The following is a 132,676-nucleotide window of genomic DNA, read 5'->3' on the forward strand; positions in this document are numbered from 1 at the left end:
TTAAGCATGATTAGGCAATGAGAGTGCACAGGTAAAATGGGAAAGAATTTGCATTCGACGTGAGCATGGCATATTATGAACTTATCTTTATGATTAATTATTTCAGTTGATAAGTTGTTTCTTTAGCTTGTTTTTAAGATTGTTTATTTTATTTCGTGTTACTGTTCTAGCTTGCTGATTTTTCTTGAGGTACATGATTTTCTTAAAGTAAACTTCGATTTTTTGTTGTTTGTCTAATTAGGTAAACTATTAGATTATATGTTGTAGTCTATATTGTTTTGGTGCTCGGTGTTGTTTCAGTTTTAGTTGGTCGGATCTGCTGATAATTCGACTGGAACTGAATACTGCACTGGGAGATTTTCACTCTCTCATATTTCCACTTTGTGTGTTCCAGGTACAAAACGCAAGGTAAGGAAATATGATTTCGAACTTAAAGACTGCAGGATTTGCCACAAAAAAGTACGTTATGTCATTGGTAATGTATATGTTTATATATATGATACTGTAAGATAATAGAAATCGCCTTGCGCTGATGAGTGCATCAGGTTGTCTACCCTGTTGTCGGGGTGTGACACAGTGGTTCAAAGACTACGGTTAGAATCTAGTGAGCTCCCTTGGGAGGATATCGTAAATCATATATTTAATTTATATTAGGAATTACTTAGAAATAAGTAGTCTTTGGAATATCATATTTTGTGGAGTAGGATAGGGAAGAATACCTCTCGAAATGAATGGAGGAAGAACGGCCAAGTGCGAGCGCCTAAGCTCCCTTGTGCCTTCTTCTCCAAGTTACCAAAGTTGGCAAGCTCAAAGCTTGCTCACCCAAGGTTTGATAGAGAGAGAGGTTGTTCCTATACTAGAAGTACTAAACCTCTCCAAGATCAAATCCTTTCCCTCCTTTGCTTGTGCACTCGCTTTTTCTCCAAGAAAGAACGAATCAAAACAAACAAATACTCAACACATGAGCCTCTTAAATAAGAGTAAACAAATGAGAGAAAGAGGATCAAAAGAAACTCAAAATCTGATCGAACAATAAAGAATAATTGATAAATGAGAGCGTACATTTAGAATGTTTTTAATTCTAAAATTTATCAAAATGTTAAAACTAATACTTCATAAATATGAGTAAATAATAAATTTATGAATAATTATTATTTGAGTACCCTTACTGTATAGTATCTTCAAAATTCATCTACCATATTTAGAGAAATTATATACTATGGTTCCCACTAATTAGATCGTCCCACTAATTATTATTCTAAGAAAATATTATATGGTCCCCACTAATTATTATTCTACCATTCCGGTAGCACTCTTCTTGTATGGTCCCCATTAATTATATGGTCCCTCATTTCCCAGTTCCCGCACTCATCCCAGCATTAACCTTCATAGATATAAATACTTGGAAGACAAGATATTAACACTTAAAAAATAAGATATTAATACTTTGATGTGTAACTTGTTATAATCATTTTCATGGTGAGGTATAAATACTTGTTGGCGATGAGTTCAAAAGTACGTCATATGTAAAAAAGTATTTGCAAGTTTAGGTATAAATACTTGAATCACGAGGTATATATACTTGTTGGCGATGAGTCTAAAAGTATGTCATAATGGATCTCATTTGAATGAGAAAATTGCATTAAAGATGTTCATGGTTTAGATTTGCAAAATTTCTCACAGATCGTCAGAAATATAACCGAGATTGAATGGAGAAAAAAACTCACCTCTAAAAATGTGTATGGTCCCCCCATACAGTTTCAGTGGTCCCCACATGTATAATAGTGCTTGTATGTTTAGGAGATTTGGTTCGGAAGACAATTATTTATGCAAAAATTGTTTATCTCATAGAGATAAATACTTCCTTGCGTAGGTATTAATATTTTAGAAAAAAAAAATCAGTGCTGGAGTTTTTGTAGTCTGGGGTAATTATGGTAGTTATAGTGTGGGTACATTGCAGGTACTGTAGTGCGGATATAATTATCAGCTCCCTAAATTTATATGCAAAATTTATAAATTTGGATTAAGTTAAAATAAAATCAAGCCGGCAACAACAAAATACATAACTTAATATTAAATTTTAATTATATTTTTTAAATTCATAATTTTTACATGCAAACTCATAATTCAGAAGTAGATTGATCTTGATAATTTAAATTGATCATGTTAAACCAATTCAAAAAATCTTGATGTCTGCTCAACTAGGCCTTGTGAAAATGTAGAGGTTAAGATGGGCTTTAAGAAATTTCACAACAAATTTGATTAATCAAGCTCGGCCTGTAAAACAAATGGGCCATATATTGAAACCAAGCCCAATTGACCAGTAGTATTATCTGACCTTCTCTCGCTGGCATGTGTGCCTTCGTCATCACCTTAAGAGAATTTCTTGCCAAGATCCAACCGGATATTCCGACTCAGTCTCGACTTGATGTGGCACTAGCTGTTGGAAAGGTTGTGACTGGTTATGTTCCACGTAGAATCGTCATTATTGCCAATGCAATGCACAGTTTAGGACTGCTAATGGACGAGGTTTAGCTCAAACTCTGATTTAAATCAGATTGCCAATATCTGTAATCGAATTTAACTCTTATTTAATTGTGCTTAAAAATTGTTTGACAAAATTCTGCAATTCCCTGCTGGTATGCAGCTAAACAAACTTGTGAACATGGACATAATAAAATTGATATTCTTTGCTCTTTTATGCAATTCAAAAAAAATAATCTAACTTATCTTTTTTTTGAAACCTTGACAGTGGCTGTCCAGTAGCAATAATCTAACTTATCAAACACAGAGAGGGGTAACCAAAGGGAGTGCATATTCTCTCAGATTTCTAACCACAAGCATAGAGGTACCACAAACATTGATGAACAAGTTCAATGTTAATATATATATAGTACCAAATTTGATCATTACCCAAATTATTACATACAAAATATGAAAAGTGGTATTACAGCATTATAATCATTTCTCTGAACATACCATCATAAACCTCTTATATATCTTACCAAATATTATTTTACATAAACTGCCACTTATTCCACTATAATAAGGCAGAAACTAGTCTCCGGTTTAATTTTAGCTGTGAACATTTTTAACAACGAGCCGAAGGTCATCCTTCCTATGCACAGAGAATCCCGGTGACTCACCCATGTTGAACTCCTCCCTTGTCATTCCATAAGGCAACTCCCAATCGAAACGATGTATGAGATTTGCTACTGCAAGCTCTGCCGTGGCCGCACCAAACAATATACCAGGACAAATTCTGCGTCCTGCTCCAAATGGGATGAGCTCAAAGTCAGTGCCTTTGTAGTCCACTTGACTACCAATGAATCGTTCTGGCATGAACTCCTCGGGCACCTCCCATGATTTTGCCTCCCTCGCAATGGCCCACGCATTGATAAGAACTTTGGTCCCTTTAGGAATTATGAAACCATTTATTTCACATTCTTCCATTGATTCCCTTGGAACCAGCAAAGGGAGAGGAGGATGTAGCCGTAGGGTTTCTTTGATTACCGCTTTTAGGTAGCTCATTTGGTTCAGATCTTCTGATCTCACCATGTCACCATGCTTTACTACTCCCCTGACCTCTTCTTGTAGCTTCTTCATGGGTTTAGGGTTTTTTATGAGCTCAGACATTGTCCAATCTATGGTGATATATGTTGTATCAATTCCAGCAGAAAATGCATCCTGAATTTGATTGAGCAGGGGATATAATTATAAATTCAAGGTGTTTAACATAATTGCATAATTAATTAATTTTTATCCTTTTTTTTGTCATTTTCATCCATTTAGCAATTGTAATAGCTGTAATATATTTCTTCATATCCTGAGACCATTGACAGAATGATTTCATTTCAGGACTCCATTTTGATAGGTAAGTTCAATGATTTGAAAATTCCAAAAATAAAAATAAATATATGAAACTTACCGCTAATTGCCCTTTCATTTGATCCATGGTGAGGTCAAAGTTGATGATGCTAGGATCATTCTTCAAACTAAGTAAAATATCAACAAAATTATTTTGTCCCTCATTAGTCTCTCCCCTTTCAATATGATGTTGAATTAACTCTTCAAAAAACTTATCCCACTTTATTCTATTTCTACGAGCCCTCCGGCTCAATCCAATAAACCCTTCTAACCATAACAAAGAAGGGAACAAATCGCCAAAACTATATCCTGCAAATAATTTAAAGTTCTCCTCTACCATTTCATGCATCATGGCATACCTCTGTTCTTCCATAATAAATTTTCCAGACACAACCCTACAAATTACATCACTCATGAATGCGAACAAAACCTTGCTTAATTCTATAGGATCCCCTCTTGACTTGGAGGCATGGTGGCTAATCTTCGCAATCAAATTACTAACTTCCTCCTCTTGAATTGTTTTATAGGAGGCAATCTTTTTGGTATTCATTAAATGGATTGTGAAGATCTTTTTCAATTGCCTCCAATTCTCACCGTAAGGTTCAAAGGCCACGTCACCAAAACGAAGGATGTCAGAGACGACAGCAGAAGGCCGAGTGGCAAAGGTGAGGTCATGGGTCCGCATGATCGCAGATGCCATATCAGATGATGAAACAATTAGGAATGGTGTTTCACCTAAATGAAGTAGCATGAGGGACCCATATTTCAGAGATAGTGAATAGAGAGATTGATGGTATAAAGATCCTATTTGATGGATGTTCCCTATGAATGGAAGCTTTGGAGGTGAAGGTACCAACTTTTCATGGCTCTTTGAAAAGTTTCTTCTCTTTACACTCAAGTAAATTATGAAGATAGATAACAGAGGTATAAAGAGTTGTGACAGAGTCTGCATGACAGTAAAGATCATCTCTGGAAGAGGCACCATTTTTGCTATCTGAGTGTGTCTTTTTTCTTTTCTCAAAAGTGTTATATGATTACAAGTATTTATAGCACAACTCGAGGGGATGACGACACTTGAAAAAAATGACGTTATCCTCTCAGCTGCGTGCAGAAGTTTTGCTTAGTCTCTATAGAAATTCTTTAATTACCTGCTTACTCTATGTGAAAATGCCTTGCCAGTTGACACCTAATTTGTTTTATCTGTAAAAAGGGTATCTGGAGTATACAACTTGACTTCTAAGTCCAACAATTTGAATGGTTTTAAACCATCCAAATTTCCGAAATAGTTGCGGATCAACAGCAGAATAATGTCGTTCCATTTCAAATATATAGGTACAATGATGTCAAATTTGTTTAAAATTTGATAAAATTAAAAGGTATGTCTTAAAATTTTCTTAGCATGAAAAATGTACATCTTTAATTTATATTATTAATTTGTGGCCCATGTAAGCACGATAAGTGAAGTACTTAAAAAGAAATTATTATCTTCATAATTGTTGCTAGCTTTTCACACATTTCCATCCATTGCTCTTCGTCTGATAATATATATACATACATATATATAGGATGTGGCTAATATGCTATGGGTTGCATAGAGGCCTCCCATGCTACGGCTCAATATTCGAGTTTTCAAAATCCTAACGGTCGATTCGAACTGTTCATCTTGTTCTCCATATTAATATGTGTTTGGAGACCAAATTTTACATTTTTTGGAAATTTTTTACTATTTTTTTAGATTTATTGAATATCGCTGTTTTTTATGGTCCAGATTTGTCTCAAAAACAATGATTTTCAATAAATCTAAAAAAATAGTAAAATTTTTTCAAAAAATGTAAAATTTGGTCTCCAAACACATATTAATATGGAGAACAAGATGAATGGATCAGATCGACCGTTAGGATTTTGAAAACTGGAATATTGAGCCGTAGCACGGGAGGCCTCTATGCAACCCATAGCACCATAGCCAAGTCCCATATATATATATACACACACACACACACACAGATATATATATATACACACATCCATACACACACACAACGCACACAAAGACACACACACACACACACATATATATATATTCAATAAAGAGTTGAAGTCAAGCCACTCAACTATTAATATTCATAAAAAAAAAAAAAAAATTTCGAGTTTCGAACCTATAACTTCCCACACAGAGAGCATTACTTTTGTCACTAAACCAAAACTTAGTTCCCACATAATTAATAACTTGTACTTTTCTATTGACATTTACTGTGTTGTTCTTTTAATTCCTTTTCCCAAGATTTATACATTTTATATAAAAATATCCTTTTGCCTCCTTGCATAAAAAGCCATTTTAGTTCTCTTACAATTCCAAAGTGGCAAATTTTCTCACTAATTTTCATATATAGTCAATATATAGGTCTTTACAAAAATTCATCTGGATTTCCAACATATACATATGCTCACATAGAGCAAAGCTAGGGTGTGATGTACTCACCAAGAGGGTTTGGTGAGCACAACTCCAAAAGTATATTGGATTGACTTCAAATGCTGAATCCAAACTGTTGAAATCCATGTACTTCATGAGTGATGCATGTACATGCAAAATTTTGAAAATTTCGAGTTTATTTGCTACAAGGTCAAGCGGTCAAAAAATAAACATTTTATAAGTTAATTTATAAGTAGTTTGATATATTCAATTTTTATTATTTCTTTGACCGCTTGACCTTGTAGCAAATAAACTCGAAACTTTCAAAATTTTGTATATACATGCATCACTCATGAAGTACATGGATTTCAACAGTTTATATTCGACTTTTGAAGTCGATTCAATATACTTTTGAAGTTGTGCTCACCAAACCCTCTTGGTGAGCACCTCACACTCTTTTTATTTGCTGCAATTTTTTCTAGACGATAGTTAGCATCTTTTTAAATTGCTCCTCGTCTGATAATATATATATATATATATATACAAACACACACACACACATAAATACATGTGTGTGTACATATTTGTATATGTGTGTGTGTACATATTTGTACGTATGTGTGTGTATATATATAAATATATGTACATATACACACACACATAGATATATTGAATAAAGGGTTGAAGTGAAGCCTTCCAACTACTAATATTCTCAAAGAATTGTTTTATGGTTTTTTTTTTTTTTTAGTTTTGAACCTACGACTTCCTACACAGAGAGCGTTGCTTCTGTAACTAAACCAAAACTTAGTTCTCAAATAATTAATAACTTGTACTACTGTGTTGTTCTTTTAAATTGATTTTTCTAAGATTTGTATATTTCATATAAAATCTCATTTTGCCTCCTTGCATAAAAAGCCATTTTAGAGTTCTCTTATAAAATTTCAAAGTGGCAAATTTTCTCACTAATTTCCATAGTCAATATGAGCAATTCTTTAGAAAAGTAAACGGTCATGAATCGTCAAGAGGAAATATGCGCAATTTCCGTTATTTCCATGTAATTGAGGGTTCTCACTAATTTCCATATATATATATATAGTCAATATATAATTTATAAAACTAAACGGTTAATGATAGTCAATATATATAGTTCATTTTTTTCAAAACCAGATTACAATTCCTAGATGTCGGCTAAGTTAGCATCTCTCAAATCTAGTCTTTATATCTGATTCCGGTATGTATGAATTAATTTTGCATCAAGAAGAAATGTCACATCCCATCAAATTATCTACCTGATTAATTAATTCTTTATTAGACAGTTGCTCAAATATTGACGTAATGAATAGCTAGTAAGTTTTAATCTACACTGGAACAAAGTATATAATGTCAAATTCGTAAATATTATAGCACAAATTTGCTAAACTTTTAAAGAAAATAAATATCATATTTAGCACAAATTTTCTGTTGAATATTAATTAAAAAAGTTTAATTTAAATTTCTTGAAAAATAATATGCGATTTTGAAAAATTTACTTGTCAAATTTTAATTATGATTTCGCATTTGGTCCATAACACACTGTTTGGATGAAGAGTAGAGGAAGGAATGGGAGGTGAATAATAGAAGGGAATGGAATAGAAATAAAGGAAGATTAACCTATTTAATCTCTCTGTGTTTGGATCATTAATGAGAGAAAATAAATTTAACTTTTCTTTTTGTTTTATTTTTTGTTTGATAGATTAAAATTTAAAAGATTAATGAGAAATTTGATGACGGTTGTAGAATTGTGATAAAATATTTGTATGATAATTATATGATTCGGAAAATAACATGGAATCAACGCAAAAAAATTTGCTTGTCACATCATATAATTACATGCGTCACACATTTTTTGAGTGTGGTCCATATAGTTTTAATATGTGGCTGATCTCATTTTCCTCCCGTTCCCTCTCCATTCTTTCTTGTCATCAATATATAGTTCATTTTTCTCTAAACCACACTTTAATTCCTAGATGTCGGCTAAGTTAGCCATCTCTCAAATCTCGTCTTCATATCTAATTCCGACGTGTATGAATTAATTTTGCATCAAGAATAAATTCACATCACATCAAAATATTTACATGATTAATTAATTCTTTATTTGACAGTTGCTCAAATATTGACCCAATGAATAGTAAGTCTTAATCTACACTGGAATAAAGTATATAATTAATGTCAAAATCGTAAATTTATACCATTCCTAATTTGCTAATCTTTTGCTAATCTTTTAATCTACAATGGAACAAAGTATTGTTGCTCAAAATATCTACCTTATAGTCTACTGGTTAAAGCTCTATTTTGTGCGGTTGAGAGGACATGAGTTCAAACCTCACTCACCACATTGTGCATTTTAATTTGGATCCTGATAACAATCTCTGCAGCTTTATCCCCGCAAAAAAACCCGCACAAACTGTCAAAAAAATAATGGGGGGACCGCTTAGTCATTAATAAACGTTTCGTAAACTGTTAGTATTTAACTTGAAGCATCAAAGTATTTATCTTGAATTTGCAAAGTATTAATCCCTATGCAATGATCTCTATTTATGAAAGAATAAATCAATCCATCAATTGTCCCCGCACAAAATTTCCTTTTTTTTTTAATCGTCTCCGCACAACTGGGGACCATTAAATAAACAATCCTCTCATAAATACTTGTTAGTTATCCCCGCTAAAATTTTTTTTTTTTTTTTTTGGATTGTCGCCATACAACTGGGAACCATTAAATAAATAATCCCCTCACCCAATGATAAATACTTCTCAGACATAATGATAAATATTTTATATTACATGGATAAATAATTTATGTTACATGGATAAATACTTCTCAGACATAACTGTAACTTTTAGTAAAACATCAATGATAAATACTTCTCAAGCGTAATGATAAATACTTTATGTTAAATGGATAAATATTTCTCAGACATAATTGCAATTTTCTTATGTATAAATATTTTCTTATAATTTTGGACGAAAATTTTAACTGAGAATTTTTATTCTCTATTATGTATGTACGCATGCACATTATAATTTTCTTATGTATGTATGCACATATATGTTGATCCTTGTATTTTTCTATTGGAGATGCAATTTTGTTGGAGACCTTTAACCAAGAGGCATCATGTAATGGATTACATACACACTCCTTTTTTGACATGTTGGATCTAATACAACTAATTATGTATGAAATTTCGGTCCAAACTAGTTCATAACCAAACGTTTTGGCAACATGAGCCCATTACGAATTTTGGGTCAAAGCTTGATCACATGATTACTAAGTGGTAAGGACATAACTTCTATGCAAACATTGTATTGGATTCTGAGGAGTATATGTTATGTTTTATCACATGAGATTGTATATGTGCAAAAGACAATATGTATATATGTTGCATGAATTGAAATATGTTATGCTTTTATATGAATCCATATATAATAATCGGCCCAACAAAAGTTTAATGTATATTTTTCATATAAATAATTTAAACCATATAACATTTTTTTTAATAATTGATTGTTATCAATTTTTATTAATTTTAAATTGTAATTTTCAGTAAAATATATATATGTGAAAGACAACGATAAATACTTCTCAGAAGCAATGATAAATACTTTATGTTACATGGATAAATACTTCTCAGACATAATTGCAATTTTCAGTAAAACATATGTACGTCAAAGACAATGATAAATATTTCTCAGATATAATGATAAGTACTTGTCAGAACAATAATAAATAATTTATTGAACTTTATTCTTGAACTTGTCAATAAGTAATGTTTAATCAAATCAAAGTATTATCATGTCAGGGACAATGATAAATACTTCTGCGTAATTTCTTGAACATCAATAAACAGATAAATAATTGTTAGCGGGAATTATTATTTAAGGACAGTATAATTAATGCGGAGATTGTTATTAGATGGCAGTATAATTAATGCGATGATTGTTATTAAAGGACAGTAATTAATGCGGGGATAAATAGAAATTCTTAGCGGAATTAATGGGGGGATAAAAGACAGTTAAAGAAGTTAATTTGGAGAGAGGAAGGAGAGAGATAAATGAGGGAACAAAGGTGAGAAAAATGATATAATTATTCTTTTAATTTTAGCTCTCCTTATAAAATTTTTCTAATTTAGGTCGTCTTTCTCTTGGTGTCTCCCAACAATATTGATTGTGCTTATTTCACTAACCAGGAACGATCAGAGAGTTGATCCTGTTTGTAAATCAAGAACAGTCCTTTAGTTATTAGCCGATCGATCCTGATTCTCACAATCTAGAACTGTCTTGAAAAAGCGTTGATCCTGATTCTCACAATCTAGAACGGCCTTTTAAAAAGAGCCGATCTGATTCTCACATGAAGAACGACTATTAAACCAATTAGCCAATCCTGATCCGAAATTTTTATTAATATCCAAAAAATATATTAAATTTAAAAAACTAACCACCATTTCATGTTATTTTGAAATCTACCCAAACCGCAAAAAAAAAATTTGCGGTTTCATCCCGAATTACTGCAAAAAAAAAAATCGGTTCAATGAGATCTGAAACCGCAAAAAAAAAATTGCGGTCACTCCAGACCGCAAAAGTTTTTTGCGGTTTTGTCCCAAAACCAAAAAAAAAAATTGTGGTTTCATATCAGGGGCTATAAGGCCGCACCATCCCATTTCCTTTGCTGCATTGCCTCCACATCCCCCTGCGCCATCCCTTTCCCTTTTGGAGCTCTGACTGTTTGATCGATCGGCTCTTCTATTCAGGTATTTTTATTTTTTTATTTTTATTTTAATTTAGGATATAATTAATTAGTTTATTTTGAATGGTTCAGAATATTGTCTGAATAATTTAGAAATTCCAAAATTGTTTAGAATAATTTAGAAAATTTCAAAATGGTTTAGAATAATTTAGTAAATGATTTATAATATATATTTCCCTATTAATTTTGAAAATTCCAAAATGGTTTACAATATTGCCCTATAAATTTAGAAAATTCCAAAATTATTTAGAATAATTTACAAAATGGTTTAGATATTGTCCGATTAATTCAGAAAAATTCTAAATGGTTTATAATAATTTAGAAAATTCCAAAATGGTTTAAAATATTATCCGATTAATTTAGAATATTGTCTGATTAATGCAAAGTGGCAAATTTTCTCACTAATTTCCATAGTCAATATATAGTTCTTTAGAAAAGTAAACGGTTATGAATTGTCAAGAGGAAATATGCGCAATTTCCGTTATTTCCATGTAATTGAGGGTTCTCGCTAATTTCCATATATAGTCAATATATAGTTCTTTATAAAACTAAACGGTTAATGATAGTCAATATATATATATTATAGATGTTGTAAATAAAACAGTTGTAACAGAGTTTGTATAGCCTTGTGACAGATTAGTTGTAATTGACTATTAGTCAAAGGTTGATTAGTTGTAACAGACTATTAGTACGTCAAAGGTTGATTAGTCAAGACTTGTAATAGAGTTGGTCAAGACTTGTAACAGATAAATTAGTTGTAACTGACTATTAGTCAAAGGTTGATTAGTTGTAAGAGACTATTAGTCAAAGGTTGATTAGTCAAGACTTGTAATAGAGTTAGTTGGTCAAGACTTGTAACAGATTAATTAGTTGTAACTGACTATTAGTCAAAGGTTGATTAATTATATAGTGGGTATATTTTGAGTATATTAGTAGTGTGCAAGCACACAATACTGTGTTGTAAATGGTTTTTCATCTTCTTTTGATACAATGTGTTGATTATATTAATGATTTATGCTTATTAAATGCTTTGCAATCTCTTTTCTCAATGTGTTTTCTATTGATTTGTAAGATGTGTTATCAGTTTGAATGTGAATTGGGGATTGTAAAGGAATATTGGGTTGGTACCGGGAGAATTATCCAATGAAAGCATTTTGGTACAAAAAAAAAGGAGGCTAGTATTTCCAAGATATTTTCATGAAAAAAATGCACGAACCCATTTAAATAATAGCACCAACATCTGACCAGGTGGGGCCCACTTTTGTTGGCCATGAATTTGCTGGGGTGGGTCCTCCATAAACTGCCCTTGAAAATACTCAAGTGGGTCCCAGGGGTGTCACCCTTGGAAATGTTCAAGTGGGACCCATGTTCCCTCCCCTTGAAAATAATTTGGTGGGCTCCACGATGCTCCCCTTGAGAATAATGTAGACAGTGGTCAAATTTGAAAGTATTTCCAACGGCTCTTTTTTCAAGGGTAGTCTCTTGAAAAAAACTAGAAAATAGTATTTCCAACGGTCCCCTTGGAAATACTGACTATTTCCAAGGAGGGTATTATCAACGGTAGTATTTTCAAGGGTAGCGCTTGAAAATGGCGATTTTTGGGTTTTTTTCAAGGGTAAGTCATTTTTAGGAGCATGAAAAAAGAGTGAATTCTAGTAGTGTTAGTTGTAACAGACTATTAGTCAAAGGTTTATTAGTCAAGACTTGTAATTTAGTTCATTTTTTTCAAAATCAGACTACAATTCCTAGATGCCGGCTAAGCTAGTCAGCCATCTCAAAAATCTAGTCTTCATATCTGATTCCGGTATGTATGAATTAATTTTACAACAAGAAGAAATGTCACATCCAATCAAAATATCTACCTGATTAATTAATTCTTTATTAGACAGTTGTTCAAATATTGACCCAATGAATAGTAAGTTTTAATTTATACCATTCCTAATTTGCTAATCTTTTGCTAATCTTTTAATCTACATTGGAACAAAGTATTGTTGCTCAAAATATCTACTTTATAGTCTAGTGGCTAAACCTTTATTTTGTGTGGTTAAGAGGACATGAGTTCAAATTCCACTCATCACATTGTACATTTTAATTTTAGCTCTCCTTAATTATAAAAAAATTCTAGTTCTTAGTCATTCTTTTTCAGATGTTACAGCTTAAAAATGGAGCTTGAATTTCTCAGTTAGAATGCAATTCAAATTCTCCTTCTCTATTATTTTCTCAGGACAGATAATAAATGTCAAAACAAAACAGAGATGTTACTTTAGAAATTATGTGGAAAATTTGGAGAAATCAAAATATATATGGTCCGGGAACGTGGTCAAGTCAAACATTGACTTTAACCTTACTGATAATGAAAGGTTAATGAAACCTTGCAATTTGGTCCTTTATATTGATCATTTTGAAAAGTTGCATGCTTAATTACTTGTCTTGAATCTGATTTTTTTTAATACAGTGTCCACAACAACAACACGATGGTTGAGAATGTGGATATTATGTCATGTTATTCGTGCATGACATAATAACTCATTTTCTCGATGTTTTTCCAAATTTAAAGGTATGCATGTTCCATGTTGCTCTAAAAATATGCAATTAAAATTGCACTTTTATCATTTCAAAAATGGAGGAGTTCCCCAAAAGTTACAATGAAACAAAAAGCGAATACATCCGATCATTGTGGGGTAAATTTTTATTGAAGAAAATATTAGTGGAAAAAGTAAAACAATTTAGGATGTGTTATTTTGTAATAATTTAGGATTACTATAATTTGGTGAACTTTGAACATGTTTAATTTTAAGTATATATTGATCTTTATTTCAGATTGTTCAATTATATTTCAGACTGTGGTTTGTTTCATATATAGGCCAGCAAAAATATATAGTACGTAGTTGGCCAAATATTAAAATTATTTTTTTAAACCCAAAAACAAATCAGGATCGGTTATAATTAAGGACCGTTATTGATTTGGAGTATTTGGATCAGCTAATTGGTTTAATAGTCGTTCTTCGTGTGAGAATCATATCGGTGTTATGAATATATTATAAATGTATGGATGTCATTCATGTTGTAACTTCCAATATTAATCCTCAATTTATTTCCCCACTACTCCATGCACTACTATTGGAATTGATGGTCACTACTATTAGAATTTATTTCTCCATTTACTTAAATGTTTTTTCATTTACAATTTGTAACCTATAAATAGAAGCTTTGTAATATTGTATTGTACACACATGAGAAATGTATGAATAAAGAGATTGTCATCTTTTTCCTCTCTATTTTGTTTATTCTTCTTATACTTGTTTATTTTTATTTTATAACACATTATCAGCACGAGAGCTCGACTAGTTGAAGGTTCGAGGTAACTTTAATATTTATTTATTTTTATATCATTTATTTAAATGATACATCTTATTAGTAATTGGTAAATGAAATAGGATACATATTTACTTGAGAAATCAAAATTTTGTTTTGACTTCTTTATCAAATGGCCCGAAGACCAATTTGTTGTTTTATATTAGTTTATGATTCTATTGTGTTACGTATAAATTTCAAATGGCCCGAAGACCAATATGTTAAACTTGAGGTAAAAGTTGAGAATTTAACTCATATTAAAAATCAATATGTTAATCATAAGTTTTCAATTTATCAAATGGCCGGAAGCCATCCGTTGATCATAAATTTTATATTGTGAAATTTAGATCTGATTCATATTTTTTTTGTGCAATATTTTATTTTCAATAATTTAATCTTCTCGAAGAAGATTTCAAAATATATTAAGAAAGTCTTCTTGAAGAAGATTTCAAAAGATATTAAGAATTTCTTCTTGAAGAAGATTTTAAGAAATTTTATATGATATCAAAAATTTGTTCATGTTAATTTTATTTTTGAATAATAATTTTCCTGAAGAAGATTTCAAAAAATATAATTTGTTCAAGAAGATTTTAAGAAATTTTTCTGAAGAAAATTCCAAGGAAATTTATATGAAGCACAAATTTGAATGATGCTCATATTTTTATTTAATCTTCTTGAAGAAGATTTCAAAATATATTAAGGTCTTCTTTACGAAGATTTCAAGAAATTTTATACGATCTGCAATATATCATGTTCGTATTAATTTTGTTTTTCAATAATTTATTCTTCTGGAAGAAGATGTAAAAAAAAAACGAAAAATATTTCAAGTAATATTCCTGAAGAAGAATATGTTTATAGCATGCGTTTTGTTGATGAGATATTATTTTTGTTTTTATAACATGCGTGATGAGATATTATTTTTTTTTCCATACTAATAAGGCAATATCTCCCCATTCACATCTCATGTGTGATGAGATATTATTTTTTTGAATCTCTACGCCATCTCCATCAGAGCACTGGTGAGTAGATCCGGGTGTTGGAACGCGGCAGCGGTCGAAAGAGCGAACCCGGTCATAGAGAGTGATAGAGTAATTTTGAGTGTATATAAGAAGAATTAGAATATTAGAGTTATTTTGAGCAATTTAGATAATTTTGTGAAAATAAAATATTAGATTTTATATTGGGAAGTCAAAGGAGTGATTTGACTCGTTGTAAGTTCATTTTTTTTATCAATAAAATTGATAGTTGATATTTAAAGTCACTAACTTTATAAAAAAAAATAATAATTAATACAACTAATTTGTATTATGAACATTTATAAAATACAAAATTTTATTGTATTACGTATCATCTTCATACAAATATATATATATATATATATATATATAATTTTATTTAAAAAAATATTTTATATGAAAACGAATAAGATAACATAAAAAAATTGTTATCCGTATCCGATAAGTTAACGAAAAAAATACCTTACCCTTAATCATGTTTTTAAATACATCACGAATCAGATAAATGAGTCAAAAGGTGCCATTGACACGCCTATATAGTGTTCTGCTAGAAACATATTCATTGAAATGGACATTTATGTCTTTTTCCAAAAAAAACAAAACAAAAGAAACAAAAAGACTAAATGCATGGTCCCCAATCTAAGTCAATGGTACGAGCTAGTGACAATCAATATAATCAATAGTGATAGCTGTGTTATTGAGGACCGGTACGGTCCATTCAATATAATCAATAGGAGATATTTCTTTTCTCCATTGACAGCTAGGCTTGAGGAAGCATACGCATTTTTCTTTTCATTTTGTAACCCAGTGGATGCATTCTTAACTGCAAAAGAAATAAATTGTAAAAAAAAAAAATTCTAGTTTAAAAGCTTATCAGACCGTCATGATTTTGTAGAACATTTTATTTATGGGAATTTAATATAAAATAATATAAGGCATTAGAATAAAGGGCGGAATTTTTTTTTTCGAATACAATTCCTTCATTAGACACCATGTGTCTCGTTATAAATTAGCCATAGAGAATCCAAGGTGCAGCTCCAATTATTGAATCCTAATTTTTTAATTAGCTCCATATCTTTTTATTTTTTTTATTTGCCGCCCTTTCTATATACCTTTCGTCTTTGCACCTGATTAATTGGGCTTGATTTGAATATGTGGCCCATTTGTTTTAGAGGCCGAGCTTGAACCAACAAATAGGGTTCATGAATTCTTAAAGCCCATCTTGTCCTCTACATTTTCACAAGGTCAGGTCAGTGTTAGTTAACTTGTCAATAATTTATCAGTGTCAAAAGAATCAGATAAGACAAACTATGATGTACCAAAAGATGATATCCAATGGTCAAAAGGAAAAATTATCTCATATATGACATTTTGGCAAATTGGCTTTTAATTTGCTGCCCAGACAAGACAATATCCTTTTGGTCATTATATGGAATTTTGGATATACTTTTTTTTTTTCTTTTTTGATGGTTGGCGGCAAGTTGTTGTCAACAAATTTTATATAGAAAATAGAAAGTTTATTTACAATTTTATATAGAAAATAGAAAGTTTATTTACACTGAAATGTCTAGTTATAGAAATTAAAAACTAAAACATAGATATTTTGCGCCCGCCCCCCCTTCCTCCGCACAAACATCACTTATCAAAAGTGGGTGGCAACTGGCAAGTCATTTTCACTGAGCCATAAAGTTGTGAGGATAAGGCCAATTTTGATAAGTGATGTTATCCTCTTAATTTGTTCTCTAAGATAATGCTAAATTATAACACTTGTAATAATATAACACATTGGGGAAAGAAAATATACTCTCACATGACAAAAAATGGTCTCTCTTCAGGAAGTGATCTTTACTTTATCGAAGAATCTGTCACTGCTCTGTATCTCTCTGGTATCTATCTTCATACTTTGCTTCAGCGTAAAGAGAAGAAACTTCTCAAAAGGCCGAGAAAAGGTGATACCTTCGCCTCCAAAGCTTCCATTCATAGGAAACATCCACCAACTAAGCTCTCTTTACCATCAATAATCTCTCTTTTCACTCTCTCTGAAATATGGGTCCCTCATGCTACTTCATTTTGGTGAAGTACCATGGCTTATTGTTTCATCATCTGATATGGCATGTGGGATCCTGCGGACCCATGACCTCACCTTTGCTTCTCGGCCTTCTGTTGTCGTCAGTGACATCATCCGTTTTGGTGACATGGCCTTTGAACCTTATGGTGAGGATTGGAGGCAATTGAAAAAGATCTTCACAATCCATTTAATGAGTACCAAGAAGATTGCTTCCTACAAAACAATTAGAGAGGAGGAAGTTGGTAATTTGATTGCAAAGATCGGTGACCATGCCTCCATCTCGAGTAGTGATCCTATTGAATTAAGCAAGGTTTTGTTCTCATTTATGAATGATGTTGTTTTTAGGGTTGTTTCTGGAAAATTCATTATGGAAGAACAGATGTATGCCATGGTTCGGCAGCTTCTAGAAGAGGGTTTTCAATTACTTGGACAATTTAGTATTGGTGATTTGTTTCCTTCTTTGTTATGGTTAGATAGTGTTATAGGATTAAGCAGGAGGGCTAGTAGATATAGAAATAAGTGGGACCTGTTGATATTAAAAGTGAAGATAATAATGAGGGAAAAGATAATTTTGTTGATATTTTACTTTCTTTGAAGAATGATCCAAGCATCAGCTTCGACATCACGGTGGACAAGATCAAGGGGCTAATAGGGGTAAGCATTTCTTTATTTATTTTTTTATTATTTTTGGAAAATTTCAAATTATTGAACTTTCTTATCAAGTCATGTACTGTCTCATCATGTTTTACTATAATTGCTAAATGGACGAAGATGACAAATTAAAGAGGGGAAAAATAATTAATTGAGAAATTTGTCAAAGCACCTTGAGTTTATAATCACATACATTTCACATTCAAATTATTCAGGATGCATTTGCTGCTGGAATTGAGACAACATCTATTGTTTGCTAGGGTCACAGCAGAACTCGCATTAGCAAATCTCATACATTTCTTTGATTGGGAGCTGCCGAGTGGAATGACAAGGGAGAAGTTCAACATGGGTGATTCACCAGGATTTACCATGCATAGGAAGGATGACCTTCGGCTTGTTGTTATAAAAATTTACACCTTATAGATAATAGTTTTTCGCCTCATTATAGTGGAATAAGCAGTATGTTATGTAAAATAATATTTGGTAAAATATATAAGAGGATTAAGCTGGTATACAATTGATTAAGCAGAGGTAATGCCAACATTTTCTTATTTTTTTAGATGATATTTTGGGTAATGATCAATATTGGTAGTTGGTACTATCAGAAGTTCAGAACAAACATGTTCCTTTATCATCATTCCACAATATTTTCTCAGGTTTATAATCACTACCTACCAAATCCAAAGAGTTCATACCTGTCAAGATCTGCTGTGTAAACATCAATTGATGCTGACAAACGGTTGGTACCTCTTTGCATTTGGTCAGGAATCTGAGAGAATATGCACTCTCTTTGGTTACCCCTCTGTGTGTTTGGTGAGCTAGATTTGCATAAAAGAGCGAGTATATAAGAGGAATTAATATCAATTTTATTATGTCCATGCTATTAAGTTTGTTTAGCTGCATATCAGCAGGGAATTGTAGAAATTTCGTCAAACACCTTATAGGTACAACCAAAATCCGCAATCAGATAAGTGTCAAATCCAATTTAATTTTCATCACCAGATCAACAATAAACGGGACATATTTCATTCAAGTAAATCTGCAGAAATTAGACATTGAAATGCGACTTGATATCTTGCACACATGCCGAGAAAACAGATTCTAACACGCAATGAGTTCCAACAAGAGAAGTGTGAAGGAGGATCTAACCAAAATAACATAAAAATGGTGGAGAATTGAGAAGGCTTTTCCTCTTTGCATCAGGAAACTGTATTTGGATTTAATTTACCAGGTACTGTAAACTCCCTCTCTTCTGATCTCTTCATTTCTTTGGTCTCTGCGTCTGGTCCAATGGGCTTGGTGTGAATATATAGCCCATTAATTTTAGAGGCCGAGCTTGAACAATCATATTCGGTTTGGGATTCTTAAAGCCCATCTTCTCCTCTACATTTTCACAATACCAAGTCAGCGCTACTTTGCTTGTCGATTTGAATAACGATGTTCTTAATTAAGCTCTTCTTAATGATTTTAACATCAAAATTTATTTTATTAGTTTTGAATGATGAATTTAAATCATTGAAACCGATTAACTTTGATCTACTTTACTAATGGTTAGTTTACATAAAAAATTAAAAGAACTCAAATTAATTTAGCTTAAAATTGAGTGTTTAATTAAAATGTGATAAAAAATTAATGCATTAAAATTAACTTATATATCTTTTTATCAATTAAATTTATGCTAAATTAATTCAAAATTTTATAAATTTTGCATATAAACACTTATTCATGAAATAGATCAGTTTCAACTTTTTAAATTTGATATTAAAATCAATTCATTAAATTTTAAATTTAGAAAATACTAATTCTACTCTTACTCACGGTGTCAAATGAATCAGGTTAGACGAGTCTTTCGAATGACTCGATCATTGTTTGGTCAAAAGGTGCCCAACGCTAATGGAAAATGTACATTTAGTATAGGCCAATCAGGGTTGGGTATAGGATTTAGGGTTTAGGGTAATGGAAAATGTACCTTATCAGCTATTTATACAAAAGCGTATGCACAAAGTTTCAGTACAGTAAACTATGTCTTTTAAACTTTGGTTACACCTTTTGAGTCAAATTGCAAATGTACAATCCTATCGAGTATTAATCAGACTCTACTTAAATTAATAAATGACTAGAAGTGAGAAAAGGTTGTTTTTTTGGTATTTAAGTTCCTAATCAGTTCAATGACAATAATTAAATGTAAGAAAGAAAATTAACTTGGTTTAAATCAATAATAAAAAGGCATTTTCAGGGTTTCAGATTCATCTCAGTTCTGTCTCTCAGTGCCTGACACGGGCTGTGTAGTTTCCTACACGGGTCGAGTCAGATTACACGGGTGAGCCGGATACTTTCGTACACGGTTCGTGTGGACTTCGAGTTAATGCACCGGTTACTGTTTCTTTTTATTGTTCCTTTGTGTAGGGTTCTACTGACCAGACCTAATGTTCCTAAACCTCAACTCTCGTATGTTAGTTCATAAAACTTGGTATGGAGTTGCAATATTTACCCTCGTCGGATTCTAGACCTCAACTTTAATATCGGTCCGAATTACCTAGTTGCTTGTTTGGTATTCTAAAGGCAACCTCCTATCTGTCGATAAGAGAAAATATTCACCTTTCGGCTATTATTTGATTTCACATTTCGGATCACTAAACCTACCTCATGTACTTAGTTTTGGTTGAAAGATTATAATGGGTGAAATGCGCTTTAGATGTCATCATGCATCTAGTAACAAACCAATATAAATCAAACAATTTAATCTAAGCATTTAAAATCAAACACAAATTTCAATACAAAAATCCAATAACTATCATGCAAAACAAAACATTCGATTACATCTTAACCCTAGAAACAAATGAATCTACTCAAACATAATTCTAAAGCAAATAAAACAGATAAGAGTATATTGTATATGAGTGAGTCTATGGTACTATGCATATTACGATTTGTTACTGTGCTACGACTCTATATTTGAGTTTTCAAATCCTAACAGTCGATCCAAACAGTTCATCTTGTTCTCCATATTAATATGTGTTTGGAGACCAAATTTTACATTTTTTGAAATTTTTTTACTATTTTTTTAGATTTATTGAAAATCACTGTTTTTGGATGGTCCAGAATTTTCAGATCAAGTGATTTTCTAAATATCTAAAAAAATAGTAAAAACATTTCAAAAAATGTAAAATTTGATCTCCAAACACATATTAATATGGAGAACAAGATGAACGGTTCGGATCGACCGTTAGGATTTGAAAACTCGAATATAGAGCCGTAGCACGGTAACAACCCGTGATATGCATAGTGCCATAGACTCACTCTATTGTATATTGTATATTGTATTTTAAAGAAAGATAACTAATGTTTTGATTTTATCTTCTTATCTTTTTTTTTTCTTTTAAAAATTACAGTTAATGTACCTGTATCGATGCAATCGCATGCATCATCTGTGACAGTCTTTAATGGTCTTAACTTTGCTGAATGGAATGAACAAGTCCAATTTCACTTAGGTATACAGGACTTGGATATAGCACTATTGCTGGGAACGTTCTAACAGGTTATGCCTTATGTTTCTTCTGTGGCTAAGTCAGGGTTGATACGGCCCGTACAAAATGCCTTATGTTTCTTCCTCGATTTCGCCTGATTCCTCCAAAATAAGAACAAACTTGCAACAATACCACATTATATAGATATTTCAATGAAATACAACCAATTTAATAGTTTTAAACACAAGCTTTGATACAAAATATAGGTCAAAATATAGATAAGTTTGCGAGATATCAAATTCCCCCAAGCTGAAATCTTGCTTGTCCTCAAGCAAAAATCCCAACTTAGGTATCGGGCTGGTCTTTGGACTTACCTAAATGCAAATTAAGCTTCTAAATACGAAAAATTTACATGAGCTTGCTATTGTTAAGAACTCCGAGAATCCTTTTGGATAACAACTTGGACTTTTCTTGATCAATTTTGTTTCACCCCACATATTAACTAATCAAATTTCATATTTTGAGATGCTTTAATATTTGCAAAAACTAATTACTCAAATTGATCAATCTTTCATTCTTTCACTGAAATTATACCCTCGTTTGTGGTTAAATTTTAATATTTTGTCCCCCCCCCAAGCTTGTTCCAAGCTTGGGTCAGAAAGTCGTAAACCTCGTGTGTTGATATATGCAAACGTTTTTCTTTTAAAAAGTTTTCGAGCTCAAAGGCATCCCCTCAGATTGTGCCAGTACTCTTTTTTTTTCTAAATTTGGGAGACGAGCTCAAAGGCGCCCGTAGGACTTATTGCCAGTACTCTTATTTTCTCCATCTTTTCATTTGTTTCATTTTTTTCATTTTTATTTATTTGCATATACCATGAATACACACATCCAATGGTATTCTTTTCATTTCGATTGATCAAATCGAGGAAGTTTGCCCGGACAGGATTTTGTACGGGCCGTATCAACCCTGACTTAGCCACAGAAGAAACATAAGTCATAATCTGTTAGAACGTTCCCAATCTGCCATAAAGGCCATATCTTCTTCACTGCTTTCATCAGTTATAGCATCGGGCTTATCAAGTAATAGTGCTATATCCAAGTCCTGTACACCTAAGTGAAATTGGACTTGTTCATTCCATTCGGCAAAGTTAAGACTATTAAAGACTGTCACAGATGTTGCATATGATTGAATCGATACAGGTACATTAAATGTAATTTTTAAAAGAAAAAAAAAAGATAAGAAGATAAAATCAAAGCATTAGTTATCTTTCTTTAAAATACAATATACAATATACAATATACTCTTATCTGTTTTATTTGCTTTAGAACTATGTTTGAGTAGATTCCTTTGTTTCTAGGGTTAAGATGTAATCGAATGTTTTGTTTTGCATGATAGTTATTGGATTTTTGTATTGAAATTTGTGTTTGCTTGATTGTGTTTTATTTTAATTGCTTATATTAAATTGTTTGATTTATATTGGTTTGTCACTAGATGCATGATCACATCTAAATCGCATTTCACCCATTATAATCTTTCAACCAAAACTAAGTACATGAGGTAGGTTTAGTGATCCGAAAGGTGAAACCAAATAATAGCCGAAAGGTGAACATTTTCTCTTATCGACAGATAGGAGGTTGCCTTTAGAATACCAAACAAGCAACTAGGTAATTCGGACCGATATTAAAGTTGAGGTCTAGAATCCGACGAGGGTAAATATTGCAACTCCATACCAAGTTTTATGAACCAACATACGAGAGTTGAGGTTTAGAAACATTAGGTTTGGTCAGTAGAACCCTACACAAAGGAACAATACAAAGAAACAGTAACCGATGCATTAACTCGAAGTCCACACGGACCGTGTACGAAAGTACCCGGCCCGTGTAATTTGACTCAATCCGTGTAGGAAACTACACGGCCCGTGTCTGGCACTGAGAGGCAGAACTGAGATGAGTCTGAAACCCTGGAAATGCCTTTTTATTATTGATTTAAACCAAGTTAATTTTCTTTCTTATATTTAATTATTGTCATTGAACTGATTAGGAACTTAAATACCAAAATACAACCTTTTCTCTAGTCGTTTATTAATTTAAGTAGAGTATGGTTAATACTTGAACCGTCCCTTGGATCGATACCCGAATATACTGCTCGATAGGATTGTGCACTTGCAATCTGATTCGAAAGGTGTAACAAAGATTTAAAAGGTACAATTTACTGTACTGAAATTTTGTGCATATGCTTTTGTGTAAACAACTAGTAAGATACATTTTCCATTACCCTAAACCCTAAACCCTATAACATACTAAATGTACATTTTCCATTAGCGTGGGGCACCTTTTGACCAAGCAATGATCGAGTCATTCCAAAGACTCGTCTAACCTGATTCATTTGACACCGTGAGTAAGAGTAGAATTAGTATTTTCTAAATTTAAAATTTAATGAATTGATTTTAATATCAAATTTAAAAAGTTGAAACTGATATATTTCATGAATAAGTGTTTATGTGCAAAATTTATAAAATTTTGAATTAATTTAGCATAAAGTTAATTGATAAAAAGAAGATATATAAGTTAATTTTAATGCATTAATTTTTTATCACATTTTAATTAAACACTCGATTTTAAGCTAAATTAATTTGAGTTCTTTTAATTTTGTATGTAAACTAACCATTAGTAAAGTAGATCAAAGTTAATTGGTTTCAATGTTTCCCCTGGGACGTAGACTACTGGAATAAAAGTAATTCATTTCTTCAACGACTGCCTTCTCATCACTGGCTCGTGATTCCCGGTCATACCGTTATACGAGGGAGGTGGTAGTGTTGTTATGAGTTTATATAGTATACACCTCAGTTAGAGTCGTACTTTTAAGAGCTACGGAGGGGCTGCGAGGTAGCAGCCACTGAGCTAGACGACCCGGCCGGGGGCCGGGGAGGAGATCCAAGGCTTGTATTACTCCGATTAAATTCATCATTCAAAATTAATAAAATAAATTTTGATATTAAAATCATTAGGAAGAGCTTAATTAAGAACATCGTTATTCAAATCGGCAAGGAAATTAATTAGCACTGAATTGGTATTGTGAAAATGTAGAGGAGAAGATGGGCTTTAAGAATCCTAAACCGAATATGTTTGTTCAAGCTCGGCCTCTAAAGTTAATGGGCAATAGATTCACACCAAGCCCATTGGACCAGACGAAGAGACCAAAGAAATGAAGAGAGGAGAGGGAGTTTACAGTAGCTGGTAAGTTAAATCCAAATACAGTTTCCTGATGCAAAGCGGAAAAACCTTCTCAATTCTCCACCATTTTTATATGTTATTTTGGTTGGATCCTCCTTCACACTTCTCTTTTGTCAGCATCAATTGATGTTTATACAGCAGATCTTGCCAAGTAAGAACTCTTTGGATTTGGTAGGTAGTGATTATAAACCTGAGAAAACATTGTGGAATGATGATAAAGGAACATGTTTGTTCTGATAGTACCAACTACCAATATTGATTATTACTCAAAATATCATATAAAAAAATAAGAAAATGTTGGCATTACCTCAGTTTAATCAATTGTCAGAACACTGCTTATTCCACTATAATAAGGCGAAAATTAAAACTATTATCTATGAGGTGTGAAATTTTTTAACAACAAGCCGAAGGTCATCCTTCCTATGCACAGTAAATCCTGGTGAATCACCCATGTTGAACTTCTCCCTTGTCATTCCACTCGGCATCTCCCAGTCAAAGCAATGTATGAGATTTGCTAATGCGAGCTCTGCTGTGACCGTAGCAAACAATATACCAGGGCAAATCCTGCGTCCTGCTCCAAACGGGATGAGCTGAAAGTCGTTGCCCTTGTAGTCCACTTGCCTACCAATGAATCTTTCTGGCATGAACTCCTCTGGCACATCCCATGATTTTGCCTCCCTCTCAATGGCCCACGCATTGATTAGGACTTTGGTTACTCTAGGAATTGTGAAACCGTTTATTTTACATTCTTCCATCGATTCCCTTGGAACCAACAAAGGGGCAGGAGGATGTAGCCATAGGGTTTCTTTGATTACCGCCTTTAGGTAGCTCATTTGGTTCAAATCTTCTGATATCACCATGCTTTACTATTCCTCTGACCTCTTCTTGCAGCTTCTTCATGTGTTTAGGATTTTTAATGAGCTCAGGCATTGCCCAATCTATGGTGATGTATGTTGTATCAATTCCAGCAGCAAATGCATCCTGAATAATTTGAATGTGAAATGTATGTGATTATAAACTCAAGGTGCTTTGACAAATTTCTCAATTAATTATTTTTCCCCTCTTTTGTCATCTTCGTCCATTTAGCAATTATAATATAATATATTTCTTTATATCTGGAGAACATGATGGGACAGTACATGGCTTGATAAGAAAGTTCAATAATTGAAATTTTCCAAAAAAAAAAGAAACAAAAAGAAAAGAAAATTAAATGCTTACCCCTATTAGCCCCTTGATCTGATCCATGGCGATGTCAAAGTTGATGCTTGGATCATTCTTCAAAGAAAGTAAAATATCAACAAAATTATCTTTTCCCTCATTATTCTCTTCACTTTTACTATGAGCTTGAATTACCTCTTCATACAACAGGTTCCACTTATTTCTATATCTACTAGCCCTCCTACTTAATCCTATAAGCCTTTCAAATCATAAGAAAGAAGGAAACAAATCACCAATACTAAATTGTCCAAGTAATTGAAAACTCTCTTCTTGAAGCTCTCGAACCATGACATACATCCGTTCTTCCATAATGATTTTTCCAGAAACAACCCTAAAAACAACATCATTCATAAATGAGAACAAAACCTTGCTTAATTCAATAGGATCACTACTCGACATGGAGGCATGGTCACCAATCTTCGCAATCAAATTACCAACTTCCTCCTCTCTAATTGTTTTGTAGGAATCAATCTTCTTGGTACTCATTAAATGGATTGTGAAGATTTTTTTCAATTGCCTCCAATCCTCACCATAAGGCTCAAATGCCAAGTCACCAAAACGGATGATGTCACTGACAACAGCAGAAGGCCGAGTAGCAAAGGTGAGGTCGTGGGTCTGCAGGATCACACATGCCATATCAGATGATGAAACAATAAGCCATGGGACTTCACCAAAATGAAGTAACATGAGGGGCCCATATTTCAGAGAGAGTGAATAGAGAGATTGATGGTAAAGAGAGCTTAGTTGGTGGATGGTTCCTATGAATGGAAGCTTTGGAGGCGAAGGTATCACCTTTTCTCGGCCTTTTGAGAAGTTTCTTGACTTTCTTCTCCTTACACTGAAGCAAAGTAAAGACCACTTCTTGAAGAGGCACTATTTTTTGTCATGCATGTGAGTGTATTATCTTTCCCCAATGTGTTATATTATTACAAGGATGTTATAATTGAGCATTATCTTATAGCACAAATTAAGAGGATAACATCACTTGTAAAAACTGGCCTTATCCTCACAACTTTATGGCCAAGTATTGCTTACTCCATCAAAATTCTTTACCTGCTTATGCTCTGTGAAAATGCCTTGCCAGTTGCCACCTTGTTTTACCTTGTTCAACACTAGGTTTTAAACCATGCTGTAAGATGTAAGCTGTTGTGACCGACGTAAATGGCACACAGACAGAGTCAAGAGTATTTTGTTGTTTTTATGTTATTATCTTTTATGTTATTTTCCTTGCTAATATTAGGTTTTCTTATTATAGAGATTTAGATAATAATTTGAGGATTTGTTTTTTTGCTTTCTTTCTTATTAAGTGAGTGGAAAATAAGAAACCACACGCTATTTTTAGTTACTAGTGTATTAGGATATTTCTTACCATGTTTTGCTACAAGTATTGAATAAAGGCTATGAGAAATTAGAAAACGGTGCTGCAATTTTTGCACCACAAATTAGTTCTCTTTGTTATCTGTCTCATTTCTCACAACATTAGAAATACAATTCTTTGGTTTGATTCTGACATTTGGTATCAAAGCCAGGTTCAATCATGGAAGATGGGAGCGGAGAGAAAACACAACCTAGAACGATTGCAAGAGTAGGTGTGCCAATTCAGTACCCTCTACTGAATGACACAAACTACGGACTGTGGGCGGTGAAGATGAAGATAATCCTGCAGTCACTAGGTGTATGGGAAGCAGTGGAGGGCAACAAACCTGTCGAAATGGAAAAGGATCAGGGAGCTCTAACCGCTATTTCACAAGCAGTGTCTGATGCCGTGATAATGGCAATAGCTGAAAAGGAGACAGCAAAAGAAGCATGGGAGACGATCAAGCAGATGAGCGTAGGGGAAGACCGTGTCAGGAAAGCAAGGGCACAGGTATTAAAACGACAGTTCGATCGGATGATTATGTCGGATACCACTAGTATAGTAGAATTCTCCCATAAATTGATAAGTGCAGTAGGAGAAATTAGATCCCTGGGGGTGGATCTGAAAGATAGCGTTGTGGTAGAAAGGTTATTTAGTGCCGTCCCTGATAAATTTTTACCAATTATTGGAACAATAGAACAGTGGGGTGACATATCCTCGATGTCAGTAGCAGAAGTTGTAGGGCGGTTGAGAGTATTTGAGGAGAGTATAAAAGGGAGACAACAAAATAAAGAAGAAGATGAGAAACTAATGCTTACACGTTCACAGTGGGAGGCACTATCCTTGAAGGAAAAGGAAGAATGGAGAAGGACTTGACAGTAAAGAAGGATGGCAGAAGGGGGAATATCAGAAAAAACCATACAAGAAATTCGACAAGTCAAAGATCAAGTGTTTAATTGCTCAATTTATAGGCATTTTGCATCAGAGTGTCGTAAACCAAAGAGGGAAAATGTGAATCTAATAGAGAAAGAAGAAGAGGAGCCAGTTTTACTCATGCATGAGCTAATAAGAACTCAAGAAGTGAATTGTGGCATTGAGACGATTACTAAAAAATCAGAGGAATTGTACATGGGGGTAAAGGTGAGAACCAAAGAAAATATTTGGTATTTGGATTCAGGAGCTAGCAATCACATGACGGGTTGCATAGAACATCTTACAAACCTTGACACAACAATTCGAGGAGTAGTGAAACTTGGAGATGGTTCAGAGGTGCCTATAGGAGGGCGTGGCACTGTGGTAATCAAGGGACGTACAGGAGAACACAGGGCGATAACTGATGTGTATTATATTCCAAGGCTGACTAGTAATATCATTAGTTTAGGGCAGCTTGAAGAAAGGGGTTGCAAAGTACAACTTGAAGGTGGTAGCTTAAAGGTGTTAGATAAAAATGGGAGGCTGATTATCTGTGTTCAAAGGTCAAAAAACAGACTATATACTCTGAATCTAGAATTGGTGCAGTTTGTGTGTTTAAAAACAAGTGTTGAATTCGATACATGGAAATGGCATGCAAGATATGGGCACATTAACTTTCAGTCTCTAAAGAAGATGTGTCAAGAAAATTTGGTAGAAGGGCTACCAAGGATTGAATGTATAGAAGAAACGTGTAGAGGATGTTTAATTGGCAAGCAGCGCCGATTACCTTTTCCACAAGAGGCAGGGTTCAGAGCAAGTGAGACACTAGAGTTAATTCACGGGGACTTGTGTGGACCTATTACCCCTCCCACTCCAGCCGGTAACAAATATTTTCTTTTACTGGTAGATGATCATAGCAGATACATGTGGATTGTGTTGATGAAAACCAAAGACAAAGCCTTCTCCTCGTTCAAGGAAGTCAAGGAGGTGATTGAGGTAGAGAAGAATGCAAAGTTAAAGGCATTTAGAACTGATCGAGGAGGTGAGTTCAGATCAGATGAATTTGTCGAGTATTGCAAGACAATGGGTATTAAGAGGTATCTGACTGCACCATATTCCCCACAACAGAATGGAGTGGTCGAAAGGAGAAATCAAACTGTTCTGGGAATGGCCCGAAGTATGATGAAAAGCATGTGTGTTCCATCAGAGTTCTGGGGAGAAGCCGTGACTACCGCTGTGTACATCCTGAATCGAGCATCAACTAAAAGCCTGATAGGGATGACTCCACATGAGGCATGGTACAAAAGAAAGCCTAAGGTGGATCATTTTCGAAATTTTGGGTGTCTGGTGCATGTGAAGGTAAGAAACCCTCATATATCAAAGCTCGATGACAGAAGTTCCTTGATGGTGTTCATTGGATACGAAAAGGGGTCCAAAGCTTACAGGGTGTACAATCCTATTACTAGGAAAGTGCATGTGACACGAGATGCAATATTTGAGGAAGATAAGGCATGGGACTGTGATACCGGTGAAAGGCACACAAACATTCAAACCAATACTGGATTCAGAATAGATCATGAACATGATGAGTTAGGCAGTGACCCAGGCGATGAATACCAGTATGACAGTGAAGATGTGAGACATGATGAGTTAGGCGGTGAGCCAGGCGATGAACACCAGTATGACAGTCAAGATGCGAGACAACAAATCCCAAACACGCCTACATCTACACATGGACCAGTGGAAGGTACAAACCATGAGGGGCCTAAAGATTCACAAGGAACACCAGTAAAATTACGGAGCCTTGATGAGATATACAGTGAAACTGAACCGATTCAGTTGAATTACTCTGACATGTGTTTGGTTGGCATGGAAGAACCAACAAACTTCAATGATGCAGAAAAGGATAAGAACTGGAATTGTGCCATGATGGAAGAAATTGAAGCTATTCAAGACAACAAAACATGGAGTCTAGTAGAACCTGTTCAGGGCCAGAAGGTTATAGGACTCAAGTGGGTGTTTAAATTAAAGAAAGATTCAGAAGGCAAAATTGCAAAGTACAAGGCACGTCTTGTAGCAAAGGGATATGTGCAACAGCAAGGAGTCGATTTTGAGGAAGTGTTTGCTCCTGTGGCTAGAATGGAGACGGTGCGGATGATCATGGTGATAGCAGTGCAACGAGGATGGTCATTGCATCATATGGATGTCAAATGCGCATTTTTAAATGGAGAACTAAAAGAAGAGGTTTATGTCACACAGCCACCAGGGTTCGAGATAAAAGGGAAGGAACATAAAGTGTTAAAATTGCACAAGGCACTCTATGGTTTAAAACAGGCCCCAAGAGCCTGGAATTTCAAGTTAGATAGCACATTGAGGTCAATGAATTTTGAAAGGAGACAATTGGAGCATACAGTCTATAGGAGAAAGCAAGGGGAAGGATGCACTTTAGTAGGAGTGTATGTGGATGATTTGCTAATTACAGGAACATGTGAATTAGAGATTGCAAGGTTTAAGTTAGAGATGATCGAGAAATTCAAGATGAGTGATTTAGGTTTATTAACCTACTATCTTGGTATAGAGGTTCGACAAACATCTAATATGATCACCTTGTGTCAGGAGAGCTTTGCTCAGAAAATTCTGAAGGAATGTGGCATCGATGAATGTAATCCAACACAGGCACCCATGGAAGCCAGGCTCAAACTCAGTAAAAACAGTAGTTCCCCTCCAATTGATCAAACCAGATATAGAAGCATTGTGGGCAGCCTTCGTTACCTGTTAAACACTAGACCCGATCTAGCATTTTCAGTGGGGATTGTCAGTCGATTCATGGAGTCTCCTACAACTGAGCATATGGCAGCCGTGAAACATATACTAAGGTATGTAAGAGGGACAACTGGTATGGGTTGCTGCTATAGGAAAATGCCAGAAGAAAACGTGAACTTTGTTGGGTTCTCTGATAGTGATATGGCCAGGGATTTGGATGACAGGAAAAGCACTACTGGTGTGATTTATTTCTTGGGAAGCAATCCAATTAGCTGGTTTTCGAGGAAGCAAAAGGTAGTAGCCCTATCCTCCTGTGAAGCTGAGTACATAGCGACTACATCAGCAGCATGCCAGGGTGTCTGGCTAGAATCATTGCGTGCAGATTTCTTGAGTCACCTGCCTGAGAAGATAAAGCTTAAAATTGATAATAAATCTACAATCTCTCTATGCAAAAACCCGGTATACCATGATCGGAGTAAACACATTGATACTCGATTTCACTTTATAAGAGAGTGTGTATAAGAAGGGAGAATGGAGGTCGAACATATCGGGACCAACAATCAGCTTGCTGACATACTAACCAAACCATTGGGAAGAGTCAAGTTTCTGGAGCTAAGGGAAAGAATAGGAGTGCAGACTATCAAGAGGTCACAACAAGCTTAGGGGGGAGAATGTAAGATGTAAGCTGTTGTGACCGCACAAGTCATCTGGGACGTAAACGGCACACAGACAGAGTCAAGAGTATTTTGTTGTTTTTATGTTATTATCTTTTATGTTATTAACATTAGGTTTCCTTATTATAGAGATTTAGATAATAATCTGAGGATTTGTTTTTTGCTTTCTTTCTTATTAAGTGAGTGGAAAATAAGAAACCACACGCTATTTTTAGTTAGTAGTGTATTAGGATATTTCTTACCATGCTTTGCTACAAGTATTGAATAAAGGCTATGAGAAATCAGAAAACGGTGCTGCAATTTTTGCACCACAAATTAGTTCTCTTTGTTATCTGTCTCATTTCTCACAACATTAGAAATACAATTCTTTGGTTTGATTCTGACACATGCATCCAAATCTTCCAAAATAGCTACGGATCGACTGCGCATATAGTGTGGTTCAATATGAAATAGGTACTATAATGTGAAATTAATTAGTTTGAGATTTAATAAAATTATGAAGTACTTATTACATTATTTTTTTGTTAGGATGAAGAATAGACATCTTAAATATATATTCTCAATTGGTAGCCCATATAAGCTGAACAAGTGTACTTAAAAAAGAAATTATTAATTATATTATGAACTGATGCGACCTTTTCACACCTTTCCATCCCAATTACTGGTACATCAAAAACAAATTCGTAATATTAAGTTGTATCCTGTATCCCTCTTTCTAATTCATTTCAATTGATTTCGCATTTTGCTGGTACATAAAGGTTGTAGCTCCATCGTCGACAATTCTATACAAATAATGTCATTTGGAATAATATTCGTCCAGACTCCTCATCATAAACGATGCTGGGAATGATTCTCACACAACCTTTGCCAAAAAAAAATATGATCAAAACTATTAATTATTTCACAAGATATAGTGGTCTTCATTTTTTTCTCATGATGTGTCGAAAGATGCACCTCCAGAATTCCAGATAATGGCGAAAAGGACGTCTGGGCAGCAAATTAAAAGCCAATTTGCCAAAATGTCATATATGAGATAATTTTTCATTTTCACCATTGGATATCCTCTTTTGGTACGTCATAGTTTGTCTTATCTTATTCTTCTGACACTGATAAAAAAATGACAAGTGAACTAACACTGACCTGACCTAGGGCTGGGCAAAAAAGCTCGAACTCATAACTCGCTCGTGACTCGCTCATTTACAGCTCAGCTCATTTACAACTCGAGTTGGCCAACTCGTTTAATAAATGAGCCGAGTTCGAGTTGGTCCCAACTTGCTCATTTATAACTCGAGTTGCAAATTATTGGTCACAATAAATTCCAAAATAATCATACCCGAATCTCTAGACTGTTATTTGTGCTTTGAGATTCGTGCAAAATATGTTTGAACTTGTGTTGTAATACTATCACTGGTTAAACGAGTTATAAACGAGTTGTGAGCCAACTCGAGTTGATAACGAGCTGAGTTTGAACTTGTGTTGTAATACTATCACTGGTTAAACGAGTTGTGAGCCAACTCGAGTTGATAACGAGCCGAGTTCGAGTTGGCTCTACAACTCGTTATTATCATCTCAACTCGAGTTGGCTCGCTCGTTTATTAAACGAGCCGAGTTCGAGTTGGAGGTAACTCGCTCAAACTCGGCTCATTTACAGCCCTAACCTGACCTTGTGAAAATGTAGAGGACAAGATGGGTTTTAAGAAGTCATGAATAACCCTATTTGCTGCTTCAAGCTCGGCCTCTAAAACAAATGGGCCACATATTCAAATCAAGCCCAATTGATCAGGTGCAACAACGAAAGGTATATAGAAAGGGCGGGAAATAAAAAAAATAAAAAGATATGGAGCTAATTAAAAAATTAGGATCCAAAAATTGGAGCTGCACCTTGGATTCTCTATGGCCAATTTATAACGAGACACATGGTATCTAATGAAGGGATTGTATTCGAAAAAAAAATCATGACTGTATGACAAGCTTTTAAACTAGATTTTTTTTTTTACAATTTATTTCTTTTGCAGTTAAGAATGCATCCACCGGGTTACAAAATGAAAAGAAAAATGTGCATGCTTTGAAATTTTTTATTGGTAGTAATTAACATTAAAGAAGAGAGAGAAAGAGAAAGAGTATAATTATAATTTTATTGATAGTAAGATCAATACGAATTGTACTGATCTTAAAATCTAAAGGAGTTTAGAACGGCATATATTATACCGATTCTAAATTGAATGGTGAATAGGATTCATATTATTTAATTAAAAGATGAAGAGTAGAGAGAGAGAGACAGGGAATGGACAAGACCCCAAAATCAAAATATGAAAGTTAGGGTCGGTGCATATTGTAACGTTTCAAAGTTTGACATTTTTAAGACCGGTACAATTAGTACCGATTTTATTATATTTTTTTTGATAAACTGATAGAAGCTATCCGTGGCTACCGATTTTATTATCAATAAAATTTAAAATGTACTCTTTCTATTTCTCTCTCTTCTTTTCTATTAATTACTACCAATAAAAAAATTTCCTTCCTCAAGCCTAGCTGTCAATGGAGAAAATAAATATCTCCTATTGATTATATTGAATGGACCGGTAACGGTCCTGAATAACACTGCTACAGCTATCACTATTGATTATATTGATTGTCACTGGCTCGAACCATGCATTGACTTAGATTGTGGACCATGCATAATGCATTTATTATTTTCTTTTTTTTTCTTTTTTTTTGGAAAAGGACATAAATGTCCATTTCAATGAATATGTTTCTAGCTAGCAGCATATATAGGCGTGTCAATGGCACCCTTTTACCTGTTTATCCGATCCGTGCCGTATTAAAAAACATAGTTAAGAGTAAGATTTTTTTTTTTGTTAGCTTATCGGGTACGGGTAACGATTTTTTTTTATGTTATCTTACACATTTTCATATAAATTTTTTTTTTAATAAAATTATATATATATATATATATATATATATAGAGGTTGACTTGGGTGAGCCATGGCTCACCAAGTATTTGTACTCTACGACGTATTTTCATTTTGAAAGTTTAAACGACCGATCCGAACCATTAGATGTGATCTCCATATTGAAATGTGCTTGGAGACCAAATTTTACATTTTTTGAAATTTTTTTACTATTTATTAAGCATTTTTGAAAATTGTTGTTTTGCTGTGAACAGTAAAAAACTGTAAAATTTTCTGGACCATCGGATCAGCAATTTTCAAAAATACTTAATAAATAGTAAACAAATTCCAAAAAATGTAAAATTTGGTCTCCAAGCACATTTCAATATGAAGAACAAGATGAACGGTTTGGATCGGTTGTTTGAATTTTCAAAATGGCTAAAATGAGTCATGGCTCATTTTAGCCAAACTTTATATATATATATATAGAGGAGGATTCAAATGCACCCAAATTTTTGTGCACCCAAATGCACCTTATTCTTTTTCTCCACTTTCAAAGTCCGAATAGTCAATCCGAACCGTTAGATATGATCTATATATTAAAATGTGCTTGGAGACTAAATTTTATATTTTTTGAAATTTTTTTACTATTTATTAAGCCACTTTGAAAAATCGCTGATCCAATGGTCCAGAAAATGTAAAATCAGCGATTTTCAAAGTGGCTTAATAAATAGTAAAAAACTTTCAAAAAATGTAAAATTTGGTCTCCAAGTACAACTTAATATATAGATCGAATCTAATAGTTCGGATTGACTATTGGGAATTTGAAAACGGAGAAAAAAAGATTTGAAAGATAGAGTGCATTTGGGTGCATTTGAACCCTCCTCATATATATATATTTGTATGAAGATGATACATGATACAATAAAGTTTTGTATTTTATAAATGTTCATAATACAAATTAGTTGTATTAATTATCAAATTTTTTTAATGTTAGTGACTTTAAATGTCAATTATCAATTTTATTGATAAAAAAAATAAACTTACAACGAATCAAAGAACTCCCCTTCAAACAGTTGTTGAATATTATCAGTCACTTTTGATGATATTATATGTTGTTGAAAATTGTGTGTACCTTTTGTTATCTTTCATCAATTTAATTTGACCATAATTATGATCCTAATTAATATTACCAAAAAAAAAGCGGATAATATATAATATGAATAATTTAAATACTCATAAATGTATATATCTAAAACGAAATATATACATAGAATATTATGCGTATAATTAATTCATCTTAAATACACTTACTGTGCATTGTGTGTAATTATTGGTGTTTGTGATCTATTCCGTCCACATTTATGATTAATACCTTCAAAATTGAACTTTGAAATTAAACATAAGTCAATGACATACTCATAATCTCCATTTCATTATTAAGCACGTTGAGTGTCTGAACCGCCAACAGCTATGATTGAAACATGAAATTTTGAATTTAATCTCAATCCTCCAATCATATTACGTGTCTTCTTTTGATTAAATACATTTGAATAATATGTAGAAATATAAATTGAATTAAAAAAAATTGGATTCAAAAATTGGAGCTGCACCTTGGATTCTCTATGGCCAATTTATAACGAGACACATGGTGTCTAATGAAGGGATTGTATTCGAAAAAAAAAATTGGTTCATAAATAGAATGTTCTACAAAATCATGACTTAGTGCAAAATTACCATATTGAGCTGAAGGCATATTATAAAAAATATGGACGGTAGGAAATTAATTTGACTAAGGTCTCTTTTGGTCTACTAGTACATTTGATTAATATAATTAAATATAGTTTAAATTGTACCTTAACTTCAATTTACATGGCGTTACATTTGTTCTGATAATACCAACTACCAATATTGATTATTACATAAAATATCATATAAAAATATAAGAAACTGTCGGTATTACCTCATGAGTTTAATCGATTGTCAGATCATACCAGCTTAATCCTCTTATATATTTTACCAAATATTATTTTACATAACATACTGCTTATATCACTATAATTAATGAGGCGAAAAACTATTATCTATGAGGTGTGAAATTTTTTAACAACAAGCAGAAGGTCATCCTTCCTATGCACAGTAAATCCTGGTGATTCACCCATGTTGAACTTCTCCCTTGTCATTCCACTTGGCAGCTCCCAATCAAAGCAATGTATGAGATTTGCTAATGCGAGCTCTGCTGTGACCGTAGCAAACAATATACCGGGACAAATCCTGCGTCCTGCTCCAAATGGGATGAGCTGAAAGTCGTTGCCCTTGTTGTCCACTTGGCTATCAATGAATCTTTCTGGCATGAACTCCTCTGGCACATCCCATGATTTTGCCTCCCTCCCAATGGCCCACGCATTGATTAGGACTTTGGTTCCTCTAGGAATTGTGAAACCGTTTATTTTACATTCTTCCATCGATTCCCTTGGAAGCAACAAAGGGACAGGAGGATGTAGCCGTAGGGTTTCTTTGATTACTGCTTTTAGGTAGCTCATCTGGTTCAAATCTTCTGATCTCACCATCTCACCATGCTTTATTATTCCCCTTACCTCTTCTTGCAGCTTCTTCATGATTTTAGGGTTTTTGCTAAGCTCAGACATAGCCCAATCTATGGTGATGTATGTTGTATCAATTCCAGCAGCAAATGCATCCTGAATAATTTGAATGTGAAATGTATGTGATTATAAACTCAAGGTGCTTTGACAAATTTCTTAATTAATTATTTTTCCCCTCTTTTGTCATCTTCGTCCATTTAGCAATTATAGTAAAACATGATGAGACAGTACATGACTTGATAAGAAGGTTCAATAATTTGAAATTTTCCAAAAATAATAAAAAATAAATAAATAAATGCTTACCCCTATTAGCCCCTTGATCTGATCCATGGAGATGTCAAAGTTGATGCTTGGATCATTCTTCAAAGAAAGTAAAATATCAACAAAATTATCTTTTCCCTCATTATTCTCTTCACTTTTAATATGAGCTTGAATTACCTCTTCATACAACAGGTCCCACCTATTTCTATATCTACTAGCCCTCCTACTTAATCCTATAAGCCTTTCTAACCATAACAAAGAAGGAAACAAATCACCAATACTAAATTGTCCAAGTAATTGAAAACTCTCTTCTAGAAGCTCTCGAACCATGGCATACATCCGTTCTTCCATAATGATTTTTCCAGAAACAACCCTAAAAACAACATCATTCATAAATGAGAACAAAACCTTGCTTAATTCAATAGGATCACTACTCGACATGGAGGCATGGTCACCAATCTTCGCAATCAAATTACCAACTTCCTCCTCTATAATTGTTTTGTAGGAAGCAATCTTCTTGGTACTCATTAAATGGATTGTGAAGATCTTTTTCAATTGCCTCCAATCCTCACCATAAGGCTCAAATGCCAAGTCACCAAAACGGATGATGTCACTGACAACAGCAGAAGGCCGAGTAGCAAAGGTGAGGTCGTGGGTCCGCAGGATCGCACATGCCATATCAGATGATGAAACAATAAGCCATGGTACTTCACCAAAATGAAGTAGCATGAGGGACCCATATTTCAGAGAGAGTGAATAGAGAGATTGATGGTAAAGAGAGCTTAGTTGGTGGATGTTTCCTATGAATGGAAGCTTTGGAGGCGAAGGTATTACCTTTTCTCGGCCTTTTGAGAAGTTTCTTCTCTTTATGCTGAAGCAAAGTATGAAGATAGATACCAGAGAGATACAGAGCAGTGACAGATTCTGCGATAAAGTAAAGATCACTTCCTGAATAGAGACCATTTTTTGTCATGTGAGAGTGTATTTTCTTTCCCCAATGTGTTATATTATTACAAGTGTTATAATTTAGCATTATCTTAGAGAACAAATTAAGAGGATAACATCACTTATCAAAATTGGCCTTATCCTCACAACTTTATGGCGCAGTATTGCTTACTCTATTGAAATTATTTACCTGCTTACGCTCAGTGAAAATGACTTGCCAGTTGCCACCCACTTTTGATAAGTGATGTTTGTGTGGAGGAAGGGGAAGGGGGGGGGGAGCAAAATATCTATGTTTTAGTTTTTATTTTCTATAACTAGTCATTTCAGTGTAAATAAACTTTCTATTTTCTATATAAAATTTGTTGACAACAACTTGCCGCCAACCATCAAAAAAGGAAAAAAAAAGAAGTATATCCAAAATTCCATATAATTAATGACCAAAAGGATATTGTCTTGTCTGGGCAGCAAATTAAAACAACTTAAATTTATATTAACACAACATCATCAAAATATTTTACTATATAGACAATTTTACCCTTCATTAAATGTTTCCTTTAAAAACCAATTCTCTCTCATATATTAGCACATAATTGTTTTTCCTTAAAAGTTATGTTTTATAAAGTATGTTACTTTGTTTAAAATATTTTTTTAAAATATGTTCCTTAAAAGTTACAATAAAATATGTTTGTAAACTTTATGTTATTGTATAATAAGTATTCATTATTTATTTTAATCAAATGTTTAAGATTTTTTGAGAAAATTACAATAGTGAATTGATTTTATTATATTATTAAAATCTATCAACATTGTATATATCGATTTATTTTATACAGCTTCACAAAAAAAATATTTAACAATCTACTATAAAAAAAATTGTCTATTAACATTTTATCTTTTTTTTTACACAATAACACTAAGAAAACAACATTATTATTTATATAAAAACATATTGAATGCAAATTATCATGAATAATTTAACATTCAACTAATAATTAAAATTATAAATTAAAAGTACAGCAAAACACTACAAACTAATAAATTTATTTGGTCGCAATCCGCCAATTAATTAGCATACATAGCCTTTAGCACCATATAAATTACGAACAACAAGAAGTATATCATCACGATTTTCAAACTTCAAATTAAGAAGTTGATTGCTTCCATTCACTACTAGAATCTGCACTTTTTCTGAAGGTAAGTTTAGCTTTTTCTAAGGATAAGAGAGGCCCTCAGAAATAAAATGGTGTTTTCTGACGCACTTCTGACACACTTAAAATTTCCATCGGTAGGCCGACGGAAATTGTTGCCGATGAAAAAACCCTGTTGTCCACCCTTGGAAATGTCTCATGTCTGCCCTCAGAAATACTTTTGGATGAGTCATGACACTACTAGAATCGTAACTTATAGCAAGGGGAGCACCTGTTTGTTGCAAGGTAGAGATGGTCCTTGCAATAGAAATGGCGTTTGATCAGGACTCGAACTTGTTGCAAGGGTAGTCCCATGCAACATGTATCGCATGCAAATGTTTGATGTGCAACCATGCAACTGTTTTATACCTCACCTTGCAACTACGTTTTGAAAGTAAGATATTATAATTTATTGGAGGTCCATGCAATAACTCCAAATTATTGCCTTACAACTACTTAATCACATGGAAGATACTATATTTTATTAGAGGTACATGCAAGTACTTAACCCCATACCCATGCAACTAGTTAACCCATAGTTATATTATATTTTATAAAATTTCATCATAATTAGGCCCTTCAACATGTGTTAATTTTTGTGAAAATATTTAGTAAAATTTAGTCAATTAACATCAAAAATCGACTTCAATTTTAGAAAATATTTTGTAATGAAAATTATATTAATGAAATTCATTCATCTTGATATTATAACATGTTTATTTCTTAATTCAATGAATTTGACACATTAAATAATATAGCATTACATGGATAAAACAAATTTTACAGAGAGGGGAGCAAAAAAATTCGGAGCTGACAAATAGGTTTCACTAGTCAGTGACACGGTTTTGATAAATAATTCATGTATAACAAATACTATGAAAAAATAAAAATAAAAATTACAATTTTTTATATTTTTTATGGCCAAATAATAGTTATAAATGTCAATTTTAGTTTATTTAGATTTAAATTTATCTAAGAAGGAGTGAATATTATTCAAGTCAAAATCGAATTTTATAAAGTCAAAATAAAATTAGGAGTGAATATTATTCAAGTATTTTTGTAATGAAAATTATATTAATTAAATTTATGCAATAATTACTGTTATAACATATTTATTACTTAATTAAATGATTTTGACATATTAAATTAAATAGCATTATATGTATGTTGCTTACATGACTCACATCTTCTATACATGAACATGAAACATAAACTCTTGTTTAGTGAGTTAATGAAGAAGCACGAGAATATATCATTTGTTGGTCGATCGGAACCGTTTAAATTAAAAAGCACTACGTTTATTGTCTTGTATCCAAGTTTGATCAAATTTTGTTTTTATTTACCCATCCATCTAATTGATTGAAAATTAAAGTATCGTATGGTCATAAATATTCCGTGTTGGATCGAAGACCATACATAATAAAACTTCCGAACTTTTATATTAGTTACGTTCAATGTTCTTCCTTGATCATTTTAAAACAGATTTGAAATTTTTTTATTGCAGATCGACCATTGATTTTCCGCATGAAAATGAACGGTCCGAAAATATTTTATAAATTTGAAGAGGCATATAATAATGAAAGTCTATAAAAATGATATGTATAAGTATTATTTGACTATATAAGATGTAAAAAAAATAAAACTATTTTTTCTGAAAATTATTCATATGTGTTTCTGTACATCTATTAGGTGATTTGTAAATATCAAGTTTTTATGCCGTTTGATAAGAGAATAACGGTTCTGATTTATTCATTTTGAATAGATGTGGGTAGGAAGTCCTTATAATCTGATGTAACATAATATTTCTGTTTAAATCTGGCGGTACGTGATGCAGAAAATCCTTTGATAGTAGTGTGTAAAGGTGATCAAACGGTCCGATCTAAACACAAATATCATGTTACCTCAGAGTAAATGAATTCTTTAGTTGCATTTAACTTTTCATTTTGCTCCTCCCTGTGCGCAGCCTCCTTAGTAACTTAGGTTTTCCTTTTTTCTCCTAAATTTTTCCATTCCCTCCAATTTTATCCGCCATTTCCCTCTTCTTTTTCGGAAATTCCAAATGGCGCCGCGCCTCTTCTTTTTCACTTACGATATAACCACTAAAATGTTGCCCAATCCCACTACTAAACCCTTGTGCAAGGCAAGAGGCGACTCAGGTGGGGCTGGTTCAGTCGATCGCTGGCCAGGTGCGGACGTGCAGCGGGGCTGGTCGTCAGGCGAGGCGAAGCGAGGCGGCTCATTTACGTCAGGCGAGGCTGCCCCTTTTGTGTGAGATCAATTTCCTTAGTTTTATTGAGTGCTATTAGTTGATTTTTGAGAGATACAGAGGGGATATAATTAAGTAGGTCATTTCTCCTATGATGGAATGTCTTGCTTGCAACTCTCGTGCATCCCCTCTCCACTTCCTGCTCCTTCTGTCAGGTTAAAGGACCACTAATTTTATCCTGGGTTTTCTTTATGTTATAAATTCAGAATTAACACAAATTTGTCTCAAATATATGGGCTGCTTATTAAGGAAAGAGGCTCAATTCTTGCTCCTAGGCTCAATTCTCAAATATTCTTGCTCCTCAACTTGCTTAGAAATAATTTGTTTGTGTCCTTGCAAAATTGACTCAATTTGTGTTTGGTGGTTTAGGAGTTGATTATTGTAGATCTTATTCCTAGCTAGGTGAATTGTGTTGATTAGTGCAGTACCGGTTGGTCCGAGACCTGGTGAGGAACAAGCAAAGTGCATGAATGAAAATTTATGTAGTCACTTTTTTCATCCTTAGAGCATAATTTTAATGATTTCAGTGACCTTACCACAATATTGAAAACTAAGGAAGTGTGTTTTTTTTTTTAATTTCTTGATCATTAGCAATCTGGTTCTATATTTTCTATTAATAATATTGCTAATTCATTATCACTACTGCTGATGTTATTAACATGATATGTTTTTCCTTAAATTTGTTGTAGGCTACAAGTGTGTTGGATGTAATTGGATTGTGCATGATATAATTGGGTAATTGTGGAACAAGCTGGTTAATTGGGTAAATGAGTATTGGTAGGGTTCAATACAAGTTTTCCAGAGCTTCTAATTCTCTTCTTATTTTCATATGTTAAGTTTTTGTTCTTACTTGTATAATTGAATTTATTTGTTCAAATTTCATGTAGGAGGCGGCACAGTTGATAACATTGAAGAATGTTGTACTTTGTGGATCTTAGATGTTGTGTCTTATAATAAAAAATGCACAGTTGATAATTTCAGGTGTGTTTTTTTTTGTCTCTTAGATGTTGTGTCTTATAATAAAAAAGGACAAAAAGTTAGGCATATTATATATAGAAGGACAATCTAAAGTTCTAATTAGTGATTTGACTCGTTTCTTTTAATTGTTCAGATTCTTTGAATTAGCCAGATATTACCATAAAGAGTAGCAGTATGTATATTAAGCCCATCATATATTTCAATTTTGTATCAATACATGGTACTCACATCAAACAACACCATCGGTAGATGACAGTAAGTGTCACGCCTTGTGGCAGCAGGTGCTTGGACCTTGTGGCGTGAGTGAATTTATTATTTTCAGTTTAGGAGCTACTTTTAACTTGTCAAACCTTTGTACTGACTATCACTTGCATTGAATTTATTATTTTAGGATATTTCTTCGAGCATCACTGGCCTCTTCTCAGGTATGTAGTATGCCAATTTCCGAAAATGTTGCCTACTTTGGTTGCTTAATAAAGTTTAAACTAGTACTTCATTATACCCATCCTTGCTTGTGTGACCATGATTATATGCAAAGCATTTTTTATTTTTTCAAATTGCACCTCATATCAATAAAATAGAGCTTGATAGTGCACCTTGCAGATGTTCATGACTAGTATGAATTTATGTTCATGACTTGAAAATGTTTAATGTTTTCAGTTTGCTGGCAAGTTCAGAAACAGTGGCCAAACATGTGTATGTGCAAACATAATTTTGGTACAAGAAGGTAATCTTCCCTTTTTTTTGTCTTTCCAGTAAGTTTTACTTTGCATTTATTTTTCTTTGTTCATTTGATAATTGAATAAATCAAAGGGTGCATGGAGGGTTGTTGTGGCTTACTTTAAGGCCGATTGAAGCTTAATTGCACAATTATGGTGTATCAGTTCCAGACTCAAACTGTCCTTTTCGGACAATATGTTGTACAATCCCTATTACTTGTTCATTATCCTTTAAATAAAATTTTCAACTATTTTTTAGGTACTTATGAATAGTTTGCAAATGTTTTTCTAAAGGTTGTTCATGGTATGCAAGTTGGTAATGATGTAGCTTCTTGAAGGTGCATTTCAGGTATTTCTCCCTCCCATGCCTCTCTCTGTAGATTTGTATTATTCAATTATTTGCAACTTTTAATGAAGTATGCTATATTACTTTGCAGGTTATATTGTGGGAATATTTTGTTAACTCATAGGGGGTGAGTTTATTTTGTTAATGCTTGATAGGTGGGCACATTTTGGATATATTTAGAAGCCACCTCTTTTATTATCAATGATGTTGTTTTATTTCTTTTTAAATTTTGGTTCAATGTAAGATAACTATACTATGTTAGTAAATGATTATTAGTTGCTTTATACTTATGTTTCAATGTGTTTTATGTGAATGTTATTGAATGGAAAACTGGGAATTGTAAAAAATTAATGGGTTGGTACCAGATTGGTACAAAGAGGGAGGATTGTAGAATTGGAGCATGCTAATTTTTAGCTATTTCCTATTATTATATACGTTGGTATGTTCATGCAAATAGTATGAACTGCATTCAAAACATGTTAATAATCACCCATGCAATAAGTTAATAATTTTCTCATGCTAATAGTTAGGTGGGACCCATATTCCCTTGCCTTGCATATAGTCAGGTGGGACCCACGGGTGTTAGCCTTGCATATAGTCCAGTAGGACCCACGATTGTTAGCCTTGCATATAGTCAGGTGGGACCTATGCTGCCTCCCCTTGCAAGTACTAAAAATGGGGTCAACTCTGAAAGTAGTTGCATGCGCCCTTGTTGCAAGGGTATAGGCTTGCAACAAGTCTATTGCAAGGGAGTCCTTGCAACTACTTAGCAGTTGTGAGGGAAGTTGTTACAAGGGTATAGTTGCAAGGGTAAACGCATGCAACAAGTGTTTTCGGGCTTGTTGCAAGAGTATCGCCTTGCAACAAGCTATTTTTCAGGGCATGCAATAAGTTAGAATTCTAGTAGTGTGACCCGCCAAACAAATCAAATACTATTTTTTATTGATGGCCCTTGGAAATTGTTGACCCCATGCCCTTGGAAATGTTTTGGAAGTTGTAACACATATTATTTCCATGAGCTACCCTTGGAAATGTTTTGGTTATTATATTTATATTAGGCCCACATAAATACTTGGCTACTATACTCTTGAAAAAGTTTCATTGATACAGTTAATATTTTTTTATAGTTATACTAATTATTTTCATGAGACTACCGTTGGAAATGTTTAGCTCATGGAGACAGAAGCATTTCTATTTATTGAGATCTCCCTTTAAATGTTAAACAAAACTAAATCACAGCAGCAAGCAGTATTTAATTTATATATTTAAAATGAAACATTTAATTGAAATCTTAAGTATAATTTATTGTGTTTATTCATTTCTTTAATGATTTTTGCTAATTGTTTTTAATTATAACTGTTAGTGTATTATTAAGAATTTTGGCAACAACATTTTTGCAATTGGCTAGCCCTCCACATTTTTGCTAGCCACGAACATTGAATTAACTTAGAATATAATCCCAAAATGATATACCTCATTAATCAACAAAATAATTTATATAACACATCCTAATTAATAAGAAAAGTACTTGAATTAGATAGTAGTTTAGTAATATCATCACTATAGCTTTGGAAAGGTATAGGGTCTTCAAGCAAACAGTGCTTACAAGAAGGAAATTAACAAAAAAGGATATTTATCTCATTGAGATATTTAAAATGAATCATTTAATTGAAAACAAAAATTTTGCTCTTTGGACTTAGCCAATCTATTTAATTTACATGGAGGTATTATAAAGCAACAATAATTCACATGCTGCTCCTATGCATACAAAATTTCCCCAATTATAAAAGAGCTGAGCACTTAATGATTTTTTTAGTATTTGACCAGAAGAGAAATTCTAAACAATTAAAGAGATGATATATTTGCCAAACATGCTTTTGTTCTAAACCAAATAAAACACATGACATTATAGTTCCTATCATTTATAATGAATTCTCAAAAGTTTTTTCTCATGAAATGCAAAAACTGGTACAATAGTGCTGGTGGTGCAGTACTTCCCTGTACAAAACCCCAAATTCAACTCATTTAGAAAATCCATAAAAATGTGAAATAAATTATGGTGAAAGATCTTAATATCCTGAGAATTTTGGTACCAAGAACACTCAATTTGGAGTTGTAGTTTGTCCTGTAAAAATTATACAAAACTGGTTGTCAGAAAATAAAAAAAACTGGTACAGAACCAAAACTGATATTGAGAAAAACTTAAGTTTGGCATAGCTCTAGGCAATACAATGAGTTGAAATTAATTGTGGGTGCAGATCATGACTTCCTGAAATTTTAGACACAAAAAACATCCAATTTGGATCTATGGTTTGTTCTACACAAAATTTACAAAACAACATGTCAGAATGATCCAAATTGCACCTCACAAACTGAAAAGTTATGAAATAAATTGTTAAAATTATTGAAAAAATTAAGGAAAACATGCACACAGGTTGTATGAAGGTCTTTGGGTAAGTTGTGCATATATTTTTGTGATAAAATCATCAAATTGAGCATCAAGGACACTACAAACTGACCCGTAGTACATGTTGCTTTTGCACTGTGTATTCATACTCAATCCAGTAGCATGGATGCAAAGGTATTAGTTATTTCTTCTTGCTAACTTTTTTAAATTAGACAATTTTTCATTTTTACCCACAAATATTCCTTTTTCTTTTTAAGGAAATAAAAAAAACACAACTTACCTTAGTGTCAGATTTCAATTCGCAATTGCCAGATTTAGGTTGAGCATGTACAATTGCATCCAATTACTTACTTTTCCCCTTCAAGTCCACCAGCATCAAGACCAGTTCCTCAAGTCCACCAGCTTTAACTACGTTTCAGAGGTACATGAGATTATATTCTCATTTTATGACAATTTAAGAGGATACAGTAACCTAATTATAATAGTAACTAATTAACACCAATCACAATCAATTTAGTAGACTAAGCAAAGAAAAACTAGAAAAGAAAAGAGAAGAACTTTTCTTAATATAACCTATTGGAGAAGGAGACACGTAAAGCTATGCAAACCGCAATGGTCAGATCTTAAAAATTTTGACACAGCAATTTTTGATTTATACAGTGCACGAGTTATATATAACATATAACGTTTGTTTTTATTTTATTATCTGTGCATTGCAACTGTAATAAAGAAACTCAAGGTAAATAAGGTATTAATTAGTAAATAACGATTTATTTTACACATTTATAAGTCTATAATGGAACTATACCTCCAAACTGGGTGACTTCAGCTAAGAGAGAGATGTAGAGGCGCTCCAACAAGGGAGACACTCTGATAAAGCACAACACCTCTTCAAGTGACATGTTGTTCTCTATTGTTGAGGGTTAAGCCGATCAATATGAGAATCCCTGCCATGACAATCCAATAACAAGATAAAACTTGTTAAAAGAAACACTCTAAGTAGATATGGTCCTTACAACACTACTCCAAAATAGACATTTTGCAACAAATTATTGCAATGAAACATAATTTTGATGCATTAGATCAATGATATTGCTACGAAATTAATTGGTTGTATTAAATATTATTTATTGCAACTAATTATTTTTATTACAACCAATTAATTGTGTTACGTTACGAAATTTTTACAATTAAATTAAAATGATTTAAAAGAAAGAATCAAGTTAATTGTGTTAATAAAATGGAAGTTTAAACCTTAATTAAGGTTTCCCTAAATAAGTAAGTTAATTGTGAATTGAAATCGCGTCGAAATTTCGAGATTTCGGAACTTTATAGGCTCAGTGCGGATGGGGTCCATCTGCAGTGCGGGTAAGAGTCCATCCGCAGTGCGGGTAAGGGTCCATCCGCAGTGCGGGTGGGGTGCATCCGCACTCATTAAAATTCTGTGTTGGTCCAAAAATCGACTAAGTAGTGAGTGCGGATGGGGTCCATCCGCAGTGCGGGTAAGGGTCCATCCGCAGTGCGGATGGGGTTCATCTGCACTAGGCTCGGATTTTTCTTGAAATTGGTCTGAAAACTTTCTAAGTATCGAGTGCGGATCAAGCCACCCGCAGTGCGGATGGGGGCATCCGCATTCAGGGTAATTTTTGCCCTAAAACTCAAATCAAAGCTTCTCTCTCTCTCTCTCTTCCATCATTTCCCCATTTTTAAGTTATTTTCGTCCAAGAGAGAAGGAAAAGAGCCCGTGAGTTTCCGTTTCTTTCAGACTCCCGATTGTTGCGAGAAATCGAGTTTGGAACCGAGAAAGCAGCCGAGGATCTCTCCGAACCCTTCTATTTGGTATTTCTTTCTCTCCTTATTTCTTTCGAAAACTCGAATTTTCTCGATTTCTCAGATTCTCGTTTTAAACCCGAGATTTGTGTTCGAATTGCTCGAGGACTAGTTCCTCTACACTCCTTACTAGTTTGTTTGCCAATCTTTTTTCCGATTTCTTCCGATTTATGAAATCTGATTTCTAGGGTTTCGTTCCAAAATTGAAAGTTGGCATAATCGTGATTTGATTTGCTTAACCCGACCAATCAGACTTGTAATCGGTAGGGTTGCCTCCTGATCGTGAATTTTTAGAACATTTAACGGCTGATTTGAGGTTTTGACCAAATTAGGGTTAACCAAATGGTAAATTGAAATGAACCGAGAACCAAAGTAGTGAAACGGTGATTGATGGTCACCAAATGGAGAGTTGTATGGTCCAGAGGACCTAGATGAGATTTTGTGTAGTTTTAGAGGATTTTGGTAAGAAAGAAGGAACCGAAAAGAATTGATTTGGGACTGTACCAACCCTAAGTAAACGTATGGACCACTGAACCCGAATTAAACCAGGTAAACGTAAAATATAGGTGTAGGCTCGGTCGAGCAAGAACTTGCTAGACAATACGAGACGTCCGATCCTTAAGCTAAGCGGTACGCTCGTCATAATAAGGTGCGGGATTCTTGGACTTGTTTGATACTTTATTTTCAGGAATTAAACTGTGTTTTCGTTTGTCATGTTGAATATCATTGATTGCATCACTGAATTGCGTAGAGCATTTGCATAGCCCAATCAAATTAAACTCGAATTGATCTGAATTGAATGATTTGCATACTGGTATGGTTATAGGTTATGTCGATCTATTGTGATCTGATTTTGATTTAAAGTCACCACGAGTGGAATTGATATGTGTGTGAATGGATTTACGAAGTTAAGCACTTGGATCCAATTAATTTGCCAAGTCAGGCTGTATGCTGACTTGGATTCCCAGGATCCTAAATGGCCTTAGGTGAACGGCCCTCGATATTCCCAGTACCGGTTGGGACGAGGGAGGGTGATTATGTTATGAGATGTGTGATTGGAAATCGTGGTTGACTTGTGTAACGTCTATGGCTCGGTAGCATTTTCCTACGTGTTAATGCATTTGAACGGTCGATTGAATATGACGAATATTGGAAACGATTCTAAAGTGGATTTTCTTTACATGATTTGAACCAGACCTTAATAAACTGTTAAGCCAAGCGGTTGCAGATGGGTGTCAGATAAAGGGTCCAGCGGTTGGCCATCTGTAGGTGTCAGTAACCCTACAGATGTGGGTTTGATAAAGGTTCAGCTCGAAAGAACATCTGTAATTGCTACAAGCCCTACTGAACTGAGTTAGGAATCGAGTTAAGCCAAAATATATGTTGTGTTTGAGATTCATCTTGGAAATTCCGTAAACTGTGTTTCAGGTTGATTAACTGTTGTCGAGTAGTGGCATTCTGTTATTTATGTTTTCTTATATAACTGTTTGCATTGTTGTTGTTTGGGTTTCATTATTGAATATAGAGTTTGATTGCAAGTCCAATAATTCAAATGTGGCAAATTCGCACTGAGAATTTATTCTCACCCCCACCTTCCCCGTTATTTTACAGGTATTGGTGCGACTGATTCCGGAGAGGCACGAGAGTAGTAGGCCTTAGTAGCTTACCAGTATATGACCCTAGATATCTTTTGTTGTATAGATTTAGGGTAGGCCTCGTGGTTGGTATCCGGATGAGATACTTTTGTTGTATTATATGCTGACCAGACTGTGTACTCTGATATATATATTAGAAACTTGTTTGAATTGCTTGTTGTTTGGTTTGAAATGTGAGTAGCCTTGTAAGCATACACGGCGTTGTATGCTTACGGCGGGGGACTGTTACGACCCGTGGCCGCGGGGTGTGACAGCTCTCTTCGGTGGTATCAGAGCTCAAGGTTTAAACCCTAACCAGACTGATAGGATACGTGAGTGGGGTACGTTATACTCCGGGTCGTCACGGCTAACGACTTGTTCGTTCTATGAGATAAGTATATGCAAATCTAATGACTATTTTCTTCTTATTTAAGAATTATGGAAGGACGTCGAGGTAGGGGACGACCTAGAACCAGGAACCCACTGAACGAACCGATCATTCATGCGAGCGAGGCCGGATCTGCAGGGCCTGAGGTCCAGAGAGTTGATCTTGGACCTGGAGGTGCGCAGAACCGGGACCGAGATCTAGACGATAGGTTGATCGCGGCTTACGAGAGAGGTCGCCAAGCAGAAAGACGTGAGGTGGCACCGGAGGCTCCCCGAGGAGGTCCGGAAGATTTTAGGAGGTTATACGACTCCTTTATGCGCCTTAATCCACCTCGGTTTAATGGCACTGGTGAGTATGCCGCTGCTGAAGAATGGCTCGCGAGCGTGAGTGCGAAGCTAGTTCTATGTAGAGCACCAGAACAAGATATGGTGGAGCTGGCAGAGCAGCAGTTAGAGGAGGGTGCGAGGTTCTGGTGGGATGGAGCCCGACGTAGTTATGTCGGGGAGGAGGCCAAGATTCCGTGGGAGTGGTTTGAACTGCAGTTCACTCGACGGTTTTTGAGTAACATCCAGCGAGAGGCGCTGCGGAGGAAGTTCCTAGACTTAAAGCAGAGTGGGCGAGCAGTGGCGGAGTATAACAATGAGTTCCTTGCCTTGTCCAGGTACGCGATTGATGTGCAGACTGATGTGGTGAGATACCATAGGCAGTACCTGGATGGACTGGATGGAGGGATATCGATGATTGTGGATACCCCTATGGCTACTGAGTTGCAGGCCATGATGGATCACGCTGAGCAAGTGGAGTTGCACAGCAAGAGAAGGAGGTCGGAGATGACAGAGAGGAATGTCAAGCAGAGGGAGGACCAAAACCGACGGTTTAGGTCAAGGGGAGGACCGTCGACAGCTAGACCACCCCCGAGACAGTTTATGGCACCTAGACCCCCTCCGAGGCAGATAGCAGCACCGGTACTCCGGCCGGGCTTCGTTTCTGTGTGGTGCCGTTCATGCAACCAAGCACACTCTGAGATCGATTGCAGACGCCGCAACCAAGCGTGTTACACCTGCGGCAGCATGGAGCATTGGGCAAGAGAGTGCCCGAATGCGGCACTAGGGTTCCAGAGGAACGGCGGTGGCAGAGGGCCCATGTGACGTGGATCTGGTAGACCACCATTCCATGGTCGAGGTGCGTCACAGACCAGCGGAGGCAGGATTGGAGGTCGAGTGGCTGCCCACGCACTCGGCATAGCAGATGTTGCATATGACGCAACGAGGGCTCTGGAGGAAGGTGAAGGCTCGCAACCATCTGATTCTCGAGCTGATGTGATGACAGGTATACTTTCTATCTCGGATGAGAGTGCCTATTGTTTGATAGATACTGGGTGTAGCCATTCCATTGTATCGAAGGCTTGGGTAGAAAAGTATAACTGGTCAACTGAAACCAATAACCAAGTCCTGAGTGTCCAAACCCCTTTCGGTTCGACTGACCGAAAAATAACCATATGCCGAAACCGAAAAGTCAGAGTTGATGGAAGGGATCTCGAGATAGACCTGTTGGTTATGGAGATCACGGGTTACGACGTTCTATTGGGGATGGATTGGTTAACAAGACATGCCGCAACGATCGACTGTCCGCACCGCAGGATTTGTTTTGTGACCGCAAAAGGTGGTATGTCGTGCATGCTGAACTGTAGGAAGGTTGGAGGGTTGATACCGTGCATCTCGGCTGTGGAAGTTAGGCACCTGATCGATTCAGGGTGCACTGCATATCTGGCAGCAATAGTGTACACTGATACGGAAGTTCCTGAGATGAATACGATTCCAGTGGTGTCGGAGTTCGTGGATGTGTTTCCGGAAGAAATAGTCGGATTACCACCGGAACGAGAAGTGGAGTTTGGCATAGAAGTGGTACCAGGTACGACACCAATTTCAAAGAGTCCGTATCGTATGGCTCCTGCAGAATTGAAGGAACTCAAGGCCCAATTAGAAGAGATGCTGGAAAGCGGGTTTATTAGACCGAGCACATCTCCATGGGGTGCTCCGGTGCTGTTTGTGAAGAAGAAGGATGGTACCTTGCGGTTATGTATCGACTACCGTGAATTGAACAAGGTGACCGTCAAGAATAGATACCCGTTACCCCGAATCGATGACTTGTTTGATCAGCTGCAAGGATCTTCGATCTACTCCAAGATAGACTTGAGAACGGGGTACCACCAGCTGAGAATACGTCCGACTGATGTGGAAAAGACAGCCTTCCGAACGCGCTATGGGCATTACGAATATATGGTGATGCCGTTCGGGCTAACGAACGCTCCGGCTGCATTTATGGACATGATGCAGCGAGTGTTTCACGACCTATTGGATTCAACTGTTGTGGTGTTCATCGATGACATCCTGATATATTCAAGGTCACGTGAGGAGCATGAGGTACATCTGCGGATAGTGTTACAGAGATTGAGGGATCATCAACTATTCGCAAAGTTTTCGAAGTGTGAGTTCTGGCTTGAGAAAGTGGCCTTCCTTGGGCACGTGATATCAGGTGAAGGGTTGGCCGTGGATTCAGAAAAGATTCGGGCGGTGACCGATTGGAAGAGGCCAGAAACAGTTACGGAGATTCGCAGTTTTCTGGGGCTAGCCGGATATTATAGAAGGTTCGTACTTGGATTCTCACAGTTAGCTGCTCCCCTTACGAAGCTTTTGCATAAAGGTGTGAAGTTCGAGTGGGGTGCCACTCAAGATCAAAGTTTTGAGGAGTTGAAGAGTAGGTTGGTAACTACACCGGTTCTTGCCATGCCCATCACCGACGAGGAGTATACCGTCTACACCGACGCATCCGGATCTGGTTTGGGATGTGTATTGATGCAAAAGGACCATGTTATAGCATATGCTTCTCGGCAGTTACGATCACACGAACAGAATTATCCGACCCATGATCTGGAGCTAGCTGCAGTGATCTTCGCTTTAAAGATTTGGCGGCATTACCTGTATGGAGTGAAGTGCCGTATCTTCACGGATCACCAAAGCTTGAAGTATATCTTCACTCAAAGGGAGTTGAATTTGAGGCAGAGGAGATGGTTGGAGCTGATGAAGGACTACGATCTGGATATCCAGTATCATGCCGGAAAGGCAAACGTGGTAGCAGATGCGCTAAGCAGGAAGAGTCAGATCAATCTGGCATCGATTATCACCAGCGAGACACACCTCCTCGAAGAAATGAGAAGAATGAATCTGCACGTAGGTGCATCCCGTGAGTTTGCATTGGAAACCTCATCTCGATTGATTGGAGATAGCAATAGTGCAGGTACAACTACAGTTGCCTCGATTATCTTAGCCGCGGTTGAGGTTCGACCAGAGTTACACGAGCAGATTCGAGCAGCACAACAAGAGGACCCAAAGTGCCAGAAATTCCGACAATATTTCGAGTCAAAGGCAGACTCGCCATTTCAACTCCACGAAGATGGTATCCTGCGGTTCCATGACCGCATATGCGTTCCGAATGTCTCAGAACTGAAGAATCTGATTCTGTCAGAAGCACATGACTCGGGGTATACCATTCACCCTGGTGAAGTCAAGATGTATCAAGATCTAAAGCGATATTTCTGGTGGCCAAAGATGAAAAGGAACGTGCAAAACTATGTGGAGAAATGTCAGGTCTGTCAGCAAGTTAAGGCAGATAGACGGAAGAGGGCGGGCTTACTAAGACCTTTGGAGATACCCATGCGGAAATTCGAGTCTATCACTATGGACTTCGTGACTGGATTTCCAAGAACCGTTGGACGATATGATGCCATATGGGTGATAGTGGATCGGTTGACGAAGATTGCACACTTCATTCCACTCCGGATCGAGACATCCGGAAGAGAGCTAGCCGATTTGTTCCTGCAATACCAGTTTAAATACCACGGATGTTCGCGACACATTGTCTCCGACCGAGACACTCGATTTACATCTCACTTTTGGGGAAGCTTTCAAGAAGCCATGGGCACGAAACTGAGATTCAGTACAGCCCATCATCCGCAAACCGACGGTCAATCCGAACGAACCATACAAACATTGGAGGACATGCTTCGATCCTGTGCTTTGAGTTTCCGAGAATCTTGGATCAACCATTTGTACTTGGTAGAGTTTGCGTACAACAATAGCTACCATTCGAGCATTGGAATGTCACCACAAGAGGCACTTACGGGACAGCAGTGTCGCACACCGCTGTGGTGGGGACCCGCAGGTACGTATTCACCTACCGGGCCTCAGATGCTGGAAGAGATTGCCGAAAAGACGAAAGTCCTTTTGAGTCGGCTTAAGTCGGCCCAAGAGCGACAAAAGAAATATGCAGATGTGCATAGAAGACCGTTGGAGTTTCAAGAAGGGGATCACGTGTGGCTTCGAGTTTCACCCGTCAGGGGTGTACACCGATTTGGCGTATCAGGCAAGTTGAGTCCTAGATACATTGGACCGTTTCAGATTTTGAGGCGAATGGGACCGGTGGCATATGAGCTTGCATTGCCACCAGCATTGGACCGGGTTCATCCGGTGTTTCATGTGTCACAATTGCGCCGATACGTACGAGATCCATCTCATTGCATTAATCACTCGGACCTGCATGTCCAAGGTGACTTGTCCTATCAAGAAGAGCCAATGCAGATATTGGACCGAAAAGAACAGCAACTACGGAGCAAGACGATTAAGCTTGTCCTGGTCAAATGGGGACGCCATTCGACTAAGGAAGCAACATGGGAACATGAGGAAACCATTCGTGAGAAGTACCCGGAACTATTAAACGAATCAGGTACGCAATTTAGTTCAGAGGACTGAACTTTATTCTAAGGGGGGGAGAAATGTTACGTTACGAAATTTTTACAATTAAATTAAAATGATTTAAAAGAAAGAATCAAGTTAATTGTGTTAATAAAATGGAAGTTTAAACCTTAATTAAGGTTTCCCTAAATAAGTAAGTTAATTGTGAATTGAAATCGCGTCGAAATTTCGAGATTTCGGAACTTTATAGGCTCAGTGCGGATGGGGTCCATCCGCAGTGCGGGTAAGAGTCCATCCGCAGTGCGGGTAAGGGTCCATCCGCAGTGCGGGTGGGGTGCATCCGCACTCATTAAAATTCTGTGTTGGTCCAAAAATCGGCTAAGTAGTGAGTGCGGATGGGGTCCATCCGCAGTGCGGGTAAGGGTCCATCCGCAGTGCGGGTAAGGGTCCATCCGCAGTGCGGGTAAGGGTCCATCCGCACTAGGCTCGGATTTTTCTTGAAATTGGTCTGAAAACTTTCTAAGTATCGAGTGCGGATCAAGCCACCCGCAGTGCGGATGGGGGCATCCGCATTCAGGGTAATTTTTGCCCTAAAACTCAAATCAAAGCTTCTCTCTCTCTCTCTCTTCCATCATTTCCCCATTTTTAAGTTATTTTCGTCCAAGAGAGAAGGAAAAGAGCCCGTGAGTTTCCGTTTCTTTCAGACTCCCGATTGTTGCGAGAAATCGAGTTTGGAACCGAGAAAGCAGCCGAGGATCTCTCCGAACCCTTCTATTTGGTATTTCTTTCTCTCCTTATTTCTTTCGAAAACTCGAATTTTCTTGATTTCTCAGATTCTCGTTTTAAACCCGAGATTTGTGTTCGAATTGCTCGAGGACTAGTTCCTCTACACTCCTTACTAGTTTGTTTGCCAATCTTTTTCCCGATTTCTTCTGATTTATGAAATCTGATTTCTAGGGTTTCGTTCCAAAATTGAAAGTTGGCATAATCGTGATTTGATTTGCTTAACCCGACCAATCAGACTTGTAATCGGTAGGTTTGCCTCCTGATCGTGAATTTTTAGAACATTTAACGGCTGATTTGAGGTTTTGACCAAATTAGGGTTAACCAAATGGTAAATTGAAATGAACCGAGAACCAAAGTAGTGAAACGGTGATTGATGGTCACCAAATGGAGAGTTGTATGGTCCAGAGGACCTAGATGAGATTTTGTGTAGTTTTAGAGGATTTTGGTAAGAAAGAAGGAACCGAAAAGAATTGATTTGGGACTGTACCAACCCTAAGTAAACGTATGGACCACTGAACCCGAATTAAACCAGGTAAACGTAAAATATAGGTGTAGGCTCGGTCGAGCAAGAACTTGCTAGACAATACGAGACGTCCGATCCTTAAGCTAAGCGGTACGCTCGTCATAATAAGGTGCGGGATTCTTGGACTTGTTTGATACTTTATTTTCAGGAATTAAACTGTGTTTTCGTTTGTCATGTTGAATATCATTGATTGCATCACTGAATTGCGTAGAGCATTTGCATAGCCCAATCAAATTAAACTCGAATTGATCTGAATTGAATGATTTGCATACTGGTATGGTTATAGGTTATGTCGATCTATTGTGATCTGATTTTGATTTAAAGTCACCACGAGTGGAATTGATATGTGTGTGAATGGATTTACGAAGTTAAGCACTTGGATCCAATTAATTTGCCAAGTCGGGCTGTATGCTGACTTGGATTCCCAGGATCCTAAATGGCCTTAGGTGAACGGCCCTCGATATTCCCAGTACCGGTTGGGACGAGGGAGGGTGATTATGTTATGAGATGTGTGATTGGAAATCGTGGTTGACTTGTGTAACGTCTATGGCTCGGTAGCATTTTCCTACGTGTTAATGCATTTGAACGGTCGATTGAATATGACGAATATTGGAAACGATTCTAAAGTGGATTTTCTTTACATGATTTGAACCAGACCTTAATAAACTGTTAAGCCAAGCGGTTGCAGATGGGTGTCAGATAAAGGGTCCAGCGGTTGGCCATCTGTAGGTGTCAGTAACCCTACAGATGTGGGTTTGATAAAGGTTCAGCTCGAAAGAACATCTGTAATTGCTACAAGCCCTACTGAACTGAGTTAGGAATCGAGTTAAGCCAAAATATATGTTGTGTTTGAGATTCATCTTGGAAATTCCGTAAACTGTGTTTCAGGTTGATTAACTGTTGTCGAGTAGTGGCATTCTGTTATTTATGTTTTCTTATATAACTGTTTGCATTGTTGTTGTTTGGGTTTCATTATTGAATATAGAGTTTGATTGCAAGTCCAATAATTCAAATGTGGCAAATTCGCACTGAGAATTTATTCTCACCCCCACCTTCCCCGTTATTTTACAGGTATTGGTGCGACTGATTCCGGAGAGGCACGAGAGTAGTAGGCCTTAGTAGCTTACCAGTATATGACCCTAGATATCTTTTGTTGTATAGATTTAGGGTAGGCCTCGTGGTTGGTATCCGGATGAGATACTTTTGTTGTATTATATGCTGACCAGACTGTGTACTCTGATATATATATTAGAAACTTGTTTGAATTGCTTGTTGTTTGGTTTGAAATGTGAGTAGCCTTGTAAGCATACACGGCGTTGTATGCTTACGGCGGGGGACTGTTACGACCCGTGGCCGCGGGGTGTGACAAATTGGTTGCCCGCAAAATGTAGTATTTGCTACCAAATTAAGTGCAATTGCAACCGAAAATATGTTGCTAAAAATATTCACGCGTTATTCCCTTATAATCATTCATTCTTTCAAAATTTCTGTCGCGCGTTGATTCATATCAGTTCCTTGCGATGTCTTATTCCAAAAGGATTAATTTTTCACTGCTTAACGCTTAATTAATTTTTTTAATGCACCACTCAAACACTTTTATATAGCATTTCTACATAAATAGATCATTTTTGTCCAAAAGCTTCGTCTGCTCATATTAATTCATTTTTTTCAATGCACCGTTCAAGTTTCTAAGAATTTTCATATAACAAAAATTATTTATTTGTTATCCCCATATAAACATGTGTCTTTACATATTGTGAAAATTCCAACCTCTTCCCATAATTTTTGCATAAATGGACTTCAATCATTATGTGATAATTTTGACAAATGTGACTCAAAAGGCACCGATCAGTAAGAACCAAAAAATAAAGAAAACAAAAATAGATTACTTACAGTTTAATATTAAAGCAATGCGCATGGATCATGAAGTGAATTGGAATATTAAGAAGACACACATTAGGATCCACAAATTATAAAATGAATTGAACAGTTCCAAACAGACATACATCATACGCGTTCCAATTCCAACAAAGAAGCGCCAAGCCGCCAAGCACCAGTTAGTAGTACAATTTTTTTTCTTTCTTGCATTATTCTTCTTGTTTGTTCTTTTTTTTTGGATAAACTGATTAGGGCTCCAATTTGTTTCCAATATAAAGGGTACCGTATTGGCTCTTCGCGCCAATTTTTGTAGGGAGTCAATTGTTCTTCGCGCCAATTAAAATTTTGTTTGCCGGTTCATGCCATAACCGCCAGGAAAAGATAATTAAAAGGCCTCTGTTTCCATATTTCACAATATCTTGTTTCCTTATTTCATATATTGTTTCCATATTTAATACAAATTATTTGGTATTTGAAACGGACTATTAGAATTGTACAAAACATTTAATAGAGAGAGGATTGACATAATTATTTGACAAAATTTTTAAAAATATTCATGAAAAAATTAATATAATTATTTGACATGGTTCATATATGTCCATTATAAAAAATATCACTTTTCGACTTTACTTTTATATAAATCAATAGATAAATATTTTTTGTAATTTTTTACATGTTCACAGTACACTGATAAAAACAAATATCATAATTAATAACTATAGTACAAATTGTTTGAAATATATTTACATAACTTGCTAGTTAAATTCTCAATTAACTCGACACTATGAGTATACTTGATAATACAATAACAATCATGAATTTTAGATTTTTGAACAAGAATATTTAAATCACTTATTAGTGAATAAGAAATTATGAATTAAGTCTTGTTATTTTTATAGATATAATGCATTTATTAGAGTGAGGCTACAGTAATTTGCAAAGGGAATAACGGTCTGTACCGTAGATTAATATATCCGTTTACAAAGTTTAAATAATTTATTCTAACTGTACAATGTGATCTTTGTATAAATATACTTGGAGAAAATTTTACATTTTGTAGAATTTTACTATATTTTTAGATAGGCAAAAATTCAACCAATCTAAATCACCCAAATATTGAGATTTCCTACCTATCTAAAAAATGTTGACCCAAAAATTCTAATAAATGTAATATTTTGTCTCCAAAATTAGCCAATATGGTCTAATTAGATCTTTTCCCCCTTCATGCATAGATTTCATAGACTTAAATCAGTCAATGTAATATTTTGTCTCCAAATTCAATCAATGTTATATTTTGTCTCCAAAATCAGTCAATGATTTTGGTCTCATATATATAAAAATTATTTAATGATACCTAACAAATTTTGTTCTTTTGAGATAAAATTTAATTCATTTTGGTATACTATGCTTAACATATATATTCAAATGTTTAATGATTGTTATAAGTAATTTTTTTTTGAAATATATATATATGTATGTATATGAGGAGGGTTCCAATGCCTCATTTTTTTTATACCTCATCAGACGTCATATTTTATATCTTCATTTTCTTCATATTCAAAGTCTAAATTGTTGATCCGAACCGTTCAACATAATATCCATACTAAAATATGGTTAGGGACGAAATTTTATAATTTTTGAAATTTTTTTACTATTTTTTAAAATGGGTAGAAAATCGCTGTTTTTTGAACGGTTCAAAAACAGTGATTTTGTACCTATCTTAAAAAATAGCAAAAAAATTCCAAAAAATATAAAATTTCATCTCCATGCATATTTTAGTATAAATATTTTGTTGAACGGTTCAGATCGACAATTTGGACTTTGAAAACGAAAATATAAAATATGAGGTATGACCCTAGACGGATAAAAGAATAACTAAAAGAAAAGAAATCCAATCTATTAGTTAGTTATTTCCAACCAAAAAGAAAATAAAAAATAAATTAATTTTTTTTGACATAGTTCATATATGTCTATTAAAAATATCACTTTTCAACATTCTTTATTTATAAATCAATAGTTCAAAATATCACTTTTCGTAATTTTTTACATGTGCATAAATTAATAGATTTGGTAGAGTTTCCTAGTGAAACCTAAGTTTTAATATTACAATTATTAAAATATAAAAAATAGATTTAGAAAATGTTATGTAAATTTTAAGTTTAACTAATGTGGCTAAATTTAAATTCATTAAGCGTTTCTAGCTATAGATCCATAAAATGTTATGATTAATATGAAAATAATGCTATTAATTTTATAGAGTTATTTAAGAAATGTTATTTGGTCTAATTTTTTTTATAAAAATTTATCATTTTGTATAATTTTTTTGTTGTTCTTTTATAATATTTCCATTGCAATGCACAAACACAATACTAGTAAGTTGTTCGTATACATAACTTGCTAATTAAATTTTCAATAATTCGACCCTTTGAGTGTAGTTGTTGACCAACAAAATATAAGATGTTTGGCAAAATAAAAATAATTCGACAATTTAAGTATTGTTGATAATACAACAATAAATAAATTAAATTCTCAAATAATTTAGCACTCTGACTTTAGTTGATAATACAAAAAATAATCATGAATTTTTGAGGATTTTTTAAATGTTTAAATTACTCAGTGAACAAAAAAATATATATAAACTAAGTCTATTCGATGTTGGCCAAGAAATGAAATACTGCACAACTTATATAATACATTTATTATATAAATTGTATTATAATGTTAAATTTTAAGTTTAAACTATTGATGTGGCTGAAATTTAAATTCATTACATGTTTCTAGATCTATAAAAATGTTATGGTTGATATGAGGACGATGCTATTAGTTTTATAGAGAATGGACGATAGAAAAAAGTTTTAGAAAAATATTTAGAATATACTTAAAAACTATTTGTCGAAAATATATTTTTACAATACGAACAATATTTTTCCAAATCAAATTAATTTAAGAAGTGCGCATGGTTTCATGCTATTGGTTTTTTTTGTTTTTGTTTTCCTTATTGATAATTAAAAAGTATATTACATGTTGTTTATAATACAAAACTTGCTAATTAGATTCTCAAATAACTTGACACTTCGAGTATATATACTTGATAATACAACAATAATTATGAATTTTATGTTTTGGATAAATATTTAAATTACTTAGTAAATAGCAAATTGTAAATTAAATTATATTGTTGTATAGAAATAATATATTTATTATATAACTTATACTAATTATAAAGTTGTTATATAATATATTTATTATATAACTCATACTTATGAAGTTCTTAATAGATTTGAAGTTTAAATCAATGCGAATAATTTTTAAAGAAATATTATAGCTGGCATCCAGGATATCTTTCCAATTTTTTTGATTTAGGGAAAAACGGTAAATTTGGGTGATATATTGGGAAAGTCCATCTAAATTGTCTCCATAATTCCCTCCGCTTGCAGACATCTATACTAGATGTCTTTCTCAATCTACAACGATTTTGTCGTATTTGAAAGTTTTCTCTAAATTGTCTCCATGCTCTCCGGCGCTAGGAGGCACACATTCAGGCGTACCACTAGAGGCAATTCAGTAGTGAAAAGACGATAATATTTTTTTTATCATAATTTAGTTTGTTCATTTATCATGTTATCTGCTCTTTTTATCTTTGGAAATTACTTAGGGAGGCAGTCCAAAGGAGCTTGATTTATCATATTATCTGCACAGAGGTAATTCGAGAAAATTTTCTATACTTTGAAGTTTACTTGAACGAAGAAAGAAGGGTCTTTTTGTCCATTTCTCTGATTCTCTATTTATTTATTTTCAGGGAGAATTCACATTAAAGGTTGGAGAAGCACAGTACGTCTTTCTCATTACTCTTTTACTAATTTTGTTATTTCTCTTGAAATCAAATTTGTAATTTTCTTGAATTTATTTTTTCCAAAACCTCATTTAAACATCTGATGTGTTCTTCATTATGTTTTTTTTTTTGCAGTTTATCATGTTTTGAAAGGGATTACAAAAGCAAAATATAACCAAGACACATGATCCAATGTAGGAGGTGATTTTTCATCAAACGTACAAGATAACAGAGGAAGGGTTTGTAAATATTAGTCCAAGCTGTAAAAATTCTTTGATTTTATGGGAAGTAAAATATCAAAACATGTAAATTGTAGTTGATTTTTTTGTTATTGATCAATGTAAATTATTATTGTTTATGAAAGCCTTTCTTTGAATATTGTATTTTTATTTTGTATTAGAATTAGAATTAATATTATAAATTTGAGAGCATTTATTAATATCAAAAATCTGCTATTTGATTTTTGAATGACTAATTGCAACAAAATATTGACCGAAATAAATTGCGTTTGCATATCAATTTGGTTGCATTAAATTATTAACGAGTTGCAAACAATGAATTTTGTTCTGATATATTAAATTATTGCTATCATTTTTCGGTTGCGTTAAATACACAATAGCAACTATTTATTTAGTTAGTTGCAACAAAATATTGCTACGCATTTCTAACAACAAAAATTTGGTTGCATTTATTTAACAAATTGCAACCATAGATTTTGTTGCAATACGCTACCTTATTACTACCATTTTTCGGTTGTATTACATACACAATAGCAACCATTTATTTTGTTGCAATACCTTATTGCTACGCTGTTCTTGCAACCAAATTATGGTTGCAATAAAAAAAAATTATTACAACCAAGCAATTGGTTGTGAATATATTGCAACAAGAGATATTGCAACCACTGGCAACCAATTTTCTTTGTTGTAAAATTATTTTATTGCAACCAATTTATGCCTATTGCAACCAATTTTTTGGTTACCCGAAATAGAAAATGGTGTAGTGCAAACATTGAACTTGATTTGGACATTTCATCAAACACTTTGAGAGCATTCCATTTGTTCAATTCAGTGCTCTAATCCCCTTCACCATTTTAAAACCCAACGAGTCTTATAAGGCAAGCCCCCAATTTTAGGTATTGTATATCACCCTCTCAACCGAAGGAACTATATAAATTTTTAAAGTAACAACAAAAGATACTATGTTAACAGAGAAATTGCCAAAGTAACAACAAAGACAGAACTTCTTTGAGGCAAATTGTCGAACAGGTGGTGGGTTCCCCCCTATTAGTTCACTTTTGAAGATCTTATCTTCATGGAGAGATAGAGAGAGAGAGAGACAAAAACCCATAACTGGAATACTTTAGAGGATGAAGGAGGTTTGAGGAGATGAGGCTAGGACGGAGGCAACAAGGTGTGGCCATGGTGCAAGCAGCTTGTAAATAGTCTGTTTACATCTCGTTACAGCCATGTTTTTTTATCAATATTTTATGTTTTTGGTTCTTAAGAGGAAGATACAACTTCAGAGAGAGAACGCGGAAACCAATTATTTGGAGGCAACCCAAAAAATTGTGGAGGGAATCAAAATGGTTTTAGAGGGAAATGAAAAGGGGAAGTCCGTGAAAAGGAAAGAAAAAACATGCTAAGGAGAAAAGAAGAATCCCCTCTCTGGATGCGTTGGGAAAATTTTTTTTAGCAAGTATAGATATTAACAGAGCAGTTTCATCTTCAAGAAGTGTGTTAAATATATTGGACGTTCTTTAAATTATATAGGATGTGTGTTGCATAAATTCAAAACTGATCTGCTAATAAAATCGTCCAAATGAAGACAGCAGGACCGTTCATTGCTTATTGGATGGCTTGAACTTGATATTTACTAATTAGGTGATGCATGTATAACAAATAATATGAAATCAAATTAAAAAAAAAAATTATTTTGTTTACATCTTCTATGACCAAATCATACTTATAATTGTCAATTTTAAGTAATTTCATCGTTATTTGTTCCTTCAAATTTAGTAAATATTTGTGAGCCGTTCATTTTTCCTTGATCATTTCAACGGTCGATCTGAAATAAAATAATTTCAAATTTGTTTTGATATGATCAAGGAAAAATATTGAACATAACCAACATAAAAATTCTGCAGTTTTATTGTGTTTGAGCTTCGATCCAATGTGAAGTGTTCATAACCCTTCGATGTTTCAATATTCCGTCAACTTGATGGATGAGTAAATAAAAATAAAATTTCATCAAAATTTACTGCAGGAGTAAATATGCAGTGCTCTTTAATTTTAACGGTTCTAATCGACCAACGGACGACGTGTATACTTGAACCTTCATTAACTCACAAAGCAAGAGTATACGTTCTACAGAACATATACTCTTGCTTTGTGAGTTAATGAAGGCGCACGTAAACGCGTCGTCCGTTGGTCGATCGGAACCGTTGAAATTGAAGAGCACTGCATATTTATTCCTGCAGCAAATTTTGATGAAATTTTATTTTTATTTACCTATCCATCAAGTCGACGGAATATCGAAACATCGAAGGGTTATGAACACTTCACATTGGATCGAAGCTCAAACATAATAAAACTTCAGAATTTTTATGTTGGTTACGTTCAATATTCTCCATTGATCATTTTAAAATAAATTTGAAATCATTTCATCACAGATCGACCGTTGATTGCTCATGTGAAAATGAACGGTTCACAGTTTTTTGTTAAATATGAAGTGACAAATAATGGTAAAAGTCTATAAAATGGACAATTGTAAGTATGATTTTTCTATAGAAGATATAAATAATTTAATTTAATTTTTTAGAATTTTTTTCAAATTATTTGTTGTACATACATTATCTAATTAGTAAATATCAAATTCAGAGCCGTTGGATAGGTCATGAGCAGTCTTGATGCCTTCATTTTAGATGTTGTGAGTAGGGAGTCTCTATTCTCCGAGGTAACATAACATTTCTGTTTAGATCCGACCCTATGTGATGTGCAAGATCCTTTAATATTCGTGCGTAATAATGATCAGACGGTTCCGATCTAAACACAAAATTCATGTTACCTCAGAGTTATCAATTCTCCCAGTGCAATACAAACAAACCTCTTCTATTTTCTCTCTGGATCGATTTTCTCCATTGCTAGTCTCCTCCATGTACACTCCGTAAAAAACCAAAGTTGAGCGGCAAAACCCTAAATTTTTCGCTTCCCTCCAACTCCCTCTCAAAATTTCACTTATACCCTCTCCTACTTATGAAAATTTCAGTTCCTTCCCCAGCAATGAACCCAAAAACCCTCACTCCCAAATCGTCTCGCTTCCTTTCTTCTCCTCTCAGATCCGATCCTCCCAAGCCCGCTCACCCAAATCGTCTCGCTTTTTCGGCGAAAGAAAAAGAAGAGATTTCGCTACTTCTGACTTCCGAGTCGGAGAGAAGAAAAAAAAAAGAATCTTTCCTTCGTCAGAGACTAGAGAGAAACCCATTCGACTCAGAGAGAGAATCGCATCGCCCACTCGCGCATAGAAACGCACCAGATAAGCAAAGGTGAAATTTTTAACATGCTCTTTATTTCCTGGCCCCTTAGACGATAAAGACGAAATTGAGAAATGTAGAAAGGGGCAGGTGCGATGCCTTTAGAAATTGATAATAGAAATGTGAAATTGAGAAATTACAGTATCAGGCTGGTCTCTTTAGAAATCATGTCATGTAGAATTTCATTGACTTCTCAATTTCACACTTTTCTTGCACAGGCCATGTCATGTAGAAAATCCATTATTTTTGAATTGTGAATTGCTCGCTTAGTTCCTATTTTTTTTTTTTTTGTAAAATAGGAACTGGTACAATGCCTACATGAAAAGTACTAGTAAGTTGAACTGGTGCCGGTACAGTCCGTTTAGTCTTGTTAGTTGAAGATCTTCACCTGCTAGGAATTAGGTTGAATTAGGTTCAGCCAATTCTCATTTGAAGAAATGATATACGGATTGTAATTCGCAAAGGACACAAATATCCCCATCTTTTTGGTAAGTTTATTTTATTATTTTTTGTAATTCATGATTTCCATTTTGACATTTTACAAGAATATTGTTACTGTAGTTGATGGAATGGTGGCATGGTTTGAATGCCTATTTCAGATTGGTCACGTCACGAAGTCTGGTGACATTGCCGGTCCCCGCCTTTTGGAGCATATAGTTGATGTTGTTCTGTACATGGAGGTGTCTTGCCTCTCTCTCTCTCTCTCTCTCTGCTGTACATTATGCACAAACCAAAAACTGTTTTAGTGACAATTAGAAAGAGAAAAGTAGCAGATAGGCATACATAAACAAATTTTTTTTGATATCTACCTTCTCATTGAATATTTCATTAATTAAATAGGAATATATAATCTGTGTAGGGAGAGAGGTACTCGTCCTTTAGATTACTACGATCTGTGAAGAATCGGTTCGGTTCGACTGATGAGGTAAATTTATCCATTCTGTATTCGTTTACCTCTTTATCATATCACATATTAGAATGCTTTGTTTTAGTTTTATGATTACAATGGCAGACTTGGCTGGTGTAATCTTAACAAGTTGGTATAAAGTCTTTTTCTTGCATCTATTTGTGTTTAGTGTATCTTTTTTGCTGGTTTATTGACATGCTGTTTACTTGTCTTATTTTTATTTATTTATTTTTTGCTGGTTTATTGGTCTATTTTTTTTTATTAAAATGTCCTTTTGTTTGAGAATATTTTTTTGTTATCTTATAAAATGTCCCCGTTACAACATATATAACATCATTCATGTAATTAATTTAGCAGGATGATTTACTGGGAGAGGATCTATGGTTTCGGTGCATGCCTTGGTGCTGGAATGTTCTTTATGCTCTTGCTATGGTAATTCCTTCTTTGATGTTTTACTATAGATAAATATATTTGCTAATTGTAATTGTAATTCCTTCTTATACTTTTATGGCTTTACATGATTATAAACTTCTATTTATTTTAGAATTTGAATTCAGAGTCAATGGTTATGTGTTGATGGACTGGTACAAAATTCTGACTTAATGAGTTACCATTATTTTGTTTTCCTTAAAGATGTGGGCTAGAAAGTAAAAAAAACCTGCTATGAAGTAGGTTTAAATGTTGAGTTTTTTATTTCATGAACAAACCCTAGATTTGACAGAGAATTGAACTCTCATCCTTTCCTTGAATTTTGATAATGTTCTCTTAGACTTTTGTAAACAAACCCTAGTCCAAATACTAGATTTTAGTATAGGACAAATGGACTCTAGGTATGGCATATGATGCTATTTAGTGTATATTAGGCTAAACTAAGAAATGTGCTCAATATACAGTGAGATATAACTAACTAAGAAATTCATATATATATATATATATATACATTGCTCAATTAACATTAGTGTAAAGTTACAGTTCATTAGATGCATTTTTTAATAACTTAAGACTTACCACATTTTATATCATTCTTCTATTTTAAAAATAACACATGATTGTTTCCTTTTCATTCACAGGATGGCAAGGTTTTACCCACAAATGAAGCTGCAATGGGCTAATGGTGCTGGCATTATGCCTACAATGGGAACAAACTTGGTTAACTACTGGTGGGCATATTTAGGTACAGCTAGAAATGCAAGTGCAATACAGTTCTGATTTTGTAATTTGTTTTGTACATATTTTGGTACAATGTTTCAAGACTGTTATGTTAATGCTTATTAAATGCTTTCCATAGATCTATATATAAATGTGTTTTTGTTTATCTGTTTCAATGGGTATTAGTGTGTTTTTGTTTATCTGTTTCAATGGGTGTTAGTGGGGAATGTAATACAGTACCTGGTTGGTACAGGGAGGATTGTACCTGATTGGTACAGGGAGAATTGTAGATGAGAGCTTACATGTATAATGTCATTTAAGTTATTTTCGTGGGTATATCCACGAAAAAATAAATACAATTTGCTTTTGGAAATAATACGGTGGGTCCCACACATTTTGCTCTTAGAAATACTACTGTGGGTCCCATATATGATGCCCTTGGAAATAACCTGTTGGGACCCACACACTTTGCCCTCAGAAATACTATGCTGGGTCCCACATGAGATAACCTTGGAAATAACCTGTTGGGACCCACACGTCTTGCCCTCAGAAATAATACAGTGGGACCCACGCACTTTGCCCTCAGAAATAATAAAGTCATGGGCTTGATGCCAAAGTATTTCTGACGGTAGTATTTCTGTCGGGGGGCTCACGGAAAAAGTCAGAAAGTAGTATTTCCAAAGGTAACCGATGGAAAAAGTCAGGAAAATGGTATTTCCATCAAGGGTATTTTTGACGGTAGTATTTCTGAGGGTGGCGCACGGAAATGACGCTTTTTGGGCTTTTTCCATGAGTACGCCGATGGAAAAAGCCATATTTTGACCCTCAGAAAAAGTGCAGATTCTATTAGTGATTTGCATAATTCAAAACTTGATTTTGAAGGTTTTCTTCTAGTTAGGGGATTGATCGATCTATTAAATTAACAAATATAAATTAATTACAAAACATCAATACAAAAATTGCTAACAATTTTAATTAAAATAGACTAATAGATTATAAGTATCAAAATTAAGAGGGAAAAAAATAAAAAAATATTTGAGTTTAAACGTCAGTGTCATTTCAGCCTATATAACACAAACTCCAAAATCTATCGAATCGACTCTAAACGGTGAATCCAAACCATTCAAACCGATCTACTTCATTAGTTGTGCGTTTACATCAAAATTTATAATTTTTTGAATTTATTTAGTATCAAGTCAAGCGGTCAAATGTGTGAGTTTTTAAGTTGATTTTAATACATTCATTTTCCAACATTTTTACCGCTTGATTTGATACTAGCATAACTCGAAAATATAAAAAAAAAAATGTATATAAACACATCACTCATAAAGTAAATCGGTTTGAACAGTTTGAATTAGTCGTTTGAAGTCTATTTAATTGATTTTGAAGTTATTGTCATATGACACCGATGTTATACTAGCCGGACTCGGAATTTATATATTAAAGCAAGTGTATCTTAATATAAAAAAAATTACAAAAAAAGTTAAATACGTACCATGAGTCATTAGAAAAAAGAAAGATCAACAAAATTATGTAGCTTTTGATTTTACATGAATGCAAAATATAAAAAAAAAGGGAAAAAAAATCTAGTAATTATGGAAACCAAATAATTTAATGATCACTATATTAATTACATTATGAAAAATATGGTAGTTAGATAAATATTTAATGAGGGTTAAAATTGTCTATAAATTAAATTTTTGTAAAATTATTGTGTTAATATAAACGTGTGTGGTGTCGATATGCCTACCCGCCAAAATGTCATATATGAGATAATTTTTCCTTTTGACCATTGGATATCCTCTTTTGGTACGTCATAGTTTGTCTTATCTGATTCTTTTGACACTGATAAATTATTGACAAGTTAACTAACACTGACCTGACCTTGTGAAAATGTAGAGGACAAGATGGGCTTTAAGAATTCATGAACCCTATTTGTTGGTTCAAGCTCGGCCTCTAAAACAAATGGGCCGCATATTCAAATCAAGCCCAATGATCAGGTGCAAAGACGAAAGGGTATAGAAAGGGCGGCAAATAAAAAAATAAAAAGGTATAGAGCTAATTAAAATTTTTGGATTAAAAAATTCTAGCTGCACCTTGGATTCTCTATGGCCAATTTATAACGAGACACATGGTGTCCAATGAGGGGATTGTATTCCAAACTTTTTTTCCGCCCTTTATTCTAATGCTTTATATTATTTTATATTAAATTCCCATAAATAAAATGTTCTACAAAATCATGACGGTCTGACAAGCTTTTAAAATAGATTTTTTTTTTTATTTTTTACAATTTATTTCTTTTGCAGTTAAGAATGCATCCACTGGGTTACAAAATGAAAAGAAAAATGGGTATGCTTCATCAAGCCTAGCTGTCAATGGAGAAAAGAAATATCTCCTATTGATTATATTGAATGGACCAGTACCGGTCCTGAATAACACAGCTATCACTATTGATTATATTGATTGTCACTAGCTCGTACCAGTGACTTAGATTGTGGACCATGCATTTATTCTTTCTTTTTTTGGAAAACAGACATAAAATATCCGTTTCATTGAATTATGTTTCTAGCTACCAAGCAGCACGCTATATATGTAAAAACCAGTAGAATTTTTTTCAACTTAATTAGAATTAACAGTTCACACACCCGCAACTATGTATCAGCAAAATTGATTAATATCATCAAAAATTTATGATTAATATCATCAAAATTGAAGATTGAAAACAAACTGAAAAGCTTATAGCTTGAGGAAGAAGAGGTGTCCCAAATGAATTTCATTCATCAAACTGCCTGATTACATGTACATGCCTATTTATAAGAGAATAATAGAACTTTACAATCTCAGACTCTATTGTTTGTACTTTGTAACAGCCTAACTGATCTCTAAACTCTAACTACTTCTCAATAATTTTGTTATTATCTCTAACTAACTCGAGTCCTTGACTTGGCTGTTGTGCTTGACTGGAACTGGAACTGGAACATGTCTGTGATATGTTATTACAAACATAAGTCAATGACATACTGATAATTAAATTTATTTATGTAAAAAAATCAAACAAGTGAACCTTCAAAAAAAAAAATCAAACAAGTGTATCAGATATTACACAAAATTAATCTGCCAAATATTATTTTACATAAACTGCCTCTTATTCCACTATATATAATAAGGCAAAAACTAGTCTCAGATTTAATATGAGGTGTGAACATTTTTAACTACGAGCCGAAGGTCATCCTTTCTATGCACGGTGAATCCCGGTGACTCACCCATGTTGAACTCCTCCCTTGTCATTCCTTGAGGCAACTCCCAATCGAAGCGATGTATGAGATTTGCTAATGTAAGCTCTGCCATGCCAGTAGCAAACAAAATACCGGGACAAATTCTACGTCCTCCTCCAAATGGAATGAGCTGAAAGTCATTGCCTTTGTAGTCCACTTCGCTACCAATGAATCTTTCTGGCATGAAATCCTCTGGCACCTCCCACGATTTTGCCTCTCTCGCAATGGCCCACGCATTGATAATGACTTTGGTTCCTTTAGGAATTGTGAAACCATTTATTTCGCATTCTTTCATGGATTCCCTTGGAAGCAGCAAAGGGAAAGGAGTATGTAGCCGTAGGGTTTCTTTGATTACTGCTTTTAGGTAGCTCATTTGGTTCAAATCTTCTGATCTCACCATCTCACCATGCTTTATTATTCCCCTTACCTCTTCTTGTAGCTTCTTCATGGTTTTAGGGTTTTTGATAAGCTCAGACATAGCCCAATCTATGGTGATGTATGTTGTATCAATTCCAGCAGCAAATGCATCCTGAATAATTTGATTGAGAAAGGTATATACTTATAAACTCAAAGTGTTTCGACATAATTGCATGATTATTTTTTTTTCTTTCTTTAATTTGTCAGTTTCATTCATTTAGCAATTGTAATAGCTGTAATATATTTCTTTATGCCCAGAGATCATTGATAGAATGATCACCAATAAGCACATGTTTGCAGTTCAAAATACATGACTTTATTTTAATTGGTAAGTTCAATGATTTGAAAATTGTCAAAAATAAAAATAAATAAATAAAGATTACCGCAAGTAGCCCCTTGATTTGTTCCATGGTGATATCAAATTTGATGCTAGGATCATTCTTCAAACTAAGTAAAATATCAACAAAATTATCTTGTCCATCATTATTCTCACCACTTTGAATATGAGCTTGAATTAGCTCTTCAAACAACAGGTCCCACTTATTTCTATTTCTATTAGCTCTGCGGCTCAATCCTATAATCCCTTCTAACCATGACAAAGAAGGAAACAAATCCCCAATACTAAATCGTCCAATTAAACGAAAATTCTCCTCTACCACTTCTCGGATCACGGCATACCTCCTTTCTTCCCTAATGAATTTTCCAGAAACAACCCTACAAGTTACATCAATCATTAATGAGAACAAAACCTTGCTTAATTCTATAGGATCACCACTCGACATGGAGGCATGGTTGCTAATCTTCGCAATCAAATTGCCAACTTCCTCCTCTCTAATCGTTTTATAAGAGACAGTCTTTTTGGTAGTCATTAAATTGATTGTGAAGATCTTTTTCAATTGCCTCCAATCTTCACCGTAAGGCTCAAAGGCCACGTCACCAAAACGAAGGATGTCAGCGATGACAGCAGAAGGCCGAGTGGCAAAGGTGAGGTCATGGGTCCGCATTATGGCACATGCCATATCAGATGAAGAAACTATAAGCCATGGTACTTCACCAAAGTGAAAAACCATGAGGGGCCCATATTTTAGAGAGAATTTATAGAGAGATTGATGGTAAAGAGAGCTTATTTGGTGGATGTTTCCTATGAATGGAAACTTTGGAGGCGAAGGTATCAACTTTTCTGGGCCTTTTGAGAAGTTTTTTCTTTTTATGCTCAAGCAAAGTATGAAGATAGATAACAGAGAAATACAGAGTAAAGACAGATTTTGCGATAAAGTAAAAACCACTTCTTGAAGAGGCACCATTTTTGTTATCTGAGAGTGTCTTTTGGTTTGAATATGATTGAGCATTAACTTATAGCACAAATTAAGGGGATGACCCCACTGGCCGGCCTACTTATAAAAATTGACCTTATCCTCCCAACTTGTCTTACGTACTCTCTGTGAAAACTGCTTGCCACCTTGTTTTAGTCAAGGAAGGAAACAAATTTTCTTTTTTTTGTCTGTAGTATGACGCATTTAAACCTTTGTATACAATCGTTAAAAGTAATTGTATTAAACATTTAAATAGTACTCATTAACTTTACTTAACAAAAAAAAATAAAAATAACGACTTGAAACAAATTCAAAAGGATTTATTCATGATTCTCATATGAAAGAGAAAATCGAGTAAAAAATATTTGTATTTTTAAATTTGCAAAATTCATTACATACTATTGAGAAAATAAATGAGAATAATCAAAGGAAAAAAACAAATTGTAGGTGAAAGGAATTTTTTTTTTTTTTTTTTTTTGCTTAAATAGAGAAGTAGTTAAAAGTTACAACTAAACAAATTTAGAATTTCGTTGCTTGCAGATAGAAATTTAAATGCTTGCGAGTAGTATTTGAAAATGTTAGAAACAAAACTTTAAAAGATTGAATATAGAAGCTGAAAATGAAAGTTATACATTAAATACTTGAAAACGTGTTGGAGAATTTATTTGGCAGGTTACTTAAAATTATTTAAAGACTTCTTCAATGTAATGGTCAATATTGTCGATTCAAAATCGTATTGTTTAATTTCGAATGTAATTGGTACAATGCGAATCAAATCAAATTTGTTGACCTATAACTATCTTAAAAGATTCTTCCTATGATTTTTTTTTCCTTTAGGCCACCTTGGCTGCTAGCGATGAAAGTCCATGAAAAGAAACAGCAGTCTGGATGAGCTGTTGTATATATATAGGGAACAGGAAATAAATCTGCTGTGATTCCTCAGGAATCACACAACCCTGCTATTTTAAATCCATCTCTTCATTTATTTTGAGATTTGTGCATGAAAAATTACTAATTTTGAGATTTGTACATTTCATAAAGTAAAGGATTGGATTTGAAATAGCAGGGTCCTGTGACTCCTGAAGAATCACAGCAGATTTATTTCCATAGGGAACATCTATGCTTATCAAGTAGTATAAAAATTAAAAAAAATATATTAATAAAAAAAAGTGGGTGTACTCACCGATTTCTATTCAACAGAAACTATTACAACAGTAGCAATGTCGGTACCAACACTCACCAGGTACAACAGAAAACATAAAAAGCCTATACATTACATATCATACCAATGGATAAAAAAAAAAGCTTATCACCTAAAAAGACAAACAGTGCATGCAATATCAACACATAGCCAAACACCTAACAACTAGACCATATAAAATCAGCAAAAAAAAAAAATCACCTCTAAAACTTCTCAACTAGGAAGTATCACTAGCATTAGCAGACGAACTAGAAGCAAAACCATCTATTGCATCAGTAGTATCATAGTCAGAGAAGTTTGACCCTTCTAAATCAAGAAAAGGGCCGTTGTCTGATCCTAGCTGGGGCCTGTTCGGAGTATCCGTGTCCGACATGGCTATCAAAGGGCATGCCTGATTCAAATATGTAAGATTCATAGATAAAATTAAGGTTAATTTAAAGTAAGAATCATCGAGTCATGCCTTACACCAATAAGAAAGTTTATAAATTAATTTTAATGTATTTATTTTTTTACTGTTTATTTATTACTTGAGTTTAAACAAAATTAATTGGAAAGTTTTAAATTTTCACATATAGACGTCGTTCATAATGTAGATGAGTTTCAACGGTTCAAATTTGTCAATTAAAAGTTAAAACCAATTCAATAAATTTAGAATTGAGTTCACAAATAAACTTAATAAACTAAAAAATAATCCTAATTCTACTCATATTTCATCGTTACTTAGTTGCATTAACAATACCAGATGATTGAGTAGGTCCCATCAGCAATTAAAGCAAGCAGAACTTGTGATGATAAGAATTGAGTGGGTCCCAGAGAACTCACGTGTCCCATCTATGCATGATTCTTAAGTCATGCATAGCACACTAACATGATTTGCGTTTAATTCATGAATTATTCACGAATTAAATAGATTTAAACCACCAGCGTCAAACAGCGAATAAATCGAGTCGAAAATTAAGGAGATCGATGACCCCACTGGCCTACTTATTTAAAATTGACCTTATCGTCCCAACTTTGCTTACTCTATGTGAAAATTGCTTGCCACCTTGTTTTACCTTAATAAAGGGTATATGGAGGATACAATTAAAGTATATATACAACTAATTGGCTACCAAACCAGGCATCCTAATCTTCCAAAATAATGTCGTTCAATTTCAAATAGTTACAATAACTTGAAATTAGTTTAAGATTTAATAAAATTAAGATATACCTCTTAATTTTTTTTTTTGTTAGGATGAAAAATATACATCTTAAATTGTACATATCTCAATTGGTGGCCAATGTACCGGTTTTTTTATTAATAGAAAAACAAACAAAAATATATATCTTTTTAAAAAGGATACATTTCTATGAAATATCGTTTCATAGGAATGATTCATTCTTGTCCACCGGACGGGATGGAATGTTTATCCCGTCCGGAAAATGGAAGAATTCGACCTATACATTCTATATCGCAACAAATCTTAAAGCATCTCGTGAGTTTTCAAATAGGTTAAAGTTGAGTCTCATTCAGATCTAACGGCTTGATTGTAAAACAGAATTTGTATTAAAGTTAATTAGGAATAATTTCATATATACCACTCAAAAACTATGAAATTACGTATTTACCATCGAAATTTCTATAATTACATATTTACCATCTAAAATTCTAATAACCCACATATTTACCCAACTAATAAAAAAATAAGATTAATTAAGTTTAAGATTACATAAACTATAATTAATAAGTTATTTAGTATCTTCTCATTCTCTGTCCCTTTCTCTTTTACACAAAAATTTTCCTCCCGTCTTTTTTTATGTAACTTCACATTTTCGCTTAAACTCTCATCATCTCGTCTCTCCTACTTAAACTTAGAGAGAAGGGACAGCAGACTCGAATTTAAGGATTCAAACTCCAGCTTGATCATCTAAAAACAAGATAAGCACTCTAAATTTTCCAACAAAATAACTCATACTGAATTCGATATTGATACCGCAATCCGTTATCAAAGTCATAACTGAATTTGAGAATTTGTATTTTATTATTGGCTCAGTTTGAAATATATATTTTTAATCTTTTATATTGGGTACAGGACGGTTCTAAAGAAAGAAAGAGAGGGTGCAGTGCTAAGTTAATCCTTGATTACATATTTTTTTTTTGAAAGAAGTGGCTTAGCCACCGATTTTCATATAACAGAAAATCATACAATATCCAATTAGTACCAATCAGAATCCTTGATTACATATAGTTTTAAGAAAATTAAACATAATTAATATGAGTTTTGGGTATATTTGATATATACTAAAGTTATATTTGGTAAATATGTGAGTTATTAAATTTTATAATGGTAAATATGTAATTAAAAAAATTTGAATGGTAAACATGTAATTTCACAGTTTTTAAGTGGTATATATGAAATTCTTCCTTATAGTTATTTAAAGACTTTTCAATGTAATGGTCAATATTGTCGATTCAAAATCGTATCATAAAAAATTGTTTAATTTCGAATGTAATTGTTGCAATGCGAATGAAATCAAATTTGTTGGCCTATAACTATCTTAAAAGATTCTTCCTATGATTTTTTCCTTTCGGCCACCTTGGCTGCTAGCGATGAAAATTCGTGAAGAAACAGCACTCTGGATGAGCTGTTGTAGGTCCCCCCCCCCCCCCCCCCCCCCCCCCCCCCCCAAACCCCATTTGTACTCAACATAAACTATTACAAGTTTACAACAGTAGCAATTTTCAGTGCCAACACACTAGTGGAGAATACAGGCACATGCATCAGGATCGTTCAAACCAAAAAAGCAATACTGTTATCTATCAGGAACGGACAAAGTTAAAAGACGACCTTAAAAATGGATATTAGAAACTGTCGTTTAATGTGATTCTTACATATTCTGATTTCTGTTTTATAGGCCAGTAAAAATATGCAGTAGCTGACCAAATAATGAATTTATTTTTTAAAATTAAAGTTCAATTTAGGATCAGCTACTGAATTCAACCGTTCTTAATTGTATCAGGAACGGTCGTTTATCAAATAACCGTTCATGTCTGTCCAAATAGGAACAGTTATTTAATAAAGGATCGTTCCTGTTTGTACAAACAGGAACATTTATTAATATTCGACCGTTTCTATTTGTACAAATAGGAATGGTTATTTGGTAAACGACCGTTCCTGTTTGTAGAAACAGGAACGGTTATTAGGTAACCGTCCTTGTTCTAAGAAACAGGAACGGTTGAATAAATGATCATCCTTAGTTGTACAATTAGGAACGGCTATACAACCGTTCCTGTTTAATGGTACTTTCAGAGTCCCCTGAGTCAGAAATGGACGTAGGTCCGTTCCCGTTAAGGATTTTTGACCGTACCTGTTTCATGGTTCTCCATTAGTGACACTCACCAAGTACAATAGAAAACATAAAAGTCTAGATATTATAGATCATGCTCATGGATAAAAAAACAGCTTATCATCTAAAAAGACAAACAGTTAAGTGCAACATCAAACCTGTAGTTAAAAACCTAACAACTAATTAACATTAATTATGGAAATACAATCCTATAAAATCAGCAAAAAAAACAACCACTAAAACTTATCTAGGAAGTATCACTAGCATTAGACAAAACCATCTGCTGCATCATTAGTATCGTAGTCAGAGAGGTTTCACCCTTCTAAACCAAGAAAAGAGTCGTTGTCTGGGGATCTGTACGGAGTATTCGTGTCCAACATGGTTATCAAAGGAAATGCCTGGTTCAAATAAGGACATGGCTTTATAGGTTAATTTAAAGTAAGATTTATCGAGTCGTGTCTTACACCAATAAGAAGATTTATAAATTAATTTTAATGTATTTATTTATTACTTGACTTTAAATAAATTTGAAAGTTTTAAATTTTCACATATAAACGCATCGCTTATAATATAGATGAGTTTCAACAATTCAAATTCGTCATTTAAAACTAATTCAATAAAATTAGAATTGAATTCACAAATAAACTTGATAAACTTAAGAATAATCCTAATTCTACTCATGTTTCATCGTTACTTAGTTGCATTAACAATACAAGATGATTTAGCTACGTACTACCAAGCCTTTCACCAAAAAAACAAACAAACAAACAAACAATACAAGATTATTGAGTAGGTCCCATGCATCAGCAATTAAAGCAAGCAGAACTTGTGATGATAAGAATTGAGTGAGTCCAAGAGAACTCGCGTGACCCATCTATGCATCTATGCATGATTCTCAAGTCATACACAGCTCACAGCACAGTAACATGATTTGCGTTTAATTCGTCAATTATTCGTGAATTAAATAGATTATTTTTTTTTTTTTAAATTGCTTCGTTGTTATACTGAATTATTTTCAAATTATACTTGAATTTATATCTGAATCACAATTTTTTTGACGCCCAAACTATTCATTTGTTATTATGGTTCAGAGCTACATGAGTGGTAAATTTTAGATTTTTAAAGATCAATGATGAAGTCATAATTTGAAAATATTCAGGTGGTAACAAAAAAAAAAAAAAAAAATTCAGAATACATTTCACCAATTATAGCGGTCTCCATTTTTCTTTTATCAAAGCCGTAGACGCACAACACACCCTCTTTATTCCTACATCCTGCAGGAATTGAATCTAGATTCTCCCTAAAGAGAATATATGCCTTAACTAACTGAACTAGCGTTAGGCCAAAGGTATCCTAAAAAATTCCCCTCGCTTCATGATTTGAGATTTATTCTCAGTCACTTTGAGATTACAATTTAAATAAAAAAAAAAGGTACCTAGGAGGATACGGATTCCCGCTGAGCCCCATTTCTTTTGTCATGATGTGTTGAAATTAGTGTTGACCACGGTCGGTTCGGTCTGGTTCAAACCCGACCTGCCCACGGGTCTTCTCGGTCCACGGGCTAGTACAATCCGGGTTTGGCTGGTCTAGTTTGGAATGATTGGTCCGAATCCTTACCAAGGACCATGGTCCAAACCCACACTGGTTGGTCTGGTCCGGTCCGTCCGGATTTGGCCTGTCCTTTTTTTTTTTAATCAATTGTTTAAAATCCGGCAGTTTAGATCCGATCTGATTTTTGCCGAGTTTGACACAGGTTAGTCTAGTTTTGGGTAGGTTTGGTTTGGTTCTACACGTGTTTGGTCCAGTCCAGTTTTCTACGGGTTTGGTCCTGATTTCTACGGGTTAAGGAGCGGTCGGATCCGGTCCGGTCTACGAGTTTTGAACCGTGGAAGTTGGTCCGGACGTAGTGGAGAAAATCGGTCAAAAATCTTGCTAGGCTCCTCCCTAGCACCAGTCCGTGCCAGTCCACGGATTGATTACGGTTCGAATTGGTCCGGCTCTGGTCCGGCCGACTATTTTCATAACACTAGTTGAAAGATACTACTGTATCCCGATAATGAGAAGATTGGCTGGACAGCAGAACTTAATTTACCAAAATGTCATATATGGGATAATTCTTTTGTTACGTCATGTTTTGTCACCTTATGACCAATCATTGATAGTAATTCCAAACGCTGGTCTAATCCGATAAAAACAAAATTTTAAAAAAATAATAATAATAAAAAAATCTGATTCTTTTGACTTTGGTGAATAATTGACAAGTGAAGTCACAGACCCTTGACATGACCTTGTGAAAATCTAGTGGATAATGAGAACTGCGAAGGTTTTTTAAAAAAAAAAATCTAGTGGATAAGATGGGCTTTAAGAATTCATGAACCCTATTTTTCGGTTCAAGCTCGGCCTCTAAAACAAATGGGTCAAATATTGAAACCAAGCCCAATTGACCAAGCAAGAGGCTGAGAGACGAAAGAGGTTATCTACGAAACACATTGATCAAATCTGGCCCACTATTCGGCGACTCTTCTCTAGTTTGTTAACTCGGTGTACCTTTTATTGTTTGGATACTAGTACAGAAACGACTGTAATTGTATGCTTCTCGATGCAGTGTTAAATTTTATCTTAAATTCCTAATTGCACATAAATATTGATTAAAGTTTAGAAATTTGACAATCTAGAACCTAAATGTTTCCCACCATCTATCATTCAAAGCTGATGGATAATTCTACGAGTGACCTGGTGTTTCAATTTACCATATATGTGAAGCACAAATTGAAGTATATAAAGCTAAAATAGAGGGAAATTAATAGTCTAAATCATTGTTTTTTACCTATATTTATTTGATTAGTGGCATTTTTAGTGTTCCTAATTGAACAGGGGCTCAGGGGCGGACTCAGTAAGGACTGTTGGGGGGGGGGGGGGGGGGGGGGGGGGGGGGGGGGGCATGGGTAGGGGAGATGAATTTTTATGAAGATTTATAGATCTAGAATCACGTACTTTGTCTTCCCTCTCTGGAATTTTATTTTTTTCTGAAATTCTGATTTGTAATTAGAATTAAAATTAGAATAGATTCTTTGAATATTGATTAATAATTACAATTTTAGAAGTTAGAAGTTAGAGTATTGAAAATTACCTAATACCTGATTAATTAATGGGTTTGAACCCAATTTGCTATTTTCTTACCTCTCCCGACGAAAATTCTAAATCCGCCTCTAGCAAAACCTAACACCTAAGATTGGGCCATGGCATGCAGAGCTTATCAAGAACTCTAATACCATGAAAAAAAAAGCTACAAGACAAGGTGAGAGGAATCGTGGAGACGATCAAAAGATGAATGCCAAATGAACGGGTTCACCATTCCAAAGAAACAAGAGTTCTAATCAACTGTTGGGCAATTCAGAGGACCCAAGATCACGGGAAACGCCAAAGGAGTTCAAACCAGAGAGGTTCATTGGAAGCCAAGTGAATTACAAAGGAAATGACTTACAATTCATCCTGTTTGGTGCTGGCAGAAGGATTTTTCCTGATCTGCTGTTTGCTACGGCTTCAGCTGAGCTGGCACTAGCAAATTTTGTGCATCAGTTTGATTGGGAGTTGCCGAGTGGAGTGACAATTGACAAGTTTGAAATGAGCGATGCACCGGGACTCACTGTGCACAGGAAGCACGGCCTTCAACTTATTGTCAAGCAGCACTGCCTTTCAGATTAGTTGTATGATATTTTTTTTAGCATGCTTCAGTACACTGTGTGTAACATAATAACTGTGAACTTGTTTTATCCAGCTTTTTGTTTCAGTTGCATTACAGTTTGGAAGTCACTTCTAGGAAATTGTGTAATCCATCTTATATGAAAATGGTGCTATCTGGGTTTTTCTTGGATTTCATCTGGTTGTCATGTAATGGAAAAACTGTGTAATTGATTGTTCCTTTTATGTGAGTGTGCATTTGTAAATGGTAACTTGGTAAGCAGTAAGAAAGTTCCATAATTTCATGACTTGAAAGTTAAAATATATGGATGTTACCCCCAAAACTTTCTTATGTATCAGTAGCAACTCTTCACTGTAGTTATATGTTGATATTTTTGGGCATATCAGTTATACCTAAAAACATTTTATTTGTGAACACATGGCATTTATAATCCATCAATTTACAGGCCAACCTACAATTGAGTAAAACTGTACATACATTCTTGCTGCATTTTTCATATTTTACAACGAAAATGTTTCCCCAAGAGGCAAAGATGATATATAGCTAATTTGTATCCAGAGGAGAAATAATGAAGATAGATAAATGTTCCCTAGTTCAATATGAACTGGTTCCATGAGAGGTGAAAGCAAGATAACTATACTTAAAAGAACAACTCTGATTTCTGAAATTCACATTTGTTTGCTACTGCAAGCACTTACAACAGTCGCCAATGACTTGTTTACTTAAGAAACAATACCAACATACAAAAATTTTACTGGTACCTATCTGAGATGTCAACCAAGAGGCTGAAAAGCTTTTTCGGCATACAAAGCATGGGCATATGATCTGCACCATCCAACTCGAGTAGTTCTGTCCCAGGACTCATCTCAACCAACCATTTCTGGGTCTCTGGCAAAATAGACTTGTCTTGGTTGCAAACAAGATAGACCCGGCTCACTGAGCCGTGATTTTCTGCAGTTACAAAGTCTTCTCTTGTTACACTTGAGTCATAAAATGGCTTTCCTGGCCTTAGTACCATTGTGGCCAGTGTAACATCCTGTCAGTAGAGTGAGACACTGTTAAAAATTATGAAATAATCAAGTCACCTGCAATTTTTGATCAAATTAGATTACCTTGGCTAAGAATTGTAAATTACTGAAGTAATCTTTGATGCTAAATTAGTAAAAATAAAATGATCAACAGTTATTATACATACCATCAAACTAAAAAAAACATTCTTATGAAAACGAGAACCAGTATTTGGTCTAGTGGCAAAGGCAATGCTTTCTGTGATTTTTGATCAAATTAGATTACCTTGGCTAAGAATTGTAAATTACTGAAGTAATCTTTGATGCTAAATTAGTAAAAATAAAATGATCAACAGTTATTATACATACCATCAAACTAAAAAAAACATTCTTATGAAAACAAGAACCGCTATTTGATCTAGTGGCAAAGGCAATGCTTTCCGTGTGTGAGGTCGCAAGTTCAAAACCTGGGAGGGTCAATCCTTTGTGGATATTAAATAGTTGGGTGGCTTGACCACCAACCTTTAATAAAAAAAAAAAATATGCTAATGAAAACAAATGTGCGTAACTTTTGCAGAGAAACCCCCTTCTTGTGAAAATTTAGGCCTCGCATATTGCTCATCACACAAACAAATAAAGGAATAGCTAGCTTGAGCCCTTTTGATGAAACTAAACCAAACACTAACCAGACCAAACCTCCTAAATATTGTCCATATTATTTTTTTTCTTTTTCTTTTTTTATTGCTTTGAATTGGATTCTACGTGGTTCTTTGATATCATTTCATTTAAATGTCTTGCTCGCTTTGTTTTCTATTTTCTCTAATAAATGGTTGTTAATCTTTTTTCAATTTAAAACGGGGATGAGCATGGTTTTCAGCCCAGAGCAAGAAATATTTAACGTGTCCTTATTGAATACTATCTTTATGCAAATCATTTATGTGATGTTTTGAGGTTATCATAGGGTATGTACATATGAATTTTCAGAGCACAAATGTTTTCAAGAAAATAAAGTACCTCTGGTGCACATAAATGATAGTATATAGCTTGCAAGTGTTTCCAGCCGAATGTGAAGGACCTAAGTGCAATATTATCCCCTTCTCCGCCATAAACTGCTTTTGAATCCATCATGTCTTTTTTAAGACCTTCTTTGTAAAGCTATCATGCATAAAAGAAACAAAATCCACAAACAGTTCTTAAATTAAAGTTATATATAAGATCATATCATTGAAAAGAACAAACAAAACCGATATATGATTATGCTGGACAAGCAAAATTTTCATAAAATGTTAAAATAATTTTGCATAAATACTTTTTTTTGTTTTAGATAGGCTTCATACTAGATCTATATAAAGTTAGGAACTCATAATAGCTCTTTGTAAAATTTTCCTTTCCAGGATGGGAGTGTCAGCAATTCTAATTATTATCGCAATCAATTGTGACAAGCAATTAAGCTTGTATCAGAGATACTGTTGAAGATTAATAACAAAAATATATATACTTGGATATGCAAGTCTTGGAGACATTTAGCAAATCCAATGCAATTTTTACCAAAAATACCCCTCTTCCCTATTTTCCGATACTTCCAAAAAATGAGGAAAGGAAGGTTGTCAGATATGAAAAAAATCCCCAACTGTTCTTTACTGCACATAAATTTCTCTAACTGTTCATCAAGGCTTGTATCTTATTAATAGACCTTAAATTTCTCTAATGGTTCTTTGAGGCTTGTATCTTATAAATAGACCTTAGAAGCATTGTAAAATATATGATCAATCAATGAAATTATTTCTCTTTCAATTCAATCTCAAACTTGCAATGTGATTTTTTATTAATCAATGAAGGCCTCCCAAAAATTAGTTCATCAATAACCTCCAACCACATTTATATCCATGCATCTGATGGTACTAATTTAAAAACTAGAAATAACAACAGCAAAACAGAATCTATCAAGCATGCCAAAATACCTCCTTTGTGATGTCAGCCAGTGAATTAGTGCTGCTCGGCATAGCAGCGCTGATAAACACAGCCACAGCTATCTTATGTGGATACCTCTCCATGGCGAGCGATACCGGGGTCCCTCCATAGCTGTGCCCCACAAGCACCACTCTCTCATTGGCTGGAACAGCCTCCATCACCTCCATCAACGGCTCACAATACTCCTCAAAGGTGTTCACTTCATCCAGCCTTTTTGGGTGGAGCCCACATGCTGCCAAATCAGGGGCTGTGACATGGTGCCCGGCCTCATTGAGCAGTGTCGCCAGCTTGTACCAGGCCCAGCCACCGTGGCACATGCCATGTACCAGTACAAAGTGGCGCGAACTTGGTGTTGGGTGGTCTTGTTTAGTGCAATTTGGTGGTGGTTTGCGGCGTAAGGTCAGTAATGGGTTGGTGTTGGTTTTAGAGAGGAGAAGATTAGGCTTGGGATAGAGTTGAGGTACTTGAGGAGGTAACTGGAAAAGGAGAGACGCCATCTCTTTTATTATTTTATTTTCTTTTTTTCTTTTTTTGCTTGCCAGTTGCCAGTACTTTTTGCCCGTTACAGACCGCACACTAACGAGTAACGAGAGAAAATACACGTCTGCGGTAGGAGGTATTGGATTAAATGTTTGAATCAGTAGAGACGGATGGAATATCTTCAACTGATTAATCAAAATTTTACAGATAATTTTTCAAAAATCATATGCATATACTTATAATTATTTCTTTTAAGTTTTAAATAATTAATTTAATTCATTAAATTATTAAATAAATTTATGTTAACTTAGTTTCATTTTTAATCAATAAAATTGAAATTGTTATTCTAATAAAACAAGATAAATGCAGAAGAAATTAATAAAAATAACTAACTAATTAACGGTATAAATAGAAATTGAATGATTTATAATGGTTTAGTTACCGCCAATGACTAATATACTATTCAACTAAACGGTTATTTTTTTTTACAAAACTAGTTTGAATCAACTTGTCTCATTTAGGGGCTCAAACGGTTTGGTTTTTTGGTTTTCAATTGAACTAAAAAATTTCAGTTTAGATGGATTGGTTTTTCAGTTGAATTTTAGAATTATTTCGTTTTGATTCAAGTATGAAAATGTATAATATAATGATTACACTGAATCGATTGCACTGAAATGATTCAAGTATCATTTATATTTTGTTTGGTTCAATAATTACTTTGTTTCTTTTATTTTGATTTGAATATTTTAAAATATCTATATATTTTATATAGAATTAAAGAACATATGAAAATGCATAATTTTAGTTTAAAATGGTACCAATAGGTTTACTTCGGTTTGAATCAAACAAACTGAAATTTACTTTGGTTTGTTCAATTCGTTTCTTAATCGGTTGATAAATTTAATCGGTTTAGTTCGGTTTTATTTTTAAAACCCAAAAAACATTTAGTTTTTGGTTTCAATTGAATCGATCATTTGAACACCAAACGCGATCTGCTCATGTGTGAATTTTTAATTCGTATCAAGATTCGCGTATATTTAATTCAAACAACTTTCAAATATTATTTGTGTGAATTTTTATGCATATCTTAGCTAGACTACTGCTGAAATCAGACCAAAGGCGATCTGCTCATGTGACCGTCCTTGATTAATGATGATTAAATTTAAATTATCATTTTTTAAATAAAATTAATATTTTTGTAGATTGTACCTTTTAATAGAATACAAATATTTACATAAGAGTAATTATATGGGTCCACAATTTCATTGGTTGATCAATGTCATTGATTAGTGACTGAGCAGGAGCACACAAAAAATTACATTGAAAAGTTAAAATCTATAACGTGTGATAATTGAAATTGGAATTTAATTTTTCATTATTTTACCTAAGGATAGAGTTAAGATATTAGTACTGTTAATTTGATTGCATGAAGTCAAATTAACAATGAAAAGTCTCCTCATCTGCTTCCCCAAGTGGCAAAGATGATATATAGCTAATTTCTATCCAGAGGAGTAAACATGAAGATAGAAAAATGTTCCCTAGTTCAATACGAACATTGGTTCCATGAGACGCGAAAGCAAGATAAATATGCTTAAAAGGATAGTCTCATTTCTTAAATTCACAGTTGTTTGCTACTGCAATCACTAACAGCAGTCACCAATGCCTTATTTCTGCTATCCAAATCTAAGAACACAATACCACCATACACAAATTTTACTGGTACCTATCTGAGATGTCAACCAAGAGGCTGAAAAATTCTTTCGGCATAGAAAGCATGGGCATATGATCTGCACCGTCCAACTCGAGTAGTTCTGTCCCAGGACTCATCTCAACCAACCATTTCTGGGTCTCCGGCGAAATAGACCTGTCTTGGTTGCAAACAATATAGACCCGACTCACTGAGCCATGCTTTTCTGCAGTAACAAAGTCATCTCGTGTTATACTTGAGTCAATAAATTGCTTTCCTTCCCTCAGTAACATCATGGCCAATGTAACATCCTGTCAGTGGAGTGAGACGGTGTTAAAAATTATGAAATAATCAAGTCACCTGCATTATTTGATCAAATAAGATTATCTTTGCTAAGAATTGTAAATCACTAAAGTAACCTTCAATGCTAACTTAGTAAAATAATATGATCAACAGTTATGGTACATACCATCAAACTCAAAAACAATACACTAATGAAAACAGATGTGTGAACTTTTGCAGAGAAACGCCATTTTTGTGATATCATTCCATTCCTTTTTTTTTTTTTTGGCTTCGAATTGGATTCTAGGTGCTTCTTGAATATCAGTCCATTTAAATGTCTTGTTTGGTTGGTTTTTCTTTTCCATTTTTTCTAATAAACAGTGGTTAAGTTTTTTTAATTTAAATTCGGGGATGAGCCCGGTTTTCACCCAGCGCAAGATATCTAATGTGTTGTTATTGAAAACTATCATTATCCAAATCATTTATATGATATTTTGAGGTTGTCATAAGGCATGTACATATGAATTTCAAGATCACAAATGTTTCAAAGAAAAATAAAGTACCTCTGGTGTACATAAATGATAGTAAATAGCTCGCAAGTGTTTCGGGCCAAATGTGAAGGACCTAAGTACAATATTAGCCCCTTCTCCACCAAAAACTGCTTTTGAATCCATCGTGTCTCTTTTAGGACGTTTAGAAAACTATCATGCATACAAGAAACAAAATCCACAAACAGTTCTTAAAAAGTGTTATTTATAAGATCATATCATTAAAAAAGAACAAACAAAACCCATAGAGAATAATGTTAGATAGGTGAGGCATTTGTTAATTAAAAGGCAGAATTTTAATAAAATGTTAAAATATTTTTTTTGTTGGGAATTTTAAAGGCCAAACAATTACACCTTATTTAGGAATCAACAATTGCATCCCATCTAGGGATCAAACACTAACACCCTGAAAAAGGAGAAACAGTTCTCCACTTTAATTCTAAGGACCGTTCCATGCCAAAACCAACCCAAAACTTAAATCTGAAATGCGGAACTCAATAACTAATTTCATGCCATTTGTTATGGAATATCCAATCTCTTGTGAGAGCAACAACCAACTCCGTATGCATGAGATAAGACTCTAATGGTAAGACGCCCTCGCGACAGCATCACGACCAGCCAAGAGTCCCTTTTTCAGATAGGCTAATCTTACAAAGTTCTGAACTCATTATATCTCTTTGTATAATGTTCCTTAAAGGATGGGAGTGTCAGCAATTCTAATTATTATCTCAATCAGTTGTGACAAGCAGCTAAGCTTGTATCAGGCACCATTGCAATTTGATCTTCTAATAAGAGAAGGGTTAAAATGCTCCATTGTTTTCGTGCTCCAATCATGTGTCATATCTTTATCTCCATTTTCAAAGTTCAAACCGTCGATCCAAAACACTCAACATGATCTCCAATTAAAATGTGATTGGAGACCAATTTTTATATTTTTTCAGAAACTTTTTATTAATTTTTTAGATAGGTACAAAATCACTAAAATTTGAAGATATCCCTCTCCCCCTGACCCCTTTGCAGCACACATAAGATTTCTGTAGTCCTGCTTTCTATAACTAGATTCTGTAATTAGAATTTTGTAACAGCTGTTTGGTTACTTTGGTACTAGCTTTGTAAAATTATATGGTTTCTTTAATGAAATCGGTGAGATTATTCACTTTTATCAAAATAAAAAATCTTTACCCCAAAATACCTCTTTTGTGATGTCAGCCAGTGAATTAGTGCTGCTCGGCATAGAAGCGCTCACAAACACGGCCACAGAAATCTTATGTGGATACCTCTCCATGGCAAGCGATACCGGGGTGCCTCCAAAGCTGTGCCCCACAAGCACCACTCTTTCACCAGCTGGAACAGCCTCCATCACCTCCATCAACGGCTCACAATACTCCTCAAAAGTATTAACTTCATCCATCCTTTTTGGGTGGAGCCCACTCGCCGCCAAATCAGGGGCTGTTACATGGTGCCCGGCCTCATTCTGCTCATGTGACCGTCCTTGATTAATGATGATTAAATTTAAATTATCATTTTTTAAATAAAATTAATATTTTTGTAGATTGTACCTTTTAATAGAATACAAATATTTACATAAGAGTAATTATATGGGTCCACAATTTCATTGGTTGATCAATGTCATTGATTAGTGACTGAGCAGGAGCACACAAAAAATTACATTGAAAAATTAAAATCTATAATGTGTGATAATTGAAATTGGAATTTAAATTTTCATTATTTTACCTAAGGATAGAGTTAAGATATTAGTACTGTTAATTTGATTGCATGAAGTCAAATTAACAATGAAAAGTCTCCTCATCTGCTTCCCCAAGTGGCAAAGATGATATATAGCTAATTTCTATCCAGAGGAGAAAACATGAAGATAGAAAAATGTTCCCTAGTTCAATACGAACATTGGTTCCATGAGACGCGAAAGCAAGATAAATATGCTTAAAACTTAAAAGGATAGTCTCATTTCTTAAATTCACAGTTGTTTGCTACTGCAATCACTAACAGCAGTCACCAATGCCTTATTTCTGCTATCCAAATCTAAGAACACAATACCACCATACACAAATTTTACTGGTACCTATCTGAGATGTCAACCAAGAGGCTGAAAAATTCTTTCGGCATAGAAAGCATGGGCATATGATCTGCACCGTCCAACTCGAGTAGTTCTGTCCCAGGACTCATCTCAACCAACCATTTCTGGGTCTCCGGCGAAATAGACCTGTCTTGGTTGCAAACAATATAGACCCGGCTCACTGAGCCATGCTTTTCTGCGGTTACAAAGTCATCTCGTGTTATACTTGAGTCAAAAAATAGCTTTCCTGGCCTTAGTAACATCATGGCCAATGTAACATCCTGTCAGTGGAGTGAGATGGTGTTAAAATTTTTGAAATAATCAAGTCACCTGCATTATTTGATCCAATAAGATTATCTTTGCTAAGAATTGTAAATTTACTAAAGTAACCTTCAATGCTAACTTAGTAAAATAATATGATCAACAGTTATGGTACATACCATGAAACTCAAAAACAATACGCTAATAAAAACCGATGTGTGAACTTTTGCTGAGAAACACCATTCTTGTGATATCATCCCATTCCATTTTTTTTTTTTTGGGCTTCGAATTGGATTCTAGGTGTTTCTTTGATATCAATCCATTTAAACGTCTTGTTTGCTTGGTTTTTCTTTTCCATTTTTTCTAATAAACAGTGGCTAAGTTTTTTCATTTAAATTGGGGGATGAGCGTGGTTTTCACCAAGCACAAGATATCTAATGTGTCATTATTGAAAACTATCATTATCCAAATCATTTATATGATATTTTGAGGTTGTCATAAGGCATGTAAATATGAATTTCAAGAGCACAAATGTTTCAAAGAAAATAAAGTACCTCTGGTGGACATAAATGATAGTAAAAAGCTCGCAAGTGTTTCGGGCCAAATGTGAAGGACCTAAGTGCAATATTAGCCCCTTCTCCACCATAAACTGCTTTTGAATCCATTGTGTCTTTTTTAGGACGTTTGGAAAGCTATCAGGCATAAAAGAAACAAAATCCACAAACAGTTCTTAAAAAGAGTTATTTATAAGATCATACCATTAAAAAAGAACAAACAAAACCCATAGAGAATAATGTTAGACAGGTGAGGCATTTGTTAATTAAAAGACATAATTTTCATAAAATGTTAAAATATTTTTTTGTTGGGAATCTTAAAGGCCAAACAATATAATTACACCTTATTTAGAGATCAAACAATTGCATCTCATTTAGGGGTCAAAAACTAACACCCTCAAGAAAAAGAAACAGTTCTCCACTTTAATCCTAAGGACCTTCCCATGCCAAAGCCAACCCAAAACTTAAATCTGAAATGTGGAACTTAATAACTAATTCCATGCCATTTGTTATGGAATCTTCAATCTCTTGTGAGAGCAACAACTATCTCCGTATGCGCAAGACAAGACTAATGGTAACAAGCCCTTTCTCACTGGTTGGTTGTCGGGTTGTGGGAGCAAATCTTCCAAGACAGCAAGGCTTGGTTCTTGAGAAATCCTCTCCAATTTCTTACAGATATCTCCTCTCTATTTTTTGATGATGGAAGAAGAAGAGAAGACCAACAGTCTTGTGTCTTAGATAGGCTACATACTAGATCTTACGAAGTTATGAACTCATATATCTCTTTGTATAATTTTCCTTTCAAGGATGGGAGTGTCAGCAATTCTAATTATTATCTCAATCAGTTGTGACAAGCAGCTAAGCTTGTATCAGGCACCCTTGCAATTTGATCTTTTAATAAGAGTAGGGTTAAAATGCTCCATTGTTTTCGTGCTCCAATCATGTGTTACATCTTTATCTCCGTTTTCAAAGTCCAAACAGTTGATCCAAAGCACTCAACATGATCTCCATATTAACATGTGCTTGGAGACCAATTTTTATATTTTTCAGAAAATTTTTATTATTTTTTTATATAGATACAAAATCACTAAAATTTGGAGAGGTGCCATACACAGTACCTGATCTGGGTCTAAACAAGAACCTATATATTGAAGATGTCCCTCTCCCCCTGACCCCTTTATAAAGTTAATGACTTGGATGATTTTGAGTATATTATTTTATTTTTTTGGATAAACTGTGTATGACTTTTTTGTTATCTCAGATTTTGGTTAGGTTAATTTCTGTAGTTCTGCTTTCTATATCTAGATTCTTTAATTAGAATTTTGTAACAGCTGTTTGGTTACTTTGGTACTAGCTTTGTAAAATTATATGGTTTCTTTAATGCAATCGGTGAGATTATTCACTTTTATCAAAATAAAAATAAAAAAATAATAATAACAGAGCAGTTTTGGCAATAGCTGTTTGGTTACTTTGGTACTAGCTTTGCAAAACATAATCTCTAGCGCATGCCAAAATACAGGTAAAGATTTTAACAGAGCAATTTTGGCTTCATGGAGCGCTGTTTTGATTATGTAATTTGTGTACTGCATGAAGTCAAAATTGGTCTCTTAAAATCTTTATCCAAAAATACCTCCTTTGTGATGTCAGCCAGTGAATTAGTGCTGCTCGGCATAGAAGCGTTTACAAACACGGCCACAGAAATCTTATGTGGAAACCTCTCCATGGCGAGCGAAGCTGAGATGCCTCCATAGCTGTGCCCCACAAGCACCACTCTTTCACCAGCTGGAATAGCCTCCATCACCTCCATCAACGGCTCACAATACTCCTCAAAAGTGTTCACTTCATCCATCCTTTTTGGGTGGAGCCCACTCGCCGCCAAATCAGGGGCTGTGACATGGTGCCCGGCCTCATTGAGCAGTGTTGCCAGCTTGTACCAGGCCCAGCCACCGTGGCACATGCCATGTACCAGTACAAAGTGACGCGAGGTTGGTGTTGGGTGGTCTTGTTTAGTACAATTTGGTGGTGGTTTGCGGCGTAAGGTCAGTAATGGGTTGGTGTTGGTTTTAGAGAGGAGAAGATTAGGCTTGGGATAGAGTTGAGAAGGTAACTGGAAAAGAAGAGACGCCATCTGCGTACTGTTTTCTTTTTCTGTTTTCTTTTCCTTGCCCGTAGGCCCGTTTTGTCTGTTACGGAACGTAAACTGATGGGAGAAAATACAAATGTCTTTCACCAGGGGAATTCACATCCTCTCTACTACTAGGGGTGTCAATGGCACCCTTTTATCTGTTTATCTGACCAGTATCGCATCTGAAAACACGGGTAATAGTAATATTTTTTTTTCGTTAATTAATCGGGTACGGGTAAGGGTAATAATTTTTTTTATATATTTGTATGAAGATGATACATGATACAATAAAGTTTTTGTATTTTATTAAATTTTCATAATACAAATTAGTTGTATTCATTATTATTTTTTTCTTATTTTGAAAAATATTTTATCGAAAACACAAATCAAAATGTTAATAACATTTTTGTATCTGTTTACCCGACCCGTACCGTATTCGAAAATACGAGTAAGGGTAAAGATTTTTTTTCATTATCATAACGGGTATGGGTATGAAAATATCTCCACCCGACCCGTACCGTACCCGTTGACACCCCTATCCACTACCTGATAAGGGAATCTTTTACAATTAGTAGATCTGGACCGTTTATTTTAACTTGGCACAAATCTCAAAGCCCAATAATGCTACCCTTGCACTAGTTCGAATTTCAAACCAACCGAACTTTTATATATTATAAATTTGGTCTGGACCGACCCAGTTTATTTCTTAATAATCAATTCCTTTAAATACTTTAATTTATTTCTTAATACTTCGGTTTATTTCTTAATATACTTTGATTTATTATAAATCAATTGCTTTAAATAAAAAATTAATATATTTCAGTTCAAACCAAACAAACTGAATAAACCGAAATAAAACTTTGGTTCATTTCGGTTCGATTGTAATGCTAAATTGGTTCGGTTTAGTTCTATTTTTGAAACCAAATTATAACTTTAGTTTGCCTAGTTCAGTTCAATTTCAACTGAACCGAACCGTTGAACACCCCTAATAGCAAAGCGTTGGATTGGACCATAATCTACTTGTCTGTTTGACTATATTTGCAAAACATATATTAATTGAATTTTACAGTTTTCTTGTCTTGAGATATTGTGCAGGTTCATGACTATAGAGAATATGATATATGCATCAAGGATGAATGAACAACTCCAAGAATATAGTCATGAAACACTGGACATTTGTCACACCCCAAATACGGGTATAACAGCATGCCGCGTATATTTATTAAAACATATACGCTAGGCGGTGGATCTTTTACATGCATTACCAATAACACTATTACATACTAACCACATCCCAAATATTTACAGAATTATTTGACAGACTATGGCAAACTATGTTTTAGGAATGCCTCCCGCATCCTGTCAGTTTCAACAACCCAAAATCCATTTTTTTGTGGTTATGCTGTTAGATGCAATCCAGAACCGTCTCTCTGTATCCGTGTAATAAACCTGAAAATAACCCAAAGGATGGGGGTGAGAAATAATAATAATAATATTATCTCTCAATGAGAATTTGCCACAGTCAGGCCACTGGACTTGCAATCAATCCATATCCAAAATTAAATCCACGCAACTTGGCATTAACAATTCAATTTATCAATTTATATATAAGTAAATGCAAATGCACGGTCACAATATCCAATCGAATCTCAACTCATAGAATTTCAAATGAAGCTCAACATATACATTAGGCTTAGACTCAGATTGTCAGGTCTGGTAACACATACAGATGATCCATCAACTTGTCACACAAGTGGCCACGCTAAACCCACACCTGCCAGTACTCAGTACCATCCACTGACCCTCATCTGATGTGTTTAGGCTTATACCGTTAATTTAAGTCTAGTTCATAGTCAGATAATATTTTGTATGCAATAAACTCAGAATCAGTAATTCTCAACACATTAAACAAACCTGTCATTCCGGTCCCAGACTGGATATGACATCAATCAGACGTCTCCTTATAGTCACCCATAATCACCGTCAAAATCAGAATCAGAATCAGAATCAGATTCCCTTTCCCAACCGGTACTGGGATTAGCTAGGGCCGTTCACCATATGCGCATAAGGATTCCGTAACCAAAGTCTAGTCATGACTCTAGACTTTGCAGAGCTCAACAGATTTCCATAAACATAAACTTGTGGTGACTCAACCATAATTCAGAATAGGAGATTCATACAAACGGTAAACTGTACAAAATGATAGGTCAACAGTATCACACAAAATTCAGTTATAATTTGATTGGGCTATGCACATGATTCACACATCTCAAATAATGCAACAAACAATCATTCTACATGACAAAGGAATAACAATTTAATTCTTAAAAATATAATATCAAACAAGTCCAGTAACCCCGCACCTAATAACGTAGGGCACAATATGACTTGAAATAAGTCCATCGTTCCGCAAGCACATCATATAGGTTACTCAATTCAGGTCTGCTATGTCACACCCACGTCTAAAAAGAATTGCAAGTCGAAGTTAATAATTTCAAATTGTAGATTTCCACACGAGAGAGCAAGAAACTGTGTATACTAACCGGTACTCATTTTAAGAAAAGCTTAAAGGAAAATAGAATGAAGCTAAGAATATGGTTCATATTATGTATATGTTACATATCCGTACCAGTACTAAGAAGGGGATAAATAAGCTCAAGAACATAGTTCATACAAAGAAGAAAATATATATTATTCATATTCTTTTATAACTCTCACATTTTGCTTATCAATTTCAAATAAGCTTTACAATTTGTCTTTATAACAATTTACAACAAAAATAATTGCATAAAGGATTAAGGTTTCGATCTAAACCCCAACAATCCAAACCAACTAACATAAGTACCCTTAATCCCATCTTTAAAATCAATATTAAATATTAAAGTTTGTCAAAAATGCATATGCATAGTTTACTTCTATTTCATATAAAGCATACAAGTTTCATCAAATATACACTACAGAAATATAGAAATAATAAAAACATGAAGACTATTAAATATAAACACAACTGGCTTACATGTAATGTACAAGGAATGATTTACAATATATATATATTTTATATGATACTCAACATGCATCCTTAGAAATAACATGTATCATGTTAAACAGATATGCAAATACTTAGTATTTCTAAGGATTTGCATATCTGTCTATAAATAACATGTTTCTTTAAAAGCATTTACAACCCTAATACAACACTCCAATTGATGGTGTTTGGAGCACTCTACTAGTGTCTCTATATGGCCAGATAATCGGGCATTTAGAACCCTACAACACTCCAATTGAAGGTGTATGAAGCACTCTAGTAGTGTCTCTCTATGGTAAGATAATAGGGCATTTACAACCCTAATACAACAGTTCAATTAAAGGTGTTTGGAGCACTTTATTAGTGTCCCTATTTTGCAAGATAATAAGGCATTTGCAACCCTCATACAACACTCGAATTGAAAGTGTTTGGAGGACTCTAGTAGTGTCCCTATATGGCAAGATAATAAGAAATTTACAACCCTAACACAACACTCCAATTGAAGGTGTTTGGACCACTCTAGTAGTATCTCCAGGTGGCAAGATAATAAGACATCTACAACCCTAATACTACACTCCAATTGAAGGTGTTTGAAGTACTCTAGTAGTGTCTCTAAATAACATGAAAATGGGGCATTTACAACCCTAATACCACTCTCCAATTGAAGGTGTTTGGAGCACTCCAGTAGTGTCTCTATATGGCATGATATTGGGTCATTTACATCCCTAATACAACACTCCAAATGAAGGTGTTTGGAGCACTGTAGTAGTCTCTCTCTATATGGCAAGATAATGAGGCATTTATATCCCTAATACAACACTCCAAATGAAGGTGTTTGGACCACTCATGTATTGTCTTTATATGGCAAGATAATAAGGCATTTACAACCATAATACAACACTCCAATTGAAGGTGTTTGGAGCACTATAGTGTTGTCTCTATCTGGCAAAACAATAGGGCATTTACAACCCTAATACAACACTCCAATGGAAGGTGTTTTGAGTACTCTAGTAGTGTCTCGACATGGTAATAGGATAGGGCGTTAACAACCTTAATACAACAAACTAATTGAACTTATTTGGAGTACTCTAGTAGTGTCTCTACAATAGGGCATTTAAAAAACTAATACAACACTCCAATTGAAGGTGTTTGAAGCACTCTAATATTGTCTCTATAAGGCATGATATTCGGGCATTTACAACCTTAATACAACAATCCAATTGAAGGTTTTAGGAGTACTCTAGTAGTGTCTCCAGATGACAAGATAACAGGACATTTACAACCCTAATACAACACTCCAATTGATGGTGTTTGGAGCACTCTAGTAGTGTCTCTATATGGCAAGATAATGAGACATTTAGAACCCTAATACAACACTCCAATTGAAGGTGTTTGGAGCACCCTGGTAGTGTCTCTATATGGCAAGATAATAGGGCATTTACAACCATAATACAACACTCCAATTGAAGGTGTTTGCAGTACTGTAGTAGTGTCTCTACATGGCAAGATAATAGGGCATTTACAACCATAATACAACATTCCAATTGAAGGTGTTTGGAGCACTATAGTAGTGTCTTTATATGGCAAGATAATAGGGCATTTACAACCATAATACAACACTCCCATTGAAGGTGTTTTGAGCACCGTAGTAGTGTCTCTATTTGGCAAAACAACAGGGCATTTACCACCATAATACAACACTCCAATTGAAGGTGTTTTGAGCACTGTAGTAGTGTCTTTATATGGCAAGAAAACAGGGCATTTACAACCCTAATACAACACTCCAATTAATGTTGTTTGGAGCACTCTAGTAATGTCTCTATCTGGAAAAACAATAGGGCATTTAGAAACCTAATACAACACTCCAAATGAAGGTGTTTGGAGCACTCTTGTAGTGTCTTTATATGGCAAGATAATAGGGCATTTACAACCATAATACAACACTCCAATTGAAGGTGTTTGGAGCACTGTAGTTTTGTCTCTATATGGCAAGATAATGGGGCATTTACATCCCTAATACAACACTCCAAATGAAGGTGTTTGGAGCACTCTAGTAGTGTCTTTATATGGCAAGATAATAGGGCATTTACAACCATAATACAACACTCCAATTGAAGGTGTTTGGAGCACTGTAGTTTTGTCCCTATATGGCAAGATAATGGGGCATTTACATCCCTAATACAACACTCCAAATGAAGGTGTTAGGAGCACTCTAGTAGTGTCTTTATATGGCAAGATAATAGGGCATTTACAACCATAATACAACACTCCCATTGAAGGTGTTTTGAGCACTGTAGTTTTGTCCATATATGGCAAGATAAGGGGGCATTTACAACCCTAATACAGCACTCTAAATGAAGGTGTTTGGAGCACCCTAGTAGTGTCTCTCTATGGTAAGATAATAGGGCATTTACCACCTTAATACAAAAGTTCAATTGAAGGTGTTTGGAGCACTATAGTAGTGTCCCTATTTGGCAAAATAATATGGCATTTACAACCATAATACAACACTCCAATTGAAAGTGTTTGGAGCACTGTAGTAGTGTCTTTATATGGCAAGATAATATGACATTTACAACCCTAATACAACACTCCAATTGATGTTGTTTGGATCACTCTAGTAGTGTCTCTATCTGGAAAAACAATAGGGCATTTAGAAACCTAATACAACACTTCAAATGAAGGTGTTTGGAGCACTCTTGTAGTGTATTTATATGGCAAGATAATAGGGCATTTAGAACCATAATACAACACTCCAATTGAAGCTGTTTTGAGCACTGCAGCAGTGTCTCTATCTGGCAAAACAATAGGGCATTTACAACCCTAATACAACACTCAAAATGAAGGTGTTTGGAGCACTCTAGTAGTGTCTTTATATGGCAAGAAAATAGGGCATTTACAACCATAATACAACACTCCAATTGAAGGTGTTTGGAGCACTGTAGTTTTGTCTCTATATGGCAAGATAATGGGGCATTTACATCCCTAATACAGCACTCTAAATGAAGGTATTTGGAGCAGTCTAGTAGTGTCTCTCTATCGTAAGATAATAGGGCATTTACAACCCTAATACAACAGTTCAATTAAAGGTGTTTGGAGCACTCTATTAGTGTCCCTATTTTGCAAGATAATAAGGCATTTGCAACCCTCATACAATACTTGAATTGAAAGTGTTTGGAGGACTCTAGTAGTGTCCCTATATGGCAAGATAATAAGAAATTTACAACCCTAACACAACACTCCAATTGAAGGTGTTTGGAGCACACTAGTAGTGTCTCCAGGTGGCAAGATAATAAGACATTTACAACCCTAATACTACACTCCAATTGAAGGTGTTTTAAGCCCTCTAGTTGTGTCTCGATATAGCATGAAAATGGGGCATTTACAACCCTAATACCACTCTCCAATTGAAGGTATTTGGAGCACTCTAGTAGTGTAATGGCATGATATTGGGTCATTTACATCCCTAATACAACACTCCAAATGAAGGTGTTTGGAGCACTGTAGTGGTCTCTCTATATGGCAAGATAATGGGGCATTTATATTCCTAATACAACACTCCAAATGAAGCCGTTTGGACCACTCATGTAGTGTCTTTATATGGCAAGATAATAAGGCATTTACAACCACAATACAACACTCCAATTGAAGGTGTTTGGAGCACTATAGTGCTGTCTCTATCTGGCAAAACAATAGGGCATTTACAACCCTATTACAACACTCCAATTGAACGTGTTTGGAGTACTCTAGAAGTGTCTCGACATGGTAATATGATAGGGCATTAACAACCTTAATACAACAAACTAATTGAAGTTATTTGGAGTACTCTAGTAGTGTCTCTATAATAGGTCATTTAAAATCCAAATACAACACTCCAATTGAAGGTGTTGGAAGCACTCTAGTAGTGTCTCTATAAGGCATGATATTCGGGCATTTACAACCCTAATACAACAATCCAATTGAAGGTTTTAGGAGTACTCTAGTAGTGTCTCCAGATGACAAGATAACAGGGCATTTACAATCCTAATACAACACTCCAATTGATGGTGTTTGGAGCACTCTAGTAGTGTCTCTATATGGTAAGATAATGGGACATTTAGAACCCTAATACAACACTCCAATTGAAGGTGTTTGGAGCACCCTAGTAGTGTCTCTATATGGCACGATAATAGGACATTTACAACCATAATACAACACTCCAATTGGCGGTGTTTGGAGTACTGTAGTGGTGTCTCTACCTGGCAAGATAATAGGGCATTTACAACCATAATACAACACTCCAATTGAAGGTGTTTGGAGCACTGTAGTAGTGTCTTTATATGACAAGATAATAGGGCATTTACAACCCTAATACAACACTCCTGTTGATGGTGTTCGGAGCACTCTATTAGTGTCTCTATCTGCCAAGATAATGGGGCATTTAAATTCCTAGTACAACACTCCAATTGAATGTGTTTGGAGCACTCCCGTAGTGTCTCTATATGGTAAGATAATAGGGCATTTACCACCTTAATACAACAATTCAATTGAAGGTGTTTGGACCACTATAGTAGTATCCCTATTTGGCATCATAATATGGCATTTACAACCATAATACAACACTCCAATTGAAGGTGTTTTGAGCACTGTAGTAGTGTCTTTATATGGCAAGAAAACAGGGCATTTACAACCCTAATACAACACTCTAATTGATGTTGTTTGGAGCACTCTAATAATGTCTCTATCTAGAAAAACAATAGGGCATTTAGAAACCTAATACAACACTCCAAATGAAGGTGTTTGGAGCACTCTTGTAGTGTCTTTATATGGCAAGATAATTGGGCATTTACAACCATAATACAACACTCCCATTGAAGGTGTTTTGAGCACTGCAGTAGTGTCTCTATCTGGCAAGACAATAGGGCATTTACAACCCTAATAGAACACTCCAAATCAATGTGGTTGGACCACTCTAGTAGTGTCTTTATATGGCAAGAAAATAGGGCATTTACAACCATAATACAACACTTCAATTGAAGGTGTTTGAAGCACTGTAGTTTTGTCTCTATATGGCAAGATAATGGGGCATTTACATCCCTAATACAACACTCCAAATGAAGGTGTTTGGAGCACTGTAGTAGTGTCTTTATATGGCAAGATAATAAGGCATTTACAACCATAATACAACACTCTAATTGAAGGTGTTTTGAGCACCGTAGTTATCACACCCCAAACCAGGAATTCTGGATTAAGATGTGATCAACCTCGCGTCGTGCTTAATTAATCATTAAGCACGCAAGGCTAACCATAAATAATAACTCAAACAGCAGCGGAAGCAAATATAATATAAATATCAAACATCAGTCACATAGCAAATAATTAAACATACACATACATAACATATAATTCGATCCATCTCGGATCCAAATAACACTATCTATAGAAGGGGGTACATGATCTATCGAGCTCGTATATATAACACAGTAAATACGAGACTCGTAAACCAAATCAAAAGTCTAACTCTAGCTAATCAAACGATGTGGCCATCGGGGACAACTCCTGCTGCGGATCGCCAGATGCTGTACCTAAAACCCACGAAACAACTTGTGGGTGAGCGACGAGTCGCCCAGTATGTGACCCAGAATTATCCCCTCAGGGATCCTCTATGGTCAAAGCACTTTTATTTATAAAATGAATACAATTAAGAATTTGCACATGTGTGAACCTATATTAATAGCTAAAAGAATTTATAATGCTTCTGAGTGATGCCATGATGCGATTATTCTATTATGCCAACATGCGAAATAAACCCAAAATAAAATCAAAGTGTAATATCGGATATAAATCAAGTCGGAATCCAGTACTCCTTGCACTGTGTGCCCAAATACAATAATAATAATAATAATATGGATAAAGTAAATCACCCCGTGCCGTGCCAATAGTATCAAAAGAAATCGAATAGTATAATCCAAGGACTGTGATCAGAGTGCAATGATACACGATGCCTAGTGACATCGAGCATTGCTCCACAAGAACTGCACACTAGCCGATGGTTATACCTTTACCAAAAAGAATCTGAATAATATAATCCAAGGACTGTGATCAGGGAACAATGATACACGTTGCCTAATGACATCGCGCATTGCCCACAAGAACTGCACACTAGCCGATGGTTATATCAAAATTCGGTGTGTCATCTCACCTAGACGATTCATAAGCCAAACATATTCAATAGGAGAAATCATACAATGCAAGTCGCAAAAATATCATCACCGGGGCCACAGAACTCGAGATCGGAACTGTGCCCTCACCCGCCACACCAACACCCGCCACACCAAATCACCAAATCCGCCATGGAACTCGAGATCGGAACCATGCGGTAGCGTAAAACAGACCTACACAGAACTCGAGATCGGAACTGTGCAGTCTCAAGTAATAAAAATGCCACCACGGAACTCGAGATCGGAACCGTGGTGGGGTAACCCGTTCTAGGCATGTAGCTCCTAATGTAGGCGTGGGAAACATCCCGAATCGTCCGTCCCACAGAACTCGAGATCGGAACTGCTCACGTCAAATAGCAAAAATGATCGAAAAATGATATAATCAAGGTTTATACATATAATATAGTCCTAAAGCCATCCAAGGATCAAGTGACCCTCAGCTCAGTGGCTGTCGGGCCGTCCCATGCCAAGTGACACAAGACGGAACGAAGTCACTCGGCTCTGCTCAGCTCTCACCAATGCATGCATATGCACGTAGAATAATAATAATATATTGTCTTCTACGAGAAGAAGACAAACTAGTATCCTAATATTCTAATAATATAAATATAATATTATTTAATTACCCTACTCCTACAATATAGTAAATTTAGATTTTTCAGGGTTATGCAATTCTACCTACAGTGCAGAAAGGATAAACATGCTCTACAGTTTTAATGCAACTACTTAAAAATAAAGTGCGAATGTCAGGTCAGATGGAACGACTGGTAAGAGTACGCCCACGAAAAGAATAATTCAGATATCCCACACCTGTAGGGCTGGAGTCTCTGTCGCTAATAATCGGCGTGCTCCGCGTATGCTCCGAACTGCGGGTCAGTCGGATCGGCCCACGGGTCGGACTCGCACGGAGTTGACTGATCTGTGATCACGTAATTTAAACTAATTAAAATCTACGCTAATTTTATTATAACCCTCGTCCCAATTAATGTACAAGTCGATTTCTCGATTACTTCGATTTTATAAAATTTATCGGTTCAGTCAGTCAGACTGATCCGATTAGGCATATATTAATTAATTAATTTCATGTCATCGAGCGTAGCATTAATCTTAATTTACAGGTTTGTCAACTATTGATCATTCACTTTGGTCTAGTTCAATCTAATTTAATCCTAGTCAAATTTATATTCTAACGCTTTAATTTTGAAGATATATTGCTTGTATAAATTCAAATGTCGAATTATTCGTAATAAAATAATTGTTCGGGAGTTACGGTAATTTTTTAAATGTGCTATACTTAGTTAATATATTCTACTATCTACTCTCTTTGATTTAATTTAATTCACTATAATTAATCCCGTCGTTCGAATTCAATATTCGAAACCTAAATTATAATTTAAATTCCTAATTGTAATATTACGATAAAATATGTTAATTTAATAGTTATTATATCAATTCGTATTAGTTACGTATTTTATTATATACGGTTGCATTTGGTTATTCAAAACTTTAGTTTAATTAAAGTTTTAGAAACGTACCCTTTTAAACTAATTTCACATGTCTCAGTTAAAAATACAATTAATTAAATAAAATAAGCCATAATAAAATTCACGATTTCGATTCAAGTTTGAAATTATTTATTCTAACAATTAGGTCTAATTTATATTTTAGTTGTATAATTCGTTTTATAAAATTAAAAACGAAACCCTTAATTGGTTTACGTGTTTCAAATTAATTTATTGCTAAGTCGCGCAATTCGTTATTTTTATAACTAATTAAATCTCTACGTTTACTTAGCCGTTTCGAATCTAAGTCCATAACAACTATTTTTCGTTGCTAATTAATTGTCCTTTATTAATTAGCAACGAATTTTTGTACAAGTTCGAACAAAAATGTTTAAAAGAACTATTTTAACTTTAAAAACTTTTTATGAAACTTTTATTTTAATTTAATGTGTTGGGTGTTTTAATTTGGTTTGTTTCGGGATCATACAGGTGTCCAATCGGGTTATTATAGTATCTGCTCAAATTATGTTATGAGTCATCATCGAGGCATCAGACCCTGGACGGTATAATCATTTCCCGAATTTGTTCAAGTTTACGTAAGCATCCGATTTAATTCGATTCCTTATAAAACTTAAACTTTAAAAGCCGCGTTTTAAATCCGACAATTATGCTTTTTGGAAAAATCCCAAATACCATAATTGTTATTAAAGCCAAGTCCATTTCCTTATATTTTACAAGGGCCTTATGCCCAATCTCAATATTTCAGCCGAACCAAACAAGAAAAAGGCCAAGCCCATATACAATAATATTGCACCTTGACCCCTCGTATTTATAAAATTCTCAAGGGTGTGCATTTTGCACAAGCAACCCTCACTTTATTTTATTTATGATTTGGTCCCTGTCAAGTCAAGTCTGGTACACAAATAAATTCAACACAGTACCAGTGGTATCACTGAACCAGTACCGATTGGTACCAGCATCACATGTACATCAACAAGCACAACCAGCAAAACATAACAACCCATGCCAAACATCAATAGGACCAGCACAACAGAACAGACCAGGTCAGCATCACAGAACCAGCAAAACAGAATAGACCAGGCCAGCATCAACAGAACCAGCAAAACAGAAGAGACCAGGCCAAGCAACAGAAACGGGGCAGAGCAACGAACGTAGCCAAGGTATAGGTCAGAGAGCACGGCAACACAGCCAAGTGCATCGGCTTGCCGGGAAAATCAACAACCCGCACAAGCCGTCAATTCAAATTCTCTCTCTCAGCCATCTCATCATAACAACGATAAAAAAAGGGGGTGTTCTCACTAACCGATAAACGAGAGGTGCACAAGGAAGGAGGCAAAAATGGCAAGAGTCCGTCCCGAGGCAGTGGCCTCACGTCACAACTCCAATCCGTCAAGACGGCAACAGGGAACACACCTCCGAGCACCGGTAAAGCACACGAGGCAATCACAACCGAAATCAAAATCACAACCGGCTAGGTTTCTCAAAATCACAACAATCAAGCAACGGAAAATGGCTAGAGAGAGAGAAAGAACAAAGTCTCAACACATGAGCATGAAAGAGAGCCAGAGAGAGCACACCCCAACACTAACCGGGTTAAATAGGAGCCAACACGCCAAAATCACACAAGTCAAAGGCGTCAGAGATCTACTCTCTGACGATCGTACGGTGAACATCTCGCACGAGGGTGATGAGACGCGAGCAGGTGAAACGGAGAGAACCAGCGCCGCGCGCGAGAGAGAACGAGAGAGGCGATCGCCTCTCTTAGGGTTCCCATGAGAGAACCAGCGAAAGAGAGAAAGAGGGGTATTGGGACCCAGAGGCAGGGGGGCGAAAGAGAGAGAAGGAGAGTTGGGGGTTTTGAATGGGAGGGGGTCTGTTTTAAGATTAGTGCGGAACGTATTAAACGGTTTGAGATTTTCCAAAAAGGTCACGCAGAATATGAGATATAACGAAGGGAAGTGAATTCCTTGGACCCGAAAATTAAGTTAAATGGGGTTTATTCTTCATTTCAATTACATTCAAAGATCAAATGATAGAATGGTTTCAGGATTCGTGCAGATTCAAGATCAAAGGGTTCAGAAAAATTCAAAAATTTATATAACTTGAATGTTTGATCTAAAATAAATTCTCTTTATAAATTCGAATCAAGGTTTCGTAATATTTTATAATGTCGTATGAATATCCTTAAGTGTTTATAATTTGATTTTAGGATCCGAATTATTTGATATTAATTAGTATATACATATATATAATTATCCAAATCAAATTCTATAGCTTATAAATGAACGTAACTTTTATATAATGTTATTTGTACAAACATTCGTATATTTATTTTCTTAATTATAACTTGATAGATTTATTTATTTACAAGAGCCGATAATATTTGGTTTATTTTCTTTCTTAATGTACATAATTTCGCAATTAGTTTATATTTCAAAATTTTAGATTCATTTTTAAATTAGTCAGATAAAATATGAAAGGTCATCTAATTAACTAAAATTTAAATTTGAGCGTAATATTTAATTTAGCAAATTAAATCTGTTTTAAAATTTTGGGATATAACAGTAGTAGTGTCTCTATCTGGCAAAACAACAGGGCATTTACAACCATAATACAACACTCCAATTGAAGGTGTTTGGAGTACTCTAGTAGTGTCTCGACATGGTAATAGAATAGGGCGTTAACAACCCTAATACAACAAACTAATTAATGGTATATCGAGAACTCTAGTAGTGTCTTTATATGGCATGATAACAGAGCATTTACAACCCTAATACAACACTCCAATTGAAGGTTTTTGGAGCACGGCAGTAGTGTCTTTATATGGCAAGATAATAGGGCATTTACAACTCTAATACAACACTCCAATTGATGGTGTTTAAACCACTCTAGTAGTGTCTCTATAATAGGGTATTTAAAATCCAAATACAACACTCCAATTGAAGCTGTTTGAAGCACTCTAGTAGTGTCTCTATATGGCATGATATGGGGTCATTTACATCCCTAATACAACACTTCAAATGAAGGTGTCTGGAGCACTGTAGTAGTCTCTCTATATGGCAAGATAATGTGGCATTTATATCTCTAATTCAAAACTCCAAATGAAGCTGTTTGGAGCACTCTCGTAGTGTCCTTATATGGCAAAGATAATAGGGCATTTACAACCATAATACTACACTCCAATTGAAGGTGTTTGGAGCACTGTAGTAGTGTTTCTATCTGGCAAAATAATAGGGCATTTACAAATCTAATACAACACTCCAATTGAAGGTGTTCGGAGTACTCTAGTAGTGTCTCGACATGGTAATAGAATAGGGCGTTAACAATCCTAATACAACAAACTAATTCAAGGTATTTGGAATATTCTAGTAGTGTCTCTATAATAGGGCATTTAAAATCCTGATACAACACTCTAATTGAAGGTGTTCGAAGCAGTCTAGTAGTGTCTCTATATGGCATGATATTGGGTCATTTACATCCCTAATACAACACTCCAAATGAACGTGTTTCGAGTACTGTAGTAGTCTCTCTATATGGCACGATAATGGGGCATTTACATCCCTAATACAACACTCCAATTGAAGGTGTTTGGAGCACTCTAGTAGTGTCTTTATATGGCATCATAATAGAGCATTTACAACCATAAGACAACGCTCCAATTGAAGGTGTTTGGAGCATTGTAGTACTGTCTCTATCTGGCAAAACAATAGGGCATTTACAACACGAATACAACACTCCAATTGAAGGTTTTTGGAGCACGACAGTAGAGTCTTTATATGGCAAGATAATAGGGCATTTACAACCCTAATACAAACACTCCAATTGATGGTGTTTGAAGCACTCTAGTAGTGTCTCTATAATAGGGCATTTAAAATCCTAATATAACACTCCAATTGAAGGTGTTTGAAGCACTCTAGTAGTTCCTCTATATGGCATGATATTGGGTCATTTACATACCTAATACAACACACCAAATGAAGGTGTTTGGAGCACTGTAGTAGTCTCTCTATATGGCAAGATAATGGGGCATTTACATCTCTAATACAACACTCCAAATGAAGGTGATTGGAGCACTCTAGTAGTGTCTTTATATAACATGATAGTAGGACATGTACAACCATAATACAACACTCCAATTAAAGGTGTTTTGAGCACTGTAGTAGTGTCTCTATCTGGCAAAACAATAGGGCATTTACAACCCTAATACAACACTCCAATTGAAGGTTTTATGAGTACTCTAGTAGTGTCCCGAAATGGTAAGAGAATAGGGTGTTAACATCCCTAATACAACAAACTAATTTAAGGTATTTGGGGTACTCTATTAGTGTCTCTATAATAGGGCGTTTAAAATCCTAATACAACACTCTAATTGAAGCAGTCTAGTAGTGTCTCTATATGGCATGATATTGGGTCTTTTACATCCCAAATACAACACTCCAAATCAAGGTGTTTTGAGCACTGTACTAGTCTCTCTATATGGCAAGATAATGGGGCATTTACATCCCTAATACAACACTCCAAATGAAGGTGTTTGGAGCACTCTAGTAGTTTCTTTATATGGCAAGATAATTGGGCATTTACAACCATAATACAACACTCCAAATGAAGGTGTTTGGAGCAATCTAGTAGTGTCTCCATATGGCAAAAGAATAAGGCGTTAACAACCCTAATACAACAAACTAATTAAAGGTATTTGGAGGACACTAGTAGTGTCTCTATATGGCAAGATAATAGGTCATTTACAACCATAATACAACACTCCAATTGAAGGTGTTTGGAGTACTGTAGTAGTGTCTCTACCTGCCAAAACAACAGGGCACGTACAACACTAATACAACACTCCAATTGAAGGTGTTTGAAGCACTCTAGTAGTGTCTCTATATGGCAAGATAATAGGGCTTTTACAACCATAATACAATGCTCCAATTGAAGGTGTTTGGAGCACTGAAGTAGTGTCTTTATATGGCAAGATAATAGGGCATTTCCAACCATAATACAACACTCCAATTGAAGGTGTTTCGAGCACTGTAGTACTGTCTCTATCTGGAAAAACAATAGGGCATTTACAACCCTAATACAACACTCTAATTGAAGGTGTTTGGAGCACTGCAGTAGTGTCTTTATATGGCAAGATTATAGGGCATTTACAACCCTAATACAACACTCCAATTGATGGTGTTTGGAGCACTCTAGTAGTGTCCCTTTGTGGCAAGATAATGGGGTATTTAAAACCCTAATACAATACACCAATTGAGTGTGTTTGGAGCACTCTAGTAGTGTCTCTCTCTGGTAATATAATAGGGCATTTACAACCCTAATACAACAATTCAATTGATGGTGTTTGGAGCACTATAGTAGTGTCCCTATTTATCAAGATAATAGGGCATTTACAACCATAATACAACAACCCAATTGAAGGTGTTTGGAGCACTGTAGTAGTGTCCTTATATGGCAAGATAATAGGGCATTTACAACCCTAATACAACACTCCAAATGAAGGTGTTTGGAGCACTCTAGTAGTGTCTCTACAAGGCATGATATTGGGGCATTTACAACCCAAATACAATACTCCAATTGAAGGTGTTTGGAGCACTGAAGTAGTGTCTTTATATGGCTAGATAATAGGGCATTTCCAACCATAATACAACACTCCATTTGAAGGTGTTTCGAGCACTGTAGTACTGTCTCTATCTGGCAAAACAATAGGGCATTTACAACCCTAAGACAACACTCTAATTGAAGGTGTTTGGAGCACTGCAGTTGTGTCTTTATATAGCAAGATTATAGGGCATTTACAACCCTAATACAACACTCCAATTGATGGTGTTTGAAGCACTCTAGTAGTGTCCCTATGTGGCAAGATAATGGGGTATTTAAAACCCTAATACAATACACCAATTGAGTGTGTTTGGAGCACTCTAGTAGTGTCTCTCTCTGGTAATATAATAGGGCATTTACAACCCTAATACAACAGTTCAATTGATGGTGTTTGGAGCACTATAGTAGTGTCGCTATTTTACAAGATAATAGGGCATTTACAACCATAATACAACAACCCAATTGAAGGTGTTTGGAGCACTGTAGTAGTGTCCTTATATGGAAAGATAATAGGGCATTTACAACCCTACTACAACACTCCAATTGATGGTGTTTGAAGCACTCTAGTAGTGTCTCTATATGGCAAGATAATAGGGCATTTCCAACCATAATACAACACTCCAATTGAAGGTGTTTCGAGCACTGTAGTACTGTCTCTATCTGGCAAAACAATAGGGCATTTACAAACTAAATGCAACACTCCAATTGAAGGTTTTACGAGCACTCTAGTAGTGTCTTTATATGGCAAGATAATAGGGCATTTAAAACTATTATAGAACACTCCAATTGAAGGTGTTTGCAGCACTGTAGTAGTGTCTTTATATGGCAAGATAAAAGGGCATTTACAACCCTAATACAACACTCCAATTGAAGGTGTTTGGAGCCCTGTAGTAGTGTCTTTATATGGCAAGATAATAGTTCATTTACAACCCTAGTACAACACTCTAATTGATGGTGTTTGGAGCACTCTAGTAGTGTCTCTATGTGGCAAGATAATGGGGCATTTAAAACCCTAATACAATACACCAATTGAGTGTGTTTGGAGCACTCTAGTAGTGTCTCTCTCTGGTAATATAATAGGGCATTTACAACCCTAATACAACAGTTCAATTGATGGTGTTTGGAGCACTATAGTAGTGTCCCTATTTTACAAGATAATAGGGTATTTACAACCATAATACAACAACCCAATTGATGGTGTTTGGAGCACTGTAGTAGTGTCCTTATATGGCAAGATAATAGGACATTTACAACCATACTACAACACTCCAATTGATGGTGTTTGGAGCGCTCTAGTAGTGTCCCTATTTGGCAAGATAATAAGGCATTTGCAACTCTCATACAACACTCGAATTGAAGGTGTTTGAAGCACTCTAATAGTGTCTCTATATGGCATGATATTGGGGCATTTACAACCCTAATACAACACTCCAATTGAAGGTTTTAGGAGCACTCTAGTAGTGTCTCCAGATGACCAGATAACAGGCCATTTACAACCCTAATACAACACTCCAGTTGCTGTTGTTTGGAGCACTATAGTAGTGTCCCTAATTGGCAGGATAATAAGGCATTTAAAACCCTCATACAACACATCAAATGAAGGTGTTTCGAGCAATCTAGTAGTTTCTATATATGGCAAGATAATAAGACGTTTACAACCCTAGTACTACACTCCAATTGAAGGTCTTTAAAGCACACTAGTAGTGTCTCTACAAGGCATGATATTGGGGCATTTACAACCCAAATGCAACACTCCAATTGAAGGTTTTAGGAGCACTCTAGTAGTTTCTTTATATGGCAAGATAATAGGGCATTTAAAACTATAATAGAACACTCCAATTGAAGGTGTTTGCAGCACTGTAGTAGTGTCTTTATATGGCAAGATAAAAGGGCATTTACAACCCTAATACAACACTCCAATTGAAGGTGTTTGGAGCCCTGCAGTAGTGTCTTTATATGGCAAGATAATAGTTCATTTACAACCCTAGTACAACACTCTAATTGATGGTGTTTGGAGCACTCTAGTAGTGTCTCTATGTGGCAAGATAATGGGGCATTTAAAACCCTAATACAATACTACAATTGAATGTGTTTGGAGCACTCTAGTAGTGTCTCTCTATGGTAAGATAATAGGGCATTTACAACCCCAATACAACTGTTCATTTGAAGGTGTTTGGAGAACTATATAAGTGTCCCTATTTGGCAAGATAATAGGGCATTTACAACCATAATACAACACCCCAATTGAAGGTGTTTGGAGCACTGTAGTAGTGTTTTTATATGGCAAGATAATAGGGCATTTACAACCCTAATACAACACTCCAATTGATGGTGTTTGGAGCACTCTAGTAGTGTCTCTCTATGGTAAGATAATGGGGCATTTGAAACCCTAATACAACTCTCCTATTGAAAGTGTTTGGAGCATTATAGTAGTGTCCCTATTTGGCAAGATAATAAGGCATTTAAAACCCTCATACAACACATCAAATGAAGGTGTTTGGAGCAATATAGTAGTTTCTTTATACGGCAAGATAATAAGACATTTACAACCCTAGTACTACACTCCAATTGAAGGTCTTTAAAGCACACTAGTATTGTCTCTACATGGCATGATATTGGGGCATTTACAACCCTAATACAAAACTCCAATTGAATGTTTTAGGAGCACTCTAGTAGTGTCTTTATATGGCAAGATAATAAGGCATTTACAACCATAATAGAACACTCCAATTGAAGGTGTTTGCAGCACTGCAATAGTGTCTTTATATGGCAAGATAATAGGCCATTTACAACCCTAATACAACACTCCAATTGATGGTGTTTGGAGCACTCTAGTAGTTTGTCTATCTGGCATAACAATAGGGCATTTGCAACCCTGATACAACACTCCAAATGAAGGTGTTTGGAGCACTCTAGTAATTTCTTCATATGGCAAGATAATAGGGCATTTACAACCATAATACAACATTCCAATTGAACGTGTTTGGAGCACTGTAGTAGTCTCTATCTGGCCAAACAATAGGGCATTTACAAACCTAATAGAACACTCCAATTGAAGGTTTTTGGAGCACGACAGTAGAGTCTTTATATGGCAAGATAATAGGGCATTTACAACCCTAAAGCAACATTCTAATTGATGGTGTTTGGAGCAATCTAGTAATGTCTCTATCTGGCAAAACAATATGGCATTTACAACCCTAATACAACACTCCAAATGAAGGTGTTTGGAGCACTCTAGTACTATCTTTATATGGCAAGATAATAGGGCATTTACAACCATAATACAACACTCCAATTGAAGGTGTTTGGAGCACTCTAATAGTGTCTTTATATGGCAAAACAATAGGGCATTTACAACCCTAATACAACACTCCAATTGAAGGTGTTTGGAGCACTGTAGTTCTGTCTCTATATGGCAAGATAATGGGGCATTTACATCCATAAAACAACAATCCAATTGAAGGTGTTTGAGCACGGTAGTAGTGTCTCCATATGGCAAAACAATAAGGCATTTACAACCATAATACAACATTCCAAATAAAGGTGTATGGAGCACCGCAGTAGTGTCTCTATCTGGCAAAACAGAAGGGCATTTACAACCCTAATACAATACTCCAATTGAAGGTGTTTGGAGTACTCTAGTGGTGTCTCTAGAGGGCGATAGAATAGGGCATTTACAACCCTAATACAACAAACAAATTGAAGGTATTTGGAGCACTCTTGTAGTGTCTCTATAATAGGGCATTTAAAATCCTAATACAACACTCCAATTGATGGTGTTTGGAGTACTCTAGTAGTGGCTCTATATAGCAAGATAATGGGGCATTATAACCGTAATATAACACTCCAATTGAAGGTGTTTGGAGCACTCTAGTAGTCCCTATATGGCAAGATAATAAGGCATTTGCAACCCTTATACAACACTCCAATTAAAGGTGTTTGGAGCACTCTAGTAGTGTCTCTATATGGCAAGATAATAGGGCATTTACAACCCTAATACAACACTCCAATTGAAGGTGTTTGGAGCACTCTAGTAGAGTCTCCATATGACAATAGAATATGGCGTTAACAACCCTAATAAAACAAACTAATTGAAGGTATTTGGAGCACTCTAGTTGTGTCTCTATAATGGGGCATTTAAAATCCTAATACAACACTCGAATTGATGGTGTTTGAAGAATTCTAGTAAGGTCTCTATATGGCATGATATTGGGGCATTTACAACCCTAATACAACACTCCAAATGAAGGTGTTTGGAGCACCCTAGTAGTGTCTTTATATGGCAAGATAATAGGGCTTTTACAACCATAATACAATACTCCACTTGAAGGTGTTTCGAGCACTGAAGTATTGTCTTTATATGGCAAGATAATACGGCATTTACAACCCTAATGCAACGCTCCAATTGATGGTGTTTTGAGCACTCTAGTAGTGTCTTTATATGGCAAAATAATAGGGCATTTACGACCACCATACAACACTCCAATTGAAGGTGTTTCGAGCACTCTAGTAGTGTCCCTATATGGCAAAACAATAAGGTATTTACAACCCTTATACAACACTCCAATTGAAGTTGTTTGGAACACTCTAGTATTGTCTCCATATGGCATTAGAATAGGGCGTTAACAACCCTAATGCAACAAAACAATTGAAGGTGTTTGTACCACTCTAGTAGTCTCTCCATATGGCAATAGAATATGGCGTTAACAACCCCAAAAAAACAAAGTAATTGAAGGTATTTGGAGCACTCTAGTTGTGTCTCTATAATGCGGCATTTAAATTCATAATACAACACTCCAATTGAAGGTTTTTGGAGCACTGTAGTTTTGTCTATATATGGCTTGATAATAGGGCATTTACAACCCTAATACAACACTCAAAATGAAGGTGTTTGGACGACTGTAGTAGTGTCTTTATATGGCAAGATAATAGGGCATTTACAGCCATAATACAACAATCCAATTAAAGATGTTTGGAGCACTGTAGTTCTGTATATGGCAAGATAATGGGGCATTTACATCCATAAAACAACAATCCAATTGAAGGTGTTTGGAGCACTGTAGTAGTGTCTCTATATGGCAAAACAATAGGGCATTTACAACCATAATACAACATTCCAAATAAAGGTGTATGGAGCACCGTAGTAGTGTCTCTATCTGGCAAAACAGTAGGGCATTTACAACCCTAATACAACACTCCAATTGAAGGTGTTTGGAGTACTCTAGTGGTGTCTCTAGAGGGCAATAGAATAGGGCATTCACAACCCTAATACAACAAACAAATTGAAGGTATTTGGAGCACTCTTGTAGTGTCTCTATAATAGGGCATTTAAAATCCTAATACAACACTCCAATTGATGGTGTTTTGAGTACTCTAGTAGTGTCTCTATATGGCATGATAATGGGGCATTTAGAACCGTAATACAACACTCCAATTGAAGGTGTTTGGAGCAATCTAGTAGTGTCCCTATATGGCAAGATAATAAGACATTTGCAATCCTTATACAACACTCCAATTAAAGGTGTTTGGAGCACTGTAGTAGTGTCTCTATATGGCAAAACAATAGGGCATTTACAACCATAATACAACACTCCAAATAAAGGTGTATGGAGCACCGTAGTAGTGTCTCTATCTGGCAAAACAGTAGGGCATTTACAACCCTAATACAACACTCCAATTGAAGGTGTTTGGAGCACTCTAGCAGTGTCTTTATATGGCAAGATAATAGGGCTTCTACAACCATAATACAATACCCCAATTGAAGGTGTTTGGAGCACTGAAGTAGTGTCTTTATATGACAAGATAATAGGGCATTTACAACCTTAATACAATGCTCCAATTGATGGTGATTGGAGCACTCTAGTAGTGTCTTTATATGGCAAGATTATAGGGCATTTACAACCATCATACAACACTCCAATGGAAGGTGTTTCGAGCACTGTAGTAGTGTCTCTATATGGCAACGCTCCAATTGATGGTGATTAGAGCACTCTAGTAGTGTCTCTATATGGCAAGATAATGGGGCATTTACAACCCTAATAGAACACTCCAATTGAAGGTGTTTGAATAACTGTAGTAGTGTCTCCATATGGCAAGCTAATAGGGCATTTACAACCCTAATCCAACACTCCAATCGAAGGTGTTTGTAGCACTCTAGTAGTCTCTCCATATGGCAATAGAATATGGCGTTAACAACCCTAATAAAACAAACTAATTGAAGGTATTTGGAGCACTCTAGTTGTGTCTCTATAATGGGGCATTTAAAATCGTAATACAACACTCCAATTGATGGTGATTGGAGCACTCTAGTAGTGTCTTTATATGGCAAGATTATAGGGCATTTACAACCATCATACAACACTCCAATTCAAGGTGTTTCGAGCACTGTAGTAGTGTCTCTATATGGCAACGCTCTAATTGATGGTGATTAGAGCACTCTTGTAGTGTCTTTATATGGCAAGATAATAGGGCATTTACAACCATCATACAACACTCCAATTGAAGGTGTTTCGAGCACTGTAGTAGTGTCTCTATATGGCAAAACAATAGGGAATTTACAACCCTAATACAACACTTCAATTGAAGGTGTTTGGAGCACTCTAGTAGTACATATGGCATTAAAATATGGCCTTAACAAACCTGATACAACAAACCAATTGAAGGTATTTGGAGCACTCTAGTAGTGTCTCTATAATAGGGCATTTAAAATACTAATACAACACTTCAATTGAAGGTGTTTGAAGCACTCTAGTAGCGTCTCTATATGGCAAGATAATGGGGCATTTAGAACCCTAATACAACACTCCAATTGAAGGTGTTTGGAGCACTCTAGTAGTTTCTCCATATGGCAAGATAATAGGGCATTTACAACCCTAATACAACAGTCCAATTGAAGGTGTTTGGAGCACTCTAGTAGTGTCTCCATATGGCAATAGATTATGGCGTTAACAACCCTAATAAAACAAATTAATTGAAAGTATTTGGAGCACTCTAGTTGTGTCTCTATAATGGGGCATCTATAATCCTAATGCTACACTCCAATTGAAGGTGTTTGAAGCACTCTAGTACTGTCTCTATATGGCATGATATTGGGGCATTTACAACTCTAATACAACAATCGAAATGAAGGTGTTTGGAGCACCCTAGTAGTGTCTTTATATGGCAAGATAATAGGGCTTTTACAACCATAATACAATACTCCAATTGAAGGTGTTTCGAGCACTGAAGTAGTGTCTTTATATGGCAAGATAATAGGGCATTTACAACACTAATACAACGCTCCAATTGATGGTGTTTGAAGCACTCTAGTAGTGTCTTTATATGGCAAGATAATAGGGCAGTTACAACCATCATACAACATTCCAATTGAAGGTGTTTCGAGCACTATAGAGCAACACTCCAATTGAAGGTGTTTGAAGCACTCTAGTAGTGCAAGATAATGGGGTATTTAGAACCCTAATACAACACTCCAATTGAAGGTGTTTGGAGCACTCTAGTAGTGTCTCCATATGGCATTAGAATAGGGCGTTAACAAGCCTAATACAACAAACCTATTGAAGGTGTTTGTAGCACTCTAGTAGTGTCTCCATATGGCAATAGAATATGGCGTTAACTACCCTAATAAAAGAAACTAATTGAAGGTATTTGGAGCATTCTAGTAGTGTCTCTATATGACGTGATAATAGGGCATTTTACAACCTTAATAGAACACTTCAATTGAAGGTTTTTGGAGCACTATAGTAATGTTTATATATGGCAAGAGAAGACGATAGTTCCAACCCTAATACAACACTCAAATTGAAGGTGTTTGTAGCAGTTTTGTAGTGTCTCTATATGGCAAGATAATAGGGCATTTACAACCATAATATAACACTCCAATTGAAGGTGTTTGGGGGCACTCTAGTAGTGTCCCTATATGGCAAGATAATAGGGCATTTACAATCTAAATAAAACACTCCAATTGAAGGTGTTTAGAGCACTCTAGTAATGTCTCTATATGGCAAGATAATAGGGCATTTACAACCCTCATACAACGCTCCAGTTGAAGGTATTTGGAGCACTCTAGTAGTGTCTCCAGATGCATTATAATAGGGCATTTAAAACCCTAATACAACACTCCAATTGAAGGTGTTTGGGGAACCCTAGTAGTATCTCTATATGGCAAGGTAATAGGGCATTTACAACCCTAATACAACACTCCAATTGAATTTGTTTGGAGCATTCTAATAGTTTCTCCAGATGGCAAGATGATAGGGCATTTACAACCTTAATACAACACTCCAATTGAAGGTGTTTGGAGCACTCTAATAGTTTCTTCAGATGGCAAGATAATATGGCATTTACAATCCAAATACAACACTCCTATTGAAGGTATTTGGAGCACTCTAGTAGTGTCTCTATATGGCAAGATTATAGCGCATTTGCAACCCTAATACAACACTCCAATTGAAGGTGTTTGTAGCACTCTAGTAGTGTCTCTATATGATAAGATAATATGGCATTTACAACCCTAATACAACACTCCAATTGAAGGTGTTTGGAGCACTCTTGTAGTTGGCAAGATAATGCCATGGCCATTTGAGGATAGAGTGTCATCAAATCCAAGAATCCCGCCGAGGCTTCAACCATTTGTAAAAAGATATCTCAAGATAATTGAGGTCAAGTTCTGGAGGTTTCATTGAATGGTGTGGCGAGTATCTGATTCTTGGTACATGATAATTGCAAAATTTTAGGAACTATCGTATAATCAATGATCGTTATTGCTATCTTAAATATACAATGGATCACGGTGGAACATATAGTTATAGTGGATGGGATTTGAGAGTTGTAGAATTACCAGCTGCGGAACTCGACACTATGCATGTAGAGAAGAGTTTGCCGTTATAGCTAGCTAGATATTTTAAGAATATATTTTGTATGGATATACACATGTTGTGTATTTTGTGCATTCATGAATAGTACTTCTAAAAAAAGTATTAATTACCCTTTTGAATATCCCATCAATTCAAAAAAGAACAGTGCTGGTATTAATCAAACTAATGTTGACGGCTCATCTACATCATGGATAGTAAAGATCAACACATCTACACCATCGGATTAATAGCCCAACCGATGTCAAAGAGTCAATCAAAACCAACGGTTGGTTAAAAACTAACCGATGGAAAAGAGGGGGCATCCGTGCCATCAGTTTATTAAACACCAACCGATGGTAAAAAGTTCAACGTAATTACAGCGCTGCCACTCGTGACGAACGCCATTTGTGCAGAAGTTCATCCGATGGTAAATGAGCGATGGCAAAAATATTTTTTGTAGTAGTGCATGAAACTGGTATGAATCAACGCGCGACAGAAATTTTGAAAGGATGAATGATTATAAGAGATTAATGAGCGAATATTTTTAGCAACATATTTTCGATTACAATTGCAATTAATTTGGTAGGAAATACTTGTTTTTGCGGGCAACCAATTAATTGGTTGTAATAAAATTAATGGGTTGTAATAAATAATATCTAATACAACCAATTAATTTTGTAGCAATATCATTAATCTAATGCATCAAAATTTTGTTCGGTTGAACTAATTTGTTGAAAATGGTCTACTTTGGAGTAGTGTTAGGAATGCAATAATAATTTGCTATAAGCCTATAACAGTTCCACGACAAAGTAAGGAAGAGTGTGGTTGCCAAATAGAGGTGATGTGCATAACCGGAATCCACTATGGGTTATGTCAGGGTTATTACTTATTGCTCTTTTTTTTTCCTTCCTAGCTACTCCATAGCCTCTAATTGACAAAGTTAACATTTCTTTCTTATATATGGGACTCCAGGAGCACAATTTGAGATTGCAGTAAATTAAAAGCTTCTTAATTGTTCTTTTGAATTAAATATATAATCGATTTTAATTTCTCCACAGCTTCAATTCATTGCCAGGATGCAGGTAACCTCCTGTACTGTCCTGACCAATTTCTATGGGAATTAATTCAGGAAGCCCTGAATTACTTACTACTTAATTGTCTCGTCTCTGTGAGGACTGAGACATATATACTTAGAATGAGTCATGCATGCCTTACTTTATCGAGTCGCATACGTAGCGCGTCTCCAAGTTGTAAGTTGTGGCCCCACCCGAAAGCCACTTCCCTTTAAACATGACTTGACTATTAATAAATAGATCTATATCCTCCAATATTCTAAATAGCGCGCTATAGCGGCGCTATAGCGCCGCTATAGCGTTTTTTTTTCATAAAAGCTATGGCGCTATGTCCAAATAGCGCCGTTATAGCGCACTATTTCGCGCTATAGCGCCGCTATTTGGATATAGCGCAATTTTTTTAACCCGGCCGCTATAACGCGATAAACGCTATTTAAAACATTGATATCCTCAATCACTTTACGATTTTTTTCATAAGTGAGCCTATTTTATTAAAAAGCCCGGTTTTGTTCAAAACAGGCAGGCCCATTTGAGCCAACAAAACCAACAAATGATTTTTTTAGCAGTGTTTGTTTGTAAGTAATATAAAATCTCAACTTACCCTTTCAATTTGATTTTCAACACTTCTGCAATTTTTTGAAGGTTAAATTTCATCGTAGGTCACTAAACTTTGTACTTTATCATGAATTGGTCATTCAACTTTGATTTGTTCCAATTAAGTCACTCTATTTTTTTTTCCAAATTGATCACTATATAATTTTTTTCTCCAAAATGCTAACGGAATGTGTTCATTCCATCCAAAATGCTGACGGAACATGTTCATTCTGTCCAAAATTCTAACGGAATAAACATATTCCGTCGAAAATACTGTAACGTTCCGTAATGTCAATTTTTCTTAGTTTTTAACATAAATCATCCCAAGAAAATGTAACAACTATTTATGTAACACTTCATCACGATTAGATACATTTTAGAACTTATTTAAATAAGATTTTTATACAAATTAATATTAAAAAGTTTAAACACTTTGTAAAAGAAGAGTTCAAACGAGAAACCGATCTAATATGCATCTTGGGTTAGAATCACATGTGCGATTAAATTTGCATGAAATTTAATATCTGAAAAGTTAACTTTAATATCTACAATTTTTTTGTTTACAAAGTTATCTCAAATTTCCAACGTAAAATTCAGCATAAAATTCTAAAGTCAGTAAATAGTGTTGTTCAGAAACTGCAAACCTCTGTCAACTATTTTAATGATTCCGCCTCACTGAAAATTCCGATTAAGTTGAAATCAGTTGTGATTGAACCATAATGGAAAATCCTATGATTATTATGTAGTAAATTTTCTCAAATTCTGAACCTTTAAGTCTAGGTATGTTTATTTTCAAGAACAAAAATTAAAACTGCATAAAACAGAATTTTGTAAATAGCACAAAATAGTAATGTTAATTAATTATGGTTTATTAAAATCCAATCCAACCCAAAGAACGAGATAGCACTTGCGATCGATAGAAAAAGTACGCAAATGTCAGGAGACAGGAGATCACGTGCGGCTAAATGGATATCCACGAAGTAAGTACAACATTTCAGAGTCACAAGAAAGCGAAACCCTAGATATGTTGAATCTTTCAAAATATTAAAGCACATAGAAACCATTTGCCTAAGAGTCAGCACTATTCCCAACCAGGATAAAGTACATCTAGTCTTCTATGACTCACAACAGTAACTATATATATATTCTCGTACCCATCCTACATCATCGACCATTCTAACTCAAGCTTGGAATGAGACGTTAGTGTATGAAAAAATTTCCATGAAAGTCTTAGACACCAAACAACTACTTCAGAGAAAAATTGTTTGACAAATGTTAGTTCAATGGAGCTGCCACTTAAATCAAAGAAACTATGTGTAGCATTTTGTCACAGTTAGTAAAAGTAATTCAATTAAATATTTGAATTTTGAGGATAAAATTCTTTTTAAGAGGGAAATGATGTAACGCCTCATAAATTAAGAGATAAATATAAGTGTGAATCAATATGAATTTCAGTTTACTAATAAATATATCGCAACGTAATTGAAATACTAAATTAAGTCACAAATGTATACAAAATAAAGGAAAATATATATAGAAAACGATGTTATGAAATATAGTATATATAAATAAAATATAATAGAAATAAGACAATTTTCAATTACTTTGAACAATGATATGTATATTAGAAAATAAAAAAAAACGTACAAAACAAAATACTCATTAACAAATACACCTCATAATGTTATATAGAAATAAACTATATATATAAATACACTTCATTAAGGAAACCATATATATAGAAATAAACTAGTGCTATAGTCACGGCTAACAGAGCCACCTAATGGTTATAAATACACCCCAGTAGGAAATATTGTAACTCCATCCAAATATTCAATCTTATACCAAATATAACTCCTAAATCTTTGCTCTGATAAAACCCACAATCTAATTAATTTTAATCAACGCACCTCTTGCCTAAACCATCCTATCCCTCTCCTGTTTAAATTATTCATCTCTGCTCCCTCTTTTAAATATGCAAAAACCATTTCCCGTCTATCTATCTTTGTTCCTTCGCAGCCGAACCAAGGAAAAATCCAAAAATCTTACAAATTCGAAATTGGATGAAAGTTTCCCTCTATGGTCTTCTGCTTTAAGGTACTCTAAACGCTTGATTTATTATTGATAGTTGTTGCATAAATTTCATCAATTAGGATACAATAAGTAGATGTTGGTTATAATAAAGTATTGTTCTTAGATTTCAAGAGTTTATGATTTCTTTTCTTTATATTATAATTAACCTGAAATAATTTTTAGTATAATAAAATATGAAATTATTCTCTTCAATTTAATATTTACTTCTAATCATATAGTTTGACACATAATTGATTGTAACTTGTTCCTTGCATCAACTAATCAAGATCTGATTTCAAAGACTAGTTGTCATTATTAGCATTTTAATCATTTTGATCTGAACCGTTTTGTTTATGGAATAAAACAAATAAGATATTTTGATTTGTATTTATATTCATAACGAAGTCTAAAGTAGAGATATCCTTTATAGTCTATATATATTAATTACTCACTACTATTTTATAGACTTAGAAACTATTTTTCAGCAAATATAAAATATAGATATCTTTGTCTTAAAAATATATTTTAGCAAATATAAATTTATGAATTTCCTTATTTAAAAATAAAAATCCCAGCAAATAGTTTATACTAATTTGTCCTATGATAAATTTAGATTACTATTTTAGAGTCTCAAATCTACTATATATTTAATTAGTGAATACATTAAATGAAGTTAAGAATAAGAAATAATAAAAATGTTAATACATAAAAAGAAAGTATTCATAAATTTTAGGATATGAGAACAAGTAAATATTCCTAAATAGATATATGTTTATTCACTAGATTCGACGTTTGAAGATTTAAGTAACGTAAGAGATGACCAGGAACCTACTTAAATAACAGGTGCGGGTTTCCTAGACTTTATAAAACTATTTTACTTTTCTATTGTCATTAAACTGTTTATTATTATTGCATTAGTCGGATTTATGCATGTTGTTGTCGAACCATTCGTATGACTTGAGTAGAAACAAATAACTTGCATGAAATGATAGGATTCATATATTGACCAATGGACTTGCATGAATAGGATGTGTTGAGCATGGCATGAACTGTGTGATTGAATAAATGTGTTTTTGAAAAAGAACGAATATGGTAATTGAACAGGGGCCAATATGCTTGCATATTGGGATGTATACATTGGGTTTAGTTTCGACTGGACCCCTCGTTAACGTGACTGTAGGCGAAAGCGGTCCTGTCACGGATGTGATTGTAGGCTGACGCGGTCCCTTCACGGACGTGATCGTAGGCGCAAGCGGAAGCGGTCCTATCATGCCAAGACCTAGCGGCATATGAATTCACCGTCTAGTGACGCAAACGAACAAGATTAACGGATTTTTGTTTAAATAAATGAAAGTAGTAAGTAATGATAGAACATGCATTGCATTAAAAGAAGCATACGCATTTTATTTTCTCATCATATTTGTGAATGTAAGTAAAGGTTTTATAAGCTCTGGGCTGGAACTAAATCCCGCACTGAGAGAAGGTTCGATCTCTCACCCGTTCCACTTTTATGTGGGTTCCAGGTAATGAAGAGGAAGGATTCAAGCAAGGACAAGAGTGAGACTAAGCGGAAAGACCCATGATTAATAATTGCCACATGTTGTTTAGTTTTTATATTTCTTTTTCATGATTCAATAATTGATACATTGAGCAAGCATGGCAGTGCTTGTGCTACTAGCCATGTCCGCCATGATCGTTTGTTAAACTCAATTGTTTATGAAATAAATGTGGCATTATGTTTTGTTGTTATTGATAATGTATGTGATGTGCATACGTTTTACGTAGAAATATGTAGCGGGTTGTCTCAGGGTGTGACAAATACTAACAAAATGAGAATATTTCGTTAGCATTTAGAATGAAAAAATTATAGAGTAACCAATTTGGAACAAATAGAAAGTTGAGTGATCAATCCGTGACAAAGTACAAAATTTAGTGACCTCTGATAAAATTTATCATTTCGTAAACTATATGTATTTGTTTGTTTCTCATAAAAAGAAAAGTTACATTCATTGTACATAAAATTTTTCAACATTGTCTCTTTTGACCTGATTTGAAATCATAAAATGAATTGTTGATGTGAATACACAAAAATCAGGATTCATTTTTAAACATCATAAATATGTTGAGTTTGTACTTTATAAGTTATTTAATTTATTTCTAAATTTTTGTAAACGCCGGCAAAATCATAGGGAAACACCAGGAAAGACCTTTCCCGACTCTTTCATTTGCGGCACTTAAGTAAATGCCGCTAAAAGTTAATAGTGGCGTTTTTTAATGCCACTAAAGACTATATTTTTGTAGTGGTTACACATGAAAGTGTTTTTTTTTTATTTATTTGTCAAACTAATTCCTAAAACAAGTACCACTAATGTCCTGTATTTTTAAGAAACGAATAAGACAAACATGTTCAATGTTTTAAAATAAAAATAAAAATCTATAAGTATGAGATGATGAAATGGAACTGTAACAGAATGATATAATGGATTGTATTATAGCTGTTATCCATAAGTACACTATTTTGAAGTAGTGGTGGAAATGCAACAATAATTTGTTGTAACATTTCTTTCTTATATATATATGGGACTCCAAGCCAGGAACACAATTGAATAACATTCCTTCCTAGCTTTCTCGCCATGATGCCAGGAGACTGTTTCATTAATTGATCTATATCCTCGATCATTTTACGGTTTTGTTCATATGTGAGTCTATTTCATTAATAAGTCCGATTTTATTCAAAACAGGCAGGCCCATTTGAGCCAACAGTAGGGGTGAAAACAGTGAAAAACCAACCAGATTGAATAGTGGTAAAACCCAGCAATTATACTAGCAATGACCATACAACTCAGCAATTATATTAAACATTTTGAACGTCAAAACAAAATTCAAAAGTAATATAAAACTAACAAATGATTATTTGAGCGGTGTTTGTTTGTAAGTAACTTAAAACCTCAACTTAACTTTTCAATTTGATTTTCAACACTTCTGCGATTTTTTGAAGGGCAAATTTCATCGTAGGTCACTAAACTTTGTACTTTGTCACGAATTGGTCATTCAACTTTGATTTGTTCGAATTAAGTCACTCATTTTTTCATTTGTTTCAAATTGATCACTATATAATTTTTTTCTCCAAAATGCTAACGGAATATGTTTATTCCGTTCAAAATGATAACAGAATATGTTTATTTTGTCCAAAATTCTAATGAAATAAACATATTCCGTCCAAAATACTAACGAAATGAGAATATTTTGTTAGCATTTAAATGGAAAAATTATAGAATAACCAATTTGGATCAAATAGAAAATTGAGTGATCAATGCGTGACAATGTACAAAATTTAGTGACCTCTGATAAAATTTACCCTTTCTTGTACTATATGTATTTGTTTGTGTCTTATAAAAAGGAAAGTTACATTCACTATACATAAAAATTTTCAACATTGTCTCTTTTGACCTGAATTGAAATCATAAGATGAATTATTGATGTGAATACCACAAAAATCAGGATTCCTTTCTGAACATCATAAATATGTTGAGTTTATACTTTATAAGTTATTTAATTTATTTCTAAATTTTTGTAAACACCGGCAAAACCATAGGAAAATGCTGGGAAAGACCTTTCCCGACTCTTGCATTTGTGGCACTTAAGTAAACGCCGCTAAAAGTTAATAGTGACGTTTTTCAGACATTTAGTGGCGTTCTTCAATGCCACTAAAGGCTATATTTTTTGTAGTGGTTACACATGAAAGTGGTTTTTTTTTTATTTGTCAAACTAACTTCTAAAACAAGTACCACTAATGTCCTCTATTTGTAAGAAATAAATAAGACTAATTGTTGAGGAAAACATGTTCAATATTTTAAAATAAAAATCTACAATTATGAGATGATGAAGTAAAACTGTAACAGAATGAAGAGCATCATTGTAATAGAATAATATAATGGATTGTATTATAGCTGTTATATATAAGTACACTATTTTGGAGTAGTATTGGAAATGCAACAATAATTTGCTTTAACATTTGTTTCTTATATATAGATGGGACTCCATGCCAGGATGCCAGGTAAGCCTGTTTCATTAATTGATCTATATCCTCGATCACTATACGGTTTTGTTCATATGTGAGTCGGTTTCATTAATAAGCCCGATTTTGTTGAAAACAGGCAGGCCCATTTAAGCCAATAGTAGGGGTGAAAATAGTGAAAAACCAACCAGATCAGATAGTGGTCAAACCCAGCAATTATACTAGCAATGACCAGCAATTATATTAAACATTTTGGACATCAAAATAGAATTCAAAAGTAATATAGAACCAACAAATAATTTTTGAGCGGTGTTTGTTTGTAAGTAATTTAAAACCTCAACTTAGCCTTTCAATTTGATTTTCAACGCTTCTGCGATTTTTTGAAAGGTAAATTTCATCATAGGTCACTAAACTTTGTACTTTGTCACGAATTGGTCATTCAACTTTGATTTGTTCCAATTAAGTCACTCAACTTTTCATTTGTTTCAAATTGATCACTATATAATTTTTTTCTCCAAAATGCTAACGGAATATACCAATTACATCCAAAATACTGACGGAATATGTTTATTACGTCCAAAATGCTAATCGAATATGTTCATTCTGTCCAAAATTCTAATGGAATAAATATATTCCGTTCAAAATACTAACATAATGAGAATATTTCATTAGCATTTTGAATGAAAAAGTTATAGAGTGACCAATTTTAAACAAATATAAAGTTGAGTGGTCAATTCGTGACAAAGTACAAAATTTAATGACCTCTGATAAAATTTACTCTTTTCTTGAACTATATGTGTTTGTTTGTTTCATATAAAAATGAAAGTTACATTCATTGTACATAAAATTTTCCAACATTGCCTCTTTTGACCTGATTTGAAATCATAAGATGGATTATTGATGTGAATACCACAAAAATGAGGATTCCTTTCTGAACATCATAAATATGTTGAGTTTATACTTTATAAGTTATTTAATTTATTTATCAATTTCTGTACTATATACAAGCTAGTGAAAATCATCAATGACTTACTAGAAAAGACTAATGTTTATAAATGTGGTCCTTTAGTTGATATGTGCTTAATTGGAACTGGTTTTTTTTAATGATTAATGATAATTGTCATTAACAGATATATTGATTAAAAAAGTTTAATTACAGAAATGGCTGTCAATTGTGCTCCCCCTTATCTTATAATAAGCTATATATATTTACATGGAGCCCCAATTGCAGTTAAGTATTAAGCTTAGTGTAAACAAGCCGTTATCCAGCCACCTCTCTATTTTCAGTACCGTGTCATTAATAAGATGACCCACTGATCTCTGCTTATTAGAGAACAATCTTCTGTTTCTCTCCCTCCACAGTGCCTAATTGGAACTGTTAAAGTAAGATAGAATTGTTGCATTCCCAAATTATCAACGTGTCTATATTAGGAGATGTTGGAGCCTTCAACAGTTCAACACCATTACATTTAATTAGTAGGTTTACATGCCTACTTCAATCCAAGATTTGGATAAAAAGGAATGAATTGAAGGATAGTTCCTATCCCACTTAAATCATCACTTCTAAAATCACACACAAATTAAGGTTATATATAAATTAAGTTCAATTAATAGAAGTATCAACAAAAATGCACTTACAATATTAAATAACTAATTGAGATAGGACAAAACAGCACTGTCCCAACAACAACAACAAAAAGTTCATTAGTTTTTTTAAATGGATATAAATATGTTTTTATTTCAAAGGGATCACAGAATCCTGTTACTTCTATCCCAATCATTCAAAGTTTTTTATGCGCAAATCTAAAAAAAACAATTCATTGGTTCCTTATCTTATCAATAACACCGCTCTAGAAGTTGAGAGTTGGCTACATAATGGCTGAGAAGCTTATACTCTGATGGTGTAACTCCACTTAGCGGATGTTACAGTACAATTAAATTATTTATCCTAGCGAATGAGCAAAGAGATTGTATACTTAAATTATATACGTAAATACTTTTTTTTATCAATATATATGTTGTTGCCGACAACCATCAAAAAAAAAATTATATTCCCTATCTCTAACTTTGTCTTATGATCAATTCTGGGTGCCAATTTTGATTTTATTTCAATTAATCAATCTCGTTTAACCTTTTCGTTTTTTTTTTCGTTTTTTTTTTTTGTTTTGACGGAGAATATGAATTCTAGTCAGATGAATATATTGAAAAAAAGAGGTTCATTATATATATGGTTCGTATTTATCAATTATCGTAGCGTTTTTTTTAAATCTTCAATTTGATTTCTCACTTGGGATCAAAATCGGAGTATATATCTACAATCATATCATTTTTAAAAGTAATTACTTTTCATGTTTTAATTATCACCTAGTAAATTATATTAAAATTTATCACATTGAGTTTTGGGCTAAGAAATTAAAAATTGTCAGTTAATTAATTAATAATAAAACTAATTAATTCCCTATTGAAATGGAAATATTATTTAGTATAATAGAAATTTTACTTGATATATTGTGAATTAATAGTTCCTATTGTACAAATATCACTTTCTTTGGAAAAAGTTTGTTATAAAATCTTGCAATTTGGTGAGAATTTCGTTTTAAATTTTTTAAATTTCAGTTTAAATTCCTTTGTAAATTGATTGAAATTTTGATTTCAATTCACTTAATTTGTCGAAATTTGTACAATTTTGATTTCACCGGTGGATAAATATAGCACCAGACAGCCTTTGTAGGGTATTTTTTTTTTAAAAAGTCTAGTGGGATAATCTAAAATGTTTTTAGGCAGAAGGCTCCTCATTTTTCACAAGAATATTTTTTTTTATGGTTATTTTGTAAGAATAAATTCGAAACATATTATGCTTTCTAGCATAAAAGGCATATATATGTCCTAACTTTGTTAATACTAGAATTATGCCTCACTTTGCTTCGGCAGCAATAATCGAAGTCGTATATATGAGTTATCGGTTATATTACAAACCAAAAAAATTACATATTATGCAATTAAGCATTAGTTTATATAAGAACAATACAAAAAAAAAAAAAAAAAAACTTGTAATGTGACATTTTATTGGTTCTGCAGAGTTTGCTACAACTGAAAAAGAACTAGCAGTGTACATAGGGCCGGGTGAAAACGGTATGGATAATATTTGATCAGTATTCAATCTGTATTCAAAAATTTAAATGTGGATATCTGATATCTGAATATCCATGTGGATAAAGATATTGATATGGTTTTACATTTCAATTATCCATATCTGAATAATAGATATATACCATATATTTTAATATATATTGTGAAAAATTTATGTTATTCACCATTACAATTAGATAAATATTATGAACTTTAATATTTTTTAATATTTATTTATATTATTTTAATAAATATCCGATTTGATCCATATGCATATCCGTATCTGTCTGATATCCGCTTCATATCCATATCCGGAAAATAAAATAAAAAGATATGAATATGATTTTACCACTATCCGCTCTGTATCCGCTCCGTTTTCACCCCTAAGTGTACATTATAAAAGAGTAAACTGCAATTTTATTTTTGTACGTGAGCAGCAACATAAAGAGCTTCACAACTTTCTGATGAAGAAATGGCTAAGGAAATAAGAGGTGTGGTTCTGGATCTTTAATAAAAGAAATAAAAAAAAAATAGATTTATTATGTTCATTTTTGTGTCAATTGAATTGAGCAGACGATGTTCAATTTTTATTTATAATTAACAGAAAAATCAGAAAAATTCAATTTAGATTGTCCAATATAAAATTGAACATAATAAGTCTAGTTGATAGTTGACACCTTCCTGGCTGTCTGTTTCAAGAGTATTTTCGACTGTACAAATTGCTATGTAGCAAGGTTCTAAATAGCTAGCTATAGCTACACTGTAACTTTTTCAAATCTAAAAAATTATAACTCTATTAACTACTTTTATTTTATAATAATTCTAAGAGTGAGTCTATGGTACTATGCATATTACGATTTGTTACCGTGCTACGGCTCTATATTCGAGTTTTCAAATCCTAACGGTCGATCCGAACCGTTCATCTTGTTCTCCATATTAATATGTGTTTGGAGACCAAATTTTACATTTTTTGAAAATGTAATACTATTTTTTTAGATTTATTGAAAATCACTGTTTTTGGATGGTCCAGAATTTTCAGATCAAGTGATTTTCTAAATATCTAAAAAAATAGTAAAAAAATTTCAAAAAATGTAAAACTTGGTTTTCAAACACATATTAATATGGAGAACAAGATGAACGGTTCGGATCGACCGTTAGGATTTAAAACCTCAAATATAGAGCCGTAGCACGGTAACAACCCGTGATATGCATAGTACCATAGACTCACTCTAATTCTAAATAGTTAGCTATAGTTGCACTATAACTGCATTATAACTTTTTTCGATCTTAAAAGCTATAGTGCTATAATTGTTATTTAGAATCTTGATAATCAGTATTAGTATTAAATCACAGAGGGGGGCACGAATCGGAAAATCGGATGAATGTAAAAATGAAGACAAAACAATATATAGTTGGGGCCTAAATTACGGCCTAGTTTTCTAATGATCATTTTTAGGCCAGCAGTGATGATGGGCTCTAATGGGCTGCTCAATGGTTGATGGGCCTAATCAGAACTAGCCTGCGCATTGACGAAACTTAGACTAACATTTTTTGAAATGACAGTTTAGAAGCTTCATTTCGGCTATCACCATTGTTATGTTAAAGAGTTGTATATATCATGAACAGTGGGGCATTTTCGGTCGATAACATCCCCACATAGCCCCATATTTCCTCTATATATATTCATGGGTCATTAAGGGTTTGCAATTGACAAATTGTTGTATGATACATTCAGCATCGAAAAAAATTCAAAGAAGCCAAGCTTGGAGGAATGGAGCCAGTGCGTCGATTCATCGATAAGTCTAGAGATTTTAGGTGCTATCAGTTGGGTGAGATCCGGATACTATTATATTTAGATCCGTATTCTAAAAGTGTTCGGGGCCGAATTTCGATCCATATACTTATTAGTTTCAAATTGGATCGGATCTAGATCCGGATACCTATCTATCCATAGATATTTCGAATCCAGTCTTTTGGTTCCGGATAGATAAATAATCATAACTTGTTTGTGAATTATCGGGTCCGGTTCGGATTCGGAGCGGATACATGTCGTAACTCACAAGCATTTTAGAAACCCTTTACGTTTAAATATAATTATAATTTCTTAAACATCTCAAATAATATATCATTATAATATAAATTAAAATATGCTCCAAAATATTAGATGTGAGATAATTTTAGAAAGTAAAATATTGGAGATGATGATTTCATTTTATGGTTTCAAAAATCTATGAATAGAATATTAATACCAATTTGTTTCAATTAGCAAAAAGAGCAATAAATTTCAATGATTCGTGCAGAAAGACAGATATAAGGTAGACAACGAGATCAAGAAAGAAATTAATTTAGCTTCGAAAATTTATAAGCAAAAGGTGAACGTAATATTTAATTTCAATGATCTGTGCGAAAAGAACAATAAATTTCATTCAATAAATTTCATTCAATAAATTAAAAAATACTACAAATTATTGTCTTTTCATAGTTATTAATATATGTTTTTATATTAAAAAATTATAAATAAATGATATTATAATTTTATCGGGTATTTATATGGATATCGGATCGGGTTCGGTTATGGATCGGATAATTAAATCAAACCCATATCTTATCCATTACAGTGTCGAATCTGGATCAGATATTAAATTATTAATTTTGTAACCGTACCAATAATTTAACCAGTTATATTTTCTAAATCATACCTTATCCAAATTAATCAAATTCAGATCAGTTCCGATTCAAATCCGATTCGGTTCTATATCAAATCTGAATAATCGGATAAAAGTAGCACCTTTAGTTCTAACGGCTTCATTTCCAATTGTAGTTGGAATATTTCCATCAAGGTACGTAGTTGTTAGCTATATTATATCCTCGGGGATTCGGCCAAAGAGATTGAAATTGGGACTCACGCATCCTCTCTCAATCCTTCACATTGGATATTTTCCATCTCTTTTTTTTGGAGAGCCTGCTGCCATCGATGATCACATACCTCTACGTTTGGGGGAATTTCATATATATTCCTCAAAAGTTTTAATATTACGTATTTATCCCTCCAAAGTAAATAATTACATATTTATTCTTGAAAATTACACAAACTCACATATTTACCCAATCTAATCCTATAACATATCAAATATCTCCAAAAACAATTAAATAATAATTTTTAAAACTTTAAAATTTATTTTACAATATTAATTAATAATATGTTGACTATTATGCCCTTCGGTCTGTTTAGTTCGCCTGAGTTCTCTTCTCTGTAAGGTGTCAAACCTCCCCCGTCTCTCTCTCCAAACACGCCAAATCACATATTTCAACCCGCCTTCCCTAGTCACCTCCCCTCTCACAGATTTTTGCTGCTCCTCGTTGCTTTAACTTTCCATCTTCATTTGGAGAGAGGCGGGAGGTTTAGCGCCTTAGAGAGAATAGAACTTAGACGGACTAAAGAGACAAAAACAAAGAGTATAACAGTCAACATATTATTAATTAATACTGTAAAATATTTTTTTTAAATTAAAAAAAATATTTTTTAATTATTTTTGGAGATATTTGATATGTTATAGAGTTAGATTGGACAAATATGTGAGTTTGTATGATTTTCAAAGATAAATATGTAATTATTGATTTTATAGGGTTATATATGTAATATTGAAACTTTTGAGAGATATACATGAATTCCCCTTTGTATATAAACATAGACAATAAGTTTGCAGCTGGTTCTTCCTTATGTGAAAAAACTGGATAAAATTAATTAAAAAAAATGATTATATTAATATGCTTTAATGTAAAAATACATTAATTGGACACATTTGAAGGTGAGAAAATATTTTATTTTACAAATTTATAAAGTACTCAATTGGATAATATTATTGAAAATATGTTTTTTTTTTTTCCTTTTTGTACTTTGAAACTAATAGCACTATCATATATTAAACATGATTCTAAATAGCACGTTATAGTGTTGTTATAGTATTTTTGGACCATAAAAGCTATGACGCTATTGGCACTATAGCAACGCTATATGAACATAACACTATTTTTTTAGCCGTTCTACTATAATGCGATAAACGTTATTTAAACTATGATATTAAAATAGCATATATCATAAATACTTAAATGTACACTAGAATTATTTTGTCTATAAAATCCAGAATAGACGCACTACAGCAAAATTAGTCATCTCCGACCGGTCAGGTCGCTGGTCACTGAAGACCCCCAAAAAACCAAAAAAAAAATTAAAAAATTAAAAGCATTGGAGATGAACCCTTCAGCGACCGATTTGGCCCTGTTGCGGAGAATTCGTATCCTCTGAGATATCTCAAACTTTGCGTGACTTTATTGAAAATCCCAACCGTTTAAATACGTTCTGAACGAATCTCAAAGCACAAATAATACAGCCCCTGCGCTATCACCGAATAGGCACCGGACACGTCGGTTACGCAAAAGTTGAGATATCTCAGAGGATACGCACTCGTTGCGGAAGCGTCCCCTGAAAAACGCGCGTCCCTCTCCCTGTCATCCCGCGTTTTGTGTGTTAGGTACTTAAGTTAGCAAAAAAAAAAAAAAAATCAGCGCACGCCGCGACCCACGTTCGCACGCCATTCTCTTCTCCTCTCCATCGTTATCTTCTCCTCTCCGTTCAACCGATCACCTCCTCTCCGTTCGACCACCGATCACCTCCTCTCCGTTCGACCACCGACCACCGACCACCTCCTCTCCGTTCGACCACCGACCACCCTGTCGTTTTCGATCTCCTAATAAAAAAATCACTACCACCTAAACAAGATT

The 132,676-nt window shown here is 34.5% G+C and overlaps 6 protein-coding genes, 5 long non-coding RNA genes and 1 pseudogene across 18 annotated transcripts; 4 read left to right on the plus strand and 8 right to left on the minus strand.

Annotated features, from left to right (window-relative positions):
- Window positions 1–2,864: 2,864 nt before the first annotated feature.
- On the minus strand, window positions 2,865–72,625 carry LOC144555131 (cytochrome P450 71A26-like). Of its 3 annotated transcripts, none has more exons than XM_078303365.1 (2): window positions 71,660–72,623; window positions 2,865–3,687 (listed from the first exon to the last, which is right to left on the minus strand). In XM_078303365.1, the coding sequence occupies exons 1-2, from the start codon at window positions 72,578–72,580 to the stop codon at window positions 3,076–3,078; spliced, it is 1,533 nt and encodes a 510-aa protein (XP_078159491.1). In that variant the 5' UTR covers window positions 72,581–72,623; the 3' UTR covers window positions 2,865–3,075. The 3 variants fall into 3 exon arrangements, with proteins under 3 accessions (XP_078159491.1, XP_078159492.1, XP_078159490.1); XM_078303366.1 differs by lacking the exon at window positions 71,660–72,623 and adding an exon at window positions 3,929–4,890; XM_078303364.1 differs by lacking the exon at window positions 2,865–3,687 and adding an exon at window positions 70,585–71,388 and having other exon boundaries at window positions 71,660–72,625.
- LOC144555697 (uncharacterized) lies at window positions 17,213–18,663 on the plus strand. The gene is made up of 2 exons (XR_013512084.1): window positions 17,213–18,149; window positions 18,362–18,663. It is a non-coding gene; the product is annotated as an uncharacterized LOC144555697 (long non-coding RNA).
- On the minus strand, window positions 25,145–26,886 carry LOC144555135 (cytochrome P450 71A1-like). Its single transcript, XM_078303371.1, has 2 exons — window positions 26,066–26,886; window positions 25,145–25,828 (listed from the first exon to the last, which is right to left on the minus strand). Exon 2 carries the CDS (start codon window positions 25,705–25,707, stop codon window positions 25,222–25,224), a length of 486 nt encoding a protein of 161 aa, XP_078159497.1. The 5' UTR covers window positions 25,708–25,828; window positions 26,066–26,886; the 3' UTR covers window positions 25,145–25,221.
- Window positions 25,145–38,529, minus strand: LOC144555132 (cytochrome P450 71A26-like). Of its 2 annotated transcripts, XR_013511983.1 has the most exons (3): window positions 37,569–38,529; window positions 36,657–37,361; window positions 25,145–25,182 (listed from the first exon to the last, which is right to left on the minus strand). XR_013511983.1 is itself a non-coding variant. In XM_078303367.1 (2 exons), the coding sequence occupies exons 1-2, from the start codon at window positions 38,487–38,489 to the stop codon at window positions 36,747–36,749; spliced, it is 1,536 nt and encodes a 511-aa protein (XP_078159493.1). In that variant the 5' UTR covers window positions 38,490–38,529; the 3' UTR covers window positions 36,634–36,746. The 2 variants fall into 2 exon arrangements, 1 of the variants encoding a protein (XP_078159493.1); XM_078303367.1 differs by lacking the exon at window positions 25,145–25,182 and having other exon boundaries at window positions 36,634–37,361.
- Window positions 42,343–44,154, plus strand: LOC144555136 (uncharacterized). Of its 2 annotated transcripts, none has more exons than XR_013511984.1 (4): window positions 42,343–42,687; window positions 43,563–43,629; window positions 43,881–43,970; window positions 44,059–44,154. It is a non-coding gene; the product is annotated as an uncharacterized LOC144555136 (long non-coding RNA). The 2 variants fall into 2 exon arrangements; XR_013511985.1 differs by having other exon boundaries at window positions 43,916–43,970.
- Window positions 45,674–47,376, minus strand: LOC144556097 (uncharacterized). Its single transcript, XR_013512213.1, has 3 exons — window positions 47,183–47,376; window positions 46,655–46,782; window positions 45,674–46,092 (listed from the first exon to the last, which is right to left on the minus strand). It is a non-coding gene; the product is annotated as an uncharacterized LOC144556097 (long non-coding RNA).
- Window positions 65,148–67,678, plus strand: LOC144555827 (uncharacterized). 3 transcript variants are annotated; one of them, XM_078304259.1, is made up of 6 exons: window positions 65,148–65,540; window positions 65,828–66,016; window positions 66,090–66,208; window positions 66,388–66,453; window positions 66,793–66,867; window positions 67,506–67,678. In XM_078304259.1, the coding sequence occupies exons 3-6, from the start codon at window positions 66,098–66,100 to the stop codon at window positions 67,545–67,547; spliced, it is 294 nt and encodes a 97-aa protein (XP_078160385.1). In that variant the 5' UTR covers window positions 65,148–65,540; window positions 65,828–66,016; window positions 66,090–66,097; the 3' UTR covers window positions 67,548–67,678. The 3 variants fall into 3 exon arrangements, with proteins under 3 accessions (XP_078160385.1, XP_078160384.1, XP_078160386.1); XM_078304258.1 differs by having other exon boundaries at window positions 65,828–66,208; XM_078304260.1 differs by lacking the exon at window positions 65,828–66,016.
- An 8,830-nt stretch (window positions 72,626–81,455) lies between the features above and the next one.
- Window positions 81,456–84,349, minus strand: LOC144555137 (methyl jasmonate esterase 1-like). Its single transcript, XM_078303372.1, has 3 exons — window positions 83,789–84,349; window positions 82,842–82,982; window positions 81,456–81,856 (listed from the first exon to the last, which is right to left on the minus strand). Exons 1-3 carry the CDS (start codon window positions 84,293–84,295, stop codon window positions 81,572–81,574), a joined length of 933 nt encoding a protein of 310 aa, XP_078159498.1. The 5' UTR covers window positions 84,296–84,349; the 3' UTR covers window positions 81,456–81,571.
- Window positions 84,350–85,825: 1,476 nt separating this feature from the next.
- LOC144555138 (methyl jasmonate esterase 1-like) lies at window positions 85,826–91,904 on the minus strand. 2 transcript variants are annotated; one of them, XM_078303373.1, is made up of 5 exons: window positions 91,315–91,904; window positions 89,685–89,822; window positions 87,988–89,150; window positions 86,811–86,948; window positions 85,826–86,276 (listed from the first exon to the last, which is right to left on the minus strand). In XM_078303373.1, the coding sequence occupies exons 1-3, from the start codon at window positions 91,810–91,812 to the stop codon at window positions 88,866–88,868; spliced, it is 921 nt and encodes a 306-aa protein (XP_078159499.1). In that variant the 5' UTR covers window positions 91,813–91,904; the 3' UTR covers window positions 85,826–86,276; window positions 86,811–86,948; window positions 87,988–88,865. The 2 variants fall into 2 exon arrangements, with proteins under 2 accessions (XP_078159499.1, XP_078159500.1); XM_078303374.1 differs by having other exon boundaries at window positions 87,978–89,150.
- Window positions 85,992–86,921, minus strand: LOC144555250 (esterase PIR7B pseudogene; annotated as a pseudogene).
- On the plus strand, window positions 87,609–90,902 carry LOC144555139 (uncharacterized). The gene is made up of 3 exons (XR_013511986.1): window positions 87,609–87,704; window positions 87,737–87,762; window positions 90,761–90,902. It is a non-coding gene; the product is annotated as an uncharacterized LOC144555139 (long non-coding RNA).
- An 8,237-nt stretch (window positions 91,905–100,141) lies between the features above and the next one.
- Window positions 100,142–101,954, minus strand: LOC144555998 (uncharacterized). Its single transcript, XR_013512170.1, has 2 exons — window positions 101,845–101,954; window positions 100,142–100,398 (listed from the first exon to the last, which is right to left on the minus strand). It is a non-coding gene; the product is annotated as an uncharacterized LOC144555998 (long non-coding RNA).
- Between the last annotated feature and the right edge of the window lie 30,722 nt (window positions 101,955–132,676).

This window comes from Carex rostrata, chromosome 6 (genome assembly GCF_964058835.1).
Source record: "Carex rostrata chromosome 6, lpCarRost1.2, whole genome shotgun sequence".
NCBI classification, from domain to species: Eukaryota; Viridiplantae; Streptophyta; class Magnoliopsida; order Poales; family Cyperaceae; genus Carex; species Carex rostrata.

Excerpts from the sequence above, each read along its gene's own strand:
- LOC144555132 (XM_078303367.1), bottom strand. The coding sequence starts at position 38,489 with ATGGTCTCTATTCAGGAAGTGATCTTTACTTTATCGCAGAATCTGTCA. Across the intron at positions 37,362-37,568 it reads AGATCAAGGGGCTAATAGGG|GATGCATTTGCTGCTGGAAT; the intron begins GTAAGCATTTAT and ends CAAATTATTCAG.
- LOC144555135 (XM_078303371.1), bottom strand. The coding sequence starts at position 25,707 with ATGGTGATATCAGAAGATTTGAACCAAATGAGCTACCTAAAGGCGGTA.
- LOC144555137 (XM_078303372.1), bottom strand. The coding sequence starts at position 84,295 with ATGGCGTCTCTCCTTTTCCAGTTACCTCCTCAAGTACCTCAACTCTAT. Across the intron at positions 82,983-83,788 it reads TGGCTGACATCACAAAGGAG|CTTTACAAAGAAGGTCTTAA; the intron begins GTATTTTGGCAT and ends TATGCATGATAG. Across the intron at positions 81,857-82,841 it reads ATCATTTATGTGCACCAGAG|GATGTTACACTGGCCACAAT; the intron begins GTACTTTATTTT and ends CTCTACTGACAG.
- LOC144555138 (XM_078303373.1), bottom strand. The coding sequence starts at position 91,812 with ATGGCGTCTCTTCTTTTCCAGTTACCTTCTCAACTCTATCCCAAGCCT. Across the intron at positions 89,823-91,314 it reads TGGCTGACATCACAAAGGAG|CTTTCCAAACGTCCTAAAAA; the intron begins GTATTTTTGGAT and ends TATGCCTGATAG. Across the intron at positions 89,151-89,684 it reads ATCATTTATGTCCACCAGAG|GATGTTACATTGGCCATGAT; the intron begins GTACTTTATTTT and ends CTCCACTGACAG.
- LOC144555827 (XM_078304258.1), top strand. The coding sequence starts at position 66,047 with ATGATTTCCATTTTGACATTTTACAAGAATATTGTTACTGTAGTTGAT. Across the intron at positions 66,454-66,792 it reads GGTTCGGTTCGACTGATGAG|GATGATTTACTGGGAGAGGA; the intron begins GTAAATTTATCC and ends TTAATTTAGCAG. Across the intron at positions 66,868-67,505 it reads TTCTTTATGCTCTTGCTATG|GATGGCAAGGTTTTACCCAC; the intron begins GTAATTCCTTCT and ends TTTCATTCACAG.
- LOC144555131 (XM_078303364.1), bottom strand. The coding sequence starts at position 72,625 with ATGCTCAATCATATTCAAACCAAAAGACACTCTCAGATAACAAAAATG. Across the intron at positions 71,389-71,659 it reads AAATCAAGGGGCTACTTGCG|GATGCATTTGCTGCTGGAAT; the intron begins GTAATCTTTATT and ends CAAATTATTCAG.